The 144,179-nt window shown below is 44.1% G+C and overlaps 3 protein-coding genes and 1 long non-coding RNA gene across 7 annotated transcripts in view; 2 read left to right on the top strand and 2 right to left on the bottom strand.

Annotated features, from left to right (window-relative positions):
* Window positions 1-300, bottom strand: part of LOC147031305 (uncharacterized) — a 114,859-nt gene extending 114,559 nt beyond the window's left edge. Inside the window, exon 1 of the mRNA XM_085861471.1 lies at window positions 1-300. This exon is cut by the window's left edge and continues 1,662 nt beyond it. The gene's annotated coding sequence lies outside the window, so the exon portion shown is untranslated.
* Window positions 301-4,153: 3,853 nt separating this feature from the next.
* Window positions 4,154-23,549, bottom strand: LOC147031304 (rod cGMP 3',5'-cyclic phosphodiesterase subunit gamma-like). Its single transcript, XM_085861495.1, has 4 exons — window positions 23,466-23,549; window positions 22,370-22,618; window positions 9,395-9,435; window positions 4,154-4,498 (listed from the first exon to the last, which is right to left on the bottom strand). The coding sequence occupies exons 2-4, from the start codon at window positions 22,504-22,506 to the stop codon at window positions 4,422-4,424; spliced, it is 255 nt and encodes an 84-aa protein (XP_085717621.1). The 5' UTR covers window positions 22,507-22,618; window positions 23,466-23,549; the 3' UTR covers window positions 4,154-4,421.
* A 34,187-nt stretch (window positions 23,550-57,736) lies between these two features.
* On the top strand, window positions 57,737-103,863 carry LOC147031303 (calcium/calmodulin-dependent protein kinase type 1-like). 4 transcript variants are annotated; one of them, XM_085861428.1, is made up of 19 exons: window positions 59,148-59,300; window positions 59,437-59,535; window positions 73,004-73,060; window positions 73,252-73,300; window positions 74,045-74,113; window positions 78,255-78,394; window positions 80,349-80,579; window positions 82,469-82,585; window positions 82,703-82,781; window positions 87,716-87,750; window positions 88,074-88,188; window positions 91,999-92,049; window positions 96,737-96,771; window positions 97,654-97,767; window positions 99,538-99,648; window positions 100,087-100,203; window positions 101,194-101,337; window positions 101,530-101,580; window positions 103,088-103,863. In XM_085861428.1, the coding sequence occupies exons 1-14, from the start codon at window positions 59,220-59,222 to the stop codon at window positions 97,762-97,764; spliced, it is 1,269 nt and encodes a 422-aa protein (XP_085717554.1). In that variant the 5' UTR covers window positions 59,148-59,219; the 3' UTR covers window positions 97,765-97,767; window positions 99,538-99,648; window positions 100,087-100,203; window positions 101,194-101,337; window positions 101,530-101,580; window positions 103,088-103,863. The 4 variants fall into 4 exon arrangements, with proteins under 4 accessions (XP_085717563.1, XP_085717573.1, XP_085717554.1 ...); XM_085861437.1 differs by lacking the exons at window positions 59,148-59,300; window positions 101,194-101,337; window positions 101,530-101,580; window positions 103,088-103,863 and adding an exon at window positions 57,737-57,855 and having other exon boundaries at window positions 100,087-100,204; XM_085861447.1 differs by lacking the exons at window positions 59,148-59,300; window positions 101,194-101,337; window positions 101,530-101,580; window positions 103,088-103,863 and adding an exon at window positions 58,868-59,045 and having other exon boundaries at window positions 100,087-100,204.
* Window positions 103,864-119,501: 15,638 nt separating this feature from the next.
* LOC147031302 (uncharacterized) lies at window positions 119,502-133,752 on the top strand. Its single transcript, XR_015052769.1, has 4 exons — window positions 119,502-119,877; window positions 128,974-129,054; window positions 129,188-129,320; window positions 133,146-133,752. It is a non-coding gene; the product is annotated as an uncharacterized LOC147031302 (long non-coding RNA).
* The last annotated feature ends 10,427 nt before the right edge of the window (window positions 133,753-144,179 follow it).

Here is a 144,179-nt window from a genome sequence, read left to right as displayed (position 1 = left end):
AAGACAGACAAATTTACCCATGTATGTGTAGAGTGCTTTAACCGCAATCCTACCCCTTCCTTGTCCCCCCCCCTCCCTTTTGCCCCCCCGTTCTCACTGATGTTCATTTTGATGTCAACACTAGAAATGTCTCTCACACGATGATAGGCTTTGACAAGCCCCTCTGTTTTGGGGGGGGGTGAGGGGGGGGAGAAGTGAAGGGGAACCCGTGCGAGTGGTTTAAACTCAGCATCGTCCAGGTGAAAAATGAAATTGGAAATCACTCTGCCACCACCACCATGCGGCGCTACACGGTACACATTTACATAGAGCACTTACGCCCACCCCCCTCCCCCACTATGTAACCACGTAACCTATGCTACCCCCCACAAAAAGTTGTATTTGTACCCTGAGTTTGTAACTAAAAGAGAAAATGGCATGTGTATATACATATATTTTTTTTTCTCTGTTAACCACAGCTACAGTATTGAAATATGTATTGATTATTAACATAGGTCCCATTAATCCAGTGATTATGATACCACATTCAGCTATGTAGTATTATAATTCATGGATTTATGGCCGATGATGCATATTTTCAAAATCTGTGTAAAACAGGTACCTCCAATTTTGCAAAAAAGGTCACAACTTGGGAAAAAAAATCCCAATATAAAGTGTCATCCAGGCTGGTTGTGATCGGTAACGGTCAAAGATCAACCCTGGCCTGGAGGACAGCTTGTTCCGTTTAGGTACCACTGATGTGATTTTTTTTCCATACTATTTCCCGAGACTAGTTCTGCGAGCTTGCTTGAAGCCTCATTCCAGAAGTTTGTGTTTGAAGTTGTGCTCTCAGAGCTGCATGCTGATGACTTTTTTCCAATATAGTATTTTTTAAAATAAAACTGAAATAATGAGATGAATCTTTATTTTGAAAATCATTGATATATAATTATTGGTTGCCTTTGTATCCACAAAGGGCTATTCACTTGAAACATGCAAACCACCTGATCAATTTGTTTATAGTGCAGAAGTTTCTGCCAAGACAACAACCACTTTCTCAGATATAGTAATCAGTGTACCCTGGTGTCAAGGAACCTCCAAGAATAGCAGACAATTTACTGCCCAAAGTCCAGGCAGGAAATTTTAATTTAGCGAAGATGCTAGCAATTACTCGCCAACCTTTCATGAAGGGCACCAGGTGTCTTATTTTAATTATGGGGGACTTATCTGTACATACCATGTGTATGCAATTAAGATGGAAAATATATGCATAATAGGAAGGTTTGGGAAAGTACATGTTTTGACCATATGGCATTACAGTTCCAAAATTCCTGCTAATTTGCATAGGTAATAAATAGATAGTAGAATAAATAGATTGCATAGGTAATAAATAAATAAAATAAATAGATCCCTTACAGTTTTGTGTATTCTTCACAACCTCCCAATTGTCACTCAGATTCTCAAACTGCTGCCTCTGCATGCCATTCGGCAGGTACATTAATCTCATTTCAGGAGATTGGCATGATCCCTCTTCCTAATTCTGTGGACAAGGTGAATGATAATGCGCTGTGCCCTTGTTCTGCCTATCGTGCTTAGTCCAAGGCTTGCAGATTCCTAATTCCCTGTCGTGTCAGAATGAGGATTCTCTCCACTATTTCAACTTTGATAAAGGTCACTGGAGTAAGAAAATAAATGCTTGTGGTTAACAAGGTGGGCGGGAGGGGGGGGGGAGGTGAAATAAATGATTAGTTACAGTAAAACATGCACGTACAAGTCCTGGACAGTCATTACAATATAAACCAAACTTGGAATGAACTCTCACAACCATGTCCCTCTTTTACTCACACTGGAAAACAACATATGATTCATGAAAATGTCTTATGCGTTGCATTTTGAACAGCCAATGGAACGTGCTATTGGAAGATATTCATGTTATTGAACCTCTAGGCCTCATTATCAGCTTCATCAGCTATGACCTTTTCTGAGCTGATGCGAAAACAAAGCTGGCCTCCTAGGTAAACTGCAGACTGTGCATTCTCTGTCTTTTCTTGAAAAATTAGAACTAGTCACACAGCCTACATAACAAGGCCATTGTTCATAATTTAATGGAGTGCTGCTGCCCCCTATCTGCTGGTGCCCCATCATCACATGTCTGTCCTGCAATATGTGGAATCTAAAGCTATTAACATTATTGTAATCTCATGTGATGAGGCCAAAGGCCAAACATCGCAAACAGGTCGGTGGCCTCACTGTTTTTACTGCTTCTCTGCTTCCTTTGCTCTCTCAGTCCAATGACTCTCCAAAACTCCTCCAGGATGCACTCATTCCTCCAGTAACCCCCTGTTGATTAAACGCCAAAAAATGCATTCCTTGCACCTCCCTCCACTCCTAAGTTTGTTTTCTCCCGTTTGTGGAGCTGCATTCTGGAGATGGATCAATCACACTCTTCTCTCCAGGGCTTCAAACAAGCGGTACACCATCATCTCATGTGACCTTCCATCCCAAACCAGCCTTTTCTATCTCAATTAACTATACCTCATTGAAATCTCTTACTTGCAATTGTTATGTGTTACCTCCCTCTTCTTTTCCTATTCATTAATTTATTTATTTTGTTGCATCCAATTGTGGACCCACTTGCCCCACAGCCAGTTTGTTGCATTTTTACCGTCGGTCATCTTGCTCTTCCATGAGCCAAGATTTTGTGCAAAAACATATCAAGATCAAAGAGAGTCCCGAACTATTGCAACACCACCATGAGCGCATTTACATGTTCCAGATCACAATTCATTACTCAACTTGTTTAATTACTGTGAAGTATGAATTCCATAATATTACACCTCATATCAGCCAAAGCAGTCTGTCAGTAACCCCTTCTGGTGAAACTCTCAAAATCCAGATATCACTCTTCACCTCCACTCATTCATTTCGATTTTTTCCCCACTTGTGGAACTAACTTCCTCAGTCTCTTCAAACTCATTCTTCCCTCTCGGGCTTCTTCTCGGACTGCTGCCCCCCACTATCTCAGATCATCCCCATCCACAACCATGATATTTTTTATCCCCATTAACGCTTCCCAAGCCCACCTTTTTACCAACTTTCCAGTTTTTCTTTACAAACAGTTTGTGAGTTCATCCCCTGTGTCCTCCCCTTGCCTTCATTTGTCCCCACATCCATTATTTATCCAAGTCTCCCTCTATTTTGTTCCTCAATCCTGTTGTTGGTGTATTTCCCCCCCCCCCCCTCTGTTTCTACTGTTCCATCAGTCATGATCCTTTTTTTGTTCTCGCTCCTCCACGAGCTTCGACATTGGATACAAAAACATTTGGTACAAAATTTTGGCTCGTACTAACACCATATGAAGTCAAAAAAATGTCGTGTGATTAATTTCACTCGCTGGTTGGTTGGTTTCGATGGTTCAAAAATTCCAAAAGGGGCCATATATTTATTATGAATATGTCAGGATATGGTGGAAGTTTTGTACGCTGTGACACACCCTATCCCCACTTTGCGTTCCACCATCCCCCAAATTGGTTGGCCAAACACATTCCCATTCCCTCCTTCTTTCCTTACTCCAAAAATCTCCAAACCTTTTCCTCTCATTTCAACACTTACCACACCCTCCTACTTTCCATTTTCTTTCCTTTTATCTCCCTTTTCTTCATTTTCTCAACTCTATTTCAATCAACTTCTCCTCTTCTCAAATAATATACACCTAATATATAAAGCTCTTTCTAACCACTGACTCACTGACTCACTGAGTGATATTAAAGATCGGTACCTTCCGGGTGACGCAGAAAGCTGAAATTTTGCGTGCTGACGGACATGGAAGCCGGTATACCGGAGAAAAAAAATCACAGAATCGTCGGACAACATCCATAAATGAAAATATAAATAAATTAAAAAAAATAAATGAAAAAAAATGCAGGTGAGTGACCCGACACAATGAGGAAGCACGGTAATTTTGTGTGCTGGCGGATATCGAAGCCGATACACCGGGGAAAATCACAGAACTGTCGGAAAGCATCCATAAATGAAAAAAAAATGAAAAATCAAATGCAGGTGGGGAAATAAATAAATGAAAAATCAAACCCAAGACAATGGGGAAGCACAGTTTGTATGCGTACACAATGTATAAGCACACCCCGCTAGTACAATATATAAATGGCCCCTGGGATTGACGTCATTAATATTTATTTACATCTGAGAACCAAAAATCATACATTGTCCTTCAACAATGAATTTCTCTAAAGCAAAAGTTATATCTATCAAAAACATTGTCAAGGTCACTGGAATCATAGTGCAGTACGAAAAAGTGGAGTTTTAGGGAAAGAGGTCATAAAACGTTGGCTAAAAACTGATACCCTAGTGATTGGATGATGAATAAATTCAGCTCAATAACAACATTTAGGGAAATAAGCAAAGAGTCATTAACTGAAGTTGGATCAGACAATTCCAAACTGAGCAAGCTCGTGGAGTTCCAGGTGGCTGAAAGCTTCCCAAGGACAAATCACCGTGATGTCTGCAGTGAAGGAGTAAGGACAAGGGAAAGGAAGAAAGGACAATGAAATGTGATTCAGGCATCCTGCCTTCATCTGTATCTTTGACATTATCCAAAGAAGGAATTACATTTATGTACAAGAAACATTGAGAAATGATATCCACTCAATGCAATGACTCATGCATATTATGACTCAGGACAGACATAAAAACCACAACTACATTATCGGTGGACTTTAATGTAAAAGTTTTACTCCCCAAATATAAACTGTCAGATTGGTCAATCACAACTAGGGTGGAGCATCACAAAGTGTACCGTCTCTCAAATGGGTGTTAAGTTGGGTATTCCTTTTGCTATCATTAGCTGGTGTATGTTAATAATCCCAGGGTGTCTTTTACTTAGGGGAGATGAAGGTGAGAACAGTTATCCCCAGCACCCTGAACAAATTCCAAATTCCTCCCACCTTCCTTAAAACATCAGGCCTGGTCAGTGGGTTCGTGAAAGACTTGAGCCAAAATAGATTTGCTTCTAAATCTCAGGTACCCAACTCATTGCTCCCTGTACTCACTCATACTAACTGCTCCTGGATACTGTATCTTTCTCACCTCAGAAGATGGAGACATTTCCGTTAACGCTCGCCATGTCCTAAAAACTTGCTTTGTTCCACACTTTCCGCTCTGTTTACCTTATATAATTTGCCCTCGGATGACTTCCATCCACTTAGATATCGGCCAACATCACTGCATTACAAAAAATTACCCCCGTGTGGGGGTGACGGTCATCTCTTTAATACCACAAGTTCTCAATGTTCAGTTCAGGTAACCGCAAAACAGTCCAAACTAACCGTTTAGATTGAAATAGTTCACAGAGATACACTGGGATAATACTACTAATGACATAATTAATAAATATGTATTGTTCATTTAGTACCCGGATTAACACATCAGAATCACCAGTAAGTGCAATACATGGTTTTCCGGTCCGTCGACTCTCTGGGGACATTTCACTTCCGGTTGTAGAAAAAAAAACGAAAAAAAAAATAGGCTTAGCTCTCGGAGATTATGATAATCCTGTAGATTATTCTTCACTGATTATAATGCAACTTTCAGAATGAAAATTGGTCAAGTATTTATAGAGATATTGAGGTTTGAAAAATCATTTGAACTCACAAATTCATTAATTATTAATTCCACAGAAGTTTCGTGACACTGCACAAAGTAACATGTCAGGTATGAAAAAACGTTTTATATGCCAGATTCATTAATTATTAATTCATTAATTATGGAATGTACTCATTGATATGTTAATCAGGAAGCCCGAAGCATGTAGCATAATTTATCACTTATCCCCTCATCCGGGATCCGTGGCCTCGCTCCACAGCCTGCAGCCCTATGTCCGCCGGTGATTATGTCAGATATTGGCACGATCGAGAGGAGCCTGCGAATCATCCCTGCTGATGCACTGAATTGATGCAATCGTTCGGCCAGAATATTCGTCGTCAAGATGTTGCGTGATTAAATCAACAATACAGTCACTCAAATTTATACCGCCAACATACTTCTTAACAATCACCTTCGCCCCAGAAACCACAGTCAATCTGAACCACGCTGGCCAATGCTCAGACGCCATGCAGTTTGGTTAAAGATGACTCGGCATTTTGGCGCGCGCACGAAATTATATTTTGAAAATAAATGCAGACGTTTACATTTCGGGTTTTGAAACTTTTGCACCTTCAGCGGAAATTGTATAAATATAAAAGGCTAAAAATGTGTTTTATAGCGAACGAAGTGAGCTTAATACTTAACGCGTGCACGTGAGAGAATAGGAAATAACAATAACAACAACACAATAGCCCTGGCTATTTCGAATCCATGGCGTTAGCTATGACTTTTTGCTTCCGGTTGTTGTTAAACGCTGTGCGGTGTATAAACACGATTGGGTTTTATTTCTATCTTGTGAACATTACTTAACGCGTGCACATGAAAGAATAGGAAACAACAAAAACAACACAATACCTTGGCAATTGTGAATCCGTGTCGTTGGCTATGACCATTTCGCTTCCGATTTTTGTTTTGTTGCTGGTTTTTTTTTTGTTTCCGGTTTTTTTTCATGGGGAATCATGCATGCCGGGAGATCATGACCGGAAGTGTTTATTTATTTATTCAATTATTTTTTTCCCAAAGTTAATTTTATACTTCCGAAGGTGATTTTTTTTCATGACAGAAAGTGTTTATTTTGTATTTAACATTACCGGGAGTGATTTTTAAACTCTTTCCGGAACTTTTAATTTATTTTATTCTTAACCAGAAGTGATCGTTTATTTATTCAATTATTTTTTTCCCAAAGTTAATTTTAATAAACATATCTCCCGCATCATCAAAAAATATTTTTAATCGCGATTTACATTATTTGTTCGCCGATCCCGAATCCAGGCCGAAGTAACCGGAAATTACATCAAAATCATCAGCTGTGCGGCGCTAACACGTACAACGGTATCGTTGGCAAGTACACAGTTGTGAACAAGTTAGAGGTAAAGTCAGAAGCGAATGTAAGAAGAATTCTACGTTCGCTTCTAGGCTTTGCCTATTCCATATTATTTATATTTCGTTTCTCCTTCCTTCTTTGCGAATCGCATCGGCGTTTTTGGCCATCTTCCAGATCACGTGACGGTCAAACGGAAAGGAAATTCAAAAATCTGTCCGGTTAGATACAAGATAATATTTTTTACTATCAGAATCAATAAACAGTTGCCGAATATCTTGTAGAACGGCAGACGAGATAGGTTTTGAAAATGGCGATTTTAATAACTAACGTGACCTCGTCCCTGACCTTGAACCTGGACAAAAGTTATATCGTTGTGCAACACTCATCAACCTCTACCCACATATTAAGTTTCATCAAGATCAGAAAGAAAAATTGTTGACGGACGTACGGACATTTGGTCCGGCTTTATTAGGTCATCTCGGTAGAGATGACCTAAAAAGGTGTAAAAATACATCCTCTCAACTGCAGGTCTATTAGCTTACCTCCAATTATAAGCAAAGCCTTGGAATCCATCATCGCAGCTGACATCAAATTCATCTTTTTCTCCAAGGGCCTGATCTCACACTATCAGTTCTGTTTCCCACATGATAACTTTTGCCTGGACATGGCGTTTCTGCTAACGTGATTCAGATGTCCAGAATATCAGACAAGATCAGGGCCATGTCTCTTGATATATCTCGAGCATTTGATACAGTCTGGCACCCTGCCTTGTTCTCCAAGCTCTTTGCCTACGGCATCCAAGGCCACTTCCTCTCATGGCTTACCGACCTCCTCTGCTCTCGAAGCCAATGTGTGTTTCTCAAAGGGATCCTCTCATCTCCTCTCCCTTTGCCCCAAGACAGTGTGTTAGACCCTGTCCTGTTCTTCATCTTTCTGACTCTGTAAAATCCTTTATTGCTTTGCTGATGACTCCAGCCTCTGCCACAGCACCTCTCATCCTTTAGATCGGTAAGCATCAGACTCTTCCCTCTCTGCAGACATTGATAGAATCAAGAACTGGTCCAACACTCAGAAAATGCATTTCAACCCCAACACATATATATGTCTGTCTCTGTCTCTGTCTCTGTCTCTCTCTCTCTCTCTCTCTCGTCAACCCTCACATCTACTTCCTTAACAAACCTCTTGAAGAAATTCAGTCAGTCAAACATTTGGGCCTCATCATCAAACATGATATCTCTTGGTTGAACCATCTGTACCATCATGTGGTTGTCATTCAAAGCCAGCTGTGACTGGGCATCCACCGCAGTGCCAAGTCTCCCTTTTGCAATTCCAAACTTATAGCAATGTACAAGGCCTTCATCCACAGCTTGAGAGAATACTGCTCTCCCCTTTTGGCTGGTTCCCCTGGTTCTCACCTTTCAGATCTTGATTCCCTAGAGACAAAAGCCCTCAAAATCATTGGAATCTCCCATGATGAAGCTGATTCTCTCAGCCTGTTACTCCCATATCACAGATAAAGTAGTTCAGTGACCTCTCTGTCTTCTGCCACATTCTTTCTGGATTTGCATCCTCTGCCCTTTTTGTTCTCTGGCACCTCAATGCTTCTGCAGGGCACACATGATCTGCCAGTAACCCTACTGGTGAAATTCCCAACCTCCAGATTCATGGCTCACCTCCACTCATTTGTTCTTCTTTTTATTTTTTAATCACCTGTGGAACCAACTTCCTCAGTCTGTTCAATGTCATTGCTCCTTCCAGTACTTCAAGGTGGTTGTTCATCTCATGTCAGCCCCATAAATACTCGTGATCTCCTCTGCCCTTATTAATTAACTTATCAAGTCTACCCCATTCTTCTCAGGTTATTTTCTTTTCTCCCCTATTCATCCACCTGATGTTTCCTGTTTTTTGTTCCATTGCTGTTTCATTCCGTCATTACTCCACAAGCCTGAGGTTGACATGTCACCTTTTCCCATAACAGAAATTCTGTATCTACATGATCATTTAAAATCATTTTAATGATAACTATATATGATATGGGGCTGGCAGGATCATCAAGAGGTACGCACACTCGCCTCTGTGCGGTCGAGCCTGGGTTCGAATCTCGGCCCAGCTATAAGCTATCATCCTGGTGTTTCATAGGCAGGGTAATTCATCAATGAGCGTGTGCTGTCCATCGGATGGATGTTAAACTGGGCGTCCCGTCTGCCAGCATTTCTTGTTGGGCATTAAAGGTCCCATGGTATCTTTTGCAAAGAGTGGCAAAGCTATCACCAGCACCATGAACAAATTACAAATTCCTGCCCCGACTACTGCTGTGAAGGCCATGACAAACCTCCTAATATAACCCTTACCGAGAAACTGCTTCAGCAGCACTTACACTCTGTAACATTAGAATCACAATGTATAATAATTACAATTATCATTGTATTTTACCTGTGCCAAGACCTTCCATTCCGGGGATGTCATCGCCAAACCTATCAGAAAAGATTTGTGAATAAAGATAGTGAATGAAATTAAAATGATACACCTGGAAGTTGGAATATCAAGTACAGTATGTGTGTGTATATATACATGTATGTATGTAGGTATGTGTGTATATATATATATATATATGTATGTAGGTATGTGTGTATATATATATATATATATATATATATATATATATATATATATATATATATATATATATATATATATATATATATATATATATATATATATCACAGAAATTGCGAATTGAAATGAAGATGAATCGTTTAAGGACATTTGCAGCATTCATTCCAAGTGTTTTTGGGTATGAGGGATGTGCAGAACACCTGATTGTGGGTTTCCAAGTAACATACAGTGGCTTGCAAAAGTATTCACTCCCCTCCAAAGTTTTCACATTTTAATTCCACTTGTGGTTATTAGCCCCCATTGGACTTAGTCCAAAACAGGGGCTTATGGATCTGGTCTCGATTTTCATGTCCGTGCGTGCGTGCGTGCATCCGCAACCATATCTCAGACATGTATGTACCGATTTTATTCGAACTTGGCACAAAGACAACACATGATGGCTTAAATATACACATTATTTTGTTTCACGATGCAATCAAAGAAGGCCGATTGGTGGCCATTTTAGTTGTAAAAAAAAACTGAACACATCCTCAACCATATATCAGACAAGCATTTACTGATGTTGTTCAAACTTGGCACACAGAGAAAGAATAACGGCTTAGATAAGTGTTATTTTTGTTTTTTGAGATCAGATCCAAGATTGCCGGCTGACGCCCATTTTGTTTCTTAAATGTGTCCCCAACCATTTATCAGACATGCATGGCCCGATTTTGTTCAAACTTGGCACAAACACAGTTCATGATGGCATAAATGTGCATCTCACTTTATTTTGCGATCTGATCAAAGATGGCCGACTGGTAGACTGGTGGCCATTTTAGTTGAACATAAATATGATCCTCGCCATTTCACTCCGGATAGCAAAATTACAAAAACAATGGGGGCCATGACATTTTATGTCATTTTTACTTGTTTCATGATTCTTTGAAATCAAACTTAATATATTGTTGCGGTCTTCGCGCCCGCCGGCGTGCGAACGGCCACGTAACTCGAATCGCGGCACGTCGCCCACCGGACGGACAATCCAGTCGTGACCCTCTCGGACTAACGCCGGGAACCAGTCACGGGTGGACCTTTCGGTCTCACCGCGATCGAGCCAATCAGCCCCCGCGTGGGATAGGGTTGCTCGCCAAATTCGACCTACCTAAGTACCCACGCGGAGGGTAGACCGGGCGATCGCACCTCGCCGCAGGTCGACTTCGGACACGGGCCACTTAAGCGACCCGTTCCGTACTATCAGAATAACCGAGCGGTGTTATCGTCGACCTCGACGGTTCGATTAATTATCGGGCGTATTCAGCCCACTACCAACCCTTTACGTGAAGCAAGATGAGGGTTCAATGGGGGAAAAGACGAAGCGAAGCGGGAGAACAGTTCAACAATAAAGCACATTTATTCGCGGCACACGGGAAGCACACAAATACAATTCCACCAAAAGCACACAAAAAAAGAAAACACAATTCCATTTACACAAAAAGCAAATATAAAAGTGAAAACACAGTGCAGAGCTAATACCGACTACCGAGCACACGGCAACACTTATACAATTCTACTTCACAGACGGCGCCGACAACACATACCCAAAACCAAGGAAAAGAAATACCCTCAAGGATGAGGCGGGCCTGAGGCCGAGACCGGGTCGCGCCTACCCGTCTGGTGATGAGACGCGGAGCGGCGATGGCGCCTCACTCCGCGGGCCTCGCGGACAGTGTCAGGCAGGGGGTGGGAAAAGGGGCCCCCTTGGTCGCACTATCTCAGCGCGGGGGAAACAGGAGGGGGTTGCTGATGCTCGGGGTATAGAGGATCTTTATTATCCCTGGTGTGCGTCTCCACCTCGGCCAGGTCGCGCTGCCGGCCTTCCTCGGGCGTGCAGCTCCCGGCACCGTCGCGAGCACCCCCTCGTCTGCCTTCGCCGCTGCCGCCTCTCCGCCTCTGGACTCTCCACCCTGGACTCTTCTTTGGGCTCCCCTCGTTCGACTCTCTTCAGCTTCTCCAGCTACTGCAGGCTTCGGGCTCCAGACTTCCACACGGCTCTGACTGACGAACACGGTCCTTTTATCCCCCCGTAGCTTCGCCTTTGACCCCCTCCCTTTGACCTTTCACCTCGCTCCCCATTGGCCCGAGAAAAAGTGGGCGTGAAGGCTTTTTGATCCACAAATTTGCATATATCGATCGTTCTGGAGGCGGGGCCAAATCGCCCCTCGCTCACCGATTGGACGGCAAAAAGTGGGCGTGTGTCGTTTTTGATCCGTTTTTGAAGCACAAAATCCGTGATTTTGTACACGCTGTTCAACGTGCGCCCTGCACGAGTCCAACACCGGTACCCACAGCGGGGCAAGAAGGGTGGCGATGCTACGGTTGCGAGGTGTGACGTGAAGGTCGTGGCGGTTGTGGTGAAGCGGCGTTGTGGTTGGTGGTTGATGTTGTGGTTGTGGTGGTAATCATGGCGGTTGGTCCAAAATAAAGATAGTAAAAGAAAAACGGCTATCCTGAAGAGTCGCAGCACGCATAAATGACATGTATTCCCACTGGACAACGGGTTTGGGCCTAACTACACATATACTTGCCGAGATACCTCACCTAAGGGACCTGAATGGTGGTTTGCGAATCTGGTAACCACAACACTACCCCCTTCCCTTTTTACAGACTCGTCCCGAGTCGTCAAATTTTCGTGTGCCATCATGTGTAGTTTTCCCCTAGTACATTTTACCTACGGATCCCTGAGTGCGACATTCATGGTATTCGTGTCCCCAAAATAAATAACCTGAGGGCTGCGTAACTATCTAAACAAACTCACTCATACGGACGACTTAAATAAAATTGCCGGCGCTAAGACAAACATGCCGGGGGCGCACTCATATTTACAGTACATCTTACCTTAACTTACAAATTTTACACTAAACCATGGCCCAGGATCATTGAACTCTGCAAAAAGAAAGCAGTTAGCAGGGAGCCAGGCTGCCCGCATGCAGTCTCTGGCTCAAACAATGCAGGTGACAGGGAACGTGGCTGGCTGCTCACACGCAGTCCAAGGCCTTCCCTTTTGAACTGAACGCAGTGAACCACAACGGTGCATGGGCCGCACAACGCAGTCTCCGTGCCAGCTCAAGTGGCACACGCAATGAGCACAACGAATGGATGCATGAACGGTTTGAACTGAATGCAGTGAACCACAACGGTGCATGGGCTGCACAACGCAGTCTCCGTGTTGTAGCTGCCAACAGGGCAGTTCTCGCAGCTTGCAAACTGTTGCCTTGCGGATCCTGGCGCACATGGAAATGAACAGGGGGGGCAAAGCAAAAATTGAACGGGGCTGGTGAACGTGGGCAGTGGGCATGGCATGGCAAAGGCAGCAGGCAAACACAGCCCGCAGAAGAAGGCCGCTGCAGGCAAACACAGCCCGCAGAAGAAGACCGTTGCAGGCAAACACAGCCGGCAGACGAACTGGCCGGCACAGGCCTCGAAGAAAAACAGCCAGCAGATGAACTGGCCGGCACAGGCCTTGCAGCACACAGCTGCCGATGAAGTTGGCCGGCCTCCGCCTTGAAGCAAAACACGGCCAGCCGATGAAGTTGGCCAGCCTTTGCCGTTCAGTGGAGGTTGGTGGAGGGAGTGCGGTGGTGCTGGCCACTTGGAAGGCGGGCTCGGACCTACCTACCTGTCTCCCTCCCAACCTATCGCCTTTGCCTGTCACTGTACATACCCACTCCCTTAATTTGTCAAACCCCAATTTAGCCCCAACTTATTTTTTTGTTGTTTTTATTTTTACTTCCCCACTATAAATCGTCCCCTAACCCCCTTTATCGTCCTTGTTCGGCTAACCTATTCTGTCACCTAGCCTACTCACAACCCCTACGTTCCCTTCCCGGAGGGGAATAAGGGAGAGCTAACGTCCTGTGTCGAGGCCCAACGAAGCCTCAGAATGGCCTCCCCAGAGTTCGGCGATCTATAACCAAAGTGGGTCCAGCGGCCCACAACGAGAGCGTGGGGATGGATGGTGCGGAGGGGTACATCTCCTAATCTACCCTAACCATTTAACTGTTAAACTACCCCGGGGCTTTCAACAAGCGCCTCTCGCTTAAACTATTGGTTCTAACAACCCAGATTCCCGTCGCCTGTGTTGGTGTCCTCACAATTTCGGGCCTCGCCCCCCAATTTTCTCTCCGTGCCCTCACACGGTCTCCTGGCTGGGACACGTGGCTCCCTCCGGCAGGCACGACCCTCTGCCGAATCTCCCGCTATGGCACCCCCGGGCACTACACTGCCTCCGAGCCTACCAGCTCCCTAACACCGGGGAGTGCCCCCATGGCACCTCCCCTGAAACGCACACGTGGCAGGCCGGCCTCCCGGGCCCCTTTCCGAGGGTCACCCGTGCCCACAACACTGCCCACGCGGCTAATGGCGCCCCGGGCCCCCGCACCAAGCAGGCGCACCCGTGCCCACTACTCTATCCCGGCCCCCCATGGGCCCATGGCCTACCGCGGCCGACTAGCCTGGTGCCCGGGGTACCCACTCAGCGATACTCACCTTTCGCAGCCACGCTCCCAAGCCCGTCAACAGGGCTCCTGCACCCCTCCAAATGGGTTTCGAGCCTACACTCCCACCAACAACAAAACGACCTCCATTTTTCAATTTGACTAACCCAGCTAACTCAATCTACACTGACCCCGGGGGTCCCTTGGGCGGGAGTCACTCCTCCCCCCAATCACTCATCGCACCATGCATTCCCCATTCGCTCCATACACACAGACCCGCTGGCCTCACTCACTCAACATGTACACGTACTCACCTCACAACCCACAACTCTTCAACACACATACCGCTGAACTCTGCCATCCTTCTATCTACCTCCCCTAACTAACTCGTGCTCCCACGTCGTCCCTTAAACTAGTAGCACGTTCCTTTTAACACTACGTAGCGAAGCTACGTCCCCTCTACACATCCACAAGTCTGTCACTGTCCTCAAATGTCCCATTTTATTTCCCAACCTAAATCTGGCTACAATCCCTCTAACTAATCCATTCCACAGACTCCATGAGGACTTACCCCTGCCCCATGAAGTCGGTCTGGCTAAGCTAACCCTTCCCCCTAACTAGTTTCCATCCTGTGCCCAGGTAAGGGGGTCTTCCCTCCTTGCCCAGGAATCCTGTGCACCCGAAAGTGAGGCTTGCTGCTTTTTTTTTTCATGCGCAGCACCTGCGCGGCAACTCAGAGCTCGCGCACTTTACACCTGCCCGTGACGTCATGCAGCTGCACGTGTTCCTCGTCCCTCCTTGGACGGTACCATCCGGCAGAGATACCACTCCTGCCGGATTCCAACCACACGTGCAGCCATGACGTCACCGTGCGCATAAAAAAACCACAAGCCCCACGTCTCGAGGGGTTCCCCACGCGAACACATGTGCTTTGCCCGTTGGAGCTTAACACACACGATCGCGTGGAGAACCCGTCCGGTCCAAATCCATTTACCTGCCTAAACTTTGTCCGTCCGCGGGATCGGCAAATCCACCGCGTGCGTTTCCGGACCGGGACTTCACTCTCGCAAGCGAGCACGTGGCGGTCTCGTGTGTTGCACAGCACGAACCGCGTGCTCACTGCTGGGTGAACCCGGCACGGTCCCCGAAACAACTACAGCCGCTACTCGGCTTTCTTTCTTCTGTCGCCTTCGTCGTCGCCATTCAACCCACGCACACCTGCGTGTTACGACGGACACAGTCCACTCCATCAAACTCACACCGGGAGACGCGGCTGCGTGCTCCCGCATGCCAACCGACATCTCCCTCACATACCGCTCTCTCACACACACGGTCTCCCTTGCATACGGCCGTTCACTCACGCGTGCCTCATTCGCACACGTGGCTCCAAGCACTCGCGCGGGGGCACTCACCCGCGGTGCCTCACCCACACACGCGAGGGCACTCAACCGCTGTGCCTCATCCACACACCGTGCCTCACTCATACACGCGGGGGCACTCACCCGCGGTACCTCACTCATACACACGGCGACACTCACACACGCGGTCTCTTCCACACAACGTCCCTCACTCATACACGCGGGGGCACTCAACCGCGGTGCCTCATCCACACACCGTGCCTCACTCATACACGCGGGGGCACTCACCCGCGGTACCTCACTCATACTGGCCGTTTCACTCACACACACGGCCTCTTCCATATACGGAGCCCCATCCACACCCGGCGTGCTGGGAAGCACGCACTCTGGCACCATCGCCACCACACCACTCACACACGGGGTCGCTTCCACACACGGTGCCGCACTCACACCTTGCACCACACACACAGGGACAACCACACTGGGGATTTGTGTCCCCACAAGGGTCTCCGGGGCCTCTACACCCCCCAAGCTCTCCGTGCACCCGTCCACAGCACTCGTCCCCTCAACCTCGCAAAGCACGACCGAACTCACCTGGTCGTGACTCGCCTCAAGGGGGCAGACTCCCTCCCCTCGTTCCTGGAGGAGGCCATCCAGCTGCTCGCACCGGGTCCCTGCACGCTCCGCGAGCTCACCCCCATTATCCTCCACTACCTCCGTGTGTGTGTGTGCGTCACTTACCCCGTCTTCATCGTGCAGTCTCTCCTCTATTTTTTCTGTCTCCCGTGTCTCTGCCAACTCGGTCACCTCTTCACCCTTTACCTCCCTTGTCTCAACTATTATTATTTCCTTTGTCACGGCCTTCATGCCCGCCTGCAGGCATCGGCCCATGTTCTGCGTCTCACCCCGTAGCTCTTTCATTTCTTCCTTCATGTTTGCTTCCATTCCGTTTATTTTTGTATCCATCTTTTCGTTTATTTGTTGTGTATTGCCTTTCATTTCGTTTTTCATTTCATTTGTCATTGCCGCATTCATTTGTGCCAGCATGGTGAATAGCTGGGCCATGTCGGATGCACTCAAGTGAGCCGTTTCGGCAGGGGTTGGGGAAGGGTCTTGGTGGAGAGGGGGGGGGGAGGTGTCATACACCGCGGCCGCTGCCGCACCCACCTCGGGCCCTGGGTTCAGTTGGGCGAGTCCGTGTTCCTGCACAATCAACATTTCCTGCTCGGGGATTCCATCCTGGACCATGGATCCTACACATTCTACATCCATTTCTAATACCCCCGGCTCCCGCTCGCCTTGAGACGCCATCTTGCTTCTCGTGAAGGGTTAATTTGCTCGCTCGTAATTTGGAGGGAATCGGGGGTCGCTTCTCTCACCCCTGGACCGATTCCCGTGAATTTAGCCGGAGACAGGAGAGCCTGTTGTCCCGCTCTCCAATACCAGTGCCGCGAGGAGGGCAATGAATTTGTATCCCACTCCTGACACCAGTGTTGCGGTCTTCGCGCCCGCCGGCGTGCGAACGGCCACGTAACTCGAATCGCGGCACGTCGCCCACCGGACGGACAATCCAGTCGTGACCCTCTCGGACTAACGCCGGGAACCAGTCACGGGTGGACCTTTCGGTCTCACCGCGATCGAGCCAATCAGCCCCCGCGTGGGATAGGGTTGCTCGCCAAATTCGACCTACCTAAGTACCCACGCGGAGGGTAGACCGGGCGATCGAACCGTCGAGGTCGACGATAACACCGCTCGGTTATTCTGATAGTACGGAACGGGTCGCTTAAGTGGCCCGTGTCCGAAGTCGACCTGCGGCGAGGTGCGATCGCCCGGTCTACCCTCCGCGTGGGTACTTAGGTAGGTCGAATTTGGCGAGCAACCCTATCCCACGCGGGGGCTGATTGGCTCGATCGCGGTGAGACCGAAAGGTCCACCCGTGACTGGTTCCCGGCGTTAGTCCGAGAGGGTCACGACTGGATTGTCCGTCCGGTGGGCGACGTGCCGCGATTCGAGTTACGTGGCCGTCAGCACGCCGGCGGGCGCGAAAACCGCAACAATATATAGTCTTCACAAACTACTCCAAAGTGATAAAGCTAAAAAAATACAGATAAAATATGAATAAGTTGGATTAACAGAGAAAATCAGATGATTCTCAGTTGCATAAGTAAGCAAACCATTTGCCTAATTAACCCCAAAATTACTTTCGGAACTTCAGGAGAATAAACAAATTATTTGTTTGAAAAGTTTTTTTTTTTAAAGAGTGTAATAGGTTTCTCCTGTATGTAATCAGTGGTTTTAATTAAAAATTAAGCTCCCCCACTCATCAAAGGAGTTTTAAGGTGCAACTCATTTGGTCAACCAACAAGGTTGAACAGGAAGACCAAGGAGCTTTTCAAATAAACCAGACATATTGTGGTGGAGAAGCACCATTCAGGAGAGGGTTAGAAGAATATTTCAGTCACTCATTATCCCTTTGACTTTTTTTATGCCTCCGGTGACGAAGTCGCCAGTGGCATTATGTTTTAGGGTTGTCCGTCCATCCGTCCGTACATCCATGCGAATTTTCTTGACAACTGCTTATCCGATTGACACGAAATTTTCACCAAAGATACGACTCATGCAGAATTGTTAAATGACAGTTATGACGTCATCTGTCACATGGGGTGGCAGCCATGTTGGAAAAACGTAAAAAATTTGGGCCGCTCCTAAAAAAAAAAACGGGGGGGGGACTCCGAAAAAAAAGGAAAAAATTGAAACTTGGCACCTGGCAAGTACAGTACTCTTCATGGGGAATAAGAGTGCTTTGACTGTGATGTCATCGGTGAAGTGGTATCCCAATGATGAGTTCAATGACATCCACCGGCAACATCAAAGACGGTTTATTGGTCGGGGGTGAATACTTTTGCAGGCCACTGTAATTGCCTCATGCGATAATCGTTCACGACAAGCAACTTGCACACCCTTCGTCTTTTTGAGACATTCTGAGCAAATTTGACAGTCTTTCCAAAACACCAACATATAGATCATCTAAAAACGCACATTGGTTTCCATTTTTGCACAATTCATTACAATGTCCATCAGAATATAAGAGAATTGAAATCATTGGACACCTTCAAGCAGGGTCTTCCATTAGCCATGTCGCAAGGCTCTTTAACGTGAGGAGAGGTATTGTTTATCTTCTGAGGTCAACAAAACAACTGAATCAACAAAAGATATGCCAATAAGAGGACGTTCCAGGATAACGACTAATACAGTACACAAGCTCAGGACTGATGCATTCACATGACCCATCTGCGCAATCAGTTTCAAACTGCCCAGAGTACCACAAACATACTCCCTGGACTCGCAGGATAAGCGTCAACACCATCTCGAAGCATCTCCATGATGCAGTCATCTGTGCTGGTCATCCTGTTCAGCGTCCAAGACTTTCACCACAACAGGTCCATGCACGCTTGCAGTGGTGAAATCAGCACGTTTGATGGACATGGAGGCAATGGACTCGGTGACGAATCCAAGTCCAGCAACGAATCTTAATCCAATTGGTCGGGTGATGAATCCATGCTCATGATGGCTGTGCACGGGTCTACAGAAGATAGAATGAGTGATATGTTGCAGTCTGTGCCTAGAAAGCTGCAAGCTTTGGACATGCAAATGTTACGATGTGGGATGCCATTGCTGAAACCTTTTGCACCATCTTGATCCGTATCCATGGTATACTGTCAGATCGATACATTCATGAGATCTTTCACAAACATGTGTTTCCTACCCTTCAACAACATGGTCCAGGAATCAACTTTATGCATGATAATACTGATCACAGGGACATTCAAGTGAGGAACGATCTTACGCATTCCAACATTAAGATCATGACACCCTGGCATGCTATATTGCCAGATTTGAATTCAATTTAACACCTCTAGATTATCATTGATCGTGGTGTTCGAACCATGCCATGACAGCCACAGACCTTCGATGATCTGGAACAGGAGCCGATTTGGGCATGGAATGCCATTCTCCAGGCTCAGATTTGAGTACTCACATGGTCAATGTGATGACTGTGCAATGCAGTGATTGCTGGTGGACATACCTTGTATTGAGATTACTTCCCTGTTGGATCCATGTGTGAAAAATTTGGCACAACGTGGCATCATGTGATTAGGTCATAATGAAATGGACATGTCAGGTTAGAGGTTTTCTCCTCAACTGTGTTCTGTCATGTCACATAAATAAATCCCTGTTCAGTTTTTTATGACGGAGAGTTGCGGTTATATATATATAGTTGCGTGCGGTTAATATATATATATATATATATATATATATATATATATATATATATATATATATATATATATATATATATATATATATATATATATATACATATATATATATATATATATACATATATATATATATATATATACATATATATATATATATATATATACATATATATATATATATATACATATATATATATATATACATATATATATATACATATACATATATATTTTCGGGCCGGAGGTCCGGTGGTGAGAATGACCGCTAGGTGGGGAAAGTAACGTCGTCTCCCACCAGACTCCCGGAATTGTAGGCCGTCGCTCACGGATAATTCCGTGACGTGGCGGGTCGCTTAACCGACCATGGACGCCAATACCTCCACCGCGTAGCGTAGGGTCTTTTTGTCGAGAACCAATTTACCTAATTAACCACGCGGTGTCGTCTACCGGGGAACCACGCCCTCGGTACGTCTTGCCCGAACCGGATCACTATCAACTACCTTTCCGGTTCGGATGCAGCCGAGCAGACCCGCCAAGAACGTACCAGTTAGGATGAACAGATTATCGGGGATAAAGACCCGGCTAAAACTCAGATCCGAACCATGCTGGACCAATGAAGGAAAAGACGAAAACGAACTGGGAACATTTCTAATAATAATTTAATTACAATAAAGCGAGGAAAGTTATGTGGTACAGGTAACAGGTTTATTGGGGATGTTATGCAGGGGAAGATGAGAGAAAGATGTAGTGCGACAATTTTACAGCAGCTTATAAAGCAGATACAGAGCAGACTTGTCGCGAGAATAATACAGGCAAGATTTACAAGGTTCGAATAACTTATACAGTTCTACTTAATGGATGGCGTGAACGGCGCCACACACTCAGACAAAATAAACCCAGTTGAAGGCAAAGGACTTTTGTAACCAGGGAGGGAGGGAGTTGAGGTCGCAGTTCTCGGTACCTGAGTTCCGGGGAAAGCGATGCTCCGTGGTGCGGCACCTGACAATGGTCGCGCAGCTCGGCCCACAGCCGCACGTGTGGAGTTCGTGTGTGTGTGGAATCCAAGGCAGCCAGGATCATTGGGTATCTCCCACAATTAGGCTGAGTCTTTGGGTCTCACTCTCTCAACGAACGACCCCCAAAGAACTCCTTGGATCCTCCACAGATCTTTCTTTAAACGGTCCTGGTCTGGGACAGGATTCGGGCTTCCAAGCGTCAGTTCGTTCTGTGCTGGAGTCTTGAGTTCTTTGGGGTCTGGAAAAGAAGCGAAACTGCAACAGTCTCAGCACTTCACGAACTCTCCGAACTCCAAGCAATCCACCCTGAGGATGGTGTCGTAATTTATCCATCTCCCTCAGCGGGGAGGGGCCTTGGTGAAAGTGACGTCACTGTCCGCCTTGATTGGACGGGGCTTCCATGGGTCCACCCTTTCTGGGCAGGGTTTCGGCCATACCGGGAAGCCCGCCCCCTCCACACTGCGGACTCGCCAAAAAGGAACTACTGTAAGAGGATTTTGCCTCGGACAGTGAGTCGCCGGTTAGGCGAGTAGGTGAACACGCGGTTGTTCAGCCCACGTGCGAGTAGCAAGCGAGAGGAGGGGCAAGCAGGCAGAGGGTACCGAGGGTTGTCGTTGATTCGCCTTTGCAATGAAATAGAGTGAGGATATAAAGATTTATTAATCTAACTAAAAAAAAACATCGCAACGCACCCCTTTAATTTTCCCACTGAACACAAGGAAGGGATCTGTCTACACATATACTTAATGGAATAACTGACTTGGGACACCTGTATGTTGTATGCATATGGTTCCTAGAACCGTAATAATATATATATATATATATATATATATATATATATATATATATATATATATATATTCGAGTTATTGCTTATGTTAGGCCATTTTATAAATGTCAGGTCGTGTAAAAATAAAAGAATGCCTCTGTCAGACTGAACAGCTTAAATTTTGTATCCCACTGATAGGCCGTACCAAGTTTCCGATCTTCACTAAAATAACATCAATTTGTCCTTGTCACACACCCAACCTCCACACCAAATTTTGCCCGAATCAGTCCATAACTCTTTGAGATATCGTGTTATATATCGTTTTTGGCCCTATCTCTCAATGGTGAAGAATCACGTTATAAATTAAATAATTCTTGTATCAACATCCAGATTCGGGTCTTCACCAAAACCTAATCATTTCTTCCTGTCACACACCCAACCTACCCACCAAGCTTCATCTGAATCCATCCACAAAATTTTGAGATATCCTGTTCACAGACAGACAGACAAACAGGAGTGAAAACATAAGCTTCATTTTGCCGACCTTGGAAGGATGAGTAGCTGCATCAACCCACCTGGTATTTTTTCAATGGGCCCACAGGGGCTCAAACTCAAGACCCTAAGATCTTAAAGCCACTCAAGACCCTAAGATCTTCAACCAGCCACCTTCATTGTTAAGCCAACACCAGGCTTAACCTGGCTCAGCTGATAGAGTAGGTTAACCAATTGTATGCAATCGAGGTTTATAATGGATGGTTTGCCATTAATTTGGTGTTTTTTGATTAAAGGTTCATTCGGTCATCCTAGTCATTCCAGTGTAGCGTAAATGAAGCCACAGAGATAATTAGCGACACTTTAATTTGATTAAAAGGTGCCTCGGTGCTGATAACATACCCTTGAATTCCCTTTTTTGGTGGCTTGCTCTTGAATTGACGTGTCTGTCGCTGCTTGAACTTGCATGGCCCCTTGCGTGGCGTTAATGGGCCACCAGTCACTTTAGTGGGAGCCAGTATTCCACCACCACCGCTCATAGTTGAAGGGCTAATCGTTGCTGCCTGCTGCTGTCGTGTTGTCTAACGGGTGCTGTTTGAAATCCTTGCAGAAGAGCTTGAACTCTTACCCACAATGGCAGTGGTATGTGTCCTGCAGAGAGATGTCATTTTGTCAGGAACTATCGACAACTACTTTAACGGCCCCAACTATTAGCACCTTATTGTGGGGTTAGTCAGGAAACGTTTTTGGCCCAAGTCTTTCACGAACCAGCTGGCCAGGCCACATGTTCAACTGAACGTGGCAGGAATTTGTACTTTGTTCAGGGTGCCGGTGATAACTTGCCTCCTCTTTATAAACGACTCCATGGAATCTTTTACGTCCATCAACCACAAGTGCTAGCTGATGAGTCCTCCTGCATAACACCCTTCCGATTGATATTCCACCATGAGCATGCGAAACACCAAGATGGCAGTTTATACCTGGGTCAGGATTCGAACCCAGGTGAGACAGCTCAAATGCAAGTGTGTGCATACCTCAAGTTGAATGCACAACCCCCAAGTCTAGGCTATCCCACTAAACCCATTTCGTTGGAAAGTTATATCAATATTTCGTTTTGCACCATAATACTTCACAGATACATTGGTGTTGCCAGTGTAAACAAAAATATTAATGTTTGGCATATTTGGTGTTCCCATCTGAGTACACACCTCCGGATGGTAGAATCTCAATCTCACCTCCTATTGCTTTGTTCATTGTCTACTAATGTCCTTGCAATTCATGTTGAGGTACACCAATAGCTACTCATGTACTTGTCCTGCATGTGATTTATATATAAGCTCCAAACATCGGCCTTATCCACTTAAACAAACCAATAGTTTTACAAACATAAACATTATCTTTCAACACAATGTAAAAAAGATCGGTTAATAAGAAAAAATGTTAAATTGCAGGGAGCCAGCAAAACTCACCTGTGAATATAACAGGCAACACAGCTTACCTAATTCATCAATCTGTGCCAAGTTGTGTCGTGGAATCTTTCATAGGATGGGCTTGTAATGGCTGAGCAACTAAGCAGCTGTGAGGGTGGGGAATGGAATTGCAATAAGGGCTCACAAGAGGGTGGGTGGGTGGAGTGTGGGTGGAGCAGTGGGTGGAGCAGTGGGTGGAGCAGTGGGTGGAGAGTTAGCAGTGGGTGAGGAGTGGAGCAGTGGGTGGGGAATGGAGCAGTGGAATTGTAATAAGGGCTCACAAGAGGGTGGGTTGGTGGAGAGTGGAGCAGTGGTGGGGAGTGGAGTAAACACTGGAATGGTGCTTGGTGGGGGTGCAGAGGGAAGCAAGGAAATGGCAATGGAAGGCAATTGAAGCGAGGCAATGTTTTACTGAATTTGTCTTCAAATGTCACGAAAAATTATATAATCATAATATAATACATTAAGTATATGTTTTGATAACAAGAGTATTGGGACAGTCAGGAAATATACAAGGTTCTTTGACAACTTTTTTATTTGATTAATAATGCTATCTCCCACTACCTCTATCATATTAATTTGCACCATATTTTGGTAGAAATCAGGCGTGACAGTGTTGTACCATAATGTAATGTATTATTATGTTAATGTATTGATATTGTGCAATGTATTAATGTATTGTTAAGGTGTCATAATGTATTGTTACGTATATGGTCGAGGGAGTAAAATTGTGGATAGGTTAGAATAGTTATTTCATAACACGTGTTAAAGTGTGGTTTAATTCCCTTAAGTGAAAAAATGTGCGGAGCATGTGCATCGAAAGACCTCGCCCTCACCCCTCCCGCCCAAGTGCCTGTATCGAAGTCCCCCCTACCCCCTCCCGACATTCCTAAATCTTCCCATCGTATATGTCTTTCTGTGAAATTTTCCTCACTTCACAGCCAATCAGCACGGTCCACGACGGCTATCGCGGTGTCGGCTTCAGGTCACCAGATGGGTTGTCAAAACAAGGCCATAATCATAATCGGACTGGCTGTGTTAGCCAATGGGTACGCATCATGATTAATTGAATGGGCCCCAAGTGATCTTTTAAAAAGGGCACACACAGCACACAATGTGAGTGGCATAAGTTCATGGCACAAGTGAAGACGTGTGTGGAACAAGGTGCGCAAGAATGTGGCACAGCAGGACATAACGTAGCATTCAGGTCACTGGTTGTGACTTGTGGTTAATTCTGTGTGCAGTTTGTTTATGTGATTGGCGTGAACATACATTTGTTAAACACATTAAGATCCCCACCGGTGTCCTTCGTGAAGAGTGGGCAAGTTATCACTGGTATCAGAGCAAACTTCTAAATTTCTGCCCAAACTACTGCTGGGAAGGCAATAGCAGACCACCCAGTCTGAGTGGGGAAGAAAGGAGGGGAGAGGAGGAGAGACAGGGGAGTGGGGGACAGAGAGAGAGAGAGAGAGAGAGAGAGAGAGAGAGAGAGAGAGAGAGAGAGAGAGAGAGAGAGAGAGAGAGAGAGAGAGAGAGAGAGAGAGAGAGAGAGAGAGAGAGAGAGAGAGAGAGAGAGAGAGAGAGAGAGACAGAGAGAGAGACAGAGAGAGAGACAGATATATATATAGAGAGAGAGAGATATATATATATATATATATATATATATATATATATATATATATATATATATATATATATATATATATATATATATATATATATATATATATATATATATATAGAGAGAGAGAGAGAGAGAGAGAGAGAGAGAGAGAGAGAGAGAGAGAGAGAGAGAGAGAGAGAGAGAGAGAGAGAGAGAGAGAGAGAGAGAGAGAGAGAGATATATATAGATATATAGAGAGAGAGAGAGATATAGAGATAGAGAGACACACACAGAGAGAGAGAGAGAGAGAGAGTGTGTGTGTGGGGGGAGAGAGAGAGAGAGTGGGGGAGAGAAGTGGAGTAGAAAGAGGGAGAGGAGGAGGGGGAGAGGGGGGGGAAAGACAGAGGGGGAGAGAGACTGGGAGAGGTAGAGGAGGGGAAAGGGAGGGGGTTTTTGGGGGGGGGGGCAAGGAAGAAGTTTCCTTCTGTATCCATCCTATCCACCCCATTCCTCCCTACCCCATTGTTTGTCTAATTCTCTCTCTATTTTGTCTTTCAACTCCTGTTGGTGTCCCCCCCTTACCCTCGCTTTTGGTCCTTTTGTTGTGTTGCGTCTTGATCCGTTTCATGTTCTCGCTCTTCCACGAGCCTTGACTCTGGATTCAAAAAAAGTCATAGGTTGGCAACCATTATACATGCTTCATGGGCCAAATGGTCTCTTTCTGTGTTGAAGTTCCTTGTAAGGGAAGTCGTCTATTATAAATTGTGATCCATGGTGTCTGTCCGTGAATTCATCTATCTTCCGTTTACGGCGGCCGCTTCTCACGCTGCATTGAAAAGCTCAACATTCACTTTTGAAATGACGAGAGAACAGGCATGAGTCATACTGATGCCAAATTGTATTTTGCAACCAGGACATTTTTGCCCTCTTTTAAAACAAATCCAACCTCTGCAACCCTATGTTGCACCACCATTTTGTGGTGGGTGGTATAAGTAGCTCAGAGCTTTGGTTCTGCGTGAAACCAAGAGTGCAACACAATTGGCCTTTTTAAAGTTCATGGAATATTCTTTAAATTTATAAATTAACTTTAACATTTCCCGTCACTGGGGAAGGATACTTTTGCCAGCTTTTCACGTCACTTGGGATGGGTACTATTCATAGTAACCCGTAATTTGGCGTTCTGACATCCCACAAAGCCTGACATGAGATGATAAAACTGTAGAAACCCTGTTTCAATATTTCAATGCCTCAGAATGTCTGTGCATTGTGCTCCTGCAGGCCAGTGAGGCTGTGCATGACTTCAGGGATGAAAGGTAGGCCGACTGCAGGGCGGAATCAGAGGTTGTTTGACGTTGAGTAAAGAATCTCTCATCTCTCTCGCTTATGTAGATTTAGGGTTGAGAGAGTTATGTTTTTGAAATGTTTTAAAAAAAAAATTCTCGTTTCATTGCTTACCTGTACACATACAGTATAAATAAGACAAACACAAAAAGATAAACACTGTAAAGGAATATTTTAAAATAAAATAAAAATCCGTCTTGTTTATTTGTCGAATCCGGATCCGGATCTTCACCAAAAATAAAAATAAAAATTCGTCTTTGTCACACTCCCAAGCAGTCCACCAAGTGTTGCCCAATAACCCAAGACCACCAGATTTTAATTAATTTAATTCACTCTTACAATGTGAATATTTTGTTGCACCAAGAGAGACCTCCTCAAATATTTGTCCTTCGTTCCTCAATCGCATGTTTCTCTATTAAAATGCAGTAATAATCTTCACCTTCTACTTCTCCTGGTCGCATGACTCTGGTGGTTGTCGATACAATACGTATCATAGGGTGTTTCTTTTTTTTAAACCATGTAATCTTTTCATTTTCACAATTCAAGAACTTCAATTTATGAAAGTTTTTTCCAGAAGCAGATTTACCCACAAGATTGATAACAACAACTATCATTTATGTCTGTGATTGTTTATAAAATAAAAATTATATCCCTCAGCATCTCATCTTGTTTCACAACAATGTATTTATATTTTCCAGCTGTGTGTTTCATTTACACCATAAATTATTTTTTGCTACACTACGTAGAAAAATTCTCTCCAAAACTTGTTTATATCTATTGAATTTAACATGAATAACACACCCCGAGATATATATATATATATATATATATATATATATATATATATATATATATATATATATATATATATATATATATATATATATATATATACATATATATATATACATATATATATATACATATACCAGAGATGCCAACTTTTGGAAATCAGAATTAGGGAGGATTTTCAACCGACACCAAATAATGTGCGCTGCGCACATCTTATGGAGCGCTCGACCCTGCTGACGCGGGTCAGGGCCCGCCTTAGGGCCCTGGAAGCTCTGGGGTTCTAGATGCTCTCTAGTGCCCTCTGAGCCCTATTTTGGAGCATTTAACATGTTAAGAATTCCCACTTTTGAACAAAAAAAGGGAAAATTGTGCACTTTTAATGTTACATGTATGTTAATATTAGTAAGTTAGGGACAATCAAAGATTAACAAAAAGCACAAAAGAAGCAATATTTTTCTTCCCTTACTGGCTGGTACTACTGCTGCTTGCTTTTTCCATGGCAGCTTTGCTGAGTGACAGCTGTGTGGCTCTTTTAGCCCTTCTGATTATGTCTTTGCTGTATTCTCTCTGGTAGCAAGGGGTGTTATGAGCTAGTTTTTCAATTAAGAGAGCTTCCAGGGTTTTGACTCTCAAATTGGGACGAAATTCAGTATGATTCTTCCGTACAAGACTGAGTGCCCGCTCACATGATGCGTTCGAATGAGGAATGACCAAGATTCCCTTCATCACTTTGCTCAAATTAGGATACTTCTTGGCACCAGTGCAGGGATCTGTGAGCTGTGAAATCCGATGCCACTGCTCATCCACTCTCACTGTCTCAGTAGCAATTGTAGCTATGGAGGCGTCTGCCTTGTAGTGAGCGAATTCACTCTCAAGACTGTCTATGTCACTATCACCGCCACTGAACAGACAGGGGAATTTCTTGATGAAAAACTCCACACAGTCAAACCCCACTTCTTGGTGTAGCTTAACATCCAGCACCTGAGCATGCTTGGCTAATTCATCATCTAGCGGCCAGGTTTTGAAGATATAATTGCAGGCTTTCACATAATATGAGCGAACTGCACTGAAGAAACCTTGGATGTCTGACTCACTCAGAGTGAAGGTGGATTTCTTGAGACTCCTTTGTTCCCTTATATACAGTTTGGCATCGTTCCCAATCATGAGGTCCTCATCATTCTTCTGATGATTTCTGTCAGAGAAGGGTACATTTACCAGAGCAACCGATGACACCGATGGTTTCAAAAACCATACGAAGATATCTTTCAGAAGACCATTCAATTCTCCGTGCAGGAGATGAATACAGGGTTCGTCTCTCTTTGGAGCAGAAGATTCCCCTTCTCAAAAAAGCTTGTTAGCATATCGAAGGAAGAAACAATAGAGTTTTGTTTGTGGAGACAAGAACATCCTGTTGACACGTTTTCTCTAGATTCCTGCACAGTGTTTGAGGAAGATGCGCTTTTAGTTGTAGAACTCGTAGTACACTTAGCCGCAGGGCGATCACACTTGCGTTTACTGCCAGCAGAAGAGGTCAGACTCGTAGTACCAGATCCAATTTTACGTTTGAGGAGAGAGCTTGAGGTAGGTGCAGCCAAGGAAGAAGACCTCTGATTCGAAGGTTTTGCTGAGCTTCTATCAAGTGATTTGGCAAAAGCAGAACTTAACTTGGGTCCTTCTTTGCCTGTAGATGGGACTATCACAGTCTTTCTCGACTCTGAAGGAATCTGCTTTGTAGATGAACGTGATGAAGGGCCGGTGATGCTACCTGCTCTCAGCTTTGGTTTTGGTGCTGTCCCTGCTGTCTTCTTCGCAGCAGATACTGCAGTGGTAGTGGTGAATGCTGCTCCACGAGTGCTTGATCCTGCAGTGCCAGTACTGGCAGTAGATACAGTGCCGTCCTTCTTGCTCGTTGTTAGAGTCTTGGCTACAGTTGGTTGCATTTTTCTTCGTACTTCTTCTTTGAAGAAGAGGCGAAGTGGCTCCCACTGTTCAATCAGCCTGTCTAGGCACTGACCAAGGGACAGCCACCTTGTTGGGCGACATGCTTCAGAATCTTGTGTCGGGGCATCACAGAGTTCTTGCAGTGCTTTCACTCCTTTGTGCGTTTACTACTTTTGTCCAAGTAGTAGTAAATATCGATGAGAAAGTCATCTAATTCAATGGGTAAGGCCTGAGCCGCCTTCTTGGCCGTATTGTGCATCATATGGCAAGGGCATCCCATGATGTTGCACTCTGGATTTTGTTTGTGGATATAAGCAGCGACTCCTTTGTGCTTGCCCACCATGACAGAGGCATTATCAGCACAAAGGAAACACAATTTCCCCACGGAATTTTCCTGTCACTGAACTCATGATCAAGCAGTTTGAAAATGTTTTCTCCAGTGGAATCTTGTTTGCACGCAGGCAAACTTAGCAAACCTTGCTTCACAATCCCAGCACTGTTGTCATAGTACGAAATCAGGACAGGATATAGCTGGGCCTCACCACTGTCATTGCTACCGTCTGTAGCTAGGCTAAATGGAGCTAGTCTAGCAATATCGGCAATAGATGAAGCAGTAACATTTGACAACTCACCAATTACACTGGTCAACAACAAATTTGTTGTCTGCATTTTTAAGCTGATTTAGGACGAATCTGATGCGCTGAATCCAAAACTCACATTAGTTTTGTTCAATCAGGTCAAGTTTTTGAGATATGGCCACATGTCGTTTTTTACATTTTGTTCACATGTACGCATGTGTGGAGCATTTTAGAAGAAGTTGGTGGGGGTAAAATGTCATGTCAAATAATTGTTTTAATTGGAAATAATTATTTTAATGACAAGAAGTATTCAGGTACGATAGTTCTAGGTGATTATGTCGAAAAGGGATCAGTTTGAAGTCATAAAACCTCAAAATCTTCCAAAAATTGGTGAGGCAAAGCATAAAGTTCGTGGATCAAAACTAAAGTTAATGGGGCAGATTTTGTAATAATGTGATACAAAAAAGTTGTATTTCTTGAAATAACGAACTCTGAAGAATGTACAATACCTACATACGCCAATTTATGACATGCGCTTCTGCTCAAGCTTGGAGTGCCACAGTACGAACCCAAAGATTGGAGACTGTTCATTGACAGCAGCAAGCGATCACTGAAATGTGTTCTGCTACACAACGGCAACCAGTTTGCCTCTGTACCCATCGCTCACTCGACTACACTGAAGGAGAAGTATGAAGCGGTGAAGTACGTGCTGGAGAAAATTGGTTATGATCAGCATAAGTGGTTTATTTGTGTTGACCTGAAGATGGTGAACTTTTTGTTGGGACAACAGTCTGGCTTACCAAGTACCCATGTTTTCTGTGCATGTGGGATAGTAGGGACCGTGCTCAGCATTACACGAAGAAGGACTGGCCTGTGCGGGAGGAATTGGTGCCATGCAGAAAGGAACGTCATCAACGACCCTCTGGTGGACAGAGACAGAATACTCTTCCCACACGCTGCACATCAAGCTCGGCAATCAAGCAGTTCACCAAGGCTCTGGACAAAGATGGTGACTGCTTCACTTACTTGTGCCAGGCTTTTCCAGGATTGACCATGGAGAAGTTGAAAGTTGGCATCTTTGATGGTTCTCAGATCCGTCAGCTCATCAGAGATCCAGAGTTCAAAAACTCAATGAATGAAGTGGAACTGGAAGCGTGGAAGACATTTGTTTTGGTAGTGAAGAACTTTCTTGGCAACAATAAGGCCAGAAACTACGCAGAACTTGTCAACAACATGCTGACTGCTTTCAGAAACCTGGGCTGCAACATGAGCATCCAAGATGCACTACCTATTTTCACATATGAACCGGTTTCCTGAGAACCTGGGTTCAATGAGTGACGAGCAGGGGGAGAGATTCCATCAGGACATGAAGGAGATGGAGACCAGGTATCAGGGTCGCTGGGACGCAGTCATGATGGCTGACTACTGTTGGAATCTGAAGAGAGACCTCCCTGCCGCTGAACATTCCAGGAGTTCGAAGAAACGGAAGTTCAAGCCCTGAAGTTTGAACAGTGGCGACGCAACATGCAATTTACTTGTACTTACCTTTATCAATGCCCACCATTCAGATGACAGTAATCGATGTTTCTATCATGTAATCAATAAATGTTGTTGGCAAAACATTTTTTTTTCTTAAAAACATGTTTAGGATGATATGTGTTGACAAAAATCAGCTGATAATGCCACAAAAATGTAATTGATTTTGTCACAAGATCTGATTTTTTCAAATCAACTTAGCACAAAAACCTGACCTGATGGAGAGAAACGGATGCCATTTCCTGATTCAGCAGTGCCAGAATACCTAATTCACTTGTAGAAATCTAGACAACATTCAGAAAGTAAAATTGTTGACCAGTGTTCTTTTTTCTTCTTTGTTCTTGTTCTTTTTTTTTTTTTTCTTCTTTTTTCTTTTTTTTTTCTTGCTTTTTTTCTTGTTTTTTTTTTATTTTATTTTATTTTTATTTTATTTTTTTGTTCTTGCACATCTTGCACATCTTGCAAGTTTTGTTCTTGCACATCCATACTTTGAAGCAACTTTTGAATCTGGAAACATCTTTTGAAATTGAGGTCCAGCATGATCTGAGACTGATATGGGCAAGTTATGTTCCACAATAAATCCACTAAAGAGAAGTTCCGCTCAGGTAACATCCTCTTCCTCGCTTGTCCCTTGTTTGGTGAAATAATTCAGAAGTGTACCGGTACTCGTGCTCGAAGATCTCTCCTTTGCAATGTCTGTGTGCCGTTTGCTTCCAACGTGCTTCCGAATATCATCGCGACCTCCGTGCTCAACTGAAATATCAACGCTGCATACTGTACAATACGCATGATGGAATTCCTCTTTCAGACTTTCGAATACACGGGTATTGGAGACTGTATTCGGTCTTGTACTTCTGAGACCATTTCTTGGTCTTCGTAGCTTCTTTTCTGCCATTTCGTAATCAACATCGAGGGCTTGAAGCATCGGTAACTTCGAAGTCGAGGTTCCACAGCTGCAGCGAGACTCGTAGAACTGTAGCGGCTGTTAAATTAAACACCGCACGGTGGTCGCGACCGCCGGGCTGGTACGGGGCCCAGCTGCATGCAGTGAGCGTATCGCATGCATATACACTGTGCATACATACCGCATGCACTGTATTGCACACAAACCGCATGCACTAAATCTCAGTGCATGATCGCATAAGCGAGATCCAGACCCAATGTTTCGCTGCTCCTCATTTGAATTTGCAATTTTTTACGTACAATTTGGTAGCAGCGAACGTTATGGAGTTACCACATGCTATACGTAGCAGACGATGCTTTTCATTCAATTCTCATACCAGTACATTCTGATTAGTGAACAGTGCAAAAATATCAAAATTTCGGGAGGATAAGGATAGTGATCGTAAGGGCGGGAGTTTGGGTGAATTTTCGGAAGCCTCCCGATGAAATCGGGAGGGTTGGCATTGCTGCATATACACACACATATATACATACATATCGGGCGTATAATAAAATAAAAGTATGAGAATTATTTCGTATCGAGTGACGAGGGAGTTGAAAGCATGATTGACGAAGATAAATACAATTACAAGAAGAATGTCTCCCTCTTGTGTTGTAGCTGTCCATTACTGTTTGGTTTCTCTCATTAACACAATCATCAAAGATAACGAGATTCTTTTTTGATTTATGCAACTCTTGGGGTGAAGGTACATCATCCATATTATCACTAAGAATACATGTGATAGGTTTTGATTTATTTTTATTTTTCTGTGTATTACAAAATAGTTGAATTATATCTTCAATGTTATAATCATTTAGTTCGTTTTGAAGTTTAAATAAACCAATTATGTCTTCTATTTGAAGACCAGCATTAAAACCTTGTGAGAGTAGTTGATACTCTGGTTGAAAACTTGACTTTGTGAAAATTATTAAATTATCAAAATCTAAAAAGTTGGGAGTGAGGAGCATTTTCAAAAGCAGGCAGGTTTTTCCACATCCACTTGAACCAACTACGAGACATCTTCATGAATTTGGAAGATTTTTATGGTTGTTAAATTTTATCTAATTTTCCTAAATGGGTAAAAAAACCATTCATTTATATATTTAGAATTTTTCTAATTATTGGCTTTTTTTAGAAACTATGTTTTATCCTGAGTTCAGGTTTAATTTCAAGATAATACATTATTTTATTTACACAATATCTTATGTTGATATTTCCCTGAAAATGACAATCGTTAATAATATATATATATATCATCAATCCATGAAACATTACCGTCACTTGTTGAGTCTCATCTCTTGTAAGAAAAGGTGTATTATCACCCTCGTCCTTGGCATTCATTTCTCTTATTATCCCCCGCCAACCAACGAAGTTGGTGGGGGATATAGAAATGGGTTCCGTCCGTCCGTCACATTTCGTTTCCGGAGCTTAACTTCAAATCCCCTCAAGATATATTTACGAAATTTGGTACACATATCAAGCAAGTGGTGAACTGGTGCCTTTTGATATTTTCTAATTGATAGGTCACATGGTTTGGCAGCCATGTTGGATTCAAGAAAAATATTAAATAATGTTTTCTCTGGAATCACATAACCTAACGAAGCGAAAATTTGCAACTATCATCTTCCATCATGTCTGCATACATAGTAAAAATTATGACATCACAAGTCACATGGTTTGGTGGCCATCTTGGATAGAAAAACACACCTCATCCTATTAACACGAAACTTCACACACATATTCCACTGGAGGATTGGAGGCAGAATGTAAATGTATGATGTCATAGGTCACATGGTTAGTCAGCCATCTTGGATTGAACATTAATCAATTTTTCAAATCTTCTTCTCCAGAATGGCTGGACAGATTGAGGCAAAATTTCACATACACTTTCCCCAAGACCTCCTTTCAGAAGTTTGTTCATTTCTAATTGATAGGTCAGATAGTTTGGCGGCCATATTGAATTTACCCTAAAACCCTCAAACATTTTCTTCTCCAGAACGGCTGGTCAGATCAAGGGGAAACTTCACATACATATTGCACATGCTTAGGGAATATGTCTGTTAATCCTTATTTACTATGGCAGGAGATATCGAAGACTTTGTCTTCAACGGATGCTAGTTATTCTTGTAAAGCAATTCATTTTTGGTGTAATTTTGAAACAGTTATGTTCCTTTTTATATTTTTTTATTTGCATTAATTAGAAGATAATCACAGAATATACATTGTTTATGGGCTTCTGACTATGTTTAATCCCACTCTATTACATGCAGGACAATTCACAAATTTGTCATGGGAGAATCAGGGAATTCAAGAGGCTCAAGATCTCGTATACGATTCATATTTATAAAGTAAAGCTTTACTCCAAACAAAATTCATCTTTGGTACTTTCATTGGTGCTTTCACAATCATCTATAAAACTATCGTTTGAACACAAACTCTCGGTGTCATAACTGTCTTCTGTTCCAACAGAGATACTATCATCACTCATAATCTTCACTTGAATAATGCCTCATATTCCATTCGTAGAAAAAACATTACCATCTATATCTATATACTTTTTTCATAAACAGATTCAACTACTGCATTTTTTATATTAAAGGTGATTTTAAAATGGTCCTTAACAACTACTGAATGAAATGTCATTTCACCCGATATATTAACATCCTTTATTTCATCAAGATTTACATTTTTAGGGTTGTTGAAAAAAATACAAATTTCTCCTTGCATATTACAGATGGTCTTATCTTTTCATTCTAAAGCTTCATCCATAAGGTTTTTCTTTTTTGATACTTTTTCTTGTTTCATTGCTTTTTCTAGTTTTGAATATATTACCAGAAGGAGAGGAGAAACTTTTGTTAGAGCTACTTTAATTGATGTTCTTCCAGATATACTAAAAGCCCTTCCACTGAAAGAAATTGATTTTTTTTAATAATGTTTGTTTTAATGTTTTTGTTTTTAATCCAATAATGTTTTTATCCATAATGTTTTTGCTACACTACGTAGAAAAATTCTCTCCAAAACTTGTTTATATCTATTGAATTTATCCATCCATAATAATCCATGTTTTTATCCAATAATTGTTATATTTATCCGTATTCAATTTTACATCCTCGACATATTTCTCAGTATCTTTTACAAATGTAGTGTTTGATTGAAACTTGTCTTTTGTGTCTTGATACATTGTATTTATAAAGTGAAAAAAGTTGGTGGGTAAAATGGTTTTAAGCACTGATTCACATGTAAATTAAACGGAATTTTCATCAAGAAAATTTTAGTTTAAGCAAAGTTTTGCGATATAAATATGGTGAATACAACGTATTGTGACGTTTGTAATCATCTATCTATAATTCCAGCAGTGTGTGTGTGTGTGTGTGTGTGTGTGTGTGTGTGTGTGTGTGTGTGTGTGTGTGTGTGTGTGTGTGTGTGTGTGTGTGTGTGTGTGCGTGCCCGCTGTTTCTCAACAACCACTGGTCCGATCTGATTGAAACTTGCCAGGTATATTGCTGGGGATCTGAGGATGTGCCTTTTCAAGGTTTGATATTAATCGGACAAGTGGTTCCCAAGTTATGGCCATTTATTTACCAAACCAATGACAAGGCACGTTGTTGCGTGGGCGTGGCCGATAGGGGAGGGGAAGCTCAGCCGCGCTCCCCATTACAGGTTACAACGTACGGGCTTCCGGAGAGTGATGACTTCGTGTATTCTAATAATTTATCGATTTCTTATGCGCATTTATAGATAAACACTATGCCCCAAGTTATGATCGTTTTCATATTAGACGGTGCATAAATTTCGGTAACATCAGAGTGAGCTGGTATGCTCCGAACCAGGAAGTAAAATTTTTTTTGTTCCTCTCTTCTCTTCTCTTTTTGTTTTTTCCTTGCGATGACATTGCGAAAAGGCAAAATACGTTGGCGCTAATTGAATAATTGGCCATTAAAACTAAATTGCGAATAATCATAACTGCGATATGCGAACTTCCGGGCAATGCACGTACGGGCTCGCGAGAGCGAAGAAACGGCCTGTGTGGTTGTTGTTTCTTGCTCGCGGTTTGAATATGTAATTTTTTTTTACGGGCACGTATTAGTGAATATAAATGTCACAAAAAACACCTTCAAACCAACAAACACACATTCAATCTTTTCAGACAAATATCTCCATTTGAACGAAGAAAAAAAATTGTGATGTCTGTTCTCAGGATGTTTTCAAAGAGAGTTATAAACAAGCCGGTAGGCAACATGGGTGGTCACAAGACTAAGGCGAATTTGAAATATGTAGATAAGAGAACACATCAGATGGCATTTTTGCCGTTCGTTGTTCCATATAGGAACATGACGAGCAACTGTCCATTCATCATTTGTGTTCGATTCCCTAACCCTACATTAGGGAATCCCAACGCAAACGTTGGGGTGAAAGCATATAGTAATATAATTGCATACGAGTCATTCAGTTTTTGACGGATCGGGCTGAAAATTTTTGACAAAGAGGTTGATTATAGTGCGCATGAAAGTGCGGAAGCCGATTTTTGAAAAAAAAAATTTGATGTTTTCAAAAATTTCAAAGTCCAGTTGCTAGGCAACAGTGGCGCCCATAGCAACGGTGCTCAAAAGCATACAACTAGATCCTCGTATGCATCTACCAGAAAGTTTCATCAAAATCAGTTGACTCCTCTGGCCTCCAGAGCTGTCCATTACATACAAACAAACAGACAGACCGTATCCATGACGGAGCTGACAGACGGAAAACCTGAGAATAAGGTAAGTCTAGTGACCACCCAACAGACATACAGACAGACGGAAAACCTGAGAATAAGGGAAGTCTCGCGACCACCCAAAAATACCTTCAATCACAAAAACACGTCAACAACATTGAGAGAAACTTGAAGAGAAATAAGAAGAAATTTGGATTAGAGGGAGATGTCATTGAGACAACACCATTTGAAATAACAACTCTTCAAACATGTTTTAAAGCTCTCATACGAGCCTCGACAAGGTATACAAAAAAAAATTCAAAAAAAAAAAAACCGGATCGAGGTAAAACGTGCAAGATTTAATATTAGTGTAACATCCATTTGGGAAGCGATTCATCCATCCATCCATTAGGACCATACTCTGTGCAGAGCGTTGGTGCCGCCGAAGCAGTCTCCTTGGCTATTGGGAACAATCCTGGACGGGTCGCCACTCCGACACAGTATACCAGCATGCTGGCACTCATTTTGCCGACCTCGGAAGGATGACAGGCAGAGTCAACCCCACCTGGTGTTAATTCAACAGCTGAGCGGGATTTGAACTCAGGACCCTAGGATCCCAAGCCCACTACCTTAACCATTAAGCCAACACCAGGCATAAGCGATTCATATCTCAAAGGATTCAATTATCAAGGTTGTTAGTCGAATGTTAAAAAGCATAAATCATTCAAAATATACCTTGGAGCCTCCTTTACCTTCTCAAGAGAAGATAATGTTGTTGAAGAAAAATATATGAAAACTAATCCACCACACCTTATTACATCAACTGAAAGCTTCCTTAAATCTCTTATATTTGAAGAGCTTATTAGATTTGAATTAGAAGAACAACAAGGTAGTTGGTTCAACATTGGGAATGTTTCAGATATCAATCTTCATATTCTTAAATCCACTCTGCTCAAGGCTTCTTCTTATATTGATTTACCGAAGGATGGAAAGAATAAAAAGGCAATAATTAATATTAAAAATACTGATGATAAATGCTTTCTCTGGAGTAACTTAGCACATCTTTATCCACAGGAAAGGGACTGTGAAAGAGTTTCAAAGTATAAGAAATATGAGAATAATTAAGAAACTGGGGATCTGGGCATCTTTCGAGGAGAACCCATGAGCGTAAAAGATATAACAAAGTTTGAGAATATGAATAACCCATCAATAAATGTTCATGGTTTAAATCAGGGGTTCCCAACCTGTGGTACGCGTACCACAGGTGGTACTTTGGACTTTCTTGGTGGTATGCGGCATGGCCCTTTTTTTTTAATGCAGTTTTTATTTTACTTCTCTCTCATGCAGCTTGTGCACAATAATTAAATTTATATCGAAAGCTGCTGTACACTGACAGCTGTTTGTTATCGGCCATTGTGCACAAGTCTTGTTATTCGTTTTGTCTCTACACGCCACACTGTCATCATTGCTTATTGCCCGGCTTATTGTTACCGTTATCGTTCACCAGCATCATATCAATGCGAAAATATTCGGAGAGTTATCTCAAGTTAGGCTTCACTTCCATCCAAAAAGGTGAATTAGAAGTTCCACAGTGTGTGATTTGTGGAAAAGTTCTCGGCAATCAATCTATGAAGCCAAGTCTATTGAAGCGCCATTTTGATTCTGTTCATCCTGAACACAGCGACAAGGACCATGATTTTTTTCGTCGGAAGGAAAATGCCATGAAAAGAGCATGTTTCGACGGCAGCGGCAGTTTTCAACAGCAGTCCACGGCAGCCGTAAAGGCATCCTACTTAGTTGCACTGCGAATTGCAGAACAGAAAAAAACCTCACACCGTTGGTGAAAGGCTCATCCTTCCCGCCGCAAAGAATATCGTACGTCTCATGCTGGGAGAACAAAGCGCCAAGAAGCTCAATTCTCTTTCGTTGTCAAACAACACAGTTCAGAGGCGCATTGAAGAAATGTCAACCAATGTTCGTGACCAGGTGGTGGCAGAAATCAAGGCATCGCAATGGGGATTTTCTATGCAATTGGATGAGTCAACTGACGTGGAAAATTGTGCCCAACTGTTAGCGTTCGTTCGGTACGTGCATAAAGCCAAGTTCAAGGATGAAATACTATTTTGCCGCCCACTCAAAACCACAACGAAAGCAAAGGACATTTTCGAAGAGGTGTCTTCCGTCTTTGATCAAGTTGGGCTGTCATGGGTTGACCTGAAAGGCTGTACAACAGATGGTGCTCCAGCTATGTTGGGGTGCAGATCAGGTTTCCAAACGCTTGTGAAGGCAGTTGCTCCTGAAGTGCACGGCCTACACTGTACGATCCACCGCCACGCACTCGCAGCCAAGGCGCTCCCCAAGCCATTGACTGACGTTCTCTCAACAGCTGTGTCACATGATTGGGTTTTCGTATATCATGCCTCACCCGCTAGGGGTGCCAGGAATGTGCTTCTGGTCGCGCAATAAAGCGGAGTTGATGCTGGTACGCTTGCGCCTCGTGTTCCACTGCACCTCGTACACTCTAGTTGGCGACGAGGATGGTTGAAAACGGACTTGTGCCCGTTTTCGTCGGAGACGACTTCGGATTGTTTTCAGAACAATTGGAATGCTATTTCCACGCGAATGATGTGGTCGACGAGAGCAAACAGAAGTCGATCTTGCTCGCTTCGCTTTCGGCGGAGCATTATCGACTACTGAGTGATTTGATGGCGCCGAACAAGCCCCGGGATGACGGGCTGTCGTTTCGGGACATTGTGCAGAATATGAAAGCACACATGGCGCCGGAGAAGTCATTACAGCTCGCTCGATACCAGTTCGATCGCCTCTTGAAAGGGGCAGAGGAACGCGTCGCTGATTTCGTGGCGCGGATTAAGAATTCTTCCGTGGCATGCAAGTTCACGGCAGGGGAGCGTCCAGCTCGCCTCAGAGATCGTTTTATTGCTGGTTTACAAGATGTGAAAATGGTTTTGGCGGTTCTACGGCTGAAAGGTGAAGCCATTACATTCGACTCGGCAGTCAGCACGGCTACAGCGGTCGAGCAGACTCGCGGGGATGTTCGAGCCATCACCGGCCACGCAGGGTCGCGAGCGCCCCGGGACGCACGCTCGACCTTCGATGCGGGTCGGACGTCGCCGCGCGGCCGCACGTGCGGCGAGGTGACCCCGCGGACGTGTTTGGGATGCGGAGGTCGACACCTGCACCGTGCGTGCCCGTATAAAGGCACCGTGTGTTTGAATTGTCACAAGGTGGGTCATCTGAAGTGTGTGTGCCGTGGGGCGCCGGCCACCGTTAAGGTCATGGACGGCGATGTGCGAAGCGACCCGGGGCGGAACTGGCGGCCGTTGATGGGCCTGTTTTCAATTGGCCTGGCGGCGGCGCGCCCGATGGCGGTGGAAGTCGAAGTGAACAAAACGCCGATCACGTTCCAGGTCGATACGGGAGCGGCTGTGTCGATCATCGGCGAACAGACCGCGCATAGACTCAACGGCCTGAAGCTTATCAGGTCAAATCTCACGCTGTTCACGTACACCCGCGAGAAGATAACGCCAGTCGGGATGGCAGACGTGTCTGTGCGGTACCAAGTCTAGGTCGCCACGCTTCGGGTGTACGTCGTGCGGGAGAGGGGACCGTCTCTCCTCGGCCGAGATTGGCTGACCCGCATCAGGCGAGACTGGGCCGCAGTTCACCTTGTGCAACCCGTGCCGAGCCGATGGGAGGATCAGTTGGAGAAGATTCTTCAGAGACATCAAGGTTTGTTTGGCGACGACCTTGGGAAACTCAAGGGCATGGAGGCAAAACTCTTCCTGAAGGAGGGGGTGGTTCCTCGGTTTTGTAAACCACGTCCGGTGCCGTATGCCCTGCGGGACAAAGTCAAGGGTGAACTGGATAGGCTGGAGGCCTTTGGAGTGATCGAACGGGTGTTGTGCTCAGATTGGGCCACCCCGGTTGTCACGGTGCTGAAACGGAATGGAGACGTCCGATTGTGCGGGGACTTCAAATCCACAGTTAACCCGGGGCTCAGCGTGGAGCAATATCCACTGCCGTAAATCGATGAAATATATGCGCGATTGGCGGGGAGTCGATACTTCACGAAGCTGGACCTGCGTGATGCATATTTTCACCTGCCGATGAATCCCGGGAGTAGCGAGCTTTTGACAATCAACACGTGTCAAGGACTCTATCAATATACCCGACTCTGTTTTGGGATTGCTTCGGCCCCAGCTTTGTGGCAGAAAGCCATGGATCAGGTTTGCATTGGCCTGCCCGCTCAGACCTACCTGGACGATGTGCTCATTGCGGGGAAAACGGCGGACGAGCATCTTGCGAACATTGCCCAAGTGCTGACAAAACTAGAAGCGTGCGGCCTACGCTTGAACAGGGACAAGTGCGCGTTCTTCAAGCAGCGCTTGGAATACCTCGGGCACATCATTACGCCGGAGGGGCTGTTGAAAGGTCCTCGGAAGGTGGAAGCGATTCAGCACATGCCACCGCCTCGCGACAAGACGCAGCTGCGCTCGTTCATTGGTATGGCCCAGTATTACCAAAGGTTCGTGCGAGGGCTCAGCTCACAACTTGCGCCGTTAACACGGTTGCTCAGGAAGGACAAGCGCTGGGCTTGGGGGCCTGCACACCAGGCGTCGTTCGACAGCGTCAAGCGGCTGCTCACAGAGGATACGGTCCTCATGCACTACGAGCCTGTGCGTCCGCTCCTATTGGCATGCGACAGCTCGGCATATGGCATCAGGGCAGTGCTCTCCCACAGGATGGACGATGGTTCCGAGCGGCCTGTTTGTTTTGCATCCCGGACCCTGTCCGCAGCAGAGCGGGGATATGCCCAGATCGAGCGCGAGGCTCTCAGCCTCGTCTGGGGTGTGCGGAGGTTTCATCAATACCTGCTGGGGCGGCATTTCACTTTGCAGACGGATCACAAGCCGCTTCAATTCATCCTGAGACCCGAACGCGGGGTGCCGGTGGTAGCGGCCGCGCGAATACAGCGGTGGTGTCTGTTTCTTGGTGCTTACGATTATGATATTCAGTTCCGAAGCACTGAGAAGCATGCTAACTGCGACGGGCTCTCACACTTGCCGTGTGCGGAGGGTCCAGCTGCGTCTGAGTTGGCCGACCGGGTCGACGTGTTCGCGCTGGGCCAGGTCCAAAGCGGGCCAGGTCCAAAGCGGGCTGGTCACGGCCAGACAGGTCGTGGTGGAATCGGCTCGTGATCCGGTGCTCGCCCGTGTCGTCCAGGCGATTTATACGGGGAATTGGAGCGATCTGCCTTCGACGCCTGCATTTCAACCTTTCACGTCACGCGCATCGGAGCTGTCGCTGGTCCAACGGTGCGTTATGTGGGGGATGAGGACGGTGATTCCACCGAAGTTCAGGCAGCGGTGTTTGAAAGAACTGCATGTCAGTCACCTTGGCATCGTGAAGACCAAGAGTCTTGCTCGTAGCCTGTTGTGGTGGCCGGGGTTGGACAAAGACATTGAGTAGTTGGTTAAGCGTTGCGCCACGTGCCAGACAGATGCTGATAACCCGCGTCGAGCTTCGGGGCTATGGCCTGCGCCAGACAGAGCCTGGCAGAGGGTCCATGTAGATTTTGCGGGGCCGGTTAATGGAAAAATGTTTTTGATTGTGATCGATGCATTCTCTAAATGGCCAGAGGTTGCAGTAATGCAGCATACATCAGCAAACATTACAGGAGAGAAACTGCAGACGATCTTTGCTAATAAAGGGTTACCGGAGATCCTGGTCTCTGATAATGGTCCGCAGTTCATCGCGGGTGTATTTGATGAGTTTATGCGCCAAAATGGTATTCGACATCTGAGGTCCGCACCGTATCATCCTGAGACGAATGGGAAAGCTGAGTCGTTTGTTAAGATGTTGAAACGGGCTTTGAGCAGGGGGGGGGGGGGGGTGTTGCACCTGTGCAGGCGGTGGTCGATGTCTTTTTGCTCGATTACAGGAACGCAGTTCATCCTGTCACGGGTGATTCGCCTGGCATTCGTCTCTATGGATGGGCATTGCGGTCCAGACTGGATTTGCTGCGACCTGGAGGGTCGGTGAGTGGGGCGGTGTTGCGTCCGACGCGGCTGCGCAGCTTCGATGTGGGACAGCGGGTGATGGTGCGCGATTATTTCCACGGTTCCAAATGGGTGCCGGCTGTGGTCTCTGTGGTACTGGGACCGGCGAATTGCATGGTGCGGACTGATGGTGGGGATGTGTGGAAGCGGCACGTGAACCAAATGCATGATCGCTGTTCAGCGTCACCCCCCCCCCACACCTCCCCGGGCCGAACGATGTGGGACCCCACCTGTAATGTCGCCGGCACCTGACGTTGTATCGCCAGGGCCGGATGTGCCGACGCCCAGGGGGTCCTCGCCTGATGCTGTCCTACCCGGGGACGTCAGGCAGGCTGGTCGGTCGGGGGCGGTTGTTATTGCGGATGGCGCGAGTCCGGCGAGGGTGTCACCTCGACCGAGCCGGGAGGCGTCTGAGCCTGGACTGTCTGGCGGCGCGGCCCGTCCGAGGCGGGTCAGGGTGCGGCCGCGGTACTTGGAGGATTATGAGTGTTGATGGGTTTTGGGTGGTCATGTTATGATTGTCCTTTCATCATTTGACTTGTCATTTTATGAGGGGAGGAGTGTGCTGTGTCACGTGATTGGGTTTTCGTATATCATGCCTGGCTTGGGGTGCCAGGAATGTGCTTCTGGTCGCGCAATAAAGCGGAGTTGATGCTGGCACGCTTGCGCCTCGTGTTCCACTGCACCTCGTACACTCTATCAACCATAATCAAAATTGTGAACCATGTGAAGTCCCAGGCTCTCAATTCGCAACTTTTCAAGAAACTTTGTGAGGATTTCGAATCCGACCATAAAGTTATCTTATTCCACACTGAGGTGAGATGGTTATCCCGTGGAAATATGGCAGAACGTGTGTTTGAACTGCGAGCTGAGCTTCGTGAATTCTTCGAAAACGATGGAAAACCAAAGACTGTCAATTTCATGGCAGCTTTGAACGACCCCGACTGGGAATTGCACCTGGCTTATTTGGTCGACATTTTCTCTTAGTTAAACGTCCTGAACAAGTCTCTTCAGGGGACTGGCGCGACTATCATTGACTTCATAGACAAGGTCAAGGGATTTCAGGAAAAACTCCGTCTGTGGAAGACGAATGTCGGAGCGGGAGTGGTGGTCATGTTTTCTTGCACGGCCGATATTCTTCAGAAGCATGAAAAGAATCCCCCAAGGGAGTAAATACAACTGGTAAAAGATCACCTCGCTAATTTGGATGAGGAATTAAATTCCTATTTTCCGGATCTCAAGGAACTGGATCTGAAAATGATTCGCAACCCATTTCGCATGAATGCATTGGATTTGCTACCTGGAACAGGACTGCAGGAAAGCTTGATTGATCTCCAGAATGACTCCACAGCACGAGATCAGTTTGACGAGATAAATCTTGCGGACTTCTGGTGTGGAATGTTGGGGTCTTACCCTAAGCTAGCTGCCTGGCTGTTCATTCGCTCATAGTATTCCCATCTACATGGCTGTGGGAAACTGGGTTCTCGTCAGTCGTTATTCTAAAAACAAAACAAAGATCCCTACTGGATGTTGAACATGATGTTCGGTGCGCTTTATCCAAAACAAAGCCTGACATCGACCTGCTTGTGAGCAAAAAGCAGGCTCAACCATCCCATTGACTGGACATTTTACACAATCAAATAGGTACTTACTGTATCATTCCTTTGTTATGTTCAGATCAGATTGCTCAATGTCATAATTGTGAATTGTTGGTATTGTTTAACTCGCCATTGTCGTATCTGTATCACAAATAAACACTATTTTAGGTGAATTTTGGTACAGTGGTACTCGGTGGGACCATGAACATGTGAAATGGTACCCCAGTAAAAAAAAGGTTGGGAACCCCTGGTTTAAATGATAAACACAAAGTCCAAATTCTAAGAGTTAGTAATACGATATCCAATGATAATTAGTCAAATGACTGGCATGTAGATCTCCTTTATTTCACTAATAAAGAAACAACTCATTCTGGTTATATCAAAAACTTTTCTAGATTGGTATGTAGTCAAGTTTATAAATCAAAGCATAAATCATATCCTTGCAAGAGATGTTTAAATATCTTTTGATCTCAACAAAGACTTGATAAACATTTTAAGCATTGTTCTAATCATAAAGCAGCAGTTGTTGAGATCCCAGAACCAGGAGAGACAGTTGTATTGAATGAAACAAATGAATGTATAAAACACCCATTTGTAATAGCTGCTGATTTTGAGAGCATCTTGGAAAAGACTGATGATATTGAAAAACATCAAAAGCGTATCCCTTGTGGGTTTCGTTATTACACTAAATCATCTGTAGCAAGTAAATATGATAAGTTGGAGTTGTATAGAGGACCTGATGCTGCTGATGAATTTGTTAAAAGGATTGAGGATGATTGTATTAAGCTAACTAAAACTTATGTCAAGAACAAATAAACCCCTTAACTTATCTACAAATGAAGAGAAAGAATTTGAAGAAGCAAGGATTTGTCATAAATGCTCAGAGGCTTTGGTAAAAACTGATAAAAGGGTTAGAGATCATTGCCATGTTACGGAGAAATATGGAGGAGAAGCTCATAATAATTGTAATCTCAATTATAGAATCCCCACATTCATACCTGTATTTCTTCATAATAATTGTTATTCTGATACACATCTCTTTATAAAAGAACGAAGTAAGACTCCTGGAAAGATAATAGCAATTCCTAATACAAATCAAAATTACATATAATTGACAAAACAGATTTATACTCGTGAAATGGGTGTAAATACAAATATTAGATGACTTGACTCTGATAAATTTATAACAACCTCTCTAAGTTCTTTGGTTTCAAACATCTCTTCTTTTCCTATACTTTCTCATCAATTTAGGACTGAAAAAGACTTCGGTAAAGACATTTCTCTTCTTACTAAAAAGGGCATTTACCCATATGATTATATGGATTCCTTTGAAAGATTTAAAGAAACAAGAGTTCCTCCTCAAAAGCGTTTTTTCAACAAGTTAGGAGTATGTCATATTGTTACGAATTTGGAAGCCTTGTGCACACAGACAGACAGCCGTCTCCGTAGCTCAGTTATTTTGATAAGTAAATGTGGATAGATAGCTCCCTTTCCCTTGTTTAGTGGGTAATTAAGTGTACATGCGCTGCAAAGTTATTTTATAGATAGGATTTTTACACTTATAACAACGACAACAACACCATCTTCACTTTCACACGACAACACTCTGCTTGTGGGATTCTTCGCGCGCTCGCCAGCAAGCGCGCGTGGGCGGAATCCAACGTAGGCATGGCGTCCCTCCTTAGCCAATCGGCAAGGAGCAGGCATCTCACCCTCCCCGTTTCCGACTCAACACGATCGCCATTAAGCACACAGCCAGAGGTGAGGAGGTGGGCGGAGCCACAAACGCCTCCGCTCGGGTCTCTGCCCAGAAGGGTGGGAGTTTCCCCGCCTACCGTGTGTCTATCCAATGTCCAGGGAATCGCGCGATGGTTCCGGCCAATTAAGAGGCGAGTGGTCAGGAAAAGAGGCCCCTCCCTCCTGGAAAGAAAGGTTGGTGATTCTTAGACGAACAGGAGATATTCATCTCGTCCTATTGCCGGCATCTGCTCTCATCTCGTTGTGTCGCGGCGTCTGCTCTCATCTCATCCTGTCGCTGGAGTCTGGTTCTCCGTCAGCTCGAGCGCGTGGTCTGCTGGAGCGCGGGTCGCATCTCGACGCTGCTCTGGTCTACTCGAGCGCTGGTCGCATCTCGACGCCGGTCTGGTTCGCTCGTCTCGTCGAAGACCGCACGAGGCAGGAAGGTCCCTTTCGTTTATTTTGGGTGTGCGTCTCTCTGTGGGCCCGTTTTTAAGTAGGAACTGTTAAGTGCTTGTGCTGTACATTTCATTTCTTTATAGTTGGTTCAACTCTGCTCTTGTGTGTTCCCTTCCCTACCTAATGCAAATAAATACCCATTTGTTAAATGTTTCAGCTCGTTTTTGTGTTTCTTTCATTGGCTTAGCACGGTGCGTGTTGGGAAATTTGGGTAGCAGCAAATTGTATATTTGTACCGACGGGACCTCGGTAACCATCCGCTCAGGTTACGCACGGGTCGAGCACGCATATCGCTCGTCCCATCGAAGGTGTGAATCCTCGGTAGCTCGCCACGTGGGCCTCTTCGGTATTTTGAAGTTTGGCAGATAACCCTGTCCCACGTGGTTGATTTATTGACGATTCAGTCCTGTAAGGGACCCGTACCTTTCGGAGTTTTCCGGAAGGTACGATCTAGATTCCGGGTGTTCGGTTGAGTCGACCCTACTGCTCCACCTAGTGGTCGTGCTCGCAACCGACGCCTGGCTTCACAACAATATTACGGGTGAAGAATATGAAAGAGCAAAACAAGTTTGGAAAGTGTTTGAGAGAAAGAATATGGGTGAATATCATGACCTTTATTTAATAACTGATGTTTTATTACTCGCTGATGTGTTTGAGAAATTTAGAGAAGTTTGTTATAATAAAGATTCCTGTGGACTTGATCCTTTCCATTATTATACATCTCCTGGACTAGCCTGGAGTGCTATGTTAAAAATGAGTTAACAACACTTTGATCTTCTATGTCAGTGGTTTTCAAACTTTTTTTAGTGGCAACCCAATTTCAGAACCTCTATACATCGCACGACCCAAAAGATTCAAAACCCAATTCATAATATATAAGATAAGATTTCATACGACACAAGAACATTTACTGTTTACTTTATTCACCATCATCATGTTTTCATAGACGAGTAAACGGAGAATAGCCAACAGTATCCAAATAGTACAGTTGAATGTTTCAGAAGTTTAGTCCGAAGGACATTTAGATATATCAGTGAGAAGGATGAGCCTGTTTTTCAGAAACCAACTTCTCTATTCGTGGAGAAGTAGATGACAATGCCAGGATCATATCATGATCCATTTCTAGGCGATTTCTGTACTTTGTTTTAATCACTACCATGGTGGAGAAAGACTGCTCACAAAAGTATGATGAAGGATATGGCATGAGAACCTTAATGGCGTGCCGTGACAGGGTCGGGTACGACAACAGCATTTTGCACCAGAATGTCGACAACAAATTCGTCCATGCAAGAGCCTGCACTCCTGAATCCTGCTGGAGCTGTACAAGCTCTTCCTGTGCTGTATCATCTTCATCAGCAATCGAGTCCAGTGGAGCCATGAAAGGGTCCCGAACCACAGAAAAGGACTGCACATCCAGCTCAGGGAAATAGTGCTCGAACTATTCAATGAGCGACCGAAGGTGACGAGCTGTCTCCACAGAAAGACTGTCGAGCTCAGTATCATTGAACTGACAGGTCGTTAGATGCTCCACCAGACGGGGGAAAAGGCTGAAGCGCTTAACAGCTGCTTTGTCTGCCAGTAATTTTAGAGTCGCCAGAAATCCGCTCATTTTGTCGTGAAAAATCATGAGGTTGGCGTCTTTGCCTTGGAGGGAGCGGTTGAGGACATTGAGACGCTCAAAGATGTCAACAAGATAGCACAGTTCTGACAGCCAAGAGTCCGACTCAAGCAACGCTACCCATGCCGTTTTCCCTTGTGTGCGTAGGAACTCCTTCAGTTCATCTTTGAGCTTGTAAATGCGCAGAAGGTTTCCTTGAGATAACCATCTGACTTGAGTGTAGAATAGTAAATTCTTATGGTCGGCGTCCATCTCCTGGCAGAATAGCCTGAATAACCTAGTATTGAGGGCGCTCGATTTGATGTGATTCACCATTTTTACGACTTCTGAGAGCACGCTCTGCAAGGTTTCTGGCAAAGTATGAGAGGCGAGCGCTTCTCGGTGAATCATGCAGTGTACCATGGAGGTCTGAGGAGCCACCGCAAGCAATTTAGCCTTGAATCCAGAACGCACTTCTAACATTGCTGGCGCGCCGTCTGTTGTAGAACCGAGCAACTTTCCGAAGTTCAGATCATGGTCACGATAAAACTGCTCTACTTTCCCAAAAATGTCCTCGCCTTTGGTGGTGGCCTCCAATGGTTTAATGAGCAGAGGCTCATCGACAAAGTTATCAGCCTTGATGAAGCGGACCCAGATGATGAGTTGCGCGTACGATGCGATATCAGTGGACTCGTCCAACTGTATGGCGTGCCACGGCGATTCCTTGATCTTCTGTACGACCTGAGCCGTTACGTCCAGAGTCATATTTTCAATTCTCGTTGGATGGTGTTGTCAGAGAGGGGTATAACTGCCAGTTTCTTTGCCGCTTCTTCCTCAACCATCAGAGATACCATGTCCTTTGCACATGGCAGCACGAGTTCTTACACAATGGAGCGAGGCTTTTTGGTCTTGGCAACATGGAGCGACACTCGATACGAGGCCTCTAATGCACGAGAATTGGTCTGATGGCATGTACCCTCTCTGTCAAGATGCGTATTCTTGAGTGCAAGAAGTTTCCTCTCAAAGAATGCTCTCTCCTTATCCTGATAAGGCGCATGTTTTGTAGTCAAATGCCTCTGCAACTTATTTTGTTTCATAGACTCCGTAGAAAGCACTTTGAAACAAATCACACACTGAGGCCTCTGTGCTCCACTTTTATCCACAACGTAGTAAAATCCAAGGTCCAGAAATTTATCCTGGTAAGAACATTCTCGAGATTTGCTGGTGGCCGGTGCTGCCATCACAAACAAGTGAAATCCTTCAAATACAGTGCGTGTGGTGAAGCAAATGAGTACACTAATGTTAAAATATGCAATTTATGCTTTTTCAGTTGAAAAACAATTAAAAAGTGTACTTAATATTTGAAATGTAAAAATCTTGTTATTATTGTGATAAGCACCTTTATATATGTAACAGAAGGAATGAAATCGTTCAATACAGCATGGCAGGGGGCCGCAAAAGAATGATAGCATAAGAAGAACTTAGCTTTCAGCATTCGGCGATCGGCACGAAATGCGATGGTGGGTGGAAGTGACGTCTTTCGGCGCGAAATGCCATGGTGGGCGGAAATGACGTCTTTCGTTCGTTCGTACATGAGGGGCGCGTTTCTTCGTTTTTCTCCGTCAAGCAATAAATTAAATGGTTTTCACATATATAACACATTAGTTTCACAAATTTCCATTGAAATACTCGGATATTTCCGTCAATTGTCGCCATTTCCGTCGAGGTTACGCACTGCATCTACCGGACGGCCGTCATTGGCTGTCTTGAGGCACGTGGGGGGGGGGGGGGTACAGGGGACACGGGGGACACCGGAGACGCGGTAGACGCCGGCGGGGACATTTCAAACTCGGTGCAATTGTATACAGCGCACGCGCTGTAATAAGGTCTTGAGTCGTACGTGGAGACGTGAATAGAAGTTAATGATAGAGTCAGAGTCTGAGTCTGAGAGGCCGTGGATCAAACCACTAATTTCCCGCCAAAATGAACCGCCCTTCAGCGAGCCCGCGCATCGGCTGAATCCTATTCCAAGCGTCATGTTGCGCCGGTTCCCATACTTTGAACGAACCGTATATATTACATCCCGTAAAAGCGAACACCGATCGAAAATAGACAATTTTTTTTTCGCTGCATGCGGACGCCCACGACCCCACGAAATTTGCTCGACAACCCCACTTGGAGTCGCGCCCCCGGGTTTCAAAAATCAAGTTCTGTGTGATGTAGATATACTCTTGATGACTGAGAAGGCTAAAAGAGGAGCAATTTCACAAGTTTGTTCAAAGGGATATGCTAAGGCAAATAATAAATATCTTCCAGACTTCTCATCTGATAAGCCCACATCTTACTTCATGTACTTTGATGCTAATGACTTGTATGGCTAGGCAATGTCTGAATCTCAACCCTATAGTAATTTTAAATGGGTAAAATAATACGAGTTCAAATCTATCTTAGATGATATAACCTCCACAAGTCAAGAAGATTTAGATAAACGGGATTACGGGTATTATTTTGAGGTAGATTTAAACTCTCCCAGAAAACTTCATAACAACCATAAAGACCTTCCTTATGGAGCTGAAAAAGAGATCCCCAATCAAGAGCTATTCGGTGGTTATCAACAACATTTCTTTTGTTCTTCAAATGAGTTTACATATATTTCGACAACTAAATTACGAACAACATTGTTTGACAAAAAGAAGAATGTTTAACTTCAAAGAAATCTAAAGCAATTTATAGAAGCAGGACTACAAGTTAAAAAGGTACATAGAGTACTAAAGTTTAGTCATAGTCATTGGTTAGGTCAATATATTGATTATAATACGAGGATGCGAACAAAGGCTAATAATGATTTTAAGAAGGACTTTTATAAGTTGATGAGTCATTCTGTATTTGGTAAAACAATGGAAAATATAAGGAATAGACAAAATGTAAGACTTGCTACAACTTGGGAGCAGGTAGAGAAGATGATAAATAAACAAAGCTTCAAAAGAGTAGAAATATTTACAGATAATTTTTGTGCTGTTCATTTGAATAAAGAGAGTATAAAGATGGATAAACCAATTTATATGGGAATGTTTGTTTTAGATCTTTCAAAGTATTTAATGTATGAATACTTTTATAATGATCTAAAGAAAAGATATGGTGAGAATATTGTATTGCTATATATGGATATGGATAGCTTCATACTAGAGATAACTACAGATGATGTTTATAAAGGATATGAAAGAAGATGAAGATATTGATGATACAAGTAATTATGATCCTAATAACCCACTCTTTTCAAATAAGAATAAAAAGGTTGTTGGAAAATTTAAAGATGAATTAGGTGAGAAGATACTAAGTGAATTTATAGGTGTTAGATCAAAGGCATATTGCTTATAAATACTTCACGAGAGGATTAAATGAATTCAAATGTGAAAAGAAACTTAAAGGTCTAAAAAAAAAAAAAGAGTATTAAAAGAGACCATGAACTTTCAACATTACCTTGAATGTATATGGAAGAGAAAGGATGTTTACAGAGAGATGAATCTTATTCGAAATTATAAACACGAAATATTCTCAGAGACTGGTAGTAAGAAAGCTCTAACAGCATTTGATGATAAAAGATATGTCATAAGTGATGGAATAAATCCATTGCCTTATGGGTTTAAAGTATAAGTAGAAATAAAAAACGGGGTTGGGGTTTTAACGGGTTACTGCTGCATTATTTTTAATTGATGAATAAATTAAGTTATTCCTGAAAATAAAACATAATCTTATTATGGCTACTCAATTTGATTAAAGAAATGATCACACGAAAAGGGGTGAAGCCCAGCCCCTGGCAGGGGGGGGAGTAGTGTCAAAGAGGAGCGCTATGATGAAGTAATGTGTCCCAGTTTGAAAAGGAGAAATATGAGTGAGCGTAAGCGAGCGAATATTATGAGCCTGGTGTGGCTCAGTGATTAAGGCGGTGGCTTGGGATCCTTGGGGTCCTGAGTTCAAGCCCCGCTGGCCGCTGAGTTTGCATCAAGGGGGTTGACTCAGCCTGTCATCCTTCCGAAGGTCGGCGAAATGAGCACCGGTTTACTGGTAATTATCCCTGCAGGGTCGAAGGCGATTAAAGGGTTGGCGTCAGGAAGGGCATCCGGCCGTAAAAAAACATTGCCACAAGAAAGGGTACCATGATTGGAGCCTGCAAAAAGCCAACCTCTGCTCAGGGATAAAGGCTTTCAAATGGTGTGATGATGAAGCGAGCGAATATTGCGACTTTGAGAAATGGTAGAAATTACTGCGGCAAAGCCTCCTATTTGACACTACTAATGTTCATATAAATGACATGAGAAATGTTCTTGGTATGATCAGGAGGGAGGCAGATGGGAGCTAAAAAAAAAAATCCTTATTTTGCAACATGACGCCCTTGGACTTCCAAATATTTTCCACCTTTTCCAATAGCACCAATCTGTTAGAGTATAGTGTTGAATCAAATGAGTCCAGAACCTTGAAAATAAGCATCCTTGATAGCATCATCTTCACCATAAACTTTGCCCCAGAGGTGTATATTTTTCAAATTTGAAAACAAATATAAATCAGATTGAGTTTGATTAAGAACACGATTGAAGAGGTAGCAATCCAAATTCAAAATCCCTCACAGCCACCTTCTGGATTCTGGAGGTGTGAGCACTTGGATTCTTTTTAAGAAGGCAAATCCTTTGACATAACATGACAAAAAAATTTTACTGATGGCTTGCCCCACCTTGCTCAGGAGTTCAGATTTCTGGTCTCCAAAGGTGTGGTGATGATCCACAAAGTCCAAAGGCAACACATCCTCGGCATACCAAAAAGCACTGATCATGATCTTCCCAACTGAAGTTGCACTTTGAAGAATCAACATGTTTCCACTGTATGGATTCACTTTTGATTTCTGGGTCAGAATGGGTGACTCACGTTTTATCTTGCATGACCAAACATTCTTGGAAACAATGAGGATCATCCTTGAATAACACCAAAGGGACAGAGAAACTTCAATTCTTCCAGCCTGTTGCTCAGTATTTGACAATCACATCATCCATTGAGGAGCAATTTGATGAGGCAAAGATGCTGATGGAGAATGGTTTCAACCAAAATGGTGCTGTTCCCAACTTTTTCAACAAGGTGTAATGCTCTTTATCACAAGGTTCTCATAGAACAAAGGAAAACCTCAATAATGAATATGGATACTTTGAGTCCTGGGTGAGTCTCATTGTGCCCCCTGATACGAATCTACAGATTACAATCAATCAATGATTTCTGCATTGATTAGGCTTGATTGTCATTCAAAGAAATACTCCAAGCCCTGCTTGAAAAATATAGGAATACTATCCTGCAGTATTGTATATGTGTCGGCATGGTTGTTCTCTCGATGTGTCTTAAGCACCAGATATTTGATCACAGCTCAGTGTCCAAAATTACTCATTTTCATCAAATCAGATGACCATCATCACAAATCAATTTGAAAACATGCATTGTTTATTCAGAAATATTCCAGCATAAGGGGAATAATTGTCAACAGTAAAACATTAGGGTAATAATGCTCAACAAACATCATTTTGTATTTATGTTATTCCAGGTAAGGCTCACAACCTTTTTCTCTTTGCTTCTCAGACAAGGTAAACTCTCATCATTATGTTTGGGTCAAGGTTCATCTGAATCCCTTATGGAAATCTCCCCAAGGACTTGCAATTATTTGTTCTTGAAATTGAGGCATTACCTACTTTGTAAAACTGCTGGAGATAGGGTGTATTTTAAGCCAGGTAAAGCTTGCCCTGCAGTGCTTGTCTGCAAGGTAACACCTCCAACATGGCAGGTAGAGGGGTCATCGTAGCCAAGGTTGTGGCTTCATAAGGGAAGAATGAAGATGCGGTTAATGAGGGATGGGGAGGGTGATCATAGCAATTATTGTTGCCATTAATAACTCGAGACTACCATTATCAAACAGGATTGTTGACGTTAATATTGTTGCGAATTCGCGCCCGCTGGTGTGCGATTGGCCACGTAACTCGAATCGCGGCACGTCGCCCACCGGATGGACAATTCAGTCGTGACCCTCTCGGAACAACGCCGGGAGCTAGTCACGAGTGGGTCTTTCGACCTCACCACAATCGTGCCAATCGGCCACCCGCGTAGGATAGAGTTGTTCACCAAATTCGACCTACCTAAGTACCTACGCGGATGGTTAATCGGGCGATCGTACCTCGCCGCAGGTCGACTTCGGACACGAACCGCTTCAGCGGTTCGTTCCATACTGCAGATATAACCGAGCGGAGTTATCGTCAACCTCGACGGTTCAGATCAGTTACCGGGAACTTACACCCACTACCAATCTCTTACGTGATGTAGGATGGAGAGTCAATAAAAAGAAAGGAGACGAAACAGAGCGGGAACAGTTCAACAAGCAAGCATTTTATTGCGCGACACACGGACACAAAGCAAGCACATATATTCAGTCACAGCAATAATAATAAAAGGCACGTATTCAAGCACAGAAAGAAACAGTAAAAAAGAGATACTACCGACTACGACCGACACACGGCAACACTTACGCAGTTCTACTTTACGGACGGCGCCACCACTACACAAGCATTTACACAAAAAGCAAAGGAAAAAGAAAAGAAGTCGCGACTTCCCTTTTCGTGGCTGGTGAGTCCCTCTCCCACGACCGTCAGCATGGTCGCACCTGGCCCCAGCCTCTCTCGCGGCCGGCGAACCCTCTCCGGCACTCCTCGTCCGGACGCGCAACTCCACCTCACAACCGGCGCTGCCGCATCTCCCGTCCGTGCCTTCGTTGACAGGCCGCTCGCCAAGCCGCGAGCGCAGGACCTCTTCCCCCGACAAGACAAGCAGCGCCAAGAAGAAGACGACGTCCAGCCCAGAAGCTCAAACAACCCGAAGAACACAGGAACTCTCGAAGACAAGGACAGGAAGCCTCGAAAAAAACCTCTCCCCTCAAGGTCCGTGCTGTCCGCCTTTTGTAGCGCGGGGCTCCGCCCTTCGCTCTGCCCCATTTTCGGCCCCGCCTCCCTTCGAGCTTCTTGGAGAAGCCTCTCGAAGGGGGGCGTGCCCTCTCGCTCTCCCTCCACTCCGCCCCGTGCAGGGGCCGGGTGAGTCAGTTTTGGCTCAGGGCCAGGGAATTATTCCCCCAAAAAGAGGCCCCCACCTTTTCTCACCTTTGACCCCCGGCTCAGATCGCACTTCCACCACACCGAGCGCGGAGAATTTAGGCGGGAGAAACAAGCAGGAAAAACCCCTGAGCATCGTTGGTGGTTTTTGTTCCTCCGCAGAGATCGTAACCGCACGGGGCTTATTGAATGGCGAGTGGCGAAGATGTGGTAGCGTAGGTGGTGGAGGTGGCGTGGTTGTAGTGTGGTTGGCGCTGTAGTGGGGATGGCGTGGTTGTTGAGATGCCGTTTGTTTGAAATAAAAGATAGAACAGAAAAATGGCTAACTCAAAGCGTCGCAGCCCGGATGGATCACATAAATTCCCTCCATACAACGGGTTTGGGCTAACTACACATGGACTTATCGAGATATCTCACCTGAGGACTCTTTATGGTGTAATGCGAATTTCCACAACCGTAACAATATGATAAACTGTTCATCTATTGTTACATCCCAAACTGTCTTTATCATTCCCAAAATTCATGTCATATATTGAATTCCATTGAAAGGTTCAGGGTGGTATTTATGTGAGTCATCACTTACAAATTTAGTCAAACGAAACTGCTGACCATATCTTTAACTTTTTTTCAGAGCGTCTACGCAAGCTTAGTTCGTCGTCCTGTAATTCCACTGTTTGGAGCCGTGAAGTTCCCTTTCCCGAACACCTTCCATTTCCCTATCGTGCTGTTTCCTTTATTTATATTCTTAACCTTACTTGTTCTGTGAATTTAAATGCTCTTCATTATTTTAAACTCGCACAAAGCTTTGCGATTGTAACCACTAGAAACACCCGCTCCGACAAAGGGGGGCAACATTAAGTTGGAAGTGGCCATCTCAATTCAATAGAACCACCAAGTGTTAATGCATTTCAACCCACAAACTGACACGCGTGTTTTAACACATTCCCCCCCCACATCTATGATGACTATAGTTTTCACGACACTCCAACACAGATAATTGCATATTATAGAACGATTTGTACAACTTCCAGGAGTTTAACTCATTTTTAGTGATAATTTCCAGTTTTCAAGTTATTCTGTCCAGAGGTGCAGGAGTACATTAGCATTTAGCTCCAGCATTTTAATTCACCCACCACTTATGATAATCCCCCATTTTGACATAAGTGAAAACCAGACTCGTGATAATCAGACTCGGTGGTGTCATGGTTAGAGCATCCGCTCTGTGTCTGGGAAATCAGAGGTTCATACCCCGGCCGAGTTATACCAAAGACTTTTAAAATGGTATGTGCTGCTTCCTTGCTTGGTGTTCAGCATTTAAAAGGAAAGAGCACAGACAATCTCCATAATCCCTCCTTGGGGAAATGCCCTGCTGAGTGCGGCGAGAAAAGTGCCACCATTGTTGTGATGTCCCTATTTCCCAGAATACCTTGAAAAGTGACGGTACTTCCCCCAAACTCAATGGCTCTATTTGTCTCATCTAACTGTATTGCATTGTGTTGTGTTGCATACGTTCGTCTGCATGTCTATGCACGTGTGTGGCAGTGTTTCTTGGCATGGGTTATGAAGGACATAAATTTAATTATTCACTCAAATCGGGTCGTACATCAGATATAAAATTTCATATTTTTTGGAAAAAGATTAGATTTCATTTCAGCCAATTATGGCTGGAATACCACTTTACCGATGACATCGTCGTCGTCACCCTATATCAATGACGTCATTATTGTACCCTGACGCCTTAGATCATGTAATATATAAAGCAAGCACACTTCAGGCCCAACATTTAACAACACGGCATGTTCAGTTTCCAAAAAAGCTTGTTTATGGATTTTCTCATTCAGGTTTTCAATGATGTTGAAAGAAAAAAAAAAAAACAATCGTTCTTTGTCCACACCGAAAGTCTCTTGCGAACGGTTGGATTTACCACCGTCATAGTTATACAACTGAACGAAGAACTTGGGATTTTATATCACGAGAAAACGAATACCATCTTCGTTGGTCAACAGGAACACAACCTACCCTCTGATAAAACAACTCCTGCTCGGGATTCCGCAATCTCATCGCCATTACTTGGTACCGTACGTTGAGACGCTCGCCAGACACGTCAAGTACGCTCGTACACATTAATAAATGTCTGGCATACTGAAGAAGCCTTGTGAGGCGAGCCTTGTGTATTTTAGAGTTGTGAGATATTGTAATCAGTGAACCAGTCATTGGTGTTAATTCATTTTATTGTGCTCTTTGCAGCTTCAGCAATGTACATCCAGACCCAGAGGGCCGGAGCGTGTGAGAACCGAGTCATCGACCAGGAGTGGAGATGTTTGATCTGAAAATAAACCTTATTGAACTTCAAGGAGTGATGCCGAGTTCAGGGGGCGTCACAAGAGACGAGAGGTTAAGGATGAGAGGTCATTTGTCTCTTGCGGTGAACACGGTCACCTTGTGATGAAACTCTCCCACAAACATTACAATAAGTGAATAACTACAGGTGGACATAATGTCATTGTTCAGTTCTCCCAGAACCGAAACACGTGTGAAGAGACAAAGAGAAGCACGGGGTTACCAGAATGCTGCCATTGTCCAACAGGCTTTCACACAAGTCCCCATCCACACATGTGCAGACACAACATAGGAATCCATCACAGTCACAATCATCCATCCACACACAACCTGGATACACCAACGGCACCAGTTTTATCACGATATCCACACGGAGGGGTTTCAGTACCCATGATGCAGTGCGCGGGCGCCATCTTGGTTGGGAAGCTGAACAAGTGAGGAAAAAGTAAACAAAGCCAAACAATGAGCAGAACCTTCCATTGTAGTAAATCACAATGACGAGATAAACAATGTGTGGGATTGTGGAGATACTGTTGCTATGGTTACCAGGGAAATGAATACAGTATAACATGGTACACGGCAGCGCACACGGCATTATGGGATGGCTGTGTAAACCCTACACGGTATATTCTCGAGATATATTCTCTCCAATTGTGATGTTCACCGACAATACAAGGACCACGAGACTAGGCCGGAAGCGCAAGCACCACACTGTACTTTATTACAGAGATGGTTTCAAAACACACGCCGCCGAGTTGGAGGCGCTCAAGCATGAAACAAACATTAATCTACACACTGTACACTAATTACAATTTATAATATGTATCGATTGTTATTTAATCCTTCAAATCAAACAAGTCCGGGAAATAATTACCTCACTGAGGAAGTGTGCCAGTTGAGTGTCGCCATTTTGTCGCATCTTGATTACAACGAATTTAATTCAATCTCAACAAGTTTATTTAATCTTAAAACAAACGATTGAAACAAAATATCGCACACAAAGGCACTCGGTTGGGCGCAGACCTCCGCCAATTTCTTCTTCTTTGACGTGACGTTTTCTTCTCCTTCTTCTACTTCTTATTCTTCTTCTTCTTCGATCTGTGTTGTTTTTTTCAGCCTTGCGTATTGATATACAATGTGGAATAAAGTAGTTCCTGGCCCGCCATTTCACCTTCAGATCATGATTTAAAATGTTTACTCTTCTTGATACATATCGATAATCCACGACTTTATTAACATTCACGGTAAATTAAACAAAATTTCTGTGAATGTTGTTGAAATGAAATGAATGAATAATTTATTCCGATGTACACCATTGTTGATGACGTCACAATGCGTAACTCGTCCGTGCGTTTTCTTTCGAGCTGCACGTGCTTGTATTTGCTCTGTAATTTTTGGCCTTTTTTGCTGTAATCGCAATGATAGAAATATCAAATTCACCTTCCGTACTCCCTGTGGAGGGTCAAGTGTTACCTTCCGTACTCCCTGTGGAGGGTCAGGTGAGACTCGTTCCTCCCTCAGGGGAAATCAAACTCTCGGATACTTTTAATCATCATCATCATCGTGTGTGGACATCATGTCATTGTTGAGATGAGCTCCTCTCATCATTTCGGTGTTTTCTTTTATTTTCTACAGTCGACCCCAAATATCAGTGGCTACGATGTCCTGAAAGAACTCGGACGTGGATCCTTCGGGAAGGTTTTCTTGGCACGACGTCATGAAAATGATCAACAGGTAAATGGACGCACCTTGTGTCGCGAGCCCTCGGTAACTGATCCGAGTTCAATGTTTTTTCCCAGTAAACGAGATTTCGGTGTTTGTATTGATCCGTGGAGAGAATCGAATCCATTTGATAGAGAGGGGAGAAGGAGAGAGGAGGAGAAGGAGAGAGGGGCAGAAGGAGAGAGGGGGGATAGAGAGAGGGGGAGAAAGAGAGAGGGAGAAGGGGAGAGGGGGAGAAGGAGAGAGGGGAGAGAGAGAGAGGGGGAGAAAGAGAGAGGGAGAAGGGGAGAGGTGGAGAAGGGGAGAAGGGGAGGGAGGGGGAGAAGGAGAGAGAGGGGAAGAAGGGGAGGGAGGGGGAGAAGGGGAGGGAGGGAGAGAAGGAGAGAGAGGGGAAGAAGGGGAGGGAGGGGAGAAGGGGAGGGAGGGAGAGAAGGAGAGAGAGGGGGAGGAGAGGGGGAGAAGGGGGAGAGAGGGAGGGGAGAGAGAGAGAGAGGAGGGATGAGAGAAGGAGAGGGGGATGGAGAAGGAGAGGGGGAGAAGGAGGGAGAGGGGGAAGGAGAGGGGGAGAAGGAGGGAGAGGGGGAAGGAGAGAGAAAGGGGGAGAGAGGGGGAGGGAGGGGAGAGAGAAAAAGTGGGAGAGGGGGAGGGGAGAAGGAGAGAGAGAGAGAGAGGGGAGAGAGAAGGAGAGAAGGAGAGAAGGAGAGAGGGGGAGAGAGAGGGGAGGGAGGGGAGAGAGAAAAAGTGGGAGAGGGGAGAGGGGGAAGGAGAGGGAGAGAGAGAGGGGTAGAGAGAGAGGGGGAGAAAGGGAGGAGGGGGAGAAGGGGAGAGAGAGGAGGGGGAGAGAGGGGAGGGGATGGAGAAGGAGAGGGGGAAGGAGAGAGAGTGGGAGAGGAGGGAGGGAGGGAGGGGAGAGAGAAAGAGAGGGGGAGAGGGGGAGAGAGGAGAAGGGGAAGGAGAGAGAAAGGGGGAGAGAGAGGGAGGGAGGCAGAGAGAGAAAGAGTGGGAGAGGGGGAAGGGAGAAGGAGAGAGGGGGGAGAGAGAGGGGGAGAAGGAGAGAGGAGGAGGAGGAGAGAGAGGGAGAGGGGGAGGAGGAGAGAGAGGGGGAGGAGGAGAGAGAGAGAGAGAGGGAGAAGGAGAGAGAGGGGGAGAAGGAGAGAGAGGAGAGAGAGGGGGAGAAGGAGAGAGAGGAGCGAGAGAGGGGAGGGGGAGAGAGAAAGAGTGGGAGAGGGGCGAAGGGAGAAGGAGAGAGAGGGGGGAGAGAGAGGGGGAGAAGGGGAGAAGGAGAGAGGAGGAGGAGGAGAGAGAGGGAGAGGGGGAGGAGGAGAGAGAGGAGGAGAGAGAGAGGGGGAGAAGGAGAGGGGGAGAAGGAGAGAGAGGAGCGAGAGAGGGGGAGAAGGAGAGAGAGAGAGAGAGAGAGAGAGAGGGGGAGAAAGAAAGAGAGGGGAGGGAAGGGGAGAAGGGGAGGGAGGGGAGAAGGGGAGGGAGGGGGAGAAGGGGAGGGGGAGGGAGGGGAGAAGGGGAGGGGAGGGAGGGGGAGAAGGGAGGGAGGGGAGAGGGGGAGAAGGGGAGGGAGGGTGAGAGAGGAGAGGGGGAGAGAGAAGGAGAGAGGGGGAGGAGAGAGAGAGGAGAAAGAGAGGGGAGAAGGGGAGGGAAGGGAGAGGGGGAGAGGAGAGGGGGAGAGAGGAGAGGGGAGAGAGAAGGAGAGAGGGGAAGGAGAGAGAAGGAGAGAGGGAGGGAGAAGGAGAGAGAGGGGGAGAAAAGGAGAGGGGGAGAGAGGAGAGGGGAGAGAGAAGGAGAGAGGGGAAGGAGAGAGGGAGGGAGAAGAGAGAGAGAGGGGAGAAAGAGAGAGAGAGAGAAAGAGAGAGAGAGGGGAAGAGAGGGAGAGAGGGGGAGTGGGGGGAAAGGGGGGGGGGAGAAGGGGAGAGAGAGAGAGATATACATATATATGTATGTATATATATTGTTGCGAATTTCGGTCCGCCCGACGTGTGATCGGCCACGTAACTCGAATCGCGACGACCGCATCGCCCACCAGAACGGACAATTCAGTCGTGACCCTCCTTGGAACTACCGCCAGGAGCTAGTCACAGGTGGGTCTTTCGACCACACCACGATCGTGCCAATCGGCCACCCGCGCAGGATAGGGTTGTTCGCCAAATTCGACCTACCTAAGTACCTGCGCGAGTAGTTAACCAGGCGATAACAGTAGTTACCTCGCCGCTGGCCGGCCTAGGACACGAACCGCTTAAGCGGTCCGTTCCGTGCTTCAGTGATAACCGAGCGGTGTTATCGCTGGCCCCGACGGACGTGATTATTTACCGGGTGCTTACACCCCTCTACCAATTCCTTCAGTGATGCACGATGGAACTTTCAAACAAGGGAAAGGACGCAACGAAGTGGGGAACAGTTCAACAAGCACATTTATTGCACACTCAGACAAGTACGTATTTTACAGCCATACAGAAAATTATGCACGTATAACAGTGAAAGCAATGAAAGCAAGCAAAGGCAGAGTTACAACCGAATATTTGTTCACACAATTACAAAAACAGGTTTACTTTACAAGACGGCGCCAACACATGCATTTACACAAAAGCAAAGCAAAAAGCCACCCTCAAAGGCAAGGGTGGCAGACAGGTCTGTGGACCAAATGTGCGTGGAACCTGGATGAGCGGCCAGGTCCACTAGACCGAAGGGTCTTACCCGCGCCCTCGTGGCGTGATGGCGGGCAAGCCGCGATGTCAGCGTATCTGCGCCTGGCTTCGTGCCCCTGGTGTGGCCGGTGAGCTCTCTCCGGCGTTCTCCGCGCAGGCACGTGTTTCACCGTCGGCACCACGGTTGGGGAGGGGAACGGATGGGGTTACCAGCACTTTCTTAGTGCGGAGCTCGGTAAGGGAGAGGGGAATTGGTGACACTCCGTCCAATGAGTTGACGCTCTGGACCGCACTGGCTCCGGCGAACTCCTCCTGGCTGTGGCCTCCACTACGCCCCTTCTCCGGTGGCAGTCCCCACTTCAGCCCTCTGGTTCGCCTCTGAGCCCTCCTCCGCGTCCCTGCTCCACTCAGCAACTCGCTCTCCTCGCCCCTCAACTTCGACCTGAGCTCCGAGCTCATTCCTCTCCGTCGATTGGCCCCCGTCTGCCTTTCCCCGTCTGCTTCGAGCTCCGTCTCCCGACTCTGCCCCACCGACACTGCCGCGAGCTGCGTTGTGCTCGCGCTTTTATAGGCCGGGGGAGGAGTGCATATGTAAATTTGTGAATCACAGCGGGTTTGGAGGCGGGGCTACACCACCTGATGCTCAGCCATTGGATGGATGAAAAGTGGGCATGAATGATTCCTGATCCGATTTCTTCTTCGAAAGGATCCCATTCACAACCCATGGCACGACGTTCGGTAGAAAGGCGAAGGTGGTGGGAGTTTGCTGTGGTGGTTTGGGAAGGGTGTTGGTGGTGGCGATTTGGTTGTTGGCGGGCGTCGTTTGAGAGTGGGGGTGAGGCGATGTTTGCGGGGTGGGGTTGTGGAGGTGAAGGGGGCGAAGGTGGTGGTGGTTCGGTGTAGTTGTTTGGGGGCGTTGTTGGTGGTGGCGATTTGGTTGTTGGGGGATGATTGGTCCAAAATAACGACAGCAAAAGAAAAACGGCTATCTCAAAGGATCGCAGCCCTGTGAACACGGAAATTCCCTCCAAACAACAGTGGGGATTCTAACTACACATTTACTTTTCGTCATAACTGATCTAAGGTCCTTTATGGTGGTCTGCGAATTTCCACAGCTGTAACTATATATATATATATATATATATATATATATATATATATATATATATATATATATATATATATATATATATATATATATATATATATATATATATATATATATATATGAAGACCACAAGGGGAAAACCAGAGATGTCACTTTTTATAAATTTCAGGGTTATTGCACCTGCCAGTAGTTGGCAACATAAGGTTTCCTCTCACAATATTACTTTAACAAATAACCAGGGGTGTCACATAATTTATATGGTATAAAGTTTAGCCGTGCAATGAAAAAACAAGTGTTGTCAAAGCTGAACAAGTAGAAACCCAGAATTGTCAGAACTTTACTCCTGGTTATCTCCCTTTCATTCATGTTAACTGTTCCACCATAATATTCAGAGTTGAGAAACTAAAAAATGAAAGGTTGTAAAACTTTCACAGCATAAACTCTGAGCACTGCAATAGCCTATTTGGTTATATCATGGGCTCCGTAGTTGGTGCATATCGTGGTTCAAGGCTGGTCAAACTTTTATTGTGACTTTTATGGGACCCACAACCGTGGCTTAATGGTTAGCGCGTCTGAGTACCCATCCTCATTCGATGTACCCACCGCCCAATCAACCTGCTTAGGTATATGAGGGAGTCACATGAGGTGACTTCGGCTATCGCGGGGTGGTTTATCCTTGGTTTCCTCCCGGTTTTCCATCATATTAAGTAGTACGGAGTAAGAAATAGAGAATCCGTCGTCATATCGGCGAAATACCCTTGAGTATGGCGTTGAACACCAATCAAACAAAAAACAATTCCCGTTTAATGTTGAAAAAAATAATCTGTGATCACCAAATTTATGTAATGTATGCTAATAACCAACAAGCATGAATTTGCTACACATCCTGGGTTAAAATTGCATGGCAATTATTAAACAAGGGAATAACCAGTGATGTCAGTTTGCAACATTGATTCGTTCTTTGCTCTTAAATTAAATAACACAGAAGCTTAGCAAATGCTACATGCTTAATTTGATCGGCCAATGATCACTCTTACTTTTACTGGAAAAGAAATCTATATGACAGTTATTACACAGTCCACCAAAATCTTGAAACTTTGTTTTTCAGTTTCTTCAAAATTGACTTATCCTGACATCTCTGGTTTTCCCCTTGTGGTCTTCATATATATATATATATATATATATATATATATATATATATATATATATATATATATATATATATATATATATATATATATATATATATATATGTGTATATGTGTATATGTGTGTGTATATATATATATATATATATATATATATATATATATATATATATATATATATATATATATATATATATATATATGTATATATGTATATTGTTACGGCTGTGGAAATTCGCAGAACACCATATCGTTAAATATGCCGATAAGTCCGTGTTCAGTTCGATTTCCCCACCGTTGTTTAATGGGATTTATCCGTCTGGACAGGGCTGTAATCTTTGAGTTAGCCGTTATTCTTTACTATCGTTATTTTGGACCAACCACCTCCACCACCATCTCTCTCAACAACCGCTTCACAACAACCACCTCCATAATTCCACCACCAACATCGCTCTCAACAACCGCTTCACACCAATCACCTCCACCACCACCATCTCTCTCAACACCCAACATCACTCTCAACAACCGCGTCACAACAACCACCTCCACCACCAACATCGCTCTCATCAACCGCTTCACAACCACCACCACCACCACCAACATCGCTCTCAACAACCACTTCAGACCAACTGCCTTTCCACCACCACAACCACACCTGCCTCTCAACAAACCACACCATCCTCACCACTTCGCCAGCAACTGTCAACATCTCCACACCACAAACATCGCCTCACCTACGTCTCTGAAACGACACCATCTTTGCGCCAGCAGCGGCGAGATCCGATCAAACGGCATCGCTGCAGGCAGAGGCAAGGGTTCTCTTGCCATGCAGCGTCGGTGATTCCTGCAACGTCCGCACTCCACGCAGGGTCAGAGGTCAGAGGTGCAGGGTCGGTGATTTCAACAACGTCCGCTCCGTGCAAGCTTCACCCGCAATTCGGATCAAGAGCGTCGGTGATTCCTGCAATGTCCGCTCCCCGAGAAGGGTCAGAGATGAGAGGTCGGAGGACGGAGGTCGGATCTCGTCTCACCAGACCTATAAAAGGCCGCGCAGAGCGCCAGTTCAACAAGTCTGGAGGAAGTCGGTCTGAGTCGGTGGAGAGTGTCTGTCGGGGTTCAGAGAGTCTGAAGAAGCCAAGGAGCTGTGTGGAGGTCTGGGCTCATGTCGGAGTCGGGAGCTTGGAGCTTGCTGTCGGTGGAGAGTCTGGGCGTCGCGAAGGAGACGCGAGTTGGAGACGCAGCCTTGCCTGCTGTGTCGCGCAAACCGCGCGTTCGTGTGGAGAGAGCCAGAGAGAGCTCGCCTGCCACGCGGAAGGCCTGAGTTCAACCGCGGCTACGCTAGCTGCCGTGGGGAAGGAGCATCGCGGGTTGCCCAAGCGCGTTCGTGTGGAGAGAGCCGGAGAGAGCTCGCCTACCACACGAAATGCCCGAGCTCAACCACGGCTACGCTTGCTGCCGTGGGGAAGGAGCATCGCAGGTCGCCCAAGCGCGTTCGTGTGGAGATAGCCGGAGAGAGCTCGCCTGCCACACGGAAGGCCCGAGCTCGACCGCGGCTACGCTCGCTGCTGTGGGGACGGGACGTCGCGGGTCGCCCAAGCCAGACACCACGAGGGTGCAGGTAACCTGCAACGGTCTCGTGGGACTCGTTTGGTCTGTCAAGTCCCACGCCATAAAGACCCAAGAGGTCCAGTCTGACCCCATTGCCTTTGATGGGGTCTTTTTTCTGCTTTTCTTTCGAATTAATGTTGTGGCGCCGAGTCCCGTAAGTAAAACTGTGTAAGTGACTGTACATTAATAACTGCTTATAGACGGTTGTAGTTCTTTTGTCGTGCTTTTGTTGCTCGTATAATTGCATACGTGTTTTGCCTTATTTAATTGCATACGTGTTTCATTTCTTATAAATGTCCTTGTGTAAATGTAAACCTGCTCGTTTCGTCAATTCCCTCATTGACTGAACATTTCGTGTGTTGGGAGTTCGAAAGCCGTTGGTTTGCCGTAATAGGGGGACATTTGGACCGACGGTTCTCGGCGATTACGCCGCTCGGAATCGCACACGGACAGGCTCGCCTCGGCGGTTTGTTCCGTCGAGGGTGGAATACCCCGGTAGTTGGATCACGTGGGTATTTAGGTACATTGAAGATTGGCAATCGACCCTACCCCACGTGATCTGCGGATTGGCGTATTTCGGTTCTTGTACAAGGACCCGTCGCTCGGAGTTATCCGGGCGGCGATCTATATTCCGGGCGATCGGTCGGGCCGACTCGACTTGCGGCTCCGTCCAGAGCGGTCGGTTGGCGGCCGACCCCCCAGGCCTGTTACTATATATATATATTGTTGTGGTTGACGAAATTCACAAACCACCATTCAGGTCCCTTAGGTGAGATATCTCTGTAAGTATATGTGTAGTTAGGCCCAAACCCGTTGTCTAGAGGGAATAAATGTCATTCATGAGGGTTGCGACTCTTCAGGATATCCGTTTTTCTTTTACTATCTTTATTTTGGACCAGCCGCCATTATTACCACCACCAACCACGTCTCAACAGCCATCACACAACAACCACCAACCACAACGCGGCCATCACAACAACCACCAACCACAACGCCGCTTCACCACAACCACCACGACCTTTACCGTCACAACTCGCCACCATCGCATCACCGTCATCTCGCGCCACTCGTGGGCACCGATGCTGGACTCGTGCGGGGCGCGCACCGAGCAGCGTGTTCAAAAACATCACGGACTTTCCGCAGAAAAACGGATCAAAAACGACTCACGCCCACTTTTGTTCCGTCCAATCGGTGAGCGAGGGGCGGTTTGGCCCCGCCTCCAGGGCGTTGGAGGGCGGTCGCTATATGCAAATTCATGGATCAAAAAGCATTCACGCCCACTTTTCCTCGGGCCAATGGGGAGCCAGGTGAAGGGTCGGAGGCAAAGGGTCAAGGGTGAAAGAGCGAAGCCACGGGGCTTATAAAAACGACTGCGTTCGTCAGTCAAAGCAGTTCAGTTGGAAGTGGAGGAGGAGTTCAGTTGGAAGTTGAGAGTTGAGTGTGCGGAATTCAAGAGAGTCGTCGGTGGAGCTGGAAAGAAATGGTACGAGTCGGAGTGAAGAGGACGGAGCTGTGGAGAGGTGACGGCGGCGAAGGCGGACGAGGGGGTGCTCGCGTCGGTGCCGGGAGCTGCACACCAGAGAGGCCAGCAACGTGACCGAGGTGGAGGAGGAGACGCTCGCCGCGGGACCCAAGACAGGGTGAAATCCTCCTTTCCCCGAGCATCAGCAACCCCCTCCTGTTTCCCCCCCCCCGCGCTGAGATAGTGCGACAAAGGGGGCCCCCTTCCCACCCCCTACCAGACACTGTCCGCGAGGCCCGCGGAGTTGAGGCACCACCGCCACTTCGCGTCTCATCATCAGACGGGTAGGCCCGACACGGTCTCGGCCCCAAGCCCGCCTACCCCCTCATCCTGGAGGGTGGTTCTCTTTTCTTTTGCTTTGGGAATGTGTGTTGTCGGCGCCGTCTGTGAAGTAAAATTGTATAAGTGTTGCCGTGTGCCCGGTAGTCGGATAGATCTGCATTGTTGCATTTGCTTTTTGTGTAATATTGCATTGTCTTCTTCTTTTACATGTGCTTTTGGTGGAATTGTATATGTGTGCTTTCCGTTCGTCGCGAAATAAATGTGCTTATTGTTGAACTGTTTTCCCGCTTCGCTTCATCATTTCTTTCATTGAATCCCCATCTTGCTTCACGTAAAGGGTTGGTCGTGGGCTAAACCGCCCGATAATTAATCGAACCGTCAAGGCCGACGAATAACACCGCTCGGTTATCCCGATAGTACGGAACGGGTCGCTTAAGTGGCCCGTGTCCGAAGTCGACCTGCGGCGAGGTGCGATCGCCCGGTCTCCCCTCCGTGTGGGTACTTAGGTAGGTCGAATTTGGCGAGCAACCCTATCCCACGCGGGGGCCGATTGGCACGATCGCGGTGAGACCGAAAGGTCCACCCGTGACTGGTTCCCAGCGTTAGTCCGAGAGGGTCACGACTGGATTGTCCGTCCAGTGGGCGACGTGCCGCGATTCGAGTTACGTGGCCGTCAGCACGCCGCCGGGCGCGAATCCGCAACTATATATATATATATATATATATATATATATATATATATATATATATATATATATATATATATATATATATATATATATATATATATAATTAGTAACTTGATGCAATGTGTGTTTGCTGGTTTTGATGGACTGATGAACAGGGAAGGATTCAGGGTGACTCTGGCCCTGAGAGGTAACTAAACCATGGGCCCTCGGAGCCCTCCTGGTCCCCTTCCCACCCCGTAGTTATAGACCCCAGTGGGATAAGTCACAGTGCAGTGTGGTATGTATGTTAAGTATGCAAAAGGTCAAACCCAGGTCAAGTCTTGATCTCCATGGTATGTTGTGATCTTGTCGAAACTATGACGATGCTCATTTGATATTTTACAACACACAAGAACACCTCGATGAAAAAATCGTAACATTTTGAAACTAAATGGACAATGACAACAGTTTAGAACGAGAATGATGCTCGGTAGAGTGCACACCTCCACCATGCTGAACAGTTTATGTTTTGTATTCCACCGTTAGGTCGGATCTGAATCCAGACCTTCATCAAAATCTAATCGGCTTGTTCTTGTCACCTCCCCAACTCGTCCACCAAGTTATGTCAGAACTCGTCCACAGCATTTTGAAAATATGGTTCTCCAAATCGTTTCTGGCCCAATCACTCAATGGTGAAGAATCACTTAAAATCCGTGTATCCGGATCCGGATCCTCATCAAAATCATATCATTCCGTCCTTGTCACACGCCTAACCTGTCCAAGTTTCGTCCAAATCCGTCCATAACATGTTGAGTTATCCTGTTCACAGAAGGACAAACAGGGGTGAAAACATAACCTCTGTCCACTTTCTGTGATGGAGGTAACAGGAGAGTGTAATTTATTTGTAAAACCATCATTTGTCATTGACATTCCCAGGTGCAGGCAGTTTCTCCACAGACACCACTTCGTGTATCACGTGACTTCGGTCTTTTCTGAGATTTGTTTTTGGCTGAAAACTCGTCAGTGATTTGTGAGAAGTGGAGTCCTCTAAGTAGTTCACTCTCAATGCTCATGATCGAAAGACTGTCGGGTCAATCTTATCCCATTCGGTTCCTGACCTCATCCGTGATATGTTTTAGTTTTGAGTTGGACGGCTCACCCTCAACAACACAATTCTTTACCATCTTCAACAGATATATCTGAAGAGCTATTTCAATGTAAGGAAATGTTTGGGTGAAGGTGTGTGTCTTTAGGAATTGGTGAAACCTGGATAAATTCACGTGGGAGAAAATAATAAGGAGAAAAAGACATGAAATGTCATCGCCCCTGTAGTTTTTGTAATTTCACTGTCTGGAGCTAAGGGTCTAGCCGATATTGATAAAACTTATATGTTTGCGCAACTGACTTGAGTGATCATGTGACATGGAAGATTGTGTGTGATTGGGTTATTTGTTCGTGAATATTAATGATGTGGTTTGGATTGTGAATGTAGTTATATTGTGATGGATAGTTGGTCACATGATATGTATGATGTTTTGGATTGGGAATGCAAATTTCGCACAGAAGGGATTTAGTATTCATATTGTTTGGGGAAGACGTACTGAATTACACAAACAGTAAAACATTCAGCAATATCAGTAAATACATGTCCAAGAAATGGTTGAGGATGTGTTTGATACCAGGAGTGGGGGTTACAACAAAAATGGCTGACAGTCTACTGGTCGGCCATATTTGATCAGATCCCAAATGGAGGTGTACATGTATGCCTTCATGTACTGTGCTTGTGCCAAGTTTGAACAAAATCAGACCTTGCATGTTGGAGAAATGGTTGGGGAAACGTTTAAGTAACGAAATGGCCTCAATTTGGCCATCTTGGATCTGATCTCAGAAAAAAATGACATGTTTATGCAAGCCATCGTTCATTAGCTGTGTGCCTAGTTTGAACAAGATCGGTAAATGTCTGTCCAAGAAATGGTTGAGGACGTGTTCAACATCGGGTGTAGACAACGAAAATTGCCACCAGTCGGCCATCTTTGATCGAATCGCAAAACAAAATGATGTGTATATGTACACCATCATGTGTTATCTTTGTGCCAAGTTTGAACAAAATTGGTCTAAACACGGCAGAGATATGGCTGCAGATGGACGGACCCACGGACAGACGAGACCCAATCCATAAGCCCCCGTCTCAGACGAAGTCCAATGGGTCTAATAACTAGAACGGCACTCAGTGGAGCGCACACCCTCGAAAGGCTTTACAGTTTACGTTTACGACTGTTTACCACTCAACACTAATTCCCGTACACTAAAATACCCGAAATAATTCCCATTATTCCAAAGTAATTCCCATTCCCTAAATTATTCCCCTCACTAAAAGCTATCTCAGTTCGGAGCCCAATATTTTGTGTGCATGTCGCCGAATGTTACAGAAGACGTGACATGATCCTGAGAGTTATGAGGTATCATGTGATTTATCATGCGACTCCGCAGTGACGTTCAATGGTTTTTCACGCGGTCACGCCATGGGACTCACTGTGGAGGAACGCGTGTTTCTCCTCGATCATCACATGAAGAATGCATCTCTTAGAGAATGTCAAATTGCATTTAAAAGTAGCTTTGTTGGTCACACGAAACCTTCAAAATCAGTGATATGGAAACTGACGAAGCAGTTCAGAGAAACAGGCTGTGTGAAAGTTTAAAAGCACATGTGCTAGCCAAGTGTTGTCACACCAGAGAAAGTGGATGAAGTGTGGGAAAGAATGGAAACGAGCCCGAAGAAATGTCTGGGCCGTTTAGCCCAACAAGGTCAGTGGACATATTCCAGTGCAAGGAAGGTGGTCAAGACACTCAAACTTTATCCCTAAAATATTCATGCAGTGCATCAGTTACTGGAGCCAGATAAAGAGAAGCATGTCGCCCACTGTGAGTGTCTCCAGGGCATGGTGAGAGAACAAGACCATGTTTTGGATGTTGTGTTTTTTACAGATGAAGCACAGTTTCAATGAAACTGTTTCATCTTCCTGGCCATTTAAATTCACAAAACACTCGTTTATGGTTCAGTGAACAACCTTATGCTACCCATGAAAGTCCATTCCATTCCACTAAAATTGGTGCTTGGTTTGCTGTAAGTCGGCAGAGAATTATTGGCTCAATTTTCTTCTCAGAAACAGTAAACTCAGAACGTTACATCAACCTCATCCATTAATTTCTTGGGCACCTCACAAAAGACAAAATCAATCAAGGATGGTTTCAGCAAGATGGTGCCACGAGTCACAACTCGATTCAACATGAACGAACATCGGCTACTCTTTGATGACCGTGTAGTGTCCAAGTCATTATGGCCACCTCGAGCCCCAGATCTTCCGTCACCAGATTGTTTTTTGTGTGGATATTTGAAGGGCGTCGTGTTTGCTACAAATCCACGCACTCTTGGCGAATTAAAGGAATAATCAGGGACACAATCAGCAATATTCCCCATGAAATGCAACACTCTGTATCATTGAGCATGCTGCGAAGAATCATGTTGTGCCTGCAACATGGTGGTGGACATGTCGAGCACTTCATTTAAGGTAATCAATTGTGTGGATCATGTCACGTCTTTCCATGACATGAGGCTACATTTACCCAAAATATTGAGATCGTAACTGAGATAGCTTTTAGTGTATGGGAATTATTTAGGGTTCTTGAATTAACAAGGCCAAATGTGTCCAAGAGCCATGTCCTAAAGGCAATAACAACAACTTCCGATATTTCGTCACATGCCTTGATGGAGCCAATAGCGAGACCCGTCATGTAGGCTCCTGTTCATGATGAGAAAATCGTGTATTTACGAAAGTACAACACATTAAATCGAATAATCTTTAAATAGTAACGTGAACTTTTCGAAACTTTAAAGCAAATGTCCGAATATATGTAAAAGTTGATGATAGACGCTCTCAAAAGGCACCCTCAATGTGAGGATGTGTACAGGTGTTTAGTATTTAAGGAGATCCGGATCCTATATATAAAAGAGCCGAGTCCTAAAGGTTTTGTCTTCACAAGAAGAACAACGCGGAGCTCGCTTTGAGCCACGCTCGCTACGCGAGACGTGGCTAAAAAAAATATTACCCTGGAGTGTGAGTCTGGATATAAATGTCATTAAAGTGAGTTTGGTTGATAAGAAATGACTAGAGGTTCTATCAACAGGTTGCAGAGGAGGAGAGTTTGCATACGCAACACTGTTGGCCATGCTTATGCAGAATAATTGTGAATAGTAGGCAAGCTATCACCGGAATCCCAAACAAATTCCAAATTCCTGCCATAACCCACAGGGAACACGATCAGCAGCACAGCCGCACTCTCAGGCAATGATGCTACCCCGCAGCCTTATGCTGCATATGAAAGAAGAAGAATGCAGAGCAATCCAAATGAAACTGCAATCGATGATTGAATATAAACCCAATTTGTGAACAACAGTTTAAACTTACTTTGTGATTTTTTTTTCTCTCCAGGTTGCCATAAAGATGATGCATTCATCCCCGACACAATTCGCCTTCACGAAGAAACTGGTTTGTGTGAACAAATATTTTCACTATCTGCACCAGATACAAGAAACAGCTGTTGTTGAAACTTCATTGTCTGATTTGATTCTGTGTGAATACAGTGTACAGTAATTGATAAAGACAAACATTTGATCAATTCCAAGGACTAAAGTACAACATCATGATAATATGGACCATGTTTTGGTTTGTATTTGTAGCTCCAGAAAGAATATTCGTTGATGAAGGGCCTCAAGCATCCAAACATCCGTAAGTTTACATATTATCTTGACCAATGCCAAGCCAATAGTAATTTATAAAGACAGAACCCATTCCCATACCATCTCACATCGTTATCCATGTATGATGTGATGTTTATTTTCATCTTATTTACCAGGAGAATGATGGAATGACACGAAACTAATGTTGTGCTTTGTGATTTGGTTGGATAAACTAATTTGCTTTCGTCCTTTAACATCTGTGTTGTGTAATTTTTATTGTTTGTTTGTTGTTTTCATACTGATTTGGAACCCCTACTCTGACCCTTGTGAGGTGCCAGTGAAAAGAAAGTTGCACCTTAAAAAGCTACCTGGGACCTTTGAAAATAACTGCTTATTGTTAGATTCTTGTTGGAGAAACTCGAACTGTATTATTCTACTTGTGTGTGCAGCACAATGCTGTGGGGTAGTATCATTGGCTGAGGGCACTGCTGTGCTGCTGATGCAATGCCCTCTGTGGGATCGAGAAGCAATTTGGAATTTGTTCATGGTGCCGGCGATAACTCGCCCACTCTTCACGGAGTGATCTTCAACGTCCACCAACTAATGCTGGCAGATGGGACGCCGAGTTTAACGTCCATCCGAGGGAGGGCACACACATTGATGAATCACCCTGCCTGTGAGACTCTGGGATGACAGTTTATAGCTGGGTTGGGACTCGAACCCAGGCGAGACAGCTATTCCTTTGTGTCAGCTCCTCTAACTGTACTCACAAACTTTATTTCTTTCCATTCAGTTCAAGTCTTTGCAAGTGGTGTGACGTCACAAGGTTTATTTTACTTTGCCATGGAGCTTGCAACGATGGGTGAGTTTAATTTTATTTTCTTATGATTCAACATGGGAAAAGAATGTTTATTATATTTGATTGTGTATTATGTTCGTTGAGGTGAGATGTTTTTGATGCAGAGCGCGAGTCACACTGTTGAAATGCACGGACCTGTGCCACACCTGCTCCCTGTGACTCAGACAGTCATGAACTTGTTAACAAGTTCAGAAATGAACTTGTTAACAAACACACAATGCTTATTGCTAATAAACACACATTGTTTATTGTGAATAAACACACAATGTTTATTGTTAATAAACACATAATGCTTATTGTTAATAAACAGACAATGTTTATTGTTAATAAACACACAATGTTTATTGTTAATAAACACAGTGTTTATTGTTAATAAACACACAATGTTTATTGTTTATAAACACACAGTGTTTTTTGTTTATAAACACAGTGTTTATTGTAAATAAACACACAATGTTTATTGTTAATAAACACACAATGTTTATTGTTAATAAACACACAATGTTTATTGTTTATAAACACACAATGTTTATTGTTTATAAACACACAGTGTTTATTGTTTGTTTATAAATACACAATGTTTATTCTAAATGTTGAGTAAGGTAAAAAGCTAACAAGTCGTAAGATAAATGGAAATATCTTGAGAGTTTGGGGAATTTTGGTTTCTTCGGGATATCAAACCTTATTGGTTCACGAAAAAAAAATTTCACGAAAAAGAAAATCCTTGACCTTTGACCTTTAAAGTTCACAAAGGTCAAATTTTCAAGGTTGTGGGAATCGAATGGGGTTTTCGACCTTCTTCGACGCACTAACTCCATTAAGCTATAGCACGTATCCTGCTATTATTAAGAGATAATAGGAAAGACCTGTGGAACCTCAGTGACAAAAGCTCTGCTTGAGATAATAGCACATAGTTATTTGGTCAGTGTATAAGCAACACACCACTGCCTCAATTGCTGTGGATTATCTTCACAAGGTAAGTGACACCTCTCGGCTCAAAATACTTTTAACAGTCGCTTTGGTCATTTTCTACTGAAGGGAAAAATTATAGGGAGGGCATGGCAATTTTGAATGTGACAGCTCCGAAGATATTTTCACTTCACATCGTAGTAAATACCAACATGGCAGACGTATGATTTTTTAGGTTGAAACAGTGTGTAGATTCTGGCAAACTGTCCTACCAATGAGTGGAACTTGGATGGATACACACACGCACAGTGTCTTTTGTAGTACTGTTGGACCCTGACATTCACCGATTCACCATCGCTGTTGATAAAATGTGACCTGCTTCTGCATTCACAACCCTGTGCTTCACGTATTCGCTGTTTTTGCAGGAACAAAAAACATATCTTCCACGAGCCGCACGTATAACACAGTTCTCAAACATATCTTCCACCAGCCCTTCATGGAGCAGCTGTACGTACACAAAAAACATATCTTCCATGAGCCGCACGCATGACCTGCTTCTGCAGTGACGGCCCTGTGCTTCGCAATTTCACGGTTTTTTTCACAGGCGCATAAAATTCTATTAGCCGCGCTATTAGCGAGCTGTGTGGCATGTCCCACCATTCACACAAAAAACCGAGCTGCGCAGCATGCCCCGTCATTTGTGCAAAAAAGACGCTCCACCGTACCTACCAGCTGCTGCGTACGATGTCACCCCCCGCGAGTCGCACAATTAAAAACACTTCACTGTATCTATTACCATTTTACCAACTGCTGATAACATCATTAAAATGCTTTACCGCATCCATTACCAGCTGCTGAAGATGTCATCACCCATGAGTTGCACAATTAAAACGCTTCACCGCATCTACCACCAGCTGAGCAAGACGTTATTACCCTCCAACATCCACCACAAACAATGGGCAGACTACTCACCCTCCCGCAGCTACCCACAATTCCCTCATGACTACTTATGTGCAGTGTCTCCTGAGTCTCAATCATTCTTCTCGTCCTGCTGCCTTGACCAGTTTTGCCTCTCGCTCTGCTCATTGATCGAATATGGCTCCCAAGTGCAAGACTAATGCCAGAGATGCAACAGCTTCCAAGAGGCAGAAGAAAGTGATGAGCCTGAGCGACAAAGTGGAGCTGCTTGACCGGCTTTCGAGAGCAGGGGGTGCGGCCTCTGTGGGCAGACTATACGGAGTAAACAAATCCACCATTTGCAACATACAGAAGAATTAGAAGGTTATCTTGGCGGCTTGGGATCCTAGGGTCCTGAGTTCAAGCCTCGTTTCCCGCTGAATTAATTCACCAGGGGGTTGACTCAGCCTGCCATCCTTCCGAAGTCGGCAAAATGAGTACCAGCGTGCTGGGATGACTGAGTCATTCGAGTATCCTGCATCGTAGTGGCGACCCGTCCAGGATTGTACCCAATAGCCAAGGAGACTGCTTCGGCAGCACCAACGCTCTGTACAGAGTATGGTCCCAATGGGAGAAGGTTATCCAAGAAATTATTAGGGCAAGCACTGCATCAAACACCAAAATGTTGACCCAGGTCCGGGATGTCCACATGGAAAGGATGAAGAAGGGCAGTGTTGGAAAGAGTTCAACATACCCCACTGAGTCAGTGCCATCGGTGCCTCCACCATCAATGTCTACTGGCAAAACCTGTCACAACAAGCAGTGAAGAACTTTACAGGCTTTCCTTACAACATGGAGGAGAGGTATAAATCTGTCAAGTTGGCACCACAGGTGGGAGGGGATGGCTTTGATGACATGGAGCCTGAAGAGTTGGATGATCTTATTGCCTTGCATGCCAAGGAGCTCACCCAGAAGGAGTTGGATGCCATTACAAAGGTTTCTGAGGAGAAGGAGGTGGACAGTGATGAGGAGGAAGAGGTGTCAAGGTCCACTCTCAATGTCGGGTTCCTGAGTGAGGTGCTGCGGGACCTACGGGCAATTGCCGGCAGGCTGCAAGATACCGATGCAGTCATGACGCATTACCTCAAGTTCAAGAGGGGATTGGATGACATGATTCTCCGAAAGAAGGAGCTACATTGAAACCTGCGGCAATCTGCCAGGCAGCTCTCAATCACAGATTTTTTTTCTCCCTGGTCCCTCCACCTTTGGAAGATCAGCACACTCTCCTGCCTCTCCTTCCTCCTACTCAGTGCAAGACTCATCAGCACCCTCACCTGCATTGTCTTCAGAGGTCATCGAGTTCACTAGATGTTAATTCATCATTATCATTATCATTTGAAAGGTTGCGTGTGTTTGTGTAAATATAAATTTCATCCTGCTGTTGTTTTTTTTACTTTTATGGTAAGGTTGATAAAGTACTTTTAATAAGCTGTAATCACATTCCTTCAATAAATATTGTGAACGTTCCCTGGCGTGACCGTTTTTTAAATTATTATTTGTAAGAATTTTATGGGAAACTGCAATCATATGCATTCGCAGTTGAAAAATATTTTTCAACTTTAAACATTTTCCCCCGTGAATCAGAACCTATCCCCCCTTTTTCCCATTGAAACCATGCTGCGTCATTCTGGGTATTTTCCAGGAATGTATCCCCCTCGAATGTTGGGGTCCGGCAGGACATGCTATCATTGATTAAGTGGAGCAAATAATATAAAGCCGTTGATCCCCAGAACTTGTGAGCCTTGCATAAACTTCTGTGATTGATCACCAACAAAATTATTTGACTGTTACCCCCATCTTACTGGTTAGCAATGATGTTCACTTTCCCCATTTCATCACTTGTCACCACTTTTGGTTGCCATTAAAGAGTTTTGAAACTATTCAGTGTTTTCCTTCTTAGTGCATGAAGTTTAAAAAAAGATCATTGCAGAATGAAATCGTTCTGCAGGAACATTATGTTTCTGTATTAACAAAGTAGCTCCTTGAAATGTGCCGAGATAATTACTTGAACCAAGCTTTGTGACTGGAAACATTGCTGAGTGCACACACTCATGTTGATGGTAATTGAAGCAGAAATTCATATTTGCACGGGGAAATACTTTGTTTATCTTTTTTCTGTTTATCATGTTCTGTTTGTGTTTTTGCATTCATCTTTTTTTTTTTAATTATAAAAGTTCAACAATTGTTTGTGATGTGAATCTTGATGTGGTGGATGTTTTGTTCGGTGAATATTCACTTTGTTTGTAACGTAAATACTCTGCCAATTTCTCTGTTGTAGGTTCTCTCGACGACTTGATGTTTCAAAAATTGACAGTCAAAGGATTTTGGACAGAGGAAAGAGCCAAGACCATAATGTTTCAAGCTGCCTCCGGCCTTAATTACCTGCACTCTACGAACCTTTGTCACAGAGACATTAAGGTAAGGTTTATTTCAAAGGGCTCATTTTAACACAGTGACCAGAATGATGTGCCATTTTGCTGCACATGGAGAATCTACAGCTTGAGACCAATCCTCGATTTATTTGAGGCTATTTTGACAAATTACATACACAAAACTGGTTGAGCTTTGACTTTGCCCTTTCCCCTTAACCAAACATCCCTCATTTGTTCCTCTTCCTCATTCCTCTACTTTAGACCTCATTTTCCTCTTTTCCCCTTTTCTCTCACAAATTCGTGACCCTTCCTTATCCTGACCCCTTTTTCCCTAAAATTTCTCTCTTATTTTTGCCCCCATCCCATTTCTGTTCTTCCACACACATAATAATGTGTAGGTTGGTGAGATAGTTGCAACACGATTTAAGGCCCAGTCACACCTTGACGTTTTAGCCAGCTTATGCCGATTTTTGGAAAATTTGTCTAAAACGCAGGTACACGTCGAATACGTTATGGGTAAGTTTTGTATACGTTAAGACCACGCTGGCATACGTCGTAGTACGCTGGCTTTAAACGTTGTACTTTTCGGTTGTCCTCAAATTTTCTATGCTTGAAATTTTAAGACTTATGCCAGCGTATGACTCACACGTTCCGCATCACGCTGGCCATAAGTTGTTGGCACGTCACGCGATCGTTGGCACACGTCGACACACGTTACTTGTAAGTTACTCATAAGTCAAAACACGTCGGGGTAATGTTTAGCGTACCCGAAACTTATTTCTAACCTATGAGTAACGTGCTGTACTCACGTTACGCGATCGGTGACACACATCGACACACGTTACTTGTAAGTTACTCATAAGTCGAAACACATCAAGGTAATGGTTAGCGTCAGTGTTCCAGACTCCCTTGTTTTTTTTTTTTTCTTCCTTCCTTCGGTATGATGGTGATTTTGACACTTCGATTTCGAGCGCGGTTATAATATAATATAATTAATAGGCTGCCGCTCAACGATTTAAATCATAACCGCACTGTACACTGAACACCGTCATACCGAAGAAAAAAAAAAAACCGGGAGTCTGGAACACTGACGCTAACCATTACCTTGATGTGTTTCGACTTATGAGCACCTTTCAAGTAACGTGTGTTGATGTGTGTCAACGATCGCATATCGTGCGTACAACTTATTCGCATCGCATGCGGAGCGTGTGTCATACGGCAAGTACGTCGTAAAATTTTCAACATGTTTAAAATTAGAAGACGTACTCCACTTACTACGATGTATGATAGTGTACTTTAGCGTTCTATTCACGTATACCAAACTTACCCATATCGTATTCGACGTGCGCCAGCGTTTTAGACGCATTTTTCAGAGGTCAGCATACGCTGGCAAGATCGCCAAGGTGTGACTGCGATGTTGACACTTCCATTTCTGCGGCGGTTATGATTTGAATCTTTGTGCGGCAGCCTTTTAATAGGCTACACCACGTGATCGTCGGCGATACGTGCAGCGCGCTATGCATAAGTTAGACTATCGTTGGGCATAGGTTGTAAAGGCCGACAACAGGTTCAGCATTCGTTGGTATAAGTTATCTATAACACAATGAAACGTTCTGTGTCCGTTACTAATACGTTATGCATTAGACCAAGTCGTTATGAATACGTCCGAATCTTTTAAAAAAAACATCAAAAGTTCAACGTAAGCCAGCGTTTTACATACATTTTAATACGTTGCCATTGCTGGCTAAAACGTCAAGGTGTGACTGGGCCTTTACCGAGACATGTCTAAGCTACAACAGTTGTATCACAAAATTAGAAAGGATAGAAAACTACAGTGAAAAGTGATGATAGACTTGAAGGTGGAAAACAGCATCTCCAAAATGTACATGAATTCCATTTTAGACTCCAGAAAGTAATCTTGTACTTTCACAGGAATTGTTCATCTCCTTGAATTAAAGTTTCCTCTTCTACCTTCCCCATCCCATTTCTGTGTTCTACAGCCTGACAATATTGTGTTTGATTACAAAGCACAGGTAAAAATCATTGACTTTGGTTTGGCTGCATACGTTCCACCGGGAGGGCTGATAAAGGGGGCTGGCACACCAGGATTCATTGCCTACGAAATTCTTGAACGGCAGCCTTATGGTTTGGCAGTGGATGTGTGGAGCTTGGGTGTCGTCCTGCACAATTTACTCACTGCAAAATTACCTTTCAAGTATTCAAGTTCAATGGTGAGTTCGATGTAAAATGCAACCATCATCTGAATTTTCTTCTAAGTTAGCATTAGTACAGTGACTATTATTTTTGGTGATATTAAGAATATTTATTTATTATCTCTGCCACCAAAGGTGGACGGAGGTTATGTTTTCACCCCTGTTTATCTGTCTGTCCATCTGTTTTTCTGTGAGCAGGATATCTCAAAAACTTATTGGTGCATTCGGACGAACCTTGGTGGACAGGTTGGGTTTGTGACAATGATTAAATGATTGGATTTCGTCTAGATCTGGAACCAGACACTAGAACTTTTAAAAGTGATTCTTCACCATTGAGAAATTGGTCCAAAAACGATAAATGGCACGATATCTGAACATGTAACAGATGGATTCGGACTAAACTTAGTTGACAGGTTGGGTGTGTGGGAAGGACTAATCATTTCGATTTTGGTGAAGATCCGGATCTAGATACTGTAATTTTTCAAGATACTAGAACTTCACCATTGAGAGAGAGGACAAAAAAGATACATAGCATGATATCCCAAACAGATATGGACGGATTCGGAGGAAACATAGTGAATGAGTTGGGTTGGTGACAAGAACAAGCTGATTCGATATTCGATTTTGGTGAAGGTTCGGATGCAGATCCGACCGACCAATGGGATACAAAACACAAATTATTCAGCCTGGTGGAGGTATGTACTCCACAGAGTGCCATTCTAGCTTCATATTTTATAGCTTGAACACACCTAACTTGATTCCCATTACTGTTCACGATCTTCTTCCTTCATGAAAAAAATATTTTAGTGTAAAATGTATTTTCTGTTATTTTTGCACTTGCCCTCTCAACTTGTGCATAACCACAAGAGACTCCTCTTCGATATGGATCAGCATGGTAACATGCTAACTCACATGTTTGACATCAGTTGGTCTTGATATAACTAGAATCCCTCTTGACGCCTGTTGGTATACCTTTGTTTTAAAAGACATTAAATTGTGATGTTGATTAGAATATTTATTATGTAGTATGTCTGACCTGCACTCACTGCATGGTGCACAATGGTTCTCCAAATTTCTAATTTAATCTTACTGGTGCACTCACTCCCGATAAGCGTGGCAGGAAGGGTCATGTTGTTATCCTCTCTGGGATATATAGATTACAGTAGATCTACGCTTGGGCCTCAAAAATGTCGGGTTTCCTCTCTTTCAGTTTCATGTTAAACAGCAGTAGTGACTGTTTATAAATGTCATCATACATGTTTGTGTGTTAGACTATTTTCGTCTTCCAGTCGCAGTGCCCCACGAAACACCACGATAAGCTATTTATCGTTTTTCCAAGGAGGATAAGCACCTTGGGAATGGGAGTTATTATTGGTGTTAATATTGTTTTATAATAACATTAATATTATTCTTTTATCATCATAGTGTTGTTGCTTTTGTAAATGAGAAGTGGCCTGAGAAAAACACCACGATAAGCGATCGATTAATGTGAACACGGGTTTCACCCAAGGCCGTAAACCACCTTTGGGAGGAAGGCAAATGAAGTCGCTACAACCTCCATCATGTGACCCTTAGTCGTATCAAGTCTGTTTGAGCTGGATAAATAATGACCGAATGTATCACGGTCAAACAACCAGACAGATAGACACCAAGTTCAGTATTATCGTGTAATTTACAATGATCTCTCAGAATTAAATTCACTGGTTCCATTCAACGGAGTGTTATTGAAGAAAGTGCTGTTTTTATGTTTTATTAAAGTTGTCCCATTATTACCACACATTCAACTTGGGAGACAATGACATCAAGTATAACATGTAAGGTGCTATGTCCCCAATTATAGTTTGGATTTCATTTGCAAACTCAAAAACGCTTTTCCCTCCTGCTTTCCTCTTCCCTTCCCTTCTCAGGATTATCGTCGCAAAGATTATAGAAAATACAATCCTCCAAAGAGAAGGTCGAAGTATTGCCGAAAGCTCCTCGTCTCGATGATGAAACGTTCTCCAGAGGAGAGGATCACCATGCAGGTGAGTTGGGTCAATCGGACCCTCCAACAATTTTTTTCCCACTTTTCTCAACTCTGAATGTGTGATTCTTGGATAATTCAAAAATTGAACAACTCTTGATATTTATTTGTCTCGCAGGACATACTATTTCATCCGTGGATCAATCATCCGGACGTTTCACTTTCGAGAAAGAGACAAAACACTTCCAATCATGAAGGTATTTATCACTTTCCATTCACACATTTTACAAATTTTCATCTTAGCCTGGATTATTTCCATGAATGCTATTTATTTCTCAATTACTTATAAGCATTTGCATGTTGTTTTTTTGGAGCTGCATGCTCGATGGGCAATTATTTTGATATTTTTGCACGATTTTTTTGTAAGTGTACCCTGCATCCGACTATTAATTTGCCATTGGTCACTGGTTTTGACACCATGACAAATTTTCTTCTAACCCGAGGCATCAATAAATCAACATACAGAATATCAAACGAAGTTTCAGATGGAGCTTCTCGCTGCCATTAGAGCATTTAAATTGCTTCAGATGTGGCAATAAATGTGTATTGTTGCTCCCAGCTTACTGGCTCAATGAGAGAAGATACCATTTGCGTTTTTCCGCCTGAATCCCGACCCCGTTTCGAATCCTCACTTGCATGAGCAACTTGGTCGTTAAAATAAACTCGCAAAAATACCCGTCCCCAAAGTTTATGATAATCTCTCGAGTTAAATTATCTCATAGACTTTAAAAAGGTTAATTGTGTTGCACTCTTGATTTCACTCAGAGCCAAAGCTCTGAGTTACTTTTCCTGCCCGCCGCAAAATGGTGATGTAACATTGGGTGGCAGAGGTTGGAATTGTCCACAAAGAAGGCAAAATATCCTGTTTGTGAAATAAAAATTGGCATCAACCTTATCCATGCTTGTTCTCCTGTCATTTAAAAAGTGCATATTGAGCTTTACAAACGCAGCTCGGGAAAAGAGGCCATCGTAAATGGGAGACAGACGAACACATGGACACACACCACAGTTCGCAATGTATAATAGATGATTTCCCTTCGAAGGATGTTCAACACAGGAGACAATTCGGCCCACAAGGTTGCACAATGGTTGCCAATCTATGACCATTATTTTTTTTTAGCATCAAGGCTTATGGAGGAAGGAGGATACAGCAGGCCAAAAGGAACAGCAGAGAGAGGGTGAAGGATACCAACTGCAGAGTTGAAGGACAAAGTGGAGGGAGACTTAGACAAATAATGGGTGTGGGGAGGAATGTGTTGGACAGGATGGATGCAGAATGAAACTTCCCCCCTCCCTCCCTCCCCTCTCATCTCTCTTCCCTCCTTTTGTTCCCTCTCCATTCTCTCTCTTCTCTATCTCTCTCTCTCTCTATCTCTCTCTCTCTCTCTCTCTCTCTCTCTCTCTCTCTCTCTCTCTCTCTCTCTCTCTCTCTCTCTCTCTCTCTCTGTCTCTCTTTCTCTCTCTGTACATCCATGCTTTGTGCTTTTTAAATGTTGAGCATCGAGCAAGGAAGCAACACACACCTTTTTCTTTTTTTTTGTATACCTTGGTCGAGGCTCGTATGAGAGCGAACACACAACTCACAGCAAGGAGGCATGAGACAAGAGGGGCGGGAGTGGAAGGGACAAAACAGTGGGGAACAGACACATTAGGTGAACTGTGGAAGGGAGAGGGATGGGGATGGGACGGGGAACATGGCGAAGAGAAGATGGACATTTCAGGGACTTTCAGGAAGGAAAGCAGGAGAATTGAAGGAAGTGGGCTTGGGTGGATTATCGGGGGTCGAAAAGATCGAGGATTTGGATGGGGGAAGATAAGAGGTGGTGGTGAACAGCTGTTTTGAAAGCCTGGAGGGAAGAATGGGAAAGAATAGAGTGAGGAAGTTTATTCCAAAGGTGGGAAAAAAGAGGAATGAAAGAGTGAAGATGAGCAGTGATTTGTGATTTTGGTAGTTTTACCAGAAGGGGGTTGTTGGCAGACCTTGAGCGCCCTGTGGAAATGTGGTGGGGACAAATCGCAGAGAGAGCAGGGGGGGGCAAGGCTGGAGAGGAGTCGGTAGAAGACAGAAAGACCACCGACCAACCTGCGGTGATTGAGTGAGAGGCCCAAAGACTCAGCTTCATTGCGGGAGATGCCGATGATCTTAAATGCCCTGGTTTCGACAGCGTGAAGCCGAGAAAGGTGGGAGGCAGGAGCACCAGCCCAGAGGGGAGAGCAGTTCTCCATCAGGCTACGGACAAAAGCTTTGTAAGTGGTCAGGAGCTCAAGAGGGCCGAGGAAGGACAGCACGACGGAGGATTCCCAGTCGGCGACTGGCTTTTGAGGCGAGGTTGGAAATGTGACTTTCCCAGGAAAGGTCATGGCAAATAGTGAGACCTAGAAGCTTGAAAGAAAAGACTTCTTCCAGAGGATTGTTGAGAAAGTGGATGGGGGGGTTTTGTAAACGGTCCTTTCGAAGAGACATAGTGAGAGTGTGAGATTTGTCTGGATTGAAAGACATGTTCCACGTGTTGGACCAGTTTGTGATTTTATCCAGATCTGCAGTGAGCGAAGAAGCTGCTGCTTGCCGGTCTGAGGGATGACAAATGGTACGGCAGAGGGTGGAGTCGTCGGCAAAGAGAAATAGAGGATTTTCCAGAGAGTCCGAGAGATCATTGATGAAAACCAGAAAAAGAACAGGGCCCAGAACGCTACCTTGAGGAACTCCAGCCTGCACAGGAAGAGGGGATGAAAGAACTCCATTTAGGGCCACACGTTGACTGCGACAGGAGAGGAAGTCTGCGAGCCATGAGTGGAGATGGCCTTGAATACCATAGGAAGAGAGTTTGGTGAGCAGGGCAGGGTGCCAGACTGTGTCAAAAGCACGTGATATGTCTAGGGATACGGCTCGGATTTCCTGTCTGGCATTGAGGACCTCCATCCATTGATGGGAGAGCAGAAGCAGCATATCCAGGGTAGAGTGACCTGGTCTGAAACCAAATTGATGATTGGAAATCAAGCCATTGGAGAAGAGGAAGGATTTCATGTCTAAAGCGGTGATGGATTCCATCACCTTGCTGATGATTGGGAGAAGGCTGATTGGTCTGTAGTTACAGGGATCTGTTTTTGCACCTTTTTTATGCAGGGCAGTGATGTTAGCAGATTTCCAAGATTTTCCAAGATTTTTAAAGTCATTGATACAACCACTAGCTTGCCTGGGGTTTGAAATACCAAATTTCCTCATCAACTCGGAGTGGATGCTCTGAACTCTGATGAATTTCATCATCGAATCGACCGAAGATTAAATTTAAGTTTGTGTGGACCTCTTTGAAGCTTATTATTCAACATTATTTTTAGTTCGCAATGCTTAATGGTGTTCTTTCGTTAAATAAATGATCACCTTGCACCGCAACCTTTGTTTCAAGACTTTCAGTTTCGTCAGCTCTCATAAACAACACGAACATGGTTTGTTCAACTTTGTGATAATCCTCAGGTCTTGTTTTAATGCACTGTAAAACAAACCAGTTTAAAATGTCCGTCTTCTGGTTGAATGTTGAGCTTTGCCTGCGTGTGGAGTTTTTCAAATGCAGCGGGGGAAGCGGTCCCTTAATGCTCGGTGCACATGCGCAGAAACCCCAGGAAATTGCTGTGTTTGGGGTGACTGACGTAAAGTTTGTCGTGTACGAGATGAGGATTGTCACCAAATATGGTTCACAAAGCTTCGAAGAGAAGCAAAAAATACTTCGAGATACACCTGAGAGAAAGGGCTGTGCCCCTTCACAACAAGAGCCTTGGAGAACTTTCTCAGCTCATCGAACAGGCAGCTGCCAACGCGGCAAACTCCCGACCATGTGGAGGTGACTGGTGCAAGGACCGAATGGACGGGCATGTGCTCCACAAACCCCCAACGGATCGATACCAGTGAATGAGCTGTGTATCTGGATGAGGTGTATCTGAACACTGATGGGAAGGACATAGTAACATAGTACATAGTGCCATAGCAAAACGAGTACCAGCTTGCTGGGATGATGGAGCCATTTGAGTATCCTGCGTTGGAGTGGCGACCCATCCAGGATTGTGCCTAATCTTAAGCCAGCTCAGGAGACTGCTTTGGCAGCAACGATGCTCTGTACTCAATGGATGGATGGACCTCTTTGGAAATGCCCTTTATAATTTTTGTCATTTCTTTTAAAGACATTTTATTGATGACAATATATCATACTTCATATCATGAAGAAAGTGTGTGATAAAGACACCGCACTGTAATCGCCATCATTATAACCACCACTGTTGAAGATTGAAGAATCGAGAAGAATACAATGAGTCGTGAGGTGAAGAAAGCATGTGGTGAGGACGCAGTACCACCTAGAGGGACCATTGCTTGCTGACGATAAATTATAGCACCATGATCAATACGGTAATCACCTATATCATGAAACCACTGTCGATGATGGAAGAATGGAGAAGAATATGTTGAGTCACGAGGTGAGGAAACACAAAGTGAGGGAAGCACGTGACAAAGACGCCGCACCACCGAGATAGACCGCTGTTTGCTGACAGATAGACACAATGACAGCCAATTGGTCTGTGCGACGACCAATTGACGAGTGAATAAAGGCGACATAGCCACAGTCACACAACCTCTATTTATTATCGTAGATCACCGTGAGTCCGATTTACATTTAGGAACAGGGCAATTATGGTTAACCGTTTTGAAATTGCCGTTTCATCTAAATGCTGGAAATTATGTTAAAGAGACTAATTGAATTGCAGAATTTGCAAGAGTAACGGCAGGTTAAAAGTGTTTGTCCAGCAGAACCGAGTCCCTGAAAAAGCACAAACAGCAATGCACAATTTGCCTCGTCAGTATTCATAAGTCATTTCAATAATCGCTTATTCTAAAATGTTTCCCAAAGTATTCATTCAATTGATTGTTGTTTGTAAGATCATAATTTTATTTCACACTTGAGCTTTCTTTGTTGCTGTGGTTCTCAGAAGGAGGCATTAAGTGTTTCGTCTTGGTGTTTAGCCATAATTTGTAAAAAATAAAAAAAAACGTTTATTTTCATGACGAGGCAGAATTTCAAGTGCTACCAATTGACTAATAATTGTTGAAAGTAATCTCTTCTTCTTTTTGTTTTTTCTTCTGAAGCTCTTTTCAATGAAGAGGAGGAGCAGAAAAAGGAGGTAAGTAATTGAAAGTAACCAACCAAGTAAATAATAAAATTTTCAGTGTAGGTGGCTGTTTACCAGGATTTAAAGATCATTCAATGGGGTTGAATGGAAATGAAAGAAGAAAACATTGTTATTCAGGCTGGACATTAATCATTTGATATTTGGTTGCACAGGACATGGATCTGTCCAGATTCGTTCTTGATGGTACACAACATCATGTTTAATTAATTTCAGACTTTTAAGACTCATCTGCAATAAACATTGATGAATGTAAGCTCTCAAGTTCTTCCTGTTTTTTGCTTTCCTGAGCTATGCAATTGCTTTATCTTTTACAGAACGAAGAATCACCAGAACAAAACATTAATAGAGGTCGTGGCCGTTTTAGGCGTTTCTTACATCAAGTGAGAAGGTTTTTTACACCGCATCGGTGCAGGTGTCGAGAATCTCGAGGTGAGTACCTTATGAGTTTCACATGATTGTCATACATGTTGAGGCTGATCGGTCCTTCAACCAGACATATATGCTCAATAACGTGATCTCTGGTATTTGTGTAAATGAGGAAAATTTTATTTGTTAATTGTATATTTATTTTTCACATTTGTGAAAAATCATTTGGTTTTATTTTTTTTGTGTGTAATGAAATGAAATTGTAAATGTAAAATGTTATGCACATATGTTGCTACAGCTGAAATGCTGCATTAAATCCAAATTACACTTTTAAAAGATTTAGGGATGAACCCAACAATTTGCCTTTCTCTTTCACACATGCTGAAACATCCAATACCCAATTTGCCAACCTTTGTTTTTGAAAAATAAATTAAAACCTTTGGGCACAGTGTGAACCTGTTAGGAGTTGTTCTGTAGAGTATGTTGCCTCGCTTCCATTATAATCTTAATTAACTCTTTTTTTTTTTTTGTTGTATCCTTTTTGGGTGTGATCTTGTCTTTATTGCTGCATCTCTCATCTGCTTGACAAAATTGGTTTGGATTCCATCAATCCGACAGTTTCAGTTCAATGTTTCACAATGGTAAAAGAAAGTGTGCAAATTATTGCTCATCCACCTGCCTTGTCCTCCTCAAGTGAAAGTGTTTTTTGTTTTTTTACAATATTGTTACGAATTTGGGAATTCGATTGCACACAACATTCAGGTTCCTTTAGTCAGCTATGCCGATAAGTGCTTGTTCCCTAGATAGCTCACCTTCCATTGTTTAAATGTTCAGAAATCGATTAGATGCGCTGCGGATGGATTTAATAGTTAGGGAACGAACAATGGAGACATCCCTCCCCCTCTTCTGCGAAGAGGAAGAACCACCCTGCCGTCCCGTGACTCATGATGTCAACAACTCCCTCCCACCCCTGGCTGAGCCGGGGATGGAGCACGAGGGCATGAGTCATGAGTCACACCGGGAGCGGGGGGAGGGCGGGAGAAGGATAAGAGGAGATCTTTTCTTTTGTTCGTGGGCAGAGTTGGAGAAGGGAGTTGAGGGGAGTCGTTCAGCAGACCGTCGGGTCCTGCTTGGCTTGCGTTAGGGTTGAGGCCTTTGGAAGCTTTTTGCTTCGGCTGGCTCAGTGAGCTTCGGCTGAGGCCTGGCTCGGGAGGAGGCTTTTTGGAGGCTCTTTGCTTTGACGGTTCCGTGAGCTTCGGCTTCTGCTTGGCTCGGGAGAGCTTTTTGCTTCAAGCTGCCCTGTTTGGAAGGAAGTTAAGCCGGTCACACGGCTCGAGCTGCGAGTGGTGGCTTCTTCTTCTTGGTTCGTGGAGCTCTTTGTTCTCCATTTTGGTTCCCGGCTTGGTGCGACTCATCGACCTCTTCGTGGAGGTGGTTCCTCGGGGAAGCGACGCATCAATGGGAAGGATCGGCGCCTCGTCTCACCAGCACGTGTTGAGAAGCGCGGGAGGATTCGCGGGAGCTCAGGAAGGATCGCAGCTCACGGCGATTGGATTCAGCTCGCTCTCGCTGGAGCCCGGGCCCGAACAACTTGAAGACCACACAAGGTGGAGAGGTTCGAGATAGGTTCTGGGTTTCAGCTCACCTGTCCTCTGAGCTGGAGCTCGTTATTAAAGGCCTCTGTCACCATTTCTTGTGTGTGTGTGTGCGTGCGTGCGTGCGTGCGCGTGCGTGCGTACGTGTGTCCGTGGGCCCGTCTAATAAGTAGGAACTGCTGTTCAGTGCAAGTGACTGTACATAATAAGTAGACGGTGGTAGTTCTTTTGTCGTGCTTTTGTTGCTTGTATAATTGCATACGTGTTTTGCCTTGTTTAATTGCATACGTGCTTTATTATAATAAATGTCCTTGTGTGAATGTAAATCTGTTCGTTGCGTCCATTCCCTCATTGAACTGCCCCATCTTGCTCTCGGAATATAGTTGGTTTTTAAATAGCCGATAAATATAATTGGGTCTGGCGAGGTCTGGCGATAATACTCGCTCGGTTATCCCAGAACGGAACGGACCACTTAAGCGGTTCGTGTCCAAGCAGGCCTTCGCCGAGGTACGGTCCCTCGGTAGGTTACCAGTGCGGGTACTTAGGTATATCGATATTTGGCGATTGACCCTATTTCGCGCCGGTAGAATACGGACTGGGCTGTGGTGGGATTAAAAACCCACCCGTGACTAGTTTCTGGCGTTGTTCCAGAAAGTCACGACTGGATTGTCCGTTCGGTGGGCGAAGCGACCGCTATTGGTTCGACGCGGTCGTTCGCACGCCGACGGGCGGCAATTCCACAACAATATCTTTTAATTCTGGAAGAGTGGAGTGGATGGAGTTGAACTGATGAAAGGCAAGATTCAGCGAAGGGAATGACCGATCAGGAAAAGAGGAGGGGAGATAAAGGAAGATGGCTTTGTTTTATTTTATTTGTTTTATTTAAGGCTTCAATCATGGACAAATTATTCCATCAACGTCAAGCCTTAAATAAAAGAACTGCATTGATAAAAACGTACGGAAAGAGAGAATAGTCTTAGAGTTTTTGAGGAAGTAAAAAATCTGCATTTTGAAAAGGGGAAGGTCACATGTTTGGGAAGATGTGAGAAGGTAAAGAGTTCCAGAGTTTGGCAGTGGAGGGGAAGAAACAAACTTCGTAACGGCCCACCGTTGAGTTGCCAATGGCCACACAATAATAATGTGATGTAGTGGCTTGGTCTTGCTAATGGTGGAGGTACACAAGCAGCAATTTCTTGCGGTAATATCTGTAGAAAAGAGAGAGAGCCTAGTATGCGGCGTAATTTGAGCGGGTCAAGTTTTGAGGTCACATTGGTGGAGTTGACAAGTCGATTAACTTTGTTTTCAATTCTGTCCAGTCAGTATGTGGAGCTGGAACCTCCCCAGGTGAGAGCAGCACTCCATACAAGGACGAATCAATCCATTACATAGTTGAAGCAACTGTTCAGAGGAAAAGAATCTTCGACATCTGAACAGGACTCCTAATTTCTATGAGGCAGACCTTGAATAGGAATTCCCCTAAACGCTGCCAATACGCCATTATACGGTAGCTGTAAGTTAAAAACACGTTCAGTAAGTTCTGTGGTCGTCCGGAAGACGTCAATCAAATACGTCTACATATGTCAATATGCGTTGGAGATATGTTACTCATAGGCTCAAAGCACGTTACTCATAGGTTAGAAATAAGTTTCGGGTACGCTAAACATTACCTCGACGTGTTTCGACTTACAAGTAACGTGTGTCGACGATCGCGTAACGTGCCTACAACTTATGGCCAGCGTATGCGGAATGTGCGAGTCATACGCTGGCATACGTCGAAAATTTTTGAGCATGTTAAAATTTGTCGACGAGCTCGGCGTACTACGACGTATGCCAGCGTGCTTCAGCGTGCTCTTAAGGAATACAAAACTTACCCATAACGTATTCGACGTGTGCCAGCGTTTTAAACAAATTTTTCATACGTCTACATACGCTGGCTAAATCGTCAAGGTGTGACAGCCCCTTAATGCATATTCAGCAGTGGAAGGCCAAAACGAGATTGAAAATCCCTACGACATGGAAGGTATGGATGGGTGCAACTGGGGAGGGAATGTGGAGACATGGGGAGTTATAAGTATGAGGCTTCTCACTTCTCCATTGTCAAAAGTAGTGTTCGAATCGTTTTTCATCACAAGACCATGGTTGTTCTGTAGTTCCTATCATTGACATGACACTCATGAGCATTGTTGATTTCTTCATGATATCTTGTATCATTCTGTGTTTTATAAATAACACCAACACAAAAGTTTTTGAATGGTAATCTTTTCCTGTGGTAATGCAGAGGAAGCAGTGGAAGGCATAAACAACATCCAAAGTCCCTGTGACCTGGAAGGTATGGTGGGTGTAACCGGGGAGGGAATGCGTAAACATAGGGAGTCATAAGTATGAGGCTTATCATTTCTCCATTGTCAAAAGTACTGTCTTCGAACCTCTTTTCATCACAAGACCATTGTAGTTCTGTAGCTCTTATCATTGACATGACATTCATGAGCAATGTTGATTTCTTAACGATATCTTGTATCATTCTGTGATTATTGATAATGTCAACACAAAAGGTTTTGATTTTTTTTTGAAATAATTTCTCTGTGGTAATGCAGAGGAGGCAAAAGAGGCCCAAAATGACATCCAAAGTTCCTGCAACTTGGATGGTATGAAAGGGTGCCGTTGGTTTGGGGTGTGGGAGAGACAAGGAGTCATAAATTAATGGGCTTTTCCTTTTTTACATCAAAAATACTGTCTTTTCAAAGCTTTATTCATCATGGGGTAATTACCAGCTCTTCAAAGGACAGCTAAATCGGAGTCCAAATTCAGATTGGCTGGGTCCAATCAGAACCTGTTTATTGTGTGAGGACCCATATGCAGCAGGTGTGCCATCCTTCAAGGCGGTGTTCCCATCATGCCGAGCAATCGCAAATGAATGGGCATGGCACCGCTGCCCAGGAAGTGCCGTATGGCTTGGTATTATGGGACGGGACAGATGGGGCGCCTGATCCCAATTGGCTATGGGCACGTCATCTCTTTGGCACAAATAGGGCACTGCAAAGTTCATCCGTGCAGCGGTCACTCACAATTTGGGACAAGCTTTGAAGGGAGTGTTATGGCCCAGCAGTTGGCCTTTTGCACCTTCATCGAGACGAGTTATTTTCTCCAGCGGGAGTAACCATGAGCACCCATAAACTAGTCAAATGAATCATCCTCTAACATGCGTGAATGGATGAATGAGATTTCCACTGTCTCTTTCCACCATGCAGCAGAATCAACGAGGAAATAAGAACCTTTTGAGCTTGGCTCTTGCAGTGGCAGATTAATGCATCGGCATGCAGGGCCTATTCCCAAGGTGCCAAACTAATCATGGGTCCCGGGCTCATTGTGGGTCCTGGGCAGAGGCACGTGAGGATCATGCATGAACCCAATGAACAACATGGAGTCTTCTTTTTTGGGGGGGAGGGGGGCGAAATAACATGGAGTCCTTTGGGGGGGTGGGAATCATTCTCATTTTGGGCGGGGGGGGTGAGTCATTTTTTGGGGTGGCAAATAAGTGTCCTCTTTTTGGGGCCTTCTTTGGGGAAAATAACATGGAGTCCCCTTTTTGGGGGGGCATTTTGGGCCAAAATATTTTTTGTGCCCAGGGCCCCAAACAATTTTAATCCGCCTCTGGGATCCAGTCTGACTCCAGCCTGACTCTGTGAACTGAATAACATTGAATGCCACCGTGGGACCAATTGTCAAAGCAGGGTCAAGGCCAAGCAAAACAAGCTGTACCTTCTCGGGTGAGGATAGAGTCCAGGACACAGTGGATATGTTTGGGTAAGATGTGGACAGTGCGGTACAGGTTGTGATTGGAGGTTAGCACAGAGATTATCATCTTCTTTTTCTTCTTCCATATAATGGAAACAATTATTCCAACATTCTTGTGGGGTTAACAAGGGAAGTTTAGGCCCAAGTCTTTCACAATCCAGTTGGCCAAGGCCTGACGTTCAACCAGTGTTAGGGCAGGCATCTGGAATTTGGCCATGGTTCCGGTTATAGATAGCTTGATCACCCTTCGCGAAGGACACCAAGGAATTTTTAACGCCAACCAACTAATGTCGGCACACAGGACGCCAGATTAACATCCATCTGAGTGATGGCACACACATTAATGAATCACCGTGCCTGTGAAACACATGGATGAAAGTTTATAGCTGGGTCAGGATTTGAACCCAGGCTGGAAAGTTCAAGGTGTGTGTGCATACGTCGAGGCCATCCTATCAGCTCGGGCAAAGTCAGAGATCATTTGTGCAAATTGTAGATCGTTCGGCTAATCCATGAAGCAATATCTCCAGCGAGGTTGGTTCCTGCCTTGACAGTAAATAAGCACTTTTGGGAGGGGCAGTGGCACAGGATAAGTGGGAAGTCCACCAGCTAAGGAAGATCTTGCCAACCAGCCAACCCTAAAGCATCGTTATGCGGGCCCATATCTGAGTGAGATACTCCATTCAGAAGTGATTGAAAGGAAGAAGCTTCAGAATATACACTGCAGGAATTTCACTAGACCAGATGGCCTACCCTACACCCATATTGCTTGAGGGAAACAGTTTCTAGCATTACAAAGCCCCTGAAAATAATCTTCCAAAAGTTAATTGGTGATGGTGCAAGCCTCAGGAGTGGAAAATTGGCTACATAACGCCCACACAGAGGAAAGGTAGCAAGAGGCTAACAGAAAATATTGTACAGTGAGTCTGATGTCTGTGGCAGCGAAAATTATGCAGAGAATGGTGAGAGATGCTCCTATTTACTACGATGGGACACAACCTCTTTCCCGACTGCCAACCTGGGTTTACTGCAGATAGTCTTGCCCATCTCTGCTACTTTTTATGCTTCAGGAACTTATTACTGACAGATATGCTCAACAAAGGAAAATCCATCCATCCATCCATTGGGACCATACTCTGTCCAGAGTGTTGGTGCTGCCTTTACAGTCTCCTTGGTTATTGGGCACAATCCTGGACGGGTCACCACTCCAACACAGGATATCAGCAAGCTGTCACTCATTTTGCTGACCTCGGAAGGATGATAGGTACAGTCAACCCCACCTGGTGTTAATTCAGTGGAAAATGGGGCTCAAATTCATGACCCTAAGATCCAAAGCCAGCCTCCCTAACCACTAAGCCAACACCAACTGTTATTGAGATTGCAGCCGAACTCATATCAATTACCACTCAACTTGTAATTTTCACTAGCAGGAATACCAACACGTCCTCCCTCATCCCTAATTATGTCTGTTGATCACTTGGTGACTCCCGTTTTTTATAGCATCTTGTCGATCCTTTTCTCCACATCTTTTTTTTATTTAAATAAACCACATTTGAACTATAAATGACGTTTTCCTGCCCTTGTATTGGCCTCCCACACGTTGTGCCGCCAAGTTTGGCCTCTGATTGGAACGATCCTTGAGGTTTTGTAAATGGTAAAGGACAGTTAATTGAACACAAAGTGAATTTGTTAAGTTTAGCGATCTTCAGGAGGAGCAAAAGCACCTGGCACGATGGGTGACATGAGTCAGACCCATCGACGTGACAATACGACCAATTGTCTTCGCCACCCTGGACAGGATCCACTCTGGGAACAACCTCTGGTATACGAGATATAAATAAGTAAATTGAGAAGGTTCAGAGGCAGGAGACTGGACTCATCCCAAAAATGTGAGGACTCCCACATTAATGGATGTTGGAAACCTCAAATCTTAACTGCCTGTATTATGGGTGCCACAAGGGTTATATGACCTTGGTGTACAAGCTCCTTTATGGGAAACTACGGGTGGCAATAAACCACTTGTTCTCAGAAATGTGAGGACACTCTCTGGAATTGTCCAAGAGGAGATCCAGACTTGATGCCAGGAACAAGGTTTTTCGTCAGAGGGTGCTCTATTAATGGAACAACCTTTCCACAAATGTTGTGGCAGCACCAACAGTGGAAGTCTTTCAGACAAGGCTTTATAGCCCCTGATAGAGCCAAAGGTTCCACCAGTGCCATTCAAGCCTTGTCTTCCAAGTTCCAAATCACTTCCAAGTGAAAATGGAGTAAAGTTCATATTGTACTCCATCAATGTTGTGAAGACCAGGAATACCTACTATCCGATACAACAACATGAAGTGAAGTGAAGTGATGTGATGAGGGGCAGTTGTTAAAGAAAGGCTGGTGAAACAGGATTATCTGACAAAATTGGGCTTTGATAATTGTTTTGCCACATTGATTGTGATGCTACAAAAACACGATGGATTCTAATTTGATGGAATGCACATTTGTCACACTTCACTTTCACATTCCTTAATTTTTCAAACTGATTGTACTGAATTAATGCAAGTGAGTATCATAAATTTATAGCATCGTAAATGTCACGATATGTATTATTTATTACCTCCGCCACTGAAAGTGGACCTGATCCCACAGTGGAGCCTGTCCAGCACCACCGAAGATGGACAGAGAGGTTATCTTTTCACCCTTGTCGGTCTGTCTGTTTGTATAGGAACAGGATATCTCAAAAAAGTTGTGGACAGATTCAGACGAAATTTGGTGGACAGGTTGGGTGTGTGACAAGGACGAAATGATTAGATTTTGCTGAAGATCCAGATCCAGATCTGACATTTCAGTGAGATACAAAATGTAACCTGTTCAGCCTGGCGGAGGTATGCGCTCCACGCAGTGCCGTTCTAGTTTTATATATCCAGTTGATTTAAGTGAACAATATGAGAATCAGAAACACGAAATCATAGTCGAGATGTTTTGAAAACCACATTGATATGAAGTCATTTGTGTTTCTTCATTGAATTCAGTTTCATTTACCTGCTATAAATGGAGCACAAACAGATAAATGCATATTGGAGTAGAATGCGTGTATATCTCAGAAAAAGAAGATCATAAAGTATTTCTTTGTTAATTAAATTTGTTGTTCCTGTTGTAATCGTTGAATCTTATTTCTCATGAACATTTTTTTTGTTGAACCTCTTTCTCGTTTACTTTTTTCCCCACATCTCAAGGGTTTTCCAATGGTGAAGAAAAGCAGAACGAGAAGGTAATTAATTTTAATAACTAAACGAGCAAATAAATACTTTGAGATGAAGTGTGTCGGTTTTGGGGTTTGTCAGGTTTGGGAATTCTATCGATTAGAGGATATATCAGTGGAGAAAGAAATTATAGTTCTTTGGCTGCAAATAACTGTATAAACTAATGTTTCACTTGTTATTGATAGATAGCATAGTTTATTTTACACTTGGGCACTTTATACCATTGTTCAGAACCAGTGAGCGCTCTTGCCCTCCGGGTGGGAGTACCCTTTCGGTGGGCAATGTGCTGCGGCACGTTCTTGGAAATGCACCGAATCATTTTTGTCATTTTAGAAATAAATGTCATTGATCACCACAAATCATCCTGATCATAATTTTGAATAGGTTCTATTATAGGATGAAGAAAATAAAGAAGATGATTTGTCACCAAAGGGAACACTATTTCCACCATATCTATACATACGCATCTGCTACATTGCCGATAGATGTGTTATGCTTAACTTGTCCATGTTGAATTGACTTAAGAAACTTACTTCTTCTTTTCATATGCAGCACATAGCTGTTGATAGCATAATTTACAGAGGTGCATGGTGCCGCTGATGCAGTGCCCCCTGTAGATGAGGGTAGCAATTTGGAATTTAACCAGGGTTCCAGCAATAGCTCATCAGAGGTTCTAATCCAGGCTAAACAACTCAAAGGTGAGTGTGTATCCATAAAAGCTATCATGGCAGCCTTGACTTAAGAGACATTTGATATGTGATCATTTGTTTACAAGTTTGGAATTCTGTGTTTTATTACAATGAGTGTTGTCTGCTTTAATTTACACCAACTGCTAAAGGTGTGATTCTTTTTATACTTTGTGAGTCATGCAAGTGCTTTATCATTTGCAGGATAAAAACTTTTCAGAAGGAACTTCTAAAAATGATAGAGGCCGTTTTAGACGTTTCCTACATCAAGTGAGAAGCCGTCTGAGACCCAAAAGAGGAAGGGGGGAGAGTTAGGAGGTGAGTGCAGTTGGTAGATTTCCATCATTATCATAAACATTGAGGCCGAGTGATCCTCCAACGGTACACAGATCCTAAATAAAATTATTTCCTCCACTGTTGGTCATTACAAATGGGGAAAATGTGCACATTTATTTTTCATATTTGTGGATAATTCAATATTTACATTCCTTTTGTTTGGATTACAATAAGGTGAGGAATATCTTCGATTTCTGAAGAGACAGCTGAACATATCAAGTTAGATGTTCGTTGAACTTGTATTTTTTGGTTCATTCTCTGTTTTACATTTCTTTTCAATATGGTTATACATGTGATGACCAATTTGCCAAACTTTGTTTTTGACACACAAGCGATAAGCATTTGAGCACACAGGGAAGATGTTTGGAATTTGGCTTCACCAATAACATCGTGCCAACGATTAATCGTAATACAAATTTTTTTGTATTAATATACTTTGAGTTGTTTAGCTTCAATTGTAACATCAATCCCTTTGGGTATGATCATGTTGTCTCGAGGGTGTCCACAAATTTCTGTTCCAAGTCAAAACCGTAATAAAATATAATTAAAAGAGATACAATGATGCAGTTTGCTTCAAGTGAAAGAACCTTTCTCATGCTTACTGAATCGAGGAACAACTTGGGCCAAAGGGGATAATAAATCAGAAATTCATGTGCTCTGTCCTCACAATCTTAAAACATACATTTCTTTCTTCCAATGCTTTCACACAATTTCTTCAGGCGAGAAGAGATGTTGACAGCAATTTTATCTCTGTTCAAACTCTGGGTCCATGACAGCATGATGAAATTTCATTAAATTAGAACAATCAAAAATTATTCTCAAGGTGGACATAATTTTTTGCCATCATCAGCATTGGTAGTGAATTATTATCATAATTTATAGTACACACACTAGATAATAAGAGCGCATTTATAATTCGCAAATATTATCTAATATTGAACCAGAAGGGCATTTGGTAGAGCTCAAACCTCCGCCATGTAATGCCTGATCCACAAGAACATATCGGACCCAATACAATTTTGAGATATTGTGCTATATATTAGTTTAGCGCAATCTCTCAAAGGTGAAGAATCACTTAAAAATTCTCGTAGTCGGATCTGGATGTAGATCTTCAAGAAAATCTTATGAGTGTTCGTCCTCGTCACACACCCAACCTGCCCACCAAATTTCATCTGGATCCGTCCACAACTTTTTGAGATATTCTGCACACAGACATATATATAGAGAGAGGGGTGAAAACATAATATAACCTCATTCACCTTCAGTGGCAGAGGTAATAACCAAGATAATAAGCTTAAATTTAGAACCCGGATGAACATTTGAGAAAAATCAACCTTGCATTTCATGAGTACATTTCACTCAATTGAATTCGCATGTCTCATGATGCTTTGTATCCAGAAACTGCAAAGTTATCGCACAGGTTTAATATTTCATGTATCCCTCACGGACAGCATCGATTTTGGTAAATGCTTCAAGTCTTTGTCTGAAGGCCACAAAACTCCTTGCAAATGCTGCATGTCCTTGATTCCATTTCACATGCTTCAAATTGATGAAAAATATTTGTTTCATGCTCATTTTAAGCTCATAATAAAAGCAATGCGTCTTGTGACTTCAGATGAATTTAACCCACCATGGGTGGAAAAGATCCATACTTTTTTGCAGCTTAAATTGGGTGCACACACACATACAGACACACATACACACACTCTCTCACCCTCTCTCTCACCTGCACCCCTATCTCTCTCTCTGCAGGAGACTTCAAAGCAACTTGAGAGCCTCGTTTTTGTATATATGATCCTCAATCATAGATACAAAAAAAAAGATGGAAGAGGAAAGATGGGAAGGAGAAGCACTGAGGAAGAGGTATAAAAATATTGTTTTGCATTTTCGAAACCACTATTGGAGAACCATGGATCTTCATTAGAGGATCAAGTTTATTGACAATTAACAAAAGTTCCACAAACACCAGGATATTGCAGAATAGTGCATGAATGCAGATTAATGTAATGCTAAATTATCAGACTTTGTGAAGTCCATTTAAACTTATCCATGTTCAAAACATTGTAACAGGGACTGCCCCGACCCAAAAGTGCTTATTTACTGTCTCGGCAGCAACCAACCTGTGGAGCGAATGCTTTACCTTTTTTCACCATTAAACCATTTTAGGTCTGTCTGCAGCTCTTATCATTGACATGACACTCACGAGCAATGTTGATTTCTTAATCATTTCATGTATCCTGTGTTTCATTGATAATAGTAACACAAAATTTTTTGATTGATAATATTTTTGTGGTAATGCAGAGGAAGCAGTGGAAGGTGAAGACAACGTCCAAAAGTCTGTGCGACCTGGAAGGTACGAACGGGTGCAACTGGGGAGGAGCCATAAGGATGAGTCTCATCATTTCTCCATTGTCAAAAGTACTGTTTAACCTTTTTTTTTCTTCACTCCACCATTGTAGTCCTGTTGCTCTTCTTAGTAGTATGACACTCACGAGCAATGTTGACGTCTTTATGATGTCACGTATCCTGTGTTTTATCGAAAATGCAAACACAAAATTTTTGATTTTTTTTTGAAAACATTTTCCTGTGGAAATGCACAAGAAGCAATGGAAGGCCAAACTGACATCCAAAGTCTCCTTTTGTGGGGGGGGTGAGGGGAGGGGGTTAGATTTCCCATGGACAAGATAGAAATGTGTACAATGGCATGGTCCATGTACAAGTAGTTGGGCCCTGTTTGATGTAATCGGTTAGGACATGTCAGCTTGAGGGTGTCATGTTTGAATGTGCACCATGTAGGGGGTGGTGCGTGATGATAGTTCTTAAGGGATTATGGTGATGAAAATTGTGCGTCTCACCTCTTTGTCAACGTCGAACAAATGGGCGCCGGGAGACTCTGCACGAGAGCGAGGGGAAGAGCATTTGACGCCTCCCAGCGGGCGGAGCTATGGATCACCTCCAAGGGGCAGAGCATTATCCTGAGAGAGACGAGGGAGGAGCCAAATCTGGCAGTTGTTTTGAGGAGAACACGGCTGGGAGTTTTTGTGCGCGAGCCTGAAGAGAGAACCATCGCCGTGTGAGGAGTTGAGGAAAAAGACGAGAGCTTTCTCTGAGGAGGTCTTCCTGTGCCTGTTCGTCCTGCCTCCTTGCCTCTGCCCATTTTGGCGACCTGCCCATGTGCTCCGTCTCATCGCCTGTGCTTCCACCCATTACCACCAGAGCTGAGTCCCCTGGATTTTTTGCCCCCTTTCCCCTTCAGTGACTAAGTTTGGTGTTTGGCACTAAAGTTTTTATTCACATTGTACATAATTATTTATCATTGATTCCGTGTCCCCTTTCTTCCCCATCACAACCCACCATCGTATCTCTCCGCCGGTCAATCTTCCCTTGTTCCTTTTATTGTGGTTTCAGGAATAAAAGCTTGAAGGTTTTCGTGTCTCTCCTCACGACGCCCACGCGTGTTGTCCGCCATGAATTCGGAACGTCGTCTGAGGGAGTAAAACGCCAGTTCAGCTCATCCGTGCAGCTTTGGTGTTAATTGACCTGGACACTACGGTATTATCATTTCTCCATTGTCAAAAGTACAGTCTTCTAATCTTTTTCATCACTTGACCATTGTAGTTCTGCAGCTGTTAGATATTCATGAGCAATGCTGATTTCTTAACGATACCGTGTATCATCCTGTGTTTTATCGAAAATACCAACACGAACGTTTTTGATTGGTAATCTTTTCCTGTGGGAATGCAGAGGAAGCAATAGAAGTACAAAATGACATCCAAAGTCCCTGCGACCTGGAAGGTATGGACAGGTGCAACTGGGGAGAGATGGGGAGTCACACGTATGAGTCTTATCATTTATCCTTCGTCAAAAGTAGTCTTTTAAAATCTTTCTTTCATCACAAGACCGTTGTAGTTCTGTTGCTCTTGTCATTGACATGACATTTATGAGAAATATTGATTTCTTAATCATATTATATATCCTGTGTTTTATTGAATCATTTAATTGATTATTTTCTTAATTATTATCGATTTATTATTTACTTATTTATTTTATTTCTCATCTGGGCAATATTTCAGGCACCTTTTGAACTCTGAAGTTGACACTTGGAAACGAAAGTGACCAAGAGATTTGCCTTTCATGGTTTAAAATTTTTTTTTATTGATTAATCAATCCATTGATTAATTATTTTCTTTGTTGTTTGTCCAGGCAATATCTCAGCCATCCTTTGAGCTAGAAAGCTGAAATTTAGGTACAAAAGTGAAGACGTGCTTTGGCAAAAACAATTTTTTGATTTTTAATTTAATTAACAATTAATTGATTGATTAATTAATTGATTGGCAAGTGATAGCAATCTCCGAACTGTCATATCAACCGTACAACTTCCCAGAGACACCTGAAATATCAAATATGTCTGAATTGGACAAATGAACACTCGTTTTTAGTCGTCGGAACTGCTGCTATGTTCAATTCTGGAGCTTAAATTTTGAAATTTGGCTTGGTTTTAGAGATTCCAGAGCTTATGGCATGTGCGGAAATAAAATAAAGTCACAAACGCTGCCGTCTCAAGGTGTTTATAAACATTGCAATGTACCCAGTGATTCGTATGTATGATGAAAAGGCATTCAATAATATGAGTGAGTAAAGTGGAAAAAACAAAACTTTATCAAAAAGAATTCGTTGTGCCCTTTTCTAAGTCAAGGCATGGTTGAGCAGGCCAAAAAAAATCTGAAGGTGAAGGGTACAAAAAGTGTTTACATCCTCATCCTGAAATGGTTAAAAATAGACTGAAATACTGAGTGAAAGGATTGACCAAAACATGTTCTTTATCTTCAAACATGATGGGCTTTGTTTTCACCATTTGAAATTGCCATAGCACAGTGGGTTCAAACGAAATATTACGTGAATATCAAGAGATATTGATTATCTTTTTGAGATATTTTCAGAATAAGAATGAAAATTGTTTTTCCAATCCAAATTACATATAATCTCTCATATTTGCAGTTTGATTATTTGTGTGTGTGTGTATGTATGTATGTATGTATATATATATATATATATATATATATATATATATATATATATATATATATATATATGTATATATATATATATATATATATATATATGTATATATATATATATATATATATATATATATATATATATATATATATATATATATATATATGACATTGTGACTGAATAATTTAGTTGTACTTTTTGTTGTTGTTCAGAAGCTGTCCGTAGAAATCCCTGCCTGTCCATTGTCCAACGCCACTCATGCAACAGTTGATGTGCCTTTCAGAGATTGGCTGAAATCTACAAAGGACTGTAATGGTGGAAGAAAACAACATGCTGAGAAGAAGCAATCTGAAACTTACTTGGCAAACAGAAGATGAAGCTCTGAGTGTCAGTTGTCACACTATGCAGACAGTGATTTAACCAAATTAAATTGAACAACTGACACTGACAACTGACACATTCTATCGTGGAGTATTGTTGTAAATTTGAATAAAGCCACACATTTCTTTACATTTTATTTAGTTCGTGCATAAGGCCAAAAAAAAAAATGTTGCATTGGCGTAACCCGCCCGACCCTAAAAATTCCGCCGACCCTACGTTTTTTTTTTGTTTTTTTGCTAGATAGCAAAAAAAAAAAAAAAAAAACGAAAAATTTTGCCGACCCTATTTTATTGCTATTTTTGTTGTTTTGCTATCGTTTTCAAGTATCTTGTTGATTGCGATCGCGATCGCAAAAACCCGGAAGTGTTTCGGACAGAACCCGCCGACAAAAAGGGTGGTACTCGAGCCGGGGGAGATTTTGGGAGGGATTTATTAGGAAAAAAAAAAAAAAAAAAAAAAGATCCCGACCGACCTACCCTATTTTTCAGTGACCCATTACGCCAATGCAACATTTTTTTTTTTTGGCCTAATTTGGGGTTAATATTAAATTGCCCTTTTCTTTGTTGATAAATTGATAACTATCTTTGAGAAAGGGAGATTGTATGTTTGAAATTTGCATGGTCATTCCACATTTTCGATGGCTATGATTGTGTTGTGCATGATGATGTATGATGAATAAATGAGTTTCTTTTTATGGATGTTTCGTGTCACATTGTTAAGATATTAGCGAAGTAGTGTACCATTAATTTTGAACATTGGCTCAAAAGTCATAATTTGAGGAACATTTTCTTCTCTGATGCTGTTCATCAACCAATGTTAGACCAAGTGAAATTGTTTAATTAGCCCAATGTCGGCCAATAAGTGAATGTATGTATGATGACTGCTAACATTGGCCAAACTAAATTGTTAGCTTAGGCCAGAAAATGCATGAGATATTGTGTATGTATCACCTCTTCCTATTTTGCGACATATAATCTGGAAGTTTGAGACAGTAATAGTATCCAAGCCAATACTCATTTGTGGTGATGATTAAATATTGATTATGTAGGAGGAGATTGGGACCATCCTCTGTGCAGAGCGTTGGTGCTACCTAAGCAGTCTCCTTGGCTATTGGGCACAATCCTGGATGAGTCGCCACTCCAACACAGTATACCAGCATGCTGACACTCATTTTGCCGACCTTGAAAGGATGACAGGCCGAGTTAACCCCACCTGGTATTAATTCAACAGTTGAGTGGTATTTGAACTCAGGATTCTAGGATCCCAAGCCCACCACCTTAACCATTAAGCCAACACCAGGCATATGATATATGTGTGTGCATATATATATATATATATATATATATATATATATATATATATATATATATATATATATATATATATATATATATATATATATATATATATATATATATATATATATATAGAGGGTGAGTCAAAAGTAGCGCCCAATTTCTGTTTTTTTCGGCTGTCAGATTCTTTCTGGGAAGTCATGTTGTTAATAATTCTCTTGCAGATTATTAACTTTCGTAATTTATTTATTTTTGATTTTGTTTTGCAGGTTATTGCTGCGAGTTTGGAAGGTTACTGAATTTGCACCAAATTGAGGTTCATGGCACAATTAACAGACACAATTGTGTCTACAGGGCTGCGAATAACCCAAGCGTGACAGTTGAGGAGGTAAATTTACCTGGAGTGACAGTTTGGGCAGCCATATCTCCATTCAGGATAATTGGACCCTTTTTCTTTGAGGGATCTGTCACTGCAGAAATTTACCTGGATATGCTGCAAACCTTCTTTTGGCCCAGGGTACAAGATCATAACTGTTATTTCCAGCATGATGGAGCTCCACCTCATTATGGACATTATGTTCGTCAGTGCCTTGATGAAAACTTTCCCAGAAAGTGGATCGGCCGCCGCGGTCCGATCGAGTGGCCGGCACGCTCCCCAGACCTTACACCTCCAGATTTCTTTCTTTGGGGGCTCATGAAAGACCTTGTTTATCGTGAAAAACCTCGTACCATTCAGGAATTGAAGGCTCAAATCACTGCAAAGTTTGAGGAAATTGATATCGAACTCTGCAGACGTGTGTGCTGCTCTGTGCCTGCTCGGCTGCAATTGTGCATCGATCACGAGGGAGGGCACTTTGAAAATTGCAAGTAAAACAGCTTGGTACAGTTCCGTAATAATTTTTTCGTGAATAAATGGTTAGATAAACATGTCATTCATTTATTTCTACCTTCTTGTACACTGTAATACAAATGGCAAACAAACAATCAACTGACAGAAATCGGGTGCTACTTCTGAATCACCCTGTGTATGTATGTATATATGTTGTTCGTCTTTCGGCTGCTCTCGTTAGGGGTCGCCACAGCGGATCATCCGTTATGATCCGCATACTGACTTGGCACAGGTTTTACGCCGGATGCCCTTCCTGACGCAACCCTGGTCGCCTCTTACGACACAGGGATAAGGATTGGGTTTCACCATGATTCTGGGCTGCCCTACACCCTCTCATAGCGCAGCCCAGTGCAGGGCTCCCGTCCTCAAGCGATCCTCCAACCCAAGCCTCCGGGTAGCCGGATTACAGGCGCACGCCACTACGCTCGGTTTATGTATGTGTATGTGTATGTGTATATGTATATGTATGTATATGTATATATATATATATATATATATATATATATATATATATATATATATATATATATATATATATATATATATATATATATATATATATATATAGCCACTTTGAATTAATTTGTGCCGCGCCGAGAAACGATCCGCTCGATTTAGATATAAAAACCAAAATTGTTACTGACTGGCAGAATTCGCTCGGTATCTGACAAAACCAGTCTGTAACCGGGGTCTATTTCCCCAACTGGTAAGGTCCGGGGGTACGTTGGTATCGCGATTCGAGACGCGTGACACGAGACCTATGCCGAACCAGCCGACGTTATTACCCCGGAGACGGCGGTGGTTAGGGTGGTGCCGAATCTGTAACAATTGGCTGTCGAGAGTAGGGTGCGGAAATCCAAACTGGTTACAGACAGTGATTGACGCACTCGTCTGAATTACCTGCCACCGCCGAATCCGCAACAATATATATATATATATATATATATATATATATATATATATATATATATATATATATATATATATATACATACATATATATATATTTGGATAGCCCACATCCAGCAATTATGTGGCCGTGTAGGACAGTGACGATTTCAACATCAATAAATCAACACGCATTACGGGGTTCAAAGCTGGAATCTCAGCCTCAGCTTTGTAGTCGGGGGAAAATCTCAAAATGCGATGATAATGAGAAATGTAAAGGCACTCCAATATTTTATACCACCATACGTTTAACTTATATTTTTTTTGTTTGCATAAATATAATTTGTATTTGGCATTGATTTGAAACGCACTATGGCACACAAGATGCTTGCAATGGAAACATATTTGGTTGTCTCTGTGCATTGCTTTCTTGGGTCCTCACCCTCCATGTCATCCATAAATGATCCCCTTTACGAACCCCAGATAACGCCATTTAATTGTGTCAACACTTATGGATGCAACGATAAAATGTACCTTTCCAATTTAATCTTTTTAAAAGAAAATCCCATTATTTTTACATCATAAACAGGGTGACCACAAAAAATGGTACCAATGCATTTTAATAAAATTTTATTCATCCAAGGCTGAGCGAAGCGAGGTCGAGGCTATTTATTCCTGCTATGTGACACACCCTGCCACCAATGCCAGAAAACGGATTTTTTTTTTTTTTTTAGAATGCCGGCTACATTTTCCATCCAATCATGTAACTTCGTTAAATTATTATCCATGGGTTGGCAGGGGCTCCCATGTTGAAAATTGTATGTCATGTCGCTCAAGCGGTTGTGGAATAAAATCGAAAACCGAATAAAGGTGTAAAAGTGAGGGCTTCGGCCGACGTTCCACGTAGTCAAAAGATGGTTGTGGACGAATTTAAAAAAAAATTATTTGTACAATGTCAAGGCTCGTATGAGACAAGATGGACACTCCGGGGACTTTCACGAAGGACAGCAGGGAATTTGAAGGAGGTGGGTTTGGGGTGGATTAACAAGGGTAGAAAAGATCGTGGTTTTGGATGGGAGAAGATAAGAGATGGTGGTGAAGAGCTGCTTTGAAGACCTGGACGGAGGAGTGGGATTGAAGGGAGTGTGGGGGTTTATTCCAAAGGTGGGCAAAAAGTGAAGGTGAGCAGTGATTCTTGATTTTGGTTTGCACTCTTAAACATACCCTCACCGATGTGTGGAAGTTTCGTTGTTATTTAATAAGACTTGTGATGAGGTTTTGATCATGCGTGAGATAATCACTCTTCAGTGATTGGCAATTAACGATGAATGGCTAACTGTCACACTATTAGGGACTCGACACGCGTCTAACTCTTAAATGCCTTTCGTAAATTCAGCCAAAAGTCTTTGCTTACTCTAAATTTGACTAAAAACCTCGACCATTTGACCTCAATATCTAATCCGTAGGTACATTTGTATCATGGTACATGTACCTAGTTTAGTTCAAATCTCATAGCCAATGGTGTCACAATAACAGGGGTTTTATGTGACCTCTGCCCTTGACCTTTCAGTAACAAATAATCTGTTGTGGATGGACACACTGATGGAGGTTTAGACATACTTGTACCCAGTTTGATATCCCTTCAGCTGTTCTGTAGTGTCAAATGTTCCCTGACACGACCTCTGATCTTTGACCTCTTGATGCCAAAATCGAATCATTTCATCTTTGCATCATAATATACATTTCCCACCAAGTTTGATAAAAATCCGATCACTGGTTCACAAGTCAGCGCGGTAACAGAATTTTTACTTTACGGGACCAATGACCTTTGATCTCTGGACCCCGTAATCTAATCAGTTTATCTTTACATCATGATACATACGTGTACCAAATTTGACTTGAATCCTTTCTGCCTGTTCTTAACTTGTCGCGGTAACAAAAACCTCTCATGGATGGACAGACAGCCAGCTGGACGGACATTCAGAAGGCCAAATGCCACTTGGCAACTTCATTAATGGAGGACAAAATATTGTTGAGAACTCGTATATCAGGCCGTCTGGGTTTTCCGATCATCACATGATTGTTATGGTGTGTGGCTTTCCTCATCATGTCTGTGGAAGTGCACATTGGACTTTTAATGTGAAACTTCTACAAAGTGCACATTTTATAGAAGCTTTTAAAATGGTTTGGGAAAGATGTGAGTCGCAAGAAGGTTCAAACTTGAACTTAAGAAAATGGTGGGACTGCACAAAATCCCAAATCAAATGTTTTTACCAACAATACTGCTCTGAAAGCACATGCAACACTTTTGGTGTGATATCTGCTTTAAAAAACGATATTCTTATCTGTGAGCAGAAAGCTGGAACACTGATGTGTTCCCCAATTACTTGTTGAACACTTACTTTTGGCTCAAGAGATCCCGTGGCAACAGAAAGTTCTGCCCTGTTTACGGACCCTTCAAGATTTGCTTTGCCCATGTCCTTCCCCTCCACATTCCTTACATCTTCATCTGTGAGGGAGGGGTTAACATTTAACTCACAGGGATTTCCCCCTTTATCTATGTCCCCATCACTGTCAGACATAGCTGTTAACTCATCTGAACAAGTTTAGTTATCAGGACAAACACTTAAGACATCCTGAGACACTTCACTATTCTCTGTGTCCCGTTCACAGTCGGCAAGTGGAGCAATGCGAATGTCCAGCAGTTGTCGGAGAAAAGGATCCTTCTGGCTGAAATGGTGAAAGAGCGGGCGGCCGGAGCATTCGTCCGACTGTGGAACAAAAATATCTAACTTGACACACCAAACAAAGGGTTCTTCAATTTGGAAAAAAACGGTCAAGACCTCTCAACAAATCCATGCTTTGCACTCTTCTGGTGGTGATTTGTTGACCTCCCAGAGTGATATCAAGCATGAACTACAAGACTATTTTTCTAAACTCTTCGCAATAAGAACTGTGAATGAGGAGAACAGGAAAGCGATGTTTGAACTGCTCCCTTCTCTGTCGGTAGATCAACAACAATTGTTTGAGCCTGGCATTTCTCTTGGAGAACTTACTGCTGCGCTTAAGGATAGCAAAGATGGGAAAGCCCCTGGACGAGACGGCCTTCCGGCTGAATTTTATAAGGCTTTCTGCGACATTCTCGACCGTACTCTTCTTGAGGTCTTTCAGGAGAGTGTTGAACAAGGTGAATTGCCATTGAGCTGCAGGAGGGCAGTTTTGTGACTCCTTCCTAAGAAAGGAAACCTGCATGAGACCGCAAATTGGTGGCCTGTGTCACTCCTCAACACGGACAAAGCTTTTGGCAGTGTTAATCATTCTTTTTTTGTTTGCTGTATTAAGGAGAACAGGGTTCGGGGGAAAAAGTCTTTGTCACCCTTTCCCCTTTCAGCGAGGCATCCGTCAGGGCTGCGCGCTATCAGGCATGCTCTACAATCTATCCGTTGAACCTTTATTAGCTTTGCTCCGCACCTCACTGTTCGGAGTCTCTCTTTCAAAAAACTCCAAAGTCTTTGTTTCAGCTTATGCTGATGATACTTGTGTTGCTATTTCAAATCAAAAAGGTGTTTCTGTGGTCTCTTGTTGTCTCACCCAGCTTGAGCTCGCTTCTACTGCAAGGGTTAATTGGAATAAAAATGTATCTTTTTTGGTCGGCCCCAGATCGGCTTCCTCGTCCCTGCCTGTTTTACCAGGAGGAATGCAGTGGAGTTGCGAGGGGCTTATTTCTAGGAATTGTATCATACAACAAAAAAAATTTTGGAGAACTTCCTGGAAAAAACTTAAATTGAAGCTGGCAAGGTGGAAAAGTTTGCACCACCTTATTTCGCTTAAGACACGGGTATCAATCATAAACAACCAGGTGGTTCCATTTATTTGGCATAAAGTTATCCCACTCGAGCCTCCTTGATACTTGGTCACGGGCATTCAGAGGGTTCTGACTGGTTTTTTTTCTGGGGTGGCCACCAATGGCTGGGCCCAGACGTAGTCTGCAGACCCCGAAATGCGGGTGGTCAAAATCTGCTGCATATCCCAAGTCGCATAATGGCGTTTCGGATTTTGACGATAAAGTGCTTGCTGTACATACAGTGAGTGTGTTCCTTGGTGACCTCTCACAAACGCCTGGTTGCATAAAGCAGAAGGTCTGAAATATGACCGTGAACTCTTCCTCATCGACCTGCAACACGTTGACATGTCTCAGCTCCCCGTTTTTCATCAGAGCCTTTTGAATGCTTGGCAAGTCCTCGGAGTGCAACGTTTAGAGGTGTCATACGATGCCCAAAAGTTTGTACATGAGCCATTAGTTCGGAATCCTTTATTCTCTGGAATTTCAACCTCCAAGTCATTTATTCATTGTTTCACCAGTGTTGGAATAAACAGAATGCGAGACCTGTTGGAGCCATCCTTGAACGCTAGTTACCTGCTAGCTCAGTTTCCTCAAAAATTGGCGTTCGTTCTGCTCGAATTGTGGAAAATGTCTTGAAAGCACCAATTCAAACCTTTCATCGACTAAGCATCGGGTGGACTGGGGTGGATGAAGTGGTAGACTCACGTCTCTACTTCCCCGAACTTCAAATTGCCTCAAAAAAACAAGAGGGTGTGTTCTCCTCAAACTTAGAGGAAATTGGTGTGTTTCACGTCATGGGGAAAACACTTATCCAGAAGATCTGTTTAGAGGTGTGTATACCTGGTTTTACAAAACTGTTAAAAAAACGGTTGAATGAGAGCTTTTTTAAACTCCAGTTTCGAATAAAATGTATAGTTCTCCAACTCTTGGATGAACAGGAGACCTGAATTGGAGACTCGCACATCAAGCCCTGGTCACACAGACATTACTCCATAAGTTTAATTCTTCTGTTCTGATTCTTTGTCCGTTTTGTGATTTAATTGAAAACGTGACCCACGCTTTTGTTGAACGTAAAAGATTGGTACCCCTCTTTCTCTTCCTTCAACAGCTATTTTATAAATTCTATTTTGTTTTTTCCTTTCCAGTCTTTATTTATGGAATTGAGGGGAATTCCAAGAGTAAACCAGGACTCCTGTTTTTGTCTTTTCTGTTGGGTATTGCTAAACTGGCAATTTATAAAACCAGGAAAGCAAAATTGAAGGGGAAAAATGTAAATGTGCTTTTGTGCTTTAAAGGTATGGTTTTGGTATGAGTAAACATGGAGCAAGCTTATCTTTTGAGCTCAGACATTGTGGGTGATCAGTGGTACTCTGATGAGGTTTTGAGCTTCTTTTCGTGATGTAATATGGTTTTGTAAAAAGTGTAAAGAACTTTTGTTGAACTTATTTTTGCTGTAAAAAAAAAAAATTGGGGATTTGTTTTCATGGAGTTGTGTGTGCTCTTCTGGTGTGTTTTGATACTTTTGTAACAAAATACGGACCGTGGGCCCTGGTCAGTTCCGACTTCATCGATATTGGATATATTCATTAACATTCATTATTTTTATTCTGGCCCAAATGAACTTTATACTCATTAAGACTCATTATCTTTCTTCCTGGGCAAGAATTCAGAAAAAGAAAAAAACGCTGTGAGAAGGTGTAGACATTGTTCCATAGAAGCATTATACCAAACCAGAAGCAAAAACTATGATTAGTCTACGAGTTTTAGGACTTTGAAGATTAATTGATTGGACTAATTAACTAAGTAATTCCCAAACAGTTTCCTCCCCACCCCCTCGTGCTGCCCCCCCCCCACGCTGCCTTCCTCCCCCCACCTCACACCACCTTCCACCCCCACACTCACCCCCTTTCTCTCTCTCTCTCTCTCTCTCTCTCTCTCTCTCTCTCTCTCTCTCTCTCTCTCTCTCTCTCTCTCTCTCTCTCTCTCTCTCTCTCTCGTCTTCCTACCCCCTCCCCCCACCTCACACCGCCTTCCACCCCCCCACGCTGCCTTCCTTTCCCCTCCCCCCTCGCTATTCTCCTGCCAAACTCCCTCTATCACCATATAACTCTCTAGAGGTCGAGGAGAGGTCTACAGGGCCGCACCTTGTGCCACATCTTTCTGATGACGGGCTGTCAAAGATATGCAATTTGGACAAATGAAAGTTTTTTTTTTTTTTTTAAGCAGTCGGAACTGCTGCTCGGATCAATTCAATTTTTATAAAAGCAATGAATCACCAAATCATGGCAGAAGATAGCCCTGAGGTATGCTTGCTCGCTCTCAGCTGTCTCACCTGGGTTGAAATCCCAACCCAGCTGTAAACTGTCATCCCTGTGTTTCACTGGCAGGATGATTCATCAGTGTGCTTTGTTCATCCTTTCATTTGCGCTCGGTCAAGGCTGTGGGTAGCATCATTTACTGGGAGTGTAGCCGTGCCGGTGATGCAGTCCCCCCTATAGGTTAGCTTGTTAATGTGTTCAGGGTGCCGGAGATGGCTCGCCTGCTCTTCACCGAGGACCCCATGTGATCTTTAACATCCACTAACTATAATGCCGACAGTAGACAGACGGGGTGCACAGTTGAACCGCTTTCACTAATGCCATGTCTGCAGGCGACAGAGGCTACCCATGAAGGAATTTTGAAATTCGTGCCCTTTCGGTTCCCACGGCCCCACCCCAACGATACCACTTACTAATTACTATCCATCCATCCATTAGGACCATACTCTGTACAGAGTGTAACGATGCTCCCAAAGAAGTCTCCTGGGCTATTGGGCACAATCCTGGATGGGTCACCACTCCGACACAGGATACTCCAAAGGCTCAATCATCCCAGCAAGCTGGTACTCATTTTGCCGACCGCAGAAGGATGATGGGCTGAGTCAACCCCACCTGGTATTAATTCAATGGCTGAGCAGAATTTGAACTCAGGACCCTTGGATCCCAAGCCCACCACACGAACCATTAAACCAACTCCAGGCATACTGGTTACTCTGTGATGATGAAAAGGATTCTGAGGAACACGCAGCGAATTGTTTTGTGGATGTTGGAGTCTGAGGACAGCATTAAGGTGAATATCTCACCATTTTCAAAAATGTCTAACAGGATAGCTTCGACAAGGTACGTGCATTTACCTTTACGTTGTCCGACTTAGATGCGAATCGTGACCCCAGCTCTAAACTCCCACCCTGGTTTTTTCACATGCAAGGCGAGACATCAATTTGTCCGCCATCCCTCGGAATGATGTCGGACGAGCCGACGAGGTGTAAATGTGGAGGCCGAAAGAGACCAGGGAGGTATGAAGGAGAGCTATAAAGAATAAACAGAAGGCAGTTGAAAGGTACAAAATACAAGAATTACAGTCACACTTTAATAACGTACGTACAGGTGTAAACAGGTGTTAAGTAAATAACCAGGGTGTGTTCGGTTCGTAGGCGAGCTGCTTGCCGCTTGCCAAGCAGCTCGCTTGATTAAAAGCGATCACACAAGCACTCCAACGGAACGGAATGCTCGGCACCGGCTTAACAACATGGCGGTCTCCATGGAAACAATGCCATTGTGGAACTTGAGAAAATGCTGTCCAGGCCGTGGTTTTCAGTTTTTCTTGATCCTTCTGTGACAACTTCCCTAAACAAATTTATTGTGTTGGCAGCAGCTACAGAGTGCGAGGAATACGGAAAGAAAGATAAATAAATGGGGAGTCAGAAGGAGGAGCCCCCTGCCAAGCTTATCACTGACCCCCTGCCAATGTTATCTATGACCCCCTGCCAAGGTTATCCATGACCCCCTGCCAAGGTTATCCATGACCCCCTGCCAAGGTTATCCATGACCCCCTGCCAAGGTTATCCATGACCCCCTGCCAATAGTCCTGGGGCTGATTCTCAGAAGGGGCCTAAAATGAAAGTTTACTGCACCCCCCTGCCAACATAGGTTTTATGTGTTTTTCTTGTTTATTGATCCATAAGGTGATGATTTTAAAACATTACCCCTTCTAAAAAGTGTCCATTCGAAGTTTTTGGGGGCATTTTTGATACCAGGTATACCGCTTTACCGCTAAAAATAGGTTTTTTGTGCTAGGGATGGGTGGGCATATTACATTGCAGTTAGGTTTGCTCAGAGTGCACAGACACATTAAATACAAATCCAGGTGTTTGATTTTGTTTTAGGAGATATTTTCGCTAGAAATTGTGCGAAAATAATGTAAAGATTGTGTGAAAATGATAAAAAAGTGTGAAAATGGTAAAAAAAAAATTGTGCGAAAATTATCAAAATTTTGTTAAAATTATGACAAAATACGATGTTTTGTCACTAACATCATAAACTATTGTAGAAATTCGCATTCTAGTACATTTCTTGATGTTGACTGTTGCAAATAGTGTCTGGTGCTTATTCAGTGTGAATTGCATTCGGTGCAGAGGATCATGGCATGTATTGAGAACTGGATAAACCCTTTCCAATCTGACGAGCAGCTGTGCCATTTGGCTTCTGGACACGTGGCAACCGAAGATGTAAAGCGAGACCTTTTGGATGCTCGTCAAAGAGGCGTAGGATCACTGAGGACATTTGCAGCAGACAGATTAGGGAAATATGGAACCAAAGACTTCTACGCTACTCTACCACAACTGCAGCTGAAGACGTTCGCATCCATGAAGAAGAAGAGACTGGGGCATGACACATCGCACGCCAGTGTCCTGAAGTCAACAAGAGACATGTTTGGCCGTCTCCTTGTGATTGGTCAAAGCCGTGAACTATCTATGGAGAAGCTTCTGAGTTACCCACTTGGACCGCTCCCACTCTCAATCGCCACGCCAGATGGAAGTCCAGTGAAGACAGTCAAGGCTAAATTGCTCAGAGCACTAGAAGACAATGTGCAACCGCTGACAAGTATCCCCCCCGGATGCTACCTGGGTGCTTGACGCAATGGCCATCATCCATTCAGCAAAAACGGCACCTAACATGACATACTCACAAATGGCCTCTTCACTCTTCAACACCATCACATCTGGTTATCCAGCTGGTGCGCGCAAAGACTGGGTAGTTGACACATACCCTGATATATCCATTAAGATCGCGGAGCGCAACCTGAGAAGCGATGCTGGTATGGAGAGCCTCGAAACCAAGATCGGCACAGGAACACAGAAGATTGACCAGCAGCTGATCAAGTCTCTGATGAGTGGATCCTTCAAATGTGCCCTGACAGAATTCCTCCTGAATGAATGGTCCAAGCCAGAGTATGCTGCGCAGCTGGACCAACAAGCACTGTTCGTGACAGTTGGAGAGAGGTGCTTCAGGTTGAAGGCCAATGACCAACTAACAGAAGTCCTGAAGGCAGAAGTGGCTGAACTGAGATGCACACATGAAGAGGCAGACACCAGGCTTTTGCTTCATGCAGCCCATGCAGCTGATCACGGTGCTTCTGCTGTGATCATCAAGTCCCCAGACAGTGATGTTGCAGTCATTGCTCTTTCAGTCTGCCATCGTATTAGCTCGCAGCTCATCTTTCGCACCGGCACACAACAGCGGACCCGCTACCTTGATCTTACAGCTATGGCACATACCCTGGGACGCGATATCTGCTCTGCTCTCCCAGGTTACCATGCCTTCAGTGGCTGTGACTCGACCAGTGCCTTCACTGGGCGTGGAAAGCTGTCAGGACTCAAACTTCTAAAGATCGAAAATGAATTTAGAGCCACTATGAACAGCATTGGGCAGTCCTTCAGTCTGTCAGTAGCAGAACTCGCCAGAGGAGAAGAGGCCATCTGCGCCCTGTATGGGAAGAAGCAGCACAGTAGAGTCAACGAACTGAGGCATGAGATGTTTGGCGCGCATACCACAGACCCATGCAGACTTCCGCCCTGTCAAAATGCAGCCGAGTTCCACATACGTCGTGCCAATTACCAGGCTGCCATTTGGAGAAGATGTCTCGAGAACTGCCCACATGTACCCACTCCACATGGTCATGGCTGGGTTGTAGCCGGGAACGAGATCACCATCAAATGGTTAGATGTTTCTCCTGCCCCGACGTCTGTCATGGAATGTGTTAGCTGCCGGTGTTTGCGTTGTGCTGACCGGAGGTGCTCCTGTAGACAGAATCAACTAAGTTACACCAGAGCATGCAGATGCAAGCCTTGACCAGTGCGGGAATTCCAAAGAAACTATCGTTGATCCACTGGAATCCGACGATGAGACAGATGACGAATAGGACATAGAACAATTCATATGAATCCAGTTTTTCTTGTCAGGTAAGTAAGATTTTGCTTAGTCTAGAGGTCTTTTAACCTTATTTTACACGGGGTCTGAAATGACATGGGAACGTGCTCGAAACCTGAAACTTGGCCAGTTGCTACTGCCACTTGCTTATTTTATAAAAATGAATTCATTTTAATTTTTGCCTCAACAATGAGCTAATTCTGACGTCAAGAATAATTAATTTTGGCGAAATTCCGTGTTTTTAGTAGGTAAGTTTTAAAGTAAGAACCCCCCCCCCAAGACAAATTGCTCCCAAATTTGGCACACGTTTTTAGAAATGACATAGGATAAACGTCACCAAGTTTCAAAGTCATACCTCTAACCGTTGCGACGGTATAGGCAGAAAACAAATATGCCCCCCCCCCCCGTGTAAAATAGGGTTAATATGTGTATTATTCAGTAATAAACATGTTTTTCAGGGTTTCGATAAACGTCCATGCAGGTTTAGTAAAGTTACAATGCCTCAGCACAATACAAATTGCTTCCTGAAGTCAACAATATTGTCCTATACGAATGCTACAATACTCAATACTGCAAAAAATGTCAGGTTTTGCCAAAACGTATCACCATATGAAATGGCTTGTAATGGGTCATTTGGACACTTTTTGAAAGGGGCAATGTTTTGAAATCAGATGTCTATAGACGATATAACATGAAAAAACCATCAAACCTATGTTGGCAGGGAGGGTGAAGCAAAACTCAAAATTTTGGAATCAGCCCCAGGACTACAAGGTCATCTCTGGATCTAGATCGTAGGATAACGGGAAGCACATTACAAGTAGTAAATTCCAAAGTAAGACAGCATGAGGGATAAAACTATCTCCATAGCCTTTCGTTCTGCACTTTGGATCAGCCACAGTACGTGGGTGTGCAGAGATTGCAAACCGAGTCTTCCATCCAAACACTCGAACAGGAGGAACCAAGTTAGAAATTCCAGCAGAACATTTGCCGTGAAAATATGTGTCGAACAAACTAAGAGCGGCAACTGACCTACGGTGAGAGATCAGTTGAAGAGTTGAACCCATCTCCGCACGAACCAGGTTAACTATGCGTTTCTGGAGCCGAGCAAGTAAAGATAAGTGTCAGGCTGGTGCTCCAGCCCAAATGTGACAACAGTACTCCATGAGGGCACGTATAGTTGTCTTATACAGGTACAAAACAGCATCAGCAGGTAAATACCTCTGCGCTCGATAAAGACAACCAACTCGCTTGGAAGCACTCTTAGCAATATCAGACATGTACTTATTCCAAATAAAAGGAGGTTAGAGATGTCCACACCAAGAAGCCGAAGCTCAGATGATTCTGTGAAGGTTGAAGACCCCATGTGCACAGAAGGGAAAGACCTGTTTCTGGAACGAGACACGGACAACGATTTAGTTTTCTTTGCATTGAAGGTTACCAGATAGTCTTGCACCTACTTCAACGCATTCTCAAAACCATTGTCCCGTGAAACTCCAACCTCATTACGGCTCGTGTTGAGGGAATCAGTCGATGTACAGTAAAGTGAGGAGTCGTCAGCCTACATGGCTAGCTGGGACAGGACATTATCAGCAAGGTCATCTATCTACAATTCCAGCAATCTGTGTGTGTGTGTGTGTGTGTCTGTCTGTCTGTCTGTCTGTATGTGTGTGTGTGTCTGTATGTGTGTCTGTCTGTATGTGTGTCTGTATATATGCGTGTCTGTATGCGACCGCCGTTTGTCGACGACCGCCGGTCCGATCGGATTGAAACTTGCCAGGAATATTGCTGGGGACCCGCGGATGTGCCTTTTCGAGGTTTGATACCAATCGGACAAGCGGTTCCCAAGTTACGGCCATTTATCTGTCGACCAATGAGAAGACACGGTGCTATGACGTCACGAATGATGTCACAATTAATAGGTTTTTTTTTTTGTTTGTTTGTTTTTGCACGATTGACAGTCCGATCTGATTGAAACTTGCCAGGAATATTGCTGGGGACCCGCGGATGTGCCTTTTCAAGGTTTGATATTAATCGGATAAGCAGTTCCCGTTACGGCCATTTATCTGTCAACCAATGACAAGACACGGTGCTATGACGTCACGAATGACGTCACAATTAATGTTTATTTATTATTATTATTATTATTATTATTATTATTTTTTTTTGCACGATTGACGTCACAATTCTTCTTCTTCTTCATTTGGCCTGACTTCACAATCGACGCTGGGGACCTGAGTAAGCGCCTTTTCAAGGTTTGATATCGTTCTTCATCCGTTTCAGCTGTTTCCCAAGTGTTTCCCAAGGTTTGAAAGCTGTTTTTTTCCCAAGGTTTAAATTAATTGTTCAAATTATTAATTAATCCCAAGGTTTGAATTTTCCTAAGGGAAACAGCTGTTTCCCAAGGGTTTGAAAGCTGTTTTTTTTCCCAAGGTTTGAATTAATTGTTGTGCTTGGTAGACATTTGTGAATACATTTACAGAGAGAGGGGCTGATGAGGTTTCCTCACTGATGAGGTTGATGAGCTGTTGCTTGTTGGAGCTCCTGGACAGGAACTCATCCTTTTTGCCAGAGAATTCTGTTCCAGGTGTGAAGCTGACTTCGGGATGAACAATATGGCCATGGCGCTTGTGTGTATTGTCCTTAATAGATGGTCCATCATCATAACCATCAAAAACGACTGTTGCTTTTCCATAGTGACGAATAGTGAAGTCAGCATACGACTTGGCTATCACATTGAAACTGTCCCCGGCTGTCCATGACAAACGATGCAGCAAGGAGCCACCATCAAGAACATAGTGCTCAGTTTGGGGAACAGAGTCAGACACGGTATCATTTGACACTTTGGAAGAATGGTCTCTGATAGCTTGAACTAATTGAGGTTTGTCAGCCTTTCTGAAAATACCTATACCCTCAAACAGGGCAGGGGGAAATGGGCTCAGCTCATAGCCCATGACATCTTACAACGAAATGTCTCCTGTTTTTGACACAACAAGAAATCTTTGAAAGAGTAGAGCAGGGTCAATTGCTCTGTCTTTACCAAGTTTGACTGAAGATACATCTCCAACTTTGAAAATGATTTCAATAGATTTGTTGACCTCCGAAACATAGAAATTGACACAAAAATCGCAAATATAGGCCAACTAGTGCCCATTCTATGGCAATTTAAGCCAACGGCGGCCATTTTGGACGCCATCTTGAAAATAGGCCCTTTCCAGTAGGTGGATTTGAGTAGATTTTTAGGATGTTATTTTGGAGGTCAAACCCTACCCAAAACCGTTAAAAAAACCTTTTGTATCAATTTTTTGGGGGTAAGGCTATTTTTTGTTGTAGATTTACCCGACGAGAGACTGTTCGAGGAAATGAAAAGATGATTCATGGATTTTGTTTCTCCCACGTGTTGTCGTTCCAAGTGAGACGTGTTGTCGCGAGCTCGAGCTCCTCGATCGCTTGGACTTGTTGATGACGCGGAGTCTTCGGGTAATACTTTTTATTTCGGATCTTCGCTTCGACAGAGGATTTTGACGTGAGGTGAGAATCCATGTTATGGGTCGATGATGATTTGGGAGGGACCAGACGGACGTCACGTGACCTCCGTGTACATTCATTGTTTTCCTTTTGTCTTTTCCGTTAACACCCAACTCCATTGTTATTCCGTCATCGTTATCCCTCGCTATTGTTCGGGAAATTCTTGTTTAATCGTCCATGACGTCGCCGACACGTCGTTTGAAATGTTTTTAGTTCGTTCACTTCAGGTGAACCGGTGTGTTGGTCACGTGACTCGATTGTCTCGGTTCGTGAGGTGTTTTATTGCTTCTCCCCAAACGTCTCTCATCGTGTTCGTCTCTCTGTTCATCGTCACTCGCTGTAACTGTACAACGTCACTCGCTGTAACTGTACATCGCACTCGCTGTAACTGTACAACGTCACTCGCTGTAACTGTACAACGTCACTCGCTGTAACTGTACATCGTCACTCGCTGTAACTGTACAACGTCACTCGCTGTAACTGTACATCGTCACTCGCTGTAACTGTACAACGTCACTCGCTGTAACTGTACATTGTCACTCGCTGTAACTGTACATCGTCACTCGCTGTAACTGTACATCGTCACTCGCTGTAACTGTACATCGTCACTCGCTGTAACTGTACATCGTCACTCGCTGTAACTGTACATCGTCGCTCGCTGTAACTGTACATCGTCGCTCGCTGTAACTGTACATCGTCGCTCGCTGTAACTGTACATCGTCGCTCGCTGTAACTGTACATCGTCGCTCGCTGTAACTGTACATCGTCGCTCGCTGTAACTGTACATCGTCGCTCGCTGTAACTGTACATCGTCGCTCGCTGTAACTGTACATCGTCGCTCGCTGTAACTGTACATCGTCGCCGCTGTAACTGTACATCGTCGCTCGCTGTAACTGTACATCGTCGCTCGCTGTAACTGTACATCGTCGCCGCTGTAACTGTACATCGTCGCTCGCTGTAACTGTACATCGTCGCTCGCTGTAACTGTACATCGTCGCTCGCTGTAACTGTACATCGTCGCTCGCTGTAACTGTACATCGTCGCTCGCTGTAACTGTACATCGTCGCTCGCTGTAACTGTACATCGTCGCTCGCTGTAACTGTACATCGTCGCTCGCTGTAACTGTACATCGTCGCTCGCTGTAACTGTACATCGTCGCTCGCTGTAACTGTACATCGTCGCTCGCTGTAACTGTACATCGTCGCTCGCTGTAACTGTACATCGTCGCTCGCTGTAACTGTACATCATCATATGCTGTAACTGTACATCATCATATGCTGTAACTACATTATCATATGCTGTAACTGTACATCATCATATGCTGTAACTGTACATCATCATATGCTGTAACTACATCATCATATGCTGTAACTGCACATCATCATATGCTGTAACTGCACATCATCATATGCTGTAACTGTACATCATCATATGGTGTAACTGCACATCATCATATGCTGTAACTACATCATCATATGCTGTAACTGTACATCATCATATGCTGTAACTGTACATCATCATATGCTGTAACTGCACATCATCATATGCTGTAACTGCACATCATCATATGCTGTAACTGCACATCATCATATGCTGTAACTACATCATCATATGCTGTAACTATATCGTCATATGCTGTAACTATATCGTCATATGCTGTAACTATATCGTCATATGCTGTAACTGTACATCGTCACTCGCTGTAAGTGTACATCGTCACTCGCTGTAACTGTACATCGTCACTCGCTGTAACTGTACATCGTCACTCGCTGTAACTGTACATCGTCACTCGCTGTAACTGTACATCGTCACTCGCTGTAACTGCACATCGTCACTCGCTGTAACTGCACATCGTCACTCGCTGTAACTGCACATCGTCACTCGCTGTAACTGTACATCGTCACTCGCTGTAACTGTACATCGTCACTCGCTGTAACTGTACATCGTCACTCGCTGTAACTGTACATCGTCACTCGCTGTAACTGTACATCGTCACTCGCTGTAACTGTACATCGTCACTCGCTGTAACTGTACATCGTCACTCGCTGTAACTGTACATCGTCACTCGCTGTAACTGTACATCGTCACTCGCTGTAACTGTACATCGTCACTCGCTGTAACTGTACATCGTCACTCGCTGTAACTGTACATCGTCACTCGCTGTAACTGTACATCGTCACTCGCTGTAACTGTACATCGTCACTCGCTGTAACTGTACATCGTCACTCGCTGTAACTGTACATCATCATACGCTGTAACTGTACATCATCATACGCTGTAACTGTACATCATCATACGCTGTAACTGTACATCATCATATGCTGTAACTGTACATCATCATACGCTGTAACTGTACATCATCATACGCTGTAACTGTACATCATCATACGCTGTAACTGTACATCATCATACGCTGTAACTGTACATCATCATACGCTGTAACTGTACATCATCATACGCTGTAACTGTACATCATCATACGCTGTAACTGCACATCATCATACGCTGTAACTGTACATCATCATATGCTGTAACTGTACATCATCATATGCTGTAACTCCATCATGATATCCTGTAACTGTACATCATCATATGCAGTAACTGTACATCATCATATGGAGTAACTGTACATCATCATATGCTGTAACTGTACATCATCATACGCTGTAACTGTACATCATCATACGCTGTAACTGTACATCATCATATGCAGTAACTGTACATCATCATATGGAGTAACTGTACATCATCATATGCTGTAACTGTACATCATCATACGCTGTAACTGTACATCATCATACGCTGTAACTGTACATCATCATATGCTGTAACTGTACATCATCATACGCTGTAACTGTACATCATCATATGCTGTAACTGTACATCATCACATGCTGTAACTCCATCATGATATTCTGTAACTGTACATCATCATACGGAGTAACTGTACATCATCATACGCTGTAACTGTACATCATCATATGCTGTAACTGTACATCATCATATGCTGTAACTGTACATCATATGGAGTAACTGTACATCATCATATGCTGTAACTGTACATCATCATATGCTGTAACTGTACATCATCATACGCTGTAACTGTACATCATCATACGCTGTAACTGTACATCATCATACGCTGTAACTGTACATCATCATACGCTGTAACCGTACATCATCATACGCTGCAACCGTACATCATCATACGCTGTAACTACATCGTCATATGCTGTAACTTCATCATATGCTGTAACTGTACATCATCATATGTTGTAACTACATCATCATATGCAGTAACCGTACATCATCATACGCTGTAACCGTACATCATCATACGCTGCAACCGTACATCATCATACGCTGCAACCGTACATCATCATACGCTGCAACCGTACATCATCATACGCTGCAACCGTACATCATCATACGCTGCAACCGTACATCATCATACGCTGCAACCGTACATCATCATACGCTGCAACCGTACATCATCATACGCTGCAACCGTACATCATCATACGCTGCAACCGTACATCATCATACACTGTAACCGTACATCGTCATATGCTGTAACTTCATCATCATACGCTGTAACTGTACATCATCATATGCTGTAACTTCATCATCATACGCTGTAACTGTACATCATCATATGCTGTAACTCCATCATCATATGCTGTAACTGTACATCATCATATGCAGTAACTGTACATCATCATATGGAGTAACTGTACATCATCATATGCTGTAACTGTACATCATCATATGCTGTAACTGTACATCATCATACGCTGTAACTGTACATCATCATACGCTGTAACTGTACATCATCATACGCTGTAACTGTACATCATCATATGCTGTAACTCCATCATCATATGCTGTAACTGTACATCATCATATGCTGTAACTGTACATCATCATATGGAGTAACTGTACATCATCATATGCTGTAACTGTACATCATCATATGCTGTAACTGTACATCATCATACGCTGTAACTGTACATCATACGCTGTAACTGTACATCATCATACGCTGTAACTGTACATCATCATACGCTGTAACCGTACATCATCATACGCTGCAACCGTACATCATCATACGCTGTAACTACATCGTCATATGCTGTAACTTCATCATCATATGCTGTAACTGTACATCATCATATGTTGTAACTACATCATCATACGCTGTAACCGTACATCATCATACGCTGCAACCGTACATCATCATACGCTGCAACCGTACATCATCATACGCTGCAACCGTACATCATCATACGCTGCAACCGTACATCATCATAAGCTGCAACCGTACATCATCATACGCTGCAACCGTACATCATCATACGCTGCAACCGTACATCATCATACGCTGCAACCGTACATCATCATACGCTGCAACCGTACATCATCATACGCTGCAACCGTACATCATCATACGCTGTAACCGTACATCGTCATATGCTGTAACTTCATCATCATACGCTGTAACTGTACATCATCATATGCTGTAACTTCATCATCATACGCTGTAACTGTACATCATCATATGCTGTAACTCCATCATCATATGCTGTAACTGTACATCATCATATGCAGTAACTGTACATCATCATATGGAGTAACTGTACATCATCATATGCTGTAACTGTACATCATCATATGCTGTAACTGTACATCATCATACGCTGTAACTGTACATCATCATACGCTGTAACTGTACATCATCATACGCTGTAACTGTACATCATCATACGCTGTAACTGTACATCATCATATGCTGTAACTCCATCATCATATGCTGTAACTGTACATCATCATATGCTGTAACTGTACATCATCATATGGAGTAACTGTACATCATCATATGCTGTAACTGTACATCATCATACGCTGTAACTGTACATCATCATACGCTGTAACTGTACATCATCATACGCTGTAACCGTACATCATCATACGCTGCAACCGTACATCATCATACGCTGTAACTACATCGTCATATGCTGTAACTTCATCGTCATATGCTGTAACTGTACATCATCATATGTTGTAACTACATCATCATATGCAGTAACCGTACATCATCATACGCTGTAACCGTACATCATCATACGCTGCAACCGTACATCATCATACGCTGTAACCGTACATCGTCATACGCTGTAACTTCATCATCATACGCTGTAACTACATCATCATATGCAGTAACTGTACATCATCATATGTTGTAACTACATCGTCACACGCTGTGACTGTACATCGTCACACGCTGTGACTGTACATCGTCACACGCTGTGACTGTACATCGTCACACGCTGTGACTGTACATCGTCACACGCTGTGACTGTACATCGTCACACGCTGTGACTGTACATCGTCACACGCTGTGACTGTACATCGTCACACGCTGTGACTGTACATCGTCACACGCTGTGACTGTACATCGTCACACGCTGTGACTGTACATCGTCACACGCTGTGACTGTACATCGTCACACGCTGTGACTGTACATCGTCACACGCTGTGACTGTACATCGTCACACGCTGTGACTGTACATCGTCACACGCTGTGACTGTACATCGTCACACGCTGTGACTGTACATCGTCACACGCTGTGACTGTACATCGTCACACGCTGTGACTGTACATCGTCATATGCTCTACGTGTACATCATCATTCACTGTAACTGTACATCGTTACATGCTGTAACTGTGCATCGTCACACACTGTGACTGTACATCGTCACACGCTGTGACTGTACATGTCGAGATCAGGGTCTGCAATCAAGCAATGACTACACCAATCGTCGTAGAGAAGAGGTTTAATGCGCATCAAAAGTGTATACACGAGAGTAGAAAGGCACAGAATACCTACAGTATACCAGCCCAGTCAAAACTCTGGCCCGCAAACAGTTTGGTTTACTTTATATATATTTTTCCTGCTCATCTGGTTTCTTTGAAAGTAACAACACCCCAGCAAATATTCTCTCCTGGCCTGACAAAGCCTTTATCTTTTCACAAGCAAGAAGATCTGTTATTGATCAGGCAGATCTTTATCACAATATATATTATCGTCTCATTCTGCTACAAGATGTTCCCCTTTGAACTATACCAAAACAGTGCTGATTTATAATTGGACTTCTCTGAGCCCAAGGCTCAAAGAATGTTGTTACAAGGGCCAACAAGAAAGCCAGATGTTCAGCTGCACGACAAAGAGACAGAGAGACAGAGAGACAGAGACAGAGAGACAGAGAGACAGAGAGACAGAGAGAGACAGAGAGAGACAGAGAGAGACAGAGAGAGACAGAGAGAGACAGAGAGAGACAGAGAGAGACAGAGAGAGACAGAGAGAGACAGAGAGAGACAGAGAGAGACAGAGAGAGACAGAGAGAGACCGAGAGAGAGCCGACTTGCTTTGATTACCAACAGTCAAAAATGGTAGCTTACTGAGAGCATCTTAAATGCTTTGGCTTCCTCAATTAAATGCTACATTCAATTTTAAGAAAAGGTAATCCTATTAAAATGGCTGCTTTCATCTTGGGAGCTGTTCAACAGCTCCACACATCGTCATATGCTCTACGTGTACATCATCATTCACTGTAACTGTACATCGTCATACGCTGTAACTGTACATCGTCATACGCTGTAACTGTACATCGTCACACACTGTGACTGTGCATCGTCACACGCTGTAACTGTACATCATCATACACTGTAACTGTACATCATCACACACTGTAACTGTACATCGTCATATGCTCTACGTGTACATCATCATGTGTTGATGTTTGGTGAGTTGCGTACGGTAGACCTTGAACTGGCATTGTTTTATACTGAGCCGACAGAACTTGATTGTTGGACACGTTTATTGTTGAGTTCTCCATTTTATGGCTGCAGATGCTGGTACTGCAGCGTTTATGGCTGGTGAATGGGGGTCTGTTTGAAATGGCACTGGGTCAGCACATACCCAGGTATCCAGTGGAATATCTTCAGATAGAATGGATGGCAGCAAAGATGTGGCGTCCCTGGACAGAGTACTCCCACCTTCTCTGCAGGTGTAGGTAATGCAGCTGCCGAAATGTCAAATGCACCTCAAAACAGAGCATCAGACATTGCTTCCAAATGGGCCACAGCAGCCTCCTCCTCCCATTTCAACTGGTCGAAATATGTCTGTGAGCTTTCAATTGTTGCTGTTTGAGATCACTCTGCTACTGCATCTGTTGCAACTCGCGATGCATCTGATGCAGTTTGAGATTATTCTGTTTGCTGTTCGAGTAGCAATCAGGCTTCGTCCGATTTGCATCCCGTGGCAGCTCTGACAGAAGCCTCAGCTACTTCTGCTTTGGCCTCAAGCAAGAGGGAAGATCTGGAAGAGTTGGACGAACCAGAGACATACTACGTGTGAAGCGAGCTCGACATGCAGCTCTCGCCAAACCACCAGAGCCGCAACAGACCGCATATGAAGCGAGCTCGACATGGTGGCTCTGCTTCCTCCTGGCAGTGTGACGATTGTGAAGTCGCATTTTCACTATCCTGGAATGGCCTACGTGTCCCGATTCTTGAATAAGAATGTTCCAGGCAGTTTAGTCAACACTTGCAGACGTTTAAATCACTTTATCTTGATTTAAAAACACTACAAATGCATCGGTAAAAGCCGTGACTTTTGATACATGCACATGTCCCACCAGACAGGGCAACGCTGCTCTTGCCCACCCGTAGCGGTGATGAAGTGACACATGGGCGAAACATGAATGTGCATGAGGCAAAAACATGGATATACTTTTTACATTCAAACTTGGTTACATCACCGGGACATGTAGGCCTTTTCAGGATAGGGCCTACAAAATGTTCGCTTTTGTTCTCAGAACGTTTTACAGAGAACTGTTATTGAACAGCAGAGATGGCTAGCTCTTGTGGTTATCTGCCACGATTGAGAGAGGATGCCAGCACCACTATTACAAGGAAGAAACAGCCGTCGCTTGAAACTGTAATAGCATCTCTACCGAGCTTCCGCTACATGTACACGGGCGATTTGAGTGGTGAATCAAACACCTGTGTTGGCCTACCGGCAACTGTTCTCATCTCGCCACCACTCACCTCGATGGTGGGACACGACAAAACACAGCACGTTAAGAGCACGAAAAATCTGCTTTCCCTTCCCCTCCCTTCATGCTTACCTCCTCCCAAACCCCCAACCCCTCCACTGGGACACAGCACGACATATCTGCCCTCTCTTCCCCTTCCTCACGCTTCCCTCCTCCCAAACCTCCTCTCCCTTCCATTGACGCACAAAATGACTACAGACACAAATGGTGTCCCGGGAAATTATGAAACAGGCCGATCCTGCAACATACAGGACACCTGGTCAGCCCGCGACGGTGGGACAAAGCATTCGTCTCCCATTTTGTAGGCGGTGTCCGAGTATGCCTGGGTGGTGTCATGCCATGTCTGTGCTGCCCTTTCTGTGCCGTGTTTCTGCTGGAGCATCTCTACCGAGGGGGAGGGGGGGTCTCTGTTCTTCGTCTGAATCATTCGCATCAGTCTCAAAATGATATGGTTCCCCCGAAAGCGTTTCCATCGCTAATTTTGTCTCCAATAGTTTCTTCAAAATCCCACTGATCAGTTTCAACATACTGAGAACCTTCGGAGTCGCTCATGACGGTGGAATCAGTATCAGAAACCAAGCTCCAAATGCACTGTTTCTCTCTGTAAGCCACCGTTTGGATCAAGGCGGGTTCAATATTTGACGTCACTGCGAAAATCGACAATCGACACTCTTGGGATATTTTCTGCACTTTGTAATTGGCCAAAAAAAAAATTCTCTTTTTTTTCCCCCTTCAAATCAGGCCATGATTAATGATTTTCAATGGTTTTCAGAAGAAGAAAAAAATTCCATTTGGTTTCTCTTTAATAATGAACACACGTGTGTGTCAATGAAGATATGGCATCTGTCAAAACAGCCGTTAAAATCTTCACCACTTATTCAAAGTGAATACCATTGATGAAACCATGTGAAGGTGACAATTTCCCTCCTTTGTCCCTCATCTATTTCCCTTATCCCAACTTTCTCTCTCTATTTCAACAGGATTGACTTGATCAGAAATGGCGAAATCCTGCGCAAGGAAGAAAAAAAAACTGGTTCAAAAAGCTTTTTAGAAAGCGTAAGGTAAAATACACAAAATCATGTCTCCCCAACACCATGTCAAGGGAAAGCAACACTCTTGAGAAAAGGACACCGCAACAACATTCTTTGCAAATTTCTAAACACCTGTTGATGTTTTTTTTAATCTTCCCGATAGAAATCAGCAAAAAAATGAGGAAGAGGGATGTGTCTCGACATTGCCTGAAAATGCGGTACAGGTGGCACAGGTGGTACAGGAACCACAAAACAGTCCTGAGGAGCAGCAACAAGAGGAGGAATACAATGAACAGGTATCTGGCTTTAGGTGTTCAATCACGTTAACTTCAGTTTTGATACCAATTCCAGCTCAACTTGACATAACTGAATAAACATGACAAAACTGTTCTCGAAATACCTGCAATCACTGAACAAATAATTCATACAGAACTCGGAGAAGCTCGTTACCTCTGCCATGGAAGGTGGATGGAGGTTACGCTTTCACTCTTGTCTTTCTGTCTGTCTTGTCTGTTTGTCCATTTGTTTGACTGTGAGCAGGATATCTCAAAAAGTTGGGACGGATTCGGCCAAAATTTGGTGGAAAGGTTGGGTACGTGCCAGGAGGAATTCATGACATTTTGGTGAAGATCCTGATCAGAATCTGGATCCTAGAATTTTTTTAAGTGATTCTTCACTATTGAGAGATTGGGACGAAAATTATATTATAGCACAATGTTTCAAAAAGCTGTGGATGGATTTGGACAAGCTGTTAGTCCAAATGTCAAATATTTGGACATATTTGACATTTCAGTGTCTCCGGGAGGTGTTTAAAATAGGACGGCGGATCGGTGATCGTCAATCGCTTGCCAAGCCAGCTGTTCCTTATCAACCATTTCGTTGGAGTGCTTCCTTGAGGGCTTAATCCACTTGGAGAGCGCTCTTCAATATTTGTACTGTTTCTTAATACTGTATATCGATCGACTTGAACAATGTAAAGAGGGCACTCGCCTGGTCACTTCAAGATTGTTGAATACAAATAATAATAAACAAGCTCAAATGAGCTAAGATCTTCATCCTCTTCGTGATGACGTCATAAAAACGAATATGACGTCATTGTGATGTATCAGGTTTGCAATAAATGATCTGTGCTAATGCCCGCCTTGATTCCCGCAAACAAAATTCAAACAGCTTGGCGAGTTTCGGAGATAATCGTATACGCGATTTCTATTAGCGGAGATATTTTGACGTCATAACTTTTTTTTTTTTCTCGGAGGAATTTTCAAAATCGGAGATCGTTACTGTCTGCGCAGGGTATTTCTACATATATACGCCAAGTTTCAGGAAGTTTCGATGAAAACTGTAGGCTGTGAAACAAAAAGTCAACAAGAACAACAACGTGAATAAAACTTAGAGATCCTCCACGAGGATCTAAAAAAGTGCACAAGAAGAAGATGAAGAACAACAACGTGAGTAAGACTTAGAGATCCTCCACGAGGATCTAAAAATGAAACGTTTTGCCCCACATCATGGCAGCATAGCCAAGTGGTGCGCACACTCGCTTGAAGCTGTCTCGCCTGGTTTTAAATCCCGATCCAGCGATAAATTGTCATCCCATTGTTTCACACACGGTGATCCATCAATGTACGAGTATGTGCTGTTAAACTAGACATCACATCTGCCAGAACCCTCACCTTCCTCCCACTCTACTACTCTCTCTCTCTCTCTCTCTCTCTCTCTCTCTCTCTCTCTCTCTCTCTCTCTCTCTCTCTCTCTCTCTCTGTCTGTCTGTCTGTCTGTCTGTCTGTCTGTCTGTCTGTGTATGTGTGTCTCTGTCTCCAAACGTATCTGGACGTTGGTTGTGCCCAGATGGTCATCTCCGGACGTATCCGGGCAGTGCTTATCTCCAGATCTGTCTGGATGGTGGTTATATCCGACGGACCCTCCCCTCAAACTGCCTTACCTTGCTCGCCCCTCATGCTGCCTTGCCTTGCCCTCTCCTCACCCCTCCTTGCTCCCCTTTTCTTTCTCGCTCCCCCACACCTCCTCGGTCTCTCTCCTTCCTCTCTACCTCCTCTCCTCACTACCTCCTCCTCCCCATTAATATTCCTCTCTAGTTGCTTTGAGCGATGGTGCATAGATTGGAGAGTGTGTTCCGACTTCCGATTGTGTGACAACAAAGCAGATTTTGAATATCTCATTCAATTGGGTTGTGATTATCGTGTGTGATCGGGAAAATCGGTGCATTTTAACGAAGGCCATTATAAGTTCCGACAAGCTGGAGTTTGACAATTACAAGTTGTACAAATTAAACAAATACATGGAATTACAACCAGATCATCCAGGCATTCAATGACAAAGCAGAAGGGTGAGAAAAATGAAATTTGGCGTCGTTACGGCATACATGAGGCAGTTGTACCATCATAAGCTAGGGTAGATCCATATACGGTACAGTATACAATGCTTGCCGTACAATGCACATGCCGCCATCTCCAAGCCACCATGTGCCGATGTGTAAACCTCCCACAACCACCTCACAATAAGGTAAGTTGTTTTGCTGTTTGTTTGTTTGTGACCTCTCTGCTTTGAGCTCCCAAGGTTAATCACAACGAAACTTTATACGAAAAGATTATTAACCATGATGCACCTGAATAGGGGTTCAAACAGTCATGAGGAGATCATTTGGGCAAATATCACTCCTTTACACCCTTTCAACCCCTTCACACCCATTTTGACCCTTTTGCGACATAAACACCTTATTTGACGTTTTCCAGACTTGTAGAGTTTTTATTTTTATTTTTTTTTTAACACCACTTGGCACTTTACAACCCTTTGGATACTTTAGATCCCTTTTGTTCTTTCGCCTTTCGACCCCTTTAGACCCGCCGGGCCCTTTTTGACACTTTAAACACTTTGGATCCCTTGATGACCCTTAAAACACTTTAGTACCTTCGGCCCTTTGTGCTGCTGAGATCCCTTCAACCCGTCAAACCTTTCGACCCCTTTTTGACCTTTTCAGACGCGAAGCCATTTGAGACCCATTTCAAAATTGTAAATCGTAATTGCTTCAAAAATCGTTTTTGACAAACTTTTTCATGCACCATTCACGTCACGTCACAAGTTGCAATGACCTACCGAAACTAATATCCCAAAGTGAAACTGAAACTCCTGATCCCTGGATCATCAGATAGGAAGCCAGAATGAATTGCTGTGAGATATACCGAATGGAAATTTCTGAAAGCAATGCTACGGGAAGGATATAGAAAGGAGCCGCTTGTGGACTGAAGAAGCGATGTGGAGAGGGATAGGTGCCTGTTGGTCATCGGTTGGCATGGAGAGAACTTCGGTGACCAAAAACATGCCTAAACCCATTTTCCAGCCAAACTTTTGTCAAATCACCCTCACTCCCACGCAATACTTTGGAGGTATAAGCATGGATTGGAAATCCTCACTGGTGGAATGTAATGAGGTTGTTGAGGTTACCATCTCCACCCACTGCGATATCTGCAAATTGAATTCCCATTTCTATCAATATACACTCATCTGAGGTGAGACGTTTACAAACCCGTCAGTATGGTGTGCCCTGCCAGTACAGGTGTATATGAGCTTCCCCAATGCTTTTATTGTAGTTTCAGAACATACATGGATTCTTTGGCAGAGATACGGTCGGTATGAGGGGGGGGGCTGCACCGCTCCCCCAATCCAACATCCGATCAAACATTGCGCTCACTCGTAGTGTAACCAAATTCATGGATTCTAAAGGTGTAGACACCATTGTCCTGGTGTGCTGACTGCTGTGCATGTTTGTTAAACTCTGCCAGCAATGTTAGTTTTTCCTTTTTCCAAAAGGCATTCCAACGCGGATACATTGGTGTCCAGAACTGGTGTTGATTAGACTTTGTGAAATTCCTTGTCAACTTTGCACCTTTTACCAGTATTTATCACAGTTTGTGCTTGAGAGAGATACCCCCATTAATTACTGATGTTTATTGATTGAGGGATGGGATAGAAGCAGTGCTCAATGGTGAGCTGTGTGGTTTTTAATATATTTTCAAACATGTCACTTTCTTTCTTTTTTTATTATTTGCAACAGAAAACAGAAACGTTATTGTCAATGACATTGTCTTGTTTCTGCCACACAGGTCGAGCAGGTGGCACAACAAATGAAAGTAAATGATTAACAAAGCAATGTGATTACATTGAAAAATTATGGACTTTGCGAGAATCTAAGAAATGTTGTGAGCAAGCTGTCAGAAGTGGAACATCAGCTTCAGGAACAGCGACAAGAGCATGAGGAGGAGCGACAGAGGCAGCAACAGAATCACATTGAGAACTGCCAGCAAGTGAGCAATCATTATAAAACATGTGGGACTACAGATGACAAGGGGGTGAAGATCATGTTCACCTCCACATGTTATGATAGGTTTTAACTTTTGACACCTTGCAGGTTATGCTGCTCATGAGACATTTACAAATAAAGTTCACTTCTTTGGAGAAGTGGTGCTTGAAATTATTGCACTAAATGAAGTGCTGAACTAGCTGCACGTCAGTGTGCTCCATTTATTTTGTCTGTAAAACCTCCATGACATGAACTACATTTAAACAACTTTTTAAATATTTTCTATCTTTTCCCAGTGTATTTTTGTTCTTTTTCACAAGTTTCAGATTCTTCATGATTTTCTACTGCTGATGTGTGGGTGTTTGTGTCTGATTGAAACCAATTTCATTCAAGGCTGCAGGGCAACAAAAGGTGAAAATTTTGAAAGGGGTGCAGACTTTTTATCGGCACTGTATATCATGTACAAATATATATATATATATATATATATATCCATCCATTGGGACCACACTCTGTGCAGAGCGTTGGTGCTGCCGAAGCAGTCTCCTTGGCTATTGGGTACAATCCTGGACGGGTCGCCACTCCGACACAGTATACCAGCATGCTGGCACTCATTTTGCCGACCTCGGAAGGATGATAGGCAGAGTCAACCCCACCTGGTATTAATTCAACAGCTGAGCAGGATTTGAACTCAGGATCCTAGGATTCAAAGCCCTCCTCCCTCACCATTAAGCCAACACCAGGCATGTATATGTATATGTATATGTATATGTATATGTATATATTGTTGCGGATTCGCGCCCGCCGGCGTGCGGACGGCCACGTAACTCGAATCGCGGCACGTCGCCCACCGGACGGACAATCCAGTCGTGACCCTCTCGGACTAACGCCGGGAACCAGTCACGGGTGGACCTTTCGGTCTCACCACGATCGTGCCAATCGGCCCCCGCGTGGGATAGGGTTGCTCGCCAAATTCGACCTACCTAAGTACCCACACGGAGGGTAGACCGGGCGATCGCACCTCGCCGCAGGTCGACTTCGGACACGGGCCACTTAAGCGACCCGTTCCGTACTATCGGGATAACCGAGCGGTGTTATTCGTCGGCCTCAACGGTTCGATTAATTATCGGGCGTTTTAGCCCACGACCAACCCTTTACGTGAAGCAAGATGGGGATTCAATGAAAGAAATGACGAAGCGAAGCGGGAAAACAGTTCAACAATAAGCACATTTATTTCGCGATGAATGGAAAGCACACATATACAATTCCACCAAAAGCACATGTAAAAGAAGAAGACAATGCAATATTACACAAAAAGCAAATGCAACAATGCAGATCTATCCGACTACCGGGCACACGGCAACACTTATACAATTTTACTTCACAGACGGCGCCGACAACACATATTCCCAAAGCAAAAGAAAAGAGAACCACCCTCCAGGATGAGGGGGGTAGGCGGGCCTGGGGCCGAGACCGTGTCGGGCCTACCCGTCTGATGATGAGACGCGGAGCGGCGGTGGTGCCTCAACTCCACGGGCCTCGCGGACAGTGTCTGGTAGGGGGTGGGAAGGGGGCCCCCTTTGTCGCACTATCTCAGCGCGGGGGGAAACAGGAGGGGGTTGCTGATGCTCGGGGGAGGGAGGATTTCACAAAATCTCGGGTCCCGCGACAAGCGTCTCCACCACGACCTCGGTCGCGCCGCCGGCCTCTCCCTCCGCAGTTCCCCGAATCCGACGCGAGCACCCCCTCAACCGCCTTCGCCGCCGCCACCTCTCCACAGCTTCGTCCGATCGCCCTCTCCGTCTCCTCTCTTGACTCGTCCCAACTCTTCACTGGCTCCGCGAACTCCCAACTGCTAACTGCGAACTGCCAACTGCGAACTGCCCAACTCAACTGACGAACGCAGTCGTTTTTATAAGCCCCGTGGCTTCGCTCTTTCATCTTTGACCCTCTGCCTCCGACCCTTCACCTGGCTCCCCATTGGCCCGAGGAAAAGTGGGCGTGAATGCTTTTTGATCCATGAATTTGCATATAGCGACCGCCCTCCAACGCCCTGGAGGCGGGGCCAAATCGCCCCTCGCTCACCGATTGGACGGAACAAAAGTGGGCGTGAGTCGTTTTTGATCCGTTTTTCTGCGGAAAGTCCGTGATGTTTTTGAACACGCTGCTCGGTGCGCGCCCTGCACGAGTCCAGCATCGGTGCCCACGAGTGTCGCGAGATGACGGTGATGCGATGGTGGCGAGTTGTGACGGTAAAGGTCGTGGCTGTTGTGGTGAAGCGGCGTTGTGGTTGGTGGTTGTTGTTGTGATGGCCGCGTTGTGGTTGGTGGTTGTTGTGTGATGGCTGTTGAGACGTGGTTGGTGGTGGTAATAATGGCGGCTGGTCCAAAATAAAGATAGTAAAAGAAAAACGGCTATCCTGAAGAGTCGCAGCCTGCATGAATGACATTTATTCCCTCTAGACAACGGGTTTGGGCCTAACTACACATATACTTACCGAGATATCTCACCTAAGGGACCTGAATGGTGGTTTGCGAATTTGGTCAACCACAACAATATATATATGTATATATATATGTATATGTATATATGTATATGTATATGTATATGTATATATATATGTATATGTATATGTATATATATGTATATGTATATATATATATATATATATATATATATATATATATATATATATATATATATATATATATATATATATATTGTGCATACAAGGTGTCGACACCATTGTCCTGCTATGCATGTTTGTTAAACTCTGACAGCAGTGTTTGATTTTCCTTTTTCCAAAAGGTATTCCAACGAGGAAACATTGGTGTCCAGAACTGGTGTTGATTAGACTTTGTGAAATTCCTTGTCAACTTTGCACCTTTTTCCCAGTACTGATCCCAGTTTGTGCTTGAGAGAGAGATACCCCCATTAATTACTGATGTTTATTGATTGAGGGATGGGATAGAAGCAGTGCTCAATGGTGAGCTGTGTGGTTTTTAATATATTTTCAAACATCTCACTTTCTTTCTTTTTGATTATTTCCAACAGAAAACAAAAACTTTATTGTCAATGACACTGTCTTGTTTCTGCCGCACAGGTCGAGCAAGTGTTTCAGAGAATCAACAGCTCTGAAGGATTTTCAGTGAATCAAACAAACGTTGTGAGCAAGCTGTCAGATGTGGAACATCAGCTTCAGCAGCAGCGACATCAGCATGAGGAGGAGCAACAGAGGCAGCAACAGAATCACATTGAGAACTGCCAGCAAGTGAGCAATCGTTATTTTGCATGTGGGACTCCAGATGACAAGAGGGGGAAGATGTTCAGCTCCGTGTGTTTTATGCACATGACATCATCATGTCATAGTCAGCGTGCTTTATTTATTTATTTATTTTCGTTGGGATAAAAGATATATCTATTGTTGCGGGCCGGGGGTCTGGGTGAGAAGACCACTACAGAGGGAAGCTATCTCGGGTTCCCACCAGGCTCCCTGGAATCGTAGGCTGTCGAACATGGATAACTGTGTGACGTGGTGGGTCACTAACCGACTGTGAACGCCAATAACTCAACCACTTGACTTGGTCCTCCGTCCAATTTATCCGGATACCTAAAAAAAAATCACATGATCAAATTACCAGGGGACACGCCCACTGTGCGCCTTTTCCGAACCGATCACTTTACCGGATCAGATGCAGCCGAGCGACACTGCCAAGGACGTACCGGCTCAAAGGAACGGATCGTTGGGAATAAAGTCCAGGCTGAGCTTGGATATGGAACATGTTGGATGAATGAAAGAAAAGACAAAAACGAGCTGGGATCATTTCTACAAAGGATTTATTGCAGGCAGGCGAGGAAAAATACGTGGCACAGTGAATGTAGTTTATTGTTGTGTGTAAGTAGAGACAGCAAGAAATGTAAGGTGCGACAATAAAACAAGAAACTTACAAAAGCAGACACAGAGCTAACGGTCTCGCAATACCTTGCACGATTGACCGACCGTGCCATCCAGTACATTTTGGGGGGATGCTCTGCTGGGACGATCCCTCGTTTAAAGATGCTTATAAATTAATAAATTATCCAAGCCCGACTGACGCGAATGACTTGGTGAGATTAAGTGATTTATCACAATATATCCTTAAATAAAACGGCTGTGTATTCCAAAGATACAGAAGTGTTGATTTTATCTCCGGGTCATACAGAATTCACAATTCCAATTAAAGTTATTTTTTTTATAAAAAAAGGGCGTATCGTTTGTATGAGAATAGAACAATGGGGATATAATATGATTGACTTGGGGTATAATTGGTCATTTAAAATTAACCTAGAAGACCTGGAACAATTAAATCGGTCTCGTAAGGAAGAATATTATCCACTTGGTGCCGAGAATGAGTTTTGTGGAAACACGATTAGCACATAACAAATAATAGAATTTAATATGGGTAAAATCAATAATGGTTTTGCCATAGTTTATATCACGAGTGCGTGGCCGTACGTGAAAAAAAAAAAGAAGAATTGTGACGTCAATCGTGATGTCATAGCACCGTGTCCTGTCATTGGTTTGGTAAATAAATGGCCATAACTTGGAAACCACTTGTCATTAATATCAAACCTTGAAAAGGCACATCCACAGGGCCCCAGCCAATATACCTGGCAAGTTTCAATGAGATCGGACCAGTGGTTGTCGAGAAACAGCGGTCGCAGACGCAGACACACACACACACACACACACACACACACACACACACACACACACACACACACACACACACACACACACACACACACACACACACACACACACACACACATTGCTGGAATTATAGGCAGATAGGTCAGGTCAGGTATGGGAGCATGTGCCAGAACAGCGCGTCGCTGCATCCACTTTCTGCCGGTACTCCAGGGGCCTCCGTCTGGCCTTCCCTCAGGCAGATGCCAGGCCCATCCCCATCTCCTTGAGATGATGGTCAACCTGCTGCAACCACGAGGCACGTGGTTGGCCCATTGGCCTCCTCCACTCACGAGACTCCCTCGCTGAGAGAATCTGGTGAGCAGAATCAACGTCAGGAAAACGAGCCACATGTCCATACAGCCGCAACTGACGCTCACGGACCATGCAGGCAACAAATATCATCCAAGTCTCTCAGCAACCGCTCGTTGGACACAAAATCCGACCAGCAATAGCCAAGGATTCTCCAAAGAGACCTGGTACCAAAGGAATTAAGTCTCCGTCTCAGATCCTTGGTCAGAGTCCAAGTCTCGCATCCATAGAGCAAGACTGGAAGCACCAAGGACCTGAAGACTCGGACTTTCGTCCTCCCTTACAGGTACCGGCAGCACCACACCCCATGATCCAGTGAATCCATGACTCCCCAGGCCAGACCCAGACATCTATTGACCTCTGACTCACAGCTAGCAGAGACATGAATATCACTGCCAAGGTAAGTGAATCTCTCCACGACCTCAACATCCTCACCACAAACAGACACAGACAGGACAGCAGCACCCAAGATGTCATTGAAAGCCTGGATCTTAGTTTTGACCCAAGAAACCCGTAATCCCAGCGGCTCCGACTCCTCATTCAGCACCTCGAGGGCCCCCAAAAGGATATCTAAGGTCTCTGCAAAGATGACTGCATCATCTGCGAAATCAAGGTCCGAGATCTTGACATTCCCAAACGATGCACCGCAACTTGATCTTTCCGACATCCTCCCTAAAATCCAGTCCATACAAGTGCTGAAAAGTGTGGGTGCCAGTACACACCCCTGACGAGCTCCAGTAACAACTGGAAATAAGTCAGAGATGGTACCACCACACTTCACAGCACTCTCAGTACCAGAGTAGAGTTCAGACATCAGATCGATCAGTTTTGGTGCTACCCCACGAAGACCAAGAATCCTCCAGAGGGCATCCCGATTCACTGAATTGAATGCTTTACAGAGATCAACATAGGCTGCAAGCAGCCCCTGCCGAAACTCTCGTCTGCGTTCGGTGAGGACACGAAGAGCAAGGATATGGTCAATCGTTGACCTCTTTGGTGTAAAGCCAGACTGCTCTGGACGCTGGTGCTCAAGCAGATGGTGGCGAACCCGATCAAGAATTATCCGAGCAAAGACCTTGCCCGGCACTGAGAGCAGCGTCACCCCTCGGTAGTTGCAGTCTAGGCGATCCAGAGAGGGACAACAAGGCCCCTCTTCCAATCACTTGGGATGATGCCTGTGTTCCAGGCAGAGCACAAAACTGCATGCAATGACACGAGTGCAGCATTTCCACCAGCCATGAGAAGTTCAGCATGGATGCCACAGATCCCTGGAGCTTTACCCTGTTTCAACCGGTTCACCGCAGCCCGTGTTTCCACAAGCGAAGGTGGACCACAGTTGATTGGAGGGTCAGCAACAGGGATTGCAACACCCTTGACGTCCAACTCGACAGCTAGGGGATCAGCCTGGTACGACCGCTCAAAGTAACCGGCCCAGCGGGCCTTCACTTCAGACTCCTCTATGAAGAGCCTACCACTCCCTGCTCTAACTGCAGTGCTCCAAGGGATGGGCTTGGATGAACGCAATGCGCGAATTCCCCTGTAAGCGGGACGAGAATCACATGTTCACAGGTGATGCGCTACCTCCTCACAGATTCCTTGCACATAGGCCTCCTTGTCCACCCTTAGTGCACGTACAGTTTTACGCCTCAGCTCCCTGAACAGCTCAGCTCTGCCATTCAGCCTGGTCCTGCGACTCTGGTTAATGGTATCCAGTGTCCCTTGAGAGACAAAATTCTTTTTTGCCCTGCGGTGAGTTCCAAGACATCCACCGGCAATATCAAGGACGGTGGTCTTGAAGGCACTCCACAACTCTTCAGGACCCCCCAAAGCACCCAGACACCCCAAATGTCCACTCAGCCTGTTCGCAAACTCCTCAGCTACTCTCTCATCCCTGCGCTTGCCAACATCCAGCCTAGGCCGGGATGGTACCATTCTCCAGGATTTAAGGTGCAGCTTTAGAGTTGCTACAACAAGCCGGTGGTCAGTATTGAGGAACTGAGCACTCTGGTAGACCCTGCAGTTCTGGATCATCCTTCAGTGACCGTCAACAAGGACATGGTCAATCTCCTTTACCACACCACCAGCGTTGGAATACCAAGTCCAGCGATGAGCTTGTGGGCGCTGAAACCATGAACCTGCCACCCTAAGTCCGTGACTTCTTGCAAAGTCAAGGAACTTAGTGCTATTCTGGTTCATAGTTCCTGACCCATGGGGACCAACACATGGCTCATAACCATCCCTATCAGTTCCAGTCGATGCATTGAAATCCCCCAAGACTAAAAGTGTATCTCGTCTGGGGCACTGATCAACCACAGACTCGAGCGTGGCGTAGAATGTGTCCTTCACGGTGAGGTCACTTGCATCAGTCGGAGCATAGACAGAGACCAGGGAAATGACACCTAAAGAGTGACGAATCCTCAGTCTCAAAATACGCTCGTTGACCGGTGTTACCTCAATTATCATTGGGGTCAGCTTATTGGACACAGCTACAGTAACTCCTTGAGTATGGTAACCATCAGAGCAACCAGACCAATAGTACGTGTAACCACCCACCATTATCTCGCTGCAATCCGGTCTCCGAACCTCAGAGAGTGCTGCAATACCGATGTCCAAATGCTTGAGCTCAGATGATAACAGAGACAGGTGATCATCCTCTCTTGGGGATGGGACATTCCAGGCACCCACCCGAAGGGACCGCCTCAGGTTAACCCAAGGAGACCGCCGTCTGGTGGACGACACCTCAGCACCACTCCGACACACTCTCCCGCAATCTGACCCAGGGATGTTACCCCGTGGTTTCCCTCCTTTCATCAAAGATTGGGGGTCCCGAAGGCTTTGCCCCAATCCCATCATCCCTGCTGAGCTGCTCTGCGAAGGGAAGCTGCACAGGAGGTACTCCCACGGAGTGGGTTTTCAGATTTTTTTTGCGTTTTGCGGAATGAAGGGTTTTATGTTGGCTGGAGTGAAAATCCTGCCACCAACCTCCTAATAAAAAGTAACCCAACTGCAGGAGGACGTCCGCAGACACAGTTGGGCACTAGATATGGATAGCCATTCGCTCACAAGGAGCTCCTCCGCCTTGGAGTAGAGGAGGGACCAGAAAGCGGATCAAAAGACTCTGTAGCCATCACCTGTGCCATAGCCATGCCCCGTCAGGCTCCAGAGCCGATAATGGCCTGTTTCCTCCAAGCCTGGCCACGTGACACAGCCCCCTAATTAACATTGGCCGAGAGTTTTTGTGAATGTTCTCCTGCCATGAATGTGCGTTGAACTCTGTTTGAGTGTTGTTATTCAGCGGAACACTGGAGCAACCCAATCGTTGAATGAACCCCAGTGCACATTTGTGCTTCAAGCTGCATATCAAAGTTCCCCGACTCATAATGCCTTTCATTCCTCCAGCATCCTCAGAGACTGTGGTGAGCGCCTAGGGAGTTAACTGTGGTTGGGCGGTTTGTAGTGGTTGTTGTGAGGTAGAGGAAGTGCTGCAGCATTTATGGTGTGACATTTGTGGTGAAGGCGTTGAAGCGTTGGGAGTGGTTGAGGCCGTTGGTCGTGGTTGTGGAGTTTGTGCTGAAGAGGTCGGGCATAGATTGTTGTGGAGAATTTTAGGAGGCGTTTGCAGTGATCATGGTGAGGGTTTGGGGTGAGGCATCAGTTGGTTTATGGCACGCCGTTTGAACATGGAAATGGTGTGCATATGCAAATGAGCTGGGTTGCTGCGCCTCATGATGCTTCTCGAATAACCTGATCTGGCATGCATGCTTGCGTGCTTGATGTGTGAAATAAAAGGAAGTAAAGAGATGAAAGAATAAGGGATTGATGACCAAATGAAAATCCCTACACAACACATCTTGTCCCATGTACCCACAAGACATATGGAAAGGGCTAACTAAACAAATACTGAAGAGATAACTGTGTCAGGATCGCTCTATGTTAGATGCTATTGCCTCGGAGGAGTGCCGGCTTGCAGAACCACAACACTATTTATAACAGCTCCCGTAGCTCCCATTCCCACCTCCCCACAACATGATTAATAGTGAATTTATCATGTAAAACTTCAGCGACGCATTGATAAGCACCAGATATGTCCTTCTCATCAGTGATATCTTTTGAATTGAACATGCCCATCTATGAACCTGTGGTCTTATCACGGTCCCATATCATCAGAAGTTTTTGAAATATGGACTGCAATATATAAACTTTTTGGACAAGTTAATCAGGAAGTTCTCCAACTGTTTTGTTGTGTGGAGCCACACCCTTTTCTCACAGTTACTTTCAGCTTCTTTAAAAGTGTTTTTCATCATTTCATTCTATAATGCTTATCTGTCAGGCATATAATAGGGCCAGGTTGCACTGATTGATTTCGTTACTTAGGGTTTCTGCACATGCACGTCAAGCAATATGGGGCATATTATGTCATTTCAAAAGTGCACTTTTCACAATTAATCCCTGTCTCAAACTCCCTGCATCAGTAATCACATGTATGATCTTCCCTTCCTTAGCATAATTTGTGTCGTGGCCAGAACTCCAGGGGTCTAAAAATGTGAGTAACCCATACCTGGAGTATAACAAAAGCCAATATATATATAATTTTCATTCATGAAGGTGTGACTTTTATGAAATGGATTGTTGGCCAAAAATATTTTGAATTATCAGTTTTTTTTTTCCAGCTGTTTCCATGGTTTTGACCAATTTTCCGAAAAACCTCAAAAAATTAAGAAACGAAAAAAGCTCCTCGTAAAGGATATGCAGACATGATTTTGATGCCAAAACAATGCTTTGTGTTTTTGACATATTCTAAACATGAAATGATTCCTTTGCACTTACACTTACCTATTTTGCATAAATCCAAGATGGCCACCACTATTTCACATACTCTTCTCAACTTCATAACCTTATTTTGCACCTTCTAGATGGGATTTTTGAATGATCTTCACATTCAGGAGAAGTTTTTAAAATTAGTCGCTTTCCGATGGCATTTGCCCTTCATTTGCATAAATCCAATATGGTTGCTGCCATGTGCAGTAATTTACTTGCAAATCCAGATCTTTGGTGTTGAAATCGCATTTGATCAATAGAAAAACATAATTTGTGTTCTTGAAATTACGTCATTTGCATAAATTCAAAATGGCCACCACTGTTTTATATATCTAATTTAATACCTCTATTTTTCGGTTTCCAGATTGAATTTTGAGACAATTTAAATTGCTATATTTAACGACATATATGTACAAAGGTAAGTAAGCTCTTGATAGTCTGTTTACTGAATGTTTTATATGCAATAACTGTATAGGAACTCCTTACCTTTCATTTGTCATCATTATCATTTTCATGATCTGAATCACTACTCTCTTCGATAAACAAATCATTTTGCACAGTTGGCACAAACCTCTGAGGCACTACAAGAACAGAACTGTGTGCACGGGAGCCCTGAAGAAACAGAGTGGCACTGCCTACTCAGGTTGCAGTCATTGTCTATGCAGTGGAGATGGATCAAATCTCTCAGTTCAATAGGTACTACTTCCTTCAGAAACATAACTGGCTCCAGATGACCAGCAGGACTGATCTTCCACTCATTCCCTGAAGGCTCCCACAGAAGGGGTTTTGCAAAGTGGCTGTGAACCCATCGTGCCACTTGGTAATTGGCTAGTAGTACATGCTGGTGGAAGGCATCATGAGATTAGATCCTGGTATTTGGTCATTTTCCTGATTTCTGTCGAACTTAGTCCAAAGTCATTGGAAACTGAAACCTCGATCAACAATGCTGACTTTTCCTATTTTGTGTTTGAGCACTAT

This window comes from Eptatretus burgeri, chromosome 2 (assembly GCF_056783735.1).
Source record: "Eptatretus burgeri isolate ZD-2024b chromosome 2, Ebu_testis_v1, whole genome shotgun sequence".
In the NCBI taxonomy this organism is placed as follows: domain Eukaryota; kingdom Metazoa; phylum Chordata; class Myxini; order Myxiniformes; family Myxinidae; genus Eptatretus; species Eptatretus burgeri.
Note: the sequence above shows the minus strand (reverse complement) of the source record. Positions and strands in the feature narration are given on the sequence as shown.

Bases quoted from the DNA above. Each gene is read 5' to 3' on its own strand.
- LOC147031304 (XM_085861495.1), bottom strand. From the start codon at position 22,506: ATGAGCGGTGGTGGTGGAATACTGGCTCCCACTAAAGTGACTGGTGGC. The intron at 9,436-22,369 runs GTATGTTATCAG...CTTTTCTGATAG, and splicing joins CCAAAAAAGGGAATTCAAGG to GTTTGGCGATGACATCCCCG. The intron at 4,499-9,394 runs GTAAAATACAAT...CCTTCACTGCAG, and splicing joins AATGGAAGGTCTTGGCACAG to ACATCACGGTGATTTGTCCT.
- LOC147031303 (XM_085861428.1), top strand. From the start codon at position 59,220: ATGATAGAAATATCAAATTCACCTTCCGTACTCCCTGTGGAGGGTCAA. The intron at 80,580-82,468 runs GTGAGTTCGATG...TTCCCTTCTCAG, and splicing joins TCAAGTATTCAAGTTCAATG to GATTATCGTCGCAAAGATTA. The intron at 87,751-88,073 runs GTAAGTAATTGA...TATCTTTTACAG, and splicing joins AGGAGGAGCAGAAAAAGGAG to AACGAAGAATCACCAGAACA.